Here is a 144,179-nt window from a genome sequence, read left to right as displayed (position 1 = left end):
ATTCCTCTTCCTCTTCCTCTTCTTCCCTACTACAAACAACTCATAGGAGAAGCACAAAGTGCCTCTTGGGCTTGGTGCAGGGCGATTCCCCGGCAGCGGCGCCAAAAATGTGCGCTCCTTGCCGCACTGTCGAAGCAAGGGACTTGCCGATACACCGTGTGCGAGCCACAAATGGCTCCAAGCACACAACAAGACTAATCTAGCAAGCTCAAAAGAGGGCAATGGTGTGTCACTCACCGCTCTATGCTCCTGCCATGGAGGATTCCTCGCCGTGATGAAGAAGAAGCTGCAGTCGTGCCGCGCTCAACCGCTTCGCCGCCATCGTGCCTTCGTAATGCTCGATCGCACACACGCTCTCCCTCTCTCTCTCTCTCACATACACACACACACACGAGGAGGTGAAGAAGAAGAAGATGGAGATGGAGATGGAGATGGAGCAAGAGCACTCTTCTATTGCATAAATGAGAGAATGAGTGAATTTTAGGTTTAGTTGGATTTTATATGAGTTCACCCCATTCACACTTGGGCGCCCATGCTTAGCCAACTAATCCCTTGAATGTCCCAGTTAGAGTGCGCCTCTCATCGGCGATCACTCTTACCCTTTTCCTATTGGTCCAACAAGCCCGGTACCTGACTCTACCAAATACATAATACACGTCTGTCGTAGGTGATGGGGTGTCCGTGAGCCGTGAGGGTTAACAAGCTCCTTTCTATAGAACTATTATAACCTTGACTTATCATAGAACATTTGGACTTAAGTGACCTTACATAACAAGACACTCATAGAGAGATAACAAGACACTCCTTCTCCAACAAAAGAGATTCTAATTATCAGTGTTCTCCCCCTCCATGGTAGTTACCCCAATGGATTATTGGGTATCATTGATTGCTTAAACACAGTGATGTTTAAACAACGAGCTCACGTGACCCACCTCTGGCGGGTCTCACTCGCTCTTAGGCTATTATCATGCGAGGCTTGGTTATCAGTTATTTGAACAAATAACTAAGCCTCATTCTTGGTCACACACACAAGGGAGCATTAAATGAATAACTAAAAAAATCCTTTGTAAACGCTCTATATCTGGTTCTTTAAACGTGCACCCACCTCTTAAGGGAGAAACATCGTAACCATTATACTTGCATGTTTCATTTTCACATTCTAGATGTTTAAACATATCACTGCATGCACAAAAAGCACATAAAAAATGAGGAATGGCCTACTCAACCAATCACACAATGCAAGCGTAGGCCAAGCAGGCTGACATTTATGTAGAGCCCATTTTGTGGCTTGGCTAGAGTCCGCAGTGATGGTAACCATGTTGTACAAATCAAGTAAGCACCAAGACCTCATGTTAATTACAATAGCACAACCTGCTTATGAGGCAATCTATATAATAGTTTCTTTGAAAATAGTACACACATAGCTTGATTTCTTTGCAGACCATACGGGATGGGGTCAAGGCTCCCCTACTCCACAAAATAGATGTTTTTGTCTATGTGTGTGTGTGTGTGTGTGTGTGTGTGTGTGTGTGTGTGTGTGTGTGTGTGAGAGAGAGAGAGAGAGAGAGAGAGAGAGAGAGAGAGGTGGATCATGGTAGTGATAATAGCTGGGTAGAGAGCATGCATGAATAATTAAGAGCGGTTGGAATGTGTAAGGGAGGAGACAGAGAAAATTCCATGGAAGTACCTCCTCCAAAGTTTTGAACCTCCACCTAGGGAATGCAAGCACGCTCTCCATGGCCAACTTGCTTTTGAAGTGCCTTTTTATGCCTATGATCTACTAGCCTCAATGTTGGTTGCCATAGATGATAGCTCTATTATGGAGAACATTGTTTACGTGATTGCACGTGGCCTATGATCTACTAGCCTCAATGTTGGTTGCCATAGATGATAGCTCTATTATGGAGAACATTGTTTAGGTGATTGCACGTGGCAACTAGGCAAGAAATGGTGAGAGTGAAAAGCTTGGAGAGAGATGGCTGAAAGTTAGGAGGGAAAGGTGAACAATTAGAGCGGCTATCAAAGAGGTAGTCCACACACACACACACACACACACACACACACACACACACACACACACACACACACACACATAGACGACATCACTGCACACCAAAGAGAGACTCCCACCATTGCTACAGTAGAGAGAGAGAGAGAGAGTTACCCAAGAAGTTGCAATCGACGATGCTGATATTGTCAAGTAATCCCCCTCCGCACCCCCCCCCCCCCCCCTCTCTCTCTATTGTGGGTAGGTAGTTCACAAGACGGCGTGGTCAAGCCATGATGTCTCCAAGCATTAAGCGGGTTGTAATAGCCCAAGAGGCTCTCCACGTGGCACAAAGTAGCATGTCTCTAGGTGGTGAACGTCAATAGGTAGCAATCGAGACACAAAAGCATGAACAATCAGTTTTAGGTCCATATGGTGATTGCAAGCCACCATGTCTCCAAGCATTGAAGGGGTTGTAATAGCTTAAGAGGCTCTCCACGTTGTACAAAGTAGGAGGTCTCTAGGTGGTGAACGTCAACAGGTAGCGACCGAGACATGAGAGCATGAATAGTCAATTTGGGATCAATGTGGTGATCAGAAGCATGCAACATCCATGTGGTGCCACCAATGTGCAAACCAATAGAGTTGTCCGACTAATGGAGCATGGGAGCTAGAAAGGTGATTGCAAGAGCTAGATAGATAGTGAAGGAGGGAGTTGAATAGCCAGGGATACTAAAGCATCCACTCAGCTAGCCCAAGCATCTATAAGGAGGGGTTGGGGGGGGGGGGGGGGGGGGGGGGGGGGGGGGGAGAGAGAGAGAGAGAGAGAGTTGAAAGGGTGAGCTTGAGGCATTTTAGTAGAATTTTAAGATACCAAACGCATGTTAGTAGCTCATACATTTGCCAACTTCCGATGTGTGTGTGTGTGTGTGTGTGTGTGTGTGTGTGTGTGTGTGTGTGTGTGTGTGTGTGTGTGTGTGTGTGTGTGTGGAGAGAGAGAGAGAGAGAGAGAGAGAGAGAGAGAGAGAGAGAGAGAGAGAGAGAGGTTGTGTACATGCAGGAGACAACCAGTGGAAAAGAGAGAGTGCAACCGGCCATCCATTGCCCTAGAAAATGCACACATGCTTCTCCATGGTTCTGACTAGAGATGGTGGGAAGGCAGTCCCTTTAAATTAGGAGAATTGCGTGGTTGACATACAAGAGCGACCCCAAACGGCACACAACTGTGCTACATTAGATTCTCCAAGCACTTAATGTTCCAATAGAGCCAGTGGAGCAAGCAGTCGATCCCTGTAGGAGGGTTCGTGGGCATGCTGCACTTTTCAATCGATGGCGAGGAGCACAAGGTGCATGTGCACACCGTAGGAGGACGTGGCTAGGGATGACAACAAGAAAGAGATAGAGAGAATGTGATGTGGGGTTGATGTGTATATGCATATGTATGTGTGTGTCTATCTTTATACATCTTCTCATGACACACATCACATATATATATACACATACACAGTTAGATATGTATGCACATACTCACATGAGTGGACTTGATCGGATTGGAATGTTGGTAAGGCTATGTTTACGCGAGGCTTAGTTATTAGTTACAGATAACTAAGCCAACTATGCCCAGATAGAGCATTAAATGTGTCATTAAATACCTAATATCTAACCAACCCAAATAATTTTCTCATATTAAATTGATCATATAATATGGGATAATAAACGGGAACAAGGGTTAGAATATAGACATGTGCTTACGGATTTATCTCAACACGGGGCCAATGTGGTAAAGGGGCCCAAATGAGAGATGGTATGTCAAAGAGCAAGGTTAACTAATGAAGCTTAAAAGACCCTAGGGTTAGCTTCATTAAAGACCTCCAATGGTTAGTGTTAAAAGTCCTTTGACCTTAAGCAAACTATGGCTGAGCTTGAGGTGGGAACCCGACAAGCTAGGGTTGTGCTTGAGGTGGGAACCTTAAGCAAGCTAGGGTTGTGCTTGAGGTGGAAACCGGACCTAAACTTAAGCAAGCTAGGGTTGTGCTTAAGGTGGGAACCCGACCTAAACTTAAGCAAGCTAGGGCTGTGCTTGAGGTGGGAACTCCACCTAAGGTGCTTGTCATGCTGGATGACTAAGGTACTTGAGGTACTTGTCACATTTAATGAGGAAGTTGCTTGAGAAGCTTCCTATGCATGGAGGTAAGATGCTTGAGTTAAAAAGAGAACCTACACACTTAATGAGGAAGTTGCTTGAGAAACTTCCTATGCATAAAAATCTCAAAGTTAGGGGAATTCTAAAAGAGCACATGGGACACATGTCAGACTCTCACTAAGCTTAACCACATGGTGTGCTTGAATGCTATTGGTTGGGCTAAAGAAGGGTCCAATGAGCTTCTAGTTCCATCCAAAAAATATCTAGATATTTTCAAGCTTTCTCTCTCTCTAAGGGGTAAGGAGGACACTTGTCAAAAGACTACCCATGTACTTGACTGCATGCTGCATGTGATTGGCTAGGGGGAGAAGAGTCCAATGAGCTTGCAGCATGTGGAAAGGTTGCAACTCGCCCCAAGCAAGCAAGGGGGGTGCTAGGGGGATATACTCCACACACACACACACTCATTTGGAGAACCATTCTCACTTGGTGAAAGTTGAGGAACACCACCTCCTTCTCCAAGCTTGTGAGAGTGAAAGCCTACACAAACACTCTTGGCTATGGAAAGCAAATCCAACCAAGAGTCATGCTTCAACGCTTAAGCTTGCCATCTTCTCCATCTTCATTATTATGCTATTATGTATGCTAGCAAGAAGAGTAATGATAAGTGGGAAACTGTTTCTTTCTCCTAGGGAATGTTTCTTCTTCCTCTTCCCTATCCTCATTCCCCGCTAGCTCTCTCCACCTTCAAAGGTGTTTGAGGCCTTGGGACTGAGGCTTGGGATAGTTAATGCTTTCTTCAAGTTTATGTTATGATTGTGATACATGAAGCTTTCCATCTTCATTGCATCACCTAGGTTACAAGGAACACAAAGATTGTATTGTACCAAGTCTCTCTTGATGGGAGAAACCGGCTCCATATGCATCCGGTCCTCAACTATTGTCATGTTCTCTAAACTCTCTCTCTTGCAAAAGTATTTTTCATGCCAAGTTAACTAAGTACCATGTTTATGCTGCTACCATCAATTAAGTTCACCCACTATGCTCACAAAGTAATCTTTCAAAAAGTGCTTCACTTAATTTCCTAATTTCGCTACTCTCAAAGTTCATAGGCCATTTCCATTACATTGGTATCAGAGCATTTGGTTTCTCTTTTCTTGCTTAAGAAGAGAGGTCCTTAAGTAGCCTATTAATGGTTGATTTTGTTAATTATATTAGGGTAAGTGGGACTGGGATCTATTATCGATTTTGTTGAGCCCACTATGTGGGAAATGATGCACACCTCGGGAGCTTTGGTCTTAATAATGGAGTCTTTTTAGACTTGCCTACGGCTTTACCATTATTGATCCATAAGAAGTCTGAAAGGAGCTATCCCTCGGCAAATTCGCTATGTTAGACTCACTCCACTACTCTCTATAATTAACCAATTCGAGCCGTGGGTGTAGATACTTAAGTGCCTATTTTCAAAGGCTAAGAGGAGTAGCAACTAAGGTTTTGAATTGCCAAAGCATACACTAAGTAAACACCTAAGTTTAATCAACATGGCTGACAATAACCAAGAGAGTAGAATGAACATTGATAACTTTGATTTTGCACAGGAAGTTGTTAATGATGATGCCCCCATGTTTGTTAATTATCTTGTTACTAGGTTGTTAATGATGATGCCCCCATGTTTGTTAATTATCTTGTTACTAGGTTGCAACAAGCTATGGGCAACCCCTCTTTGCAAGCCAAAGTTACTCAACAACTTCGTGCTTATGGGATTTCCTTTCCTCTCAAAGAGGAGAGAGAGCTTAAGAGGCCTCTTGGTGAGACCCCCAAAAGAAGATTCTCTCCCATACGAGAGGAGGAATCCAAAGAACGAGAAAGTAATGACTCCCTAAGTTCCTCAAAGATGTTGCTCCACGAAGAAGGAGGACTAAACGGTCGCCAACTCCTCCCAAGAGGAAACCGTTAACCCATAGTCCTTCTCCTCGTCACTCCAAAAGGGAGGAGAGGAAACCAAGGAAGAAAAGGGCAAGAAAGAGGTCACCCTCTTCTTCTTCTTCTTCACCTTCCTCCTCTACCGATGAAAGCTATGGCTATTCTCCTAGAGAATATAAGAGGGGAGGACATCGCAAATCTTACCCTACATGGCGAAGGTCACAAAAGCTCAAGAAGTTCAAAGAGGGAGGAAAGAGTATCTCTTTTCTCACCTATGATGGCACCTTTGGTGCTACCGACAAAGTATTGGCCTTCATCCAACAATTTGATGCGGCCTTTGGAGACGAGGGCTTCACGGAGTCCTCCAAGCTACGCCATGTAGCTATGCACTTCCAAAAATCGGCTCGTCAATGGTGGGCTAGCCTTCAAAGCAATGGCGAAGCCCCAACGACATGGAAAACTCTACGAGTTTCCATCATGAAGCAATTCCTTGCAAGTGATGCAAAGGACAAAGTGCTTACGAAATGGTGAAGTTTAAAGATTCTCTCTCATGAGTCTATCCACAAATATGTGGACAAGTTTTAGGATTTACATCTCAAGACTACTATCTTTCAAAAGATAGACTTTGTCGTGCAAAAGAAACAATTCTGTGCGGGATTACCCAAAGAGAGGGCCGAGTATGTCAACTCTCGACGGCCTGTTTCTATCACCAAGGTAATCCACCACACCATGTTTGCTTTGAGCATCAATTTCCAAAAAGGGGTTAGATGGAATGTCAAGCCCATGGAAAATAAAGACAAAAGTGATGCCAAGGGGAAATCCAATGCCCAAATTCTTCCCAAGGCCATTCCAACAACAACAAAAACAATCGGTCCAAGGAGAAGGGAGTTTACAAAGGTAAAGATAAACTGTCTCCTAAAGAGCTAGAAGCTTTTCATAAGGACCATAAATGTTTCAAGTGTGGGGAGCAAGGCCATGGTTATCGTCCTTGCCCCAAGAGAATTGCTCTCAATGAGACTCCTAGAGCCTCTATGTTTGAAGCTCCAAAAGAGGATGCTCCTTGCCAAGGATTTGTCCTTTCCTATGCTTGGGGAAAGATGCAAGAGCATGATGCCTTTATTTTTTTTGACCGTGGTTCAACTCACAACTTCATATCCACGGAATTGACCACCAAGCTAGGCATACAAGCCCACGAGATGGGAGATGCATTGAAAGCCAATGGAGCTATCAAGGGACAAGACGTCTCAATTACTTCCTTAACTAGAAAATTAAGGCTTCATATCCAAATCTATGTGAACAAAAAGGATTTCTTCATCTCCCCTCTCAAACATGAAAATGCTATCGTTTGGGCACCATGGTTTAACCGCATGGCTTCGAACATGACTCTCCTTGAAAGGAGAATCTACTTCACCTACAGGGAAAAGAGCATGTACATACATGTTCATGAGTTGGGGAACACCATATCCTTGCAATAAAGGGAATCAAGATGAATTAGAGTTGTCTATTTCCTAAATGGATTCCAAGATGTTTTCATTGATGACATCCCTAGTAAGCTACCTCTAAAATGAAGGATGATGACCATGAAATTGATCTCCTACCAAGAAGCTCACCGCCTAACAAGCCTCCTTATCAAGTTTCACAAGCTCAACAAGAGGAGATCATGAGGCAAGTGCATGAATTGGTGGAAAAAGAGATGGTGAGGTCTAGCTCTTCTCCATTTTGTTCACCCTTGCTTTTAGTGCAAAAGAAAGATGACACATATCACATGTGTGTCGACTATAGAGCACTAAATAAGATCACTATCAAAGATAGATTTTCCATGCCATGGGTAGAAGATCTATTTGATCATTTACAAGTTTTGGCCTAACAAATGCTCCAGAGGCATTCAAACTCATGATGGACAAAATCTTCACGCCATTCAAATTCTCTTGAGGAGTACAAGCGACACCTCCAGGTAATCTTTCAAGTTGTGACAGAGAATAAGCTTTTCATTAATAAAAATAAAAGTGAATTTTTTCGTCACATTATCTCTAATGATGACACCCATATGGATCCAACAAAGTTAGACATAATAAAAGGATGGCCTAATTTAAGGAATCTACATGAGGTACGAAGCTTCATAGGTATGTGTGCATACTATAGATGCTTCATAGAAAAAATTCTCGCTAATAGCAAGCCCATTACATGAATTAACGAAAAGAAACGTTAAGTATTCATGGACTGCAAAAGTGCAAGAAGCTTTTGAGAAGCTTAAGGAGAATCTTATCTCTCAACATGTGCTCACACTATTAGATCTCTCAAAGCCATTTGAGGTCCAATGTGATGCTTGTGGTAATTGCCTTGGAGCTATTTTGCTGCAAGAAGGGCATGCCATAGCATATGAGAGTCAAAGACTCAACTTCGATAAGTGAGTATTGGGAAAATACAAAAAGAGCTACTAGCTATTTTATATGCCCTAAGCACGTGGAAACACTATCTCTTGGGGACTCCATTCATCCTACAAATGGATCACAAAGCCTCAAGAACTTCATGACACAAACCAAGCTCTTCGACAAACAAATGAGGTGGGAAATTTTCTTTCGCAATTTAAATTTCATATTGCTCACATTGTTGGCAAGCACAATCAAGCTGTCGATGCACTTTCACAACGACCAAGGGTATATGTGGTGTCTATAGCAACTCACAATGATCTATCTTTTATGATAGATGAGTATGCTACTGACCAAGACTTTAAGCATGTAACTACAGCCTTTTCAAGAGGGGGGGGGGGAAAAAGAACCATTCACCTTGAAGGATGGTTATCTTCCAAACGGCAATAGGCTATGTGTTAATCAACCATACAATACGAAAGTCATGTATGAGTCCCATACTTCTCCTTATGCGGGGCAAAGAGGGATTCCATAGTCTACTCTTCGAGGAGTAGAAATGTATTTTTGTTGGTCTACCATGAAAAGTAAACATACAAGAGTATGTTTCAAAATGTGTGGTATACCAAAAGTTGAAGATTGATCGAGGGAGGCAACTTGGATTGTTTTCGTCAATAGGCTTAACAAGAAAACACACTCTATGCCTGTCAAAAAGACTATTAAGGCACATCAAATGGCAACCCTCTTCAGATCTCAAATTTTCAAGCATCATGGATTTCCAACACCCATAGTGTCGGACAAAGATCCTAGAATGACCAGTAATTTCTAGAAGGGTCTCTTTGAGAATCTAGGAAGTAGATTAAATTTCTCTTTCGGCCTATCATCCACAAACGGATGACCAAAGTGAAATAACTAATCTAACAATTCTTGATATACTAAAAGCCTATGTCATGGAAGTAGATCAATGTTCTCAATGATAGAAGTATGTACCTCATATGGAGTATGCTTACAATAACATTGTACATACTTCCACGGGAAAAGCACCTTTTGAGGTAAAAGAAGGAAGATCCAAAAGTCCCTTACTACTTAAAGTACATGGGCAGATCTTTGCTGCTGATGAATATAGCTGAGACTGTGAGTGCGCGAATGCGATGTGCGTGCGCAGAGAGAGAGAGAGAGAGAGAGAGAGAGAGAGAGAGAGAGAGAGAGAGAGAGAGAGAAGGAGAGAGAGTGAGAGAGAGAGAACAACACAGGATGTGGGTGGAGCTCCCAAATCTCACTGTATGAGTACCATGTGAGACTGTGAGTGAAATCTCCTTATTCTTTGTATGTATAAAGAATAAGGAGATAAATGTGGGCAGTCGGACACTGGCCGACAGACACGGGCAAAGCACAGTGATGCACACCACATTTACCTAACATTCTCCCACTAAAGGCTATGTGCCAATAAGTGGTGAGAAGACTAGCCTACAACTAGTATATACAAGAGGTTAGAGAAGACGACTCTCAACCTATGCCCACTGGCTCACTCTGTAACCGCTCTAGTGTAGATGCAACATGCATACCACTACGGCTAGAGCTACGATGATACTCCTGATGCAGGTATCGAGTGACGACCTGCATGGCTCCACAATGCCAGTGTCAGTCATCGCACGACTGACAACTCCCACTGCAAATTCACCAACCGCATAGGAAAGATCAGGTCTCGAGACCAAAAGGTCAGACATGAGAGACCCGAAAGCCGACGAAACATGCACTATGTGTGCCAACCTATCCCTGTCAGCAACCTCAGTGCCATATGCATCCTCATCAGGAACCACCTGACTATGCATCACCATGTCAACATCCTCTGGCAAAGGCATGTCCGCTGAGAATGATTGCAAAACCAAAAAATTAGCACCACTTTAATCACACACAATTGTCTGAAGGACATTGTCGCCCTCAAACATATCAGACGCATCATAGAACAATGCATCGGTCTCTGGCTCAACTGATGTCACCTCAACTGATGACTGACAAAGTTGTGCATTCCCAGAGATACCACTGTCTGTGTGAACGTCACCACAAGACAAATGCACAACCTACTCTCCATGCAACACATCTGCAATAGAGACACACCTCGTCTCTCGCTCCAAACATGGCTGCAAATACACAGAGACTATACCGCCTCGTGTGTCAGAAATATGCAAAGGGTATACCAGACCACTCCTAGCACATTTGGCTATCACCAGTGATCCTCTATGCATCTGAAATGATTGCTATCTAAGCAATACACAATGTCCATGTGCGCTCCTTGCCGCACTGTCGAAGCAAGGGACTTGCCTAACACTGTGTGCGAGCCACAGACGGCTCCAAGCACACAACTAGCTTAACTAGTAAGCTCAAAAGAGGGCAATGGTGTGTCACTCACCGCTCTATGCTCCTGCCATGGAGGATTCCTCGCCGCGAAGAAGAAGGAGACGCCGCTACGTCGCGCTCAACCGCTTCACCGCCGTCGTGCCGTCGCAATGCTCGATCGCACTCTCTCTCTCTCTCTCTCTCTCTCTCTCTCTCTCTCTCTCTCTCTCTCTCTCTCTCTCTCTCTCTCTCTCTCTCTCTTTCACACACACACACACACAAGGAGGTGAAGAAGAAGAAGATGGAGATGGAGATGGAGCAAGAGCACTCTTCTATTGCACAAATGAGAGAATGAGTGAATTTTAGGTTTAGTTGACTTTTATATGAGCTCACCCCATTCACACTTGGGCGCCCATGCTTAGCCAACTAATCCCTTGAATGTTCCAGCTAGAGTGCGTCTCTCATCGGCGATCACTCTTACCCTTTTCCTATTGGACCGACAAGCCCGGTACCTGACTCTACAAGTAAATAATACAACGTCCGCCGTAGGTTACAACGTCCGTCGTAGGTGATAGGGTGTCCGTGAGCCGTGAGGGTTAACATGCCCCCCTTCCTGATGTAGATTTCGTCCTCGGAATCTATTGAGTTGAAGCTCGTTGGTCGAGGTGGAAGAGCATTTGAGATGAATGTCCTTAGCCTTCTTCAGTCACTGCAAAATCAAACAACATTGCACAGTAATTGCATTCTCATAAGCGATTAAAAAGCATACGCAATTTTAGGCAGACAATTGATTGGTAACAGAATTTTAAACAATTTGTCAGCAATAAGCATTAATTGCAATGTAATCAAATGCATAAACAGATGTAAAGGTAAAAAATTAAACAAGTCTGGGGTCGCTAATTTAACGGTCGAAAGGCACTAAAGATCAACTATTAATACCATGGGTAAGCTTCTTAATTTTCTCTGGTTAATTAAGTTGTTTAATCGCGAGAGCCAAGTATTTCATGTTCGAGGCTGACTAGAGGCTATACTTAGAAGACCTTGTAGTTAAGCTACGATAAAAGGAATTTCTCATGAAATCATCGCCTGACTGATTACCTTTTCTTTGACCCCCCAAAGTCTTTTCACAGTGATTCAATTTTGATGTGTGTGCTTATTTTGTATGCCTTGGGTTTTTTGCTTTTCAAGGAAAAGCGCCCACACTGGGAACCTCTAGGGCTCTAGTACCATAGGCAATACATGTGAGTGAAGTACCAAATCAAGCTGAGATTTCTCTTCCAACTTAAAATTTTACATTGTGGCACTTTGATATTTTTTTGTGTTGTTTGTTTTCATCATTTTAATTTTGTAGCTTTGGGGGCTCATATAACTTTGATACACCTCCCCAGGCTCATCACACTAGTAAACTCCCTTTATAATACTTAAGCTAAAGGTCAATAGGGTCAAGCCCACTAGAAAGCCCTAGTACATTTCACACAATGCTGCCTAAATCGGATTAAGAACCTAAGTAACCATTGCTTATTAGGAAGGCATTCCCCATGGTATTAAGAGAAGATTTCTAACACCTAGCTTGGTCAAACTAGCTTAGTCGGACTGCTTGATTTTTAAACCTAGACAAGTGATTACGACAAAAAATTACATTGAATTAAATGTTTGATACTAAGCAAATGCGGTGAATATTAGGCTACCAATCACAATTAAAGCAGACAAACATGGATGCAAAATAGATAGGGGCAATGCTAATGGACAAAAAACACCTGTTTGTGTTGATGGTCACGCTTGATCTGAAGTGTGAACGAGAGAAAGGTTCCATGAAGGTCCAAATCCTATCAATAGCAACACGCTCCTGTACACACTAGGAAACAAAAGGAATACCTCCAGGAGGCACATTAGTGGGAAAAGGTAGCAACACTTATTGAACACAACAAAAAACATAAGGAACCTTAACCTAATGATTTGCACTCCCCTTAGAGAGTCAAGGGAATAGGATATTGTAGAGGTTGGGGGGAAACCCTAAGGCTAAACCCCTATCCTTGTCGTCAAGATAAACAAAGTCATCATCCATGAGACCATATTGGCCATCCGTGTAGTCCTATAAATTTTCTTCTTCATCATAGGTGCCCATGTTTACTAAGAAGGTCACTAGACGCCTATAGTCATCTTGGTCAAAAGGGTAGGCTTGTGCAATGGGAGAAACGCTCTCTACTAAGTATGGATCAGACGTGGTCAAGAGACGTATCAGCCATTCTAACTCCTCAAAATTCCTCTCACATGCTAGCGTACCTATCAAATCCCATTCACATGCAAGCACTGAAAAGACCATGTCAAATATTTGTGAAAAGTAACAAGGGTACCTCTTACCCAAGGCAGGAGTGGATGACTCTAGCATACTAGCCATATCTGTACACGCAAATAGATGATGGTTAGAGTGCAAATATTACAAGGGTCATGTTCTTGTGCATAATTTGCTTTTATAATTTTGTGTTATGGCTTTTGCTCTTTTACTTTTTTATCTTGTTTTGTGAGTATAAGGCTTTATATATACATTCCCTAAGATTGGAGATTAAGAGGTCAGGGAGAAAGGTTGAGAGGGAAGCAAGTGAATAATGGATGTCCACAAACACTCCCCCCTTCCTTGGGTAGATCATACCGTTTGAAATGATGTCGTCACCCTTTGAAACCAGTTGTTCCAAGTTGTTATAGGTGAAGATTTTTGCCAGTAGTTTTCTATTACCTTAGGTGCCTCGTTGAGTTGCAAGGGTGGTAAGGTACTCTCCCAGGATCGAACTTGAAGTGGTTCATCAGGTGATTCTTGAACACTGGAAGGTGTGGATTCCTTTGTAGCTTCATGGAGGTCCACTATTGTAGGTGGAGGCTGTGTAGAAGCTTTTACCTCTATGGATGTATTACATGAGGAGCTAGAAGCTTCATGGAACTCCCCCCTTCCCAAGCTAGGTGGAATAAATTGGTTTTTCCTTGGAGCCCAAACTAGCTCCGGACTAGGTGTATAGCATTCTGTGATCTTTCCCTTCCAACCGTCTGCCATTGGCTTTAGTGTTACACTGTTTGACTCATATGGGTTTGTTGTCGATAGGGAAGGACACATTTTACCTTTAGGTACCAAAATTTACTCATTTCCATCATAGTAGCCTTGGGCTTCTAATAGTTGTTTTGGAATCCATCGTGATTTGGTCTTGACTCTCCTAGGGCGCGCTCTTGGTTTTCCGGGGAAATTTTTTCTTGGAATGGATGGGAGGGTTGAGGTAGTTGGAAGTAAGGCCCTGGGGACCCATTGATATGTACTCTTAGGTCGTGCAGGTTGAGTACTTGCAATATTACTCCTTGCTGCAACTACAAGTGTTGAAGTGCTAGGTTCATGGGTAGACGGCAAAGACGAGTTAACCACCTTGGCTTGTGAATGTTGGCTATCCTTCAACTTTGCTAGAGTTTGCAACATAGGTGACTTTGCTTGAATGATAGGGGTAAGAGTCAGTGGTCGTGTCGTGACACTACCAGTATCCCAATCAATAGTGCATTTGGTTGCCAACATCCACGTGCGTCCCAGGTTTACGTTGCCTTCCATAGCTCCCGCGGGCATGACTAGAAACCTCTGCACTATGCTTCCATTGTCATAGACAACAGGGGTCTGAAGGACTCCAAGAATAGCAGTTTTCTTTTTATTAATGCCCTTGACTTGCATCGTACTTGGGGATTGGGTCGGTTTCCCTAATTGACACCAAACTCCATAGGACAACAATTTGTGTTTAGCTCCCGTATCTAATAAGGCATTGTATAGTACTTTCCCATAGGGGCTATTTAGCTCAATTGGGTATCGTAGGGGTGGCTCAGATTCTAATGAGTCGTCATCTGTGTCCTCGAAAAATGCTTGAGTGATTCCCAGATTAGCCTCTCGTTGGCGTCTAAGACGTTGTTGTCGTTCTCGAGCCTCAACTCTTGCTTGGATTTTTCTAAGCTCTGCTTGTTCCTTGGCAGCCTTCTTTTGATGGATGGCTTGCAACTCTTCCTGGCTTAGAGGATCATAATATCTTTTGAATTTAATCCCATTAAGGAATCCAATGGTTTCAACTCCATCTAGAGTCTCCACACGAATGGTACCTTGCGGGGTAATTTCACACACTCGATATGGTCCCTTACCAGCGTATTTCAATTTCTTCTTTTCATTACGTACCTCGTACATAAGAACTTTATCACCAACCTTGATGTCTTTATCCTTTAAATGGCTATCAAACCACTTCTTTCTCCTATCCTTCTCCACTAGAGCATTTCGTACAGCTAATTGCCTCTCTTCATCTAGCCTTTCCAGGATATATAATCGCTCCACTAAGGGGTTACCATCCCAACCTTCTTGAGAAGCTACTCGAAGACTAGGAATGACAAACTCCCATGGCATAACTGCTTCTTGACCATACACCATCTTAAACGGTGTGCAATTAATAGCAACTTTATACGCAGTACGATAAGCCCATAAAGCTGATGTAAGCTTTAGGTCCCAATCAGTGCGATGAGCCTCAACTGTCTTTGTCAAAATGGAGATGAGAGTTTTGTTGGTACTCTCAGCTTGGCCATTTGCTTGGGGATAATAGGGTGTAGACTTGTGGTGAGATATCATGAAGTTTGATGTGAGTTCTTTTATTACTTCATTTATAAAATGAGTTCCATTGTCACTCACAAGTTCAAAGGGGCATCCAAAACGTGTGATAATGTTCCCAAAGAGGAACTTAGCTGTTGTTTTTGCATCCGCCTTTCGTGTTGCTTTTGCTTCAACCCATTTGGTTACATAGTCGGTAGCCACAATGATATATCGTGATTGCGTGTTACGTGCAGCCGGACTAATCGGTCCTACAAAGTCTAAGGCCCACTTTTCAAATGGTTGGGTTACCTTGATGGGATGTAGAGGCATCCTATCCCTTCTTTGTGGCTTGTTGAAGCGTTGGCATTCATCACATCCCTTTGCAAAAAGTGATGCATCCTTAAACAGAGTGGGCCACCAATAGCCTGACTGTAAGATCTTTCGGGCAGTCAACTTTCCTGAAAAGTGACCACCAGCTACGCCCATGTGTGCCTCTTGTAGAATATATAAATACTCATCCTCGCGGGCACAGCGTCTAAGAACATCGTCTTTTCCTCTCTTATAGAGAGTTCCAGCCAGTAAGCAATAGGGTTCGCATTCCTTGATTAATTTTCGAGCTATATCTTTTCGCAGCTCTTTGGGTGGAAAACCATTAACTAAGAAGTTAACAATCTTTTCACTCCATTCAGGCATTGTCTCAACAATGAACAAAGGAGTATCAGGCAATTCATCATCAACCCCCGTAGGAGCTTTGCCATTAGGGATACGAGATAAATGATCCGCCATGACATGTTTCCTCCCAGGCCTCACAACAACGGTGAAGTCAAACTCAAGAAGAATTAACAACCATCGTGTAATTCGACCTGTGGAACACAGCTTGTTTACCAAATATAGCAATGCTTGATGATCAACATAAAACACAAACTTGGTAGCAAGAAGGTAATAGCGAAATTTCCTTACTGCGTAAATCATAGCTAGACCTTCGCGCTCTGTAGTAGTGTAGTTTATCTTGGCATCATTTAATTGGCCACTTGCAAAGCTAATAGGGTAGTCCAATTTATGTTCTCCTGGTTGAGTTAGAACACACCCAATAGCAAAGTTTGATGCATCAATATGCACATGAAAAGGTACATTCCAATCAGGTGTTCGCAGGATTGGAGCACTTGTTAGGGCCTTCTTTAATAACTCATAAGATTGATGACATTCTTCCCTCCAGTGAAACTCGATAAGAAGCTTGTACAATGGACGCGCTATCTCGGCAAAGTCTAAAATAAACCTTCGATAATAACCAACATGGCCCATAAATCTTTGAACTCCTTTATAGTTCGTAGGTGGTGGCAAATCGGCAATGGCTTTAATCTTACTCTCATTTGTGGATATCCCGTTCTTGGACACTATATGCCCTAGAATGACTCCATGCTTAACCCAAAATTGGCATTTGAAAGGGTTCAATGAGATGCGATAAAATCTGCACCTTTCAAATATTTTTCGTAGATATAACAAATGCTTCGCCCAAGAAGAATAAACACAAAGCTCGTCTAGGAAAGCTTCCCAAAACTCCCTTAGAAATTCTTTAAACGCAGTGTTTATTAATCGTTGGAATGTAGCAGGGGCATTTGTTAAGCCAAAAGCCATAACACGAAATGCAAACACTCCAAACTCTGTGATAAAAGCAGTTTTAGCTTGGTCCTCTAATGCAATTGTGATTTGATTGTAACCAGAGTACCCATCTAAAAAGCTATAAGCTTCCTTGCCCGCAACTCTTTCAAGCACATGTTCTGAATATGGCAAGGGATAATGATCTCTCCTAGTAGCTGCATTAACTTTCTTGAGGTCCAGGCACACTCTTAGTTTCCCATTCTTTTTTGGCACAATGACTATTGGAGAAACCCATTCTGAGTGCTCAATAGGGTATATGAATCCACATTGGATAAGTTTTTCAATATCCTCTTGTACAATTTTGGCGTACTTAGGATTCATTGGATAGGGTCGTTGTTGGACGGGTTTAGCAATGTTGATCATGGGAATTGTATGTTGCACCACATAAGGTGGAATTCCCTTCATGTCATGATATGTCCAAGCAAAGATATCCTTGTATTCCTTGAGGAGCTCCTTAAGTACAGCCTCTTCAGTTTCGGTAAGGTCTTGAGCAATAAAGACTGGTTTAGACTCCTCACCTGGTTCTACTAATTCTATCTCTTTAACTACCGCTAGACCATCATAGACTCCACTGCTTCCATTGGTAGGTATTCGTTGGGCTTTGGCATACACAACCTTTCACTCCCCCGTGGTATAAGATTTGAAATGTTCAGAGCCGTATGTAAGTCAGCAGGCTCTTGTCCTGACAGAGACTTTTCTTTTAGTTCTGCCTCCTTTTCTTGTTGTGCTAACTCTCGGTTTTAACGTCTTCTTATAGTTCGACTCAATTTCGGCTCTGTAACCTCCAATTGAGTGAGGTCAATGGGTCGCGGGCTGCACCACATGACACTCTGGAGATGTTCACCCCAATTGTCTACTAGCTTTCGATGAGCATCACATGCCCCTAGATAGCTAAGCCATTCTGCAGTAGATCTTTCCTTGTTTATCCTAGCTCTCACATTTGCTCGATATCGTCGTCTCTTATATGACCTTTGTTTCTTGTTAAGGTTTTGATTTTGGTAAATGTTTGAACTCGACTCGCCTGATAGGTCTTCGCTTGTATCTTCTTCACTCTCATATAAATTACCATAGATGGTCGTACTAGGCCTTGAGTGTTTAGTTTCTATACTTGGTTCACTCGATGTTTCCTCAGGTTCTGAATCCATTTCTCCCTGAGACTTCGTTTCTGATGTGTATTGGCCTGAAGCCTTTGAGGAATCATCAGTTTCACTCTCAGGTAGGTGTGCCTCTTTCTTATCATCGGATGTTACATGCGCTACACCTAACATGTTTACTGGTGCAATGTGTGGTATCTCTTCCCCATCTGGTGTTACCCAGGTTGTTCCTCTAGCTCCCCATGTATCTATAGTTGCCGCTAGGTGCACCCAATCGACATTGTCTGACTCAGTCATTCCGGGTAGGATATCCATATAAGGAGAGTTCTCCCCAATATCTGTGTCTTCGTTACACGTGTAACAATACTGTAATGGACCTGAGTGAATTGTTGTGTCTGATCGATTATCAATGATGAATTTATTTCCTAGAGGATGCGTTCGACCACTTAAAAGATCAACTCGAATGACAGAGTCTTGGAACTGTAAGTAGACGTGGTTTTTGGACCAGTCATGCACCATTTTTGCTTCCCTCATGAATGGACGCCCTAAGATCATCTCAAATGACATAGGATGCTTGGAAAAATCCATAACAATGAAAGTCTGCCTTACCTTGTGTCCCAAGACCTTGATCCTGAGATCCTTTAGCATTCCAATAGGCGTAACAATAGATCCATTAGCCATTTTTACCACTACGCTTGTGGCTTCAAGGTGAGGTCTCCCCATAGACTCCCAACAACTCTTTGTCACCATGCTGACTCCCGCACCACCGTCAAGGACCCCCTTTACAGTTAATCCTTTAGTAGTGATTGGTAGAGTAGCATTAGATTCATCACCTTCAAAGTATTGCCCTAACTTGTTAACGTGTATTTCAATTACAGATTCATGTCCCGCTAGGTCAGATGGTGGTGCTAAATGTTCCTCATCATTCATTACCGAGTCAGGTTTGTTCATATGTTCAAACTGTGGTAATCCGGCCTGTAATTCTCCATTGAGGAAGGCTCGAAGAGCTGAGACTAGCTCGGGGTCTTTATATAGTTTGGACATGATGGTGGTTCTAACTTCTGAAGACATGAAATCCATCAATTTGGCAACATTTAATGGCATCTTGTGGGACGTAGGACCCTGACAAGATAATGGTGAAGATGGAATCTCCACTTCCTCAAGGGGGTCGGGCATTCCGTCACCAAACATTCTCTCTAGTAGGAAAGGTGTGTGTCCACTTTCAGATGTCCTACCCTCACTCTCTTCCCGAATGATATTGGGTATAGCTAACGGCCTGTAGTTCTTGTGAGGTTGAACTTGTGTGGGAAACACTGTGTCCGACATCTGGATATGTTTGGGTTCAGGTTCTAATGTTCGTTGAGTTTCTTCCACCAAACCCCTCAGTTGTTGGACTCGTTCAATTTCCACTGTTGGGTTTGGATAGGTTCCAATCTTTCTCTTGCAATCCTCATTTTTTGTCTCTCGTGGCTTATCTTGGGGGTTCGCAACTGGGTGGTTTAACTTTGAATACTCTTTTGGTGTTCGTCGTAATTCCCTCTCGTGATCCTCCTCACTGGCTTTTTCCTTTGTAGTAACAGTTTTGGTCTCCGTGGTCTCTATCGAATCTGAGTCATCCTCAGGGTCATTCATATACACGGGATCCTCTCATGTCCCTATGTTAGTCTTTGAACTAGGTTTTGAGCTAGAAGCATTAAGGGATTTCTTTCTTCGTGTTTTCTTCTTTCTCGCTCGGCCAATGGATGCAGCATCTCTCTCTTCGAGGATGTAATTTTGCTTTTGGAGCATCGACCGTGTGAGTGCATTCACTGGTGCTATGTTTATAGTTGGTGGTGTCCCATCAACAATCTCTATTAAGTTCAATGGTGTGATTTTCGGTGCGTTTGGATTGTTAGGACACTGTGCGATCAAATGATCTATGCCACAACGATTACAAGTGAGTATTGGCATTGCCAATGCACTCCCTTGACTTGTTTGCATTAGTGCAGCATTCTTTTGCATTCTAATGGGGCACTCAGCTACTCGATGTGGTCCACCACATTCGTAGCACTGAAGAGGTGGTCTCCTGGCAAAACTATTAATGTTTTGGCCTCTTGCTGCTAGCGCAGTAGCTTGATGGTCTTCTTCGCAATCTACATAAGTACTAGATGACTCGCAACCTATTTGGTTCATAGGTGTAACTCTTGGATGAGGGGGTTGTGGTCCTAGCACTGGAGGTGGCAACGGTGTGGTTTGGACCACATTTTGGGTTCTAGGGACCATGTGTTGTAATGGCAACTGTTGCTCCATGGGTGGGGTAGGCATCAATGCAGGAACTCGAGGTGAGTCTGCCCAAGCTATTGGCGGTCTATTTTCCATGATGCGTTTAAGCATTAGGCAATCCTTCACTTGATGGCCATACCTACCACACGCATTACAAGTCCCGTTAAACTTTACTCTGAAAGTAGGGCATTCACTCATAGTATGTGGGCCCAAGCAAATTGAGCACCATTGTTGCTCCCTTCTTGGATACATATGAGTGTTTTGTGGAGCACGATTACCCCTAAGGCTTTCTTGGATGGCCTTGGTGAGATCTGCCAGAGTCATCTCAGATATCGTTTGCTCTTTCACGATTGGCTTTATCTTCATTGGCTCATGCCCTGATGCTTGCGAGCTACTAGACTTCGGCTCGGTAGACACTCTTTCTCCTGTTATCATTAAATTATCCTCCAATTGGATTGCATTCATGGTGAATGCTTCCCAAGTAGTGATACCTCTAATGACTAGGCCATTATAGATACTTTCATGTCGTAGTCCCCTAATGAATCTATCGAGTGATTGGTTGTTGTTGAATCGCTCGTTTGGATTGCATCGAGGATTCAAATTCTTTAGGCGACTAATGAAGTCTCTCACGGATTCACCTTCTTCTCGTTCGGCTTTATGGAGCTGAGAGGCTACACCCCAAAGTACTCCCTCTCGTATGTATTCTTTTAAGAACAGTCTCCTAAGAGTAGAGTAGATCGTTTTCTCGTCTACTCTTAAGGTTCTATACCAATCTCCAGCCTTTCCGCTTAGGGTCAAACTCAAAGCCTTACACTTATGTAGCTCATTGTGCTCTTCCAAGGAATCGCACACATGTTCAAAGACTTCCATATGCTTTCTAGCATCTCCATCTCCATCTTCTTCTTCTTCTCCTCCTTGTGTGTGTGTGTGTGTGTGTGTGTGTGTGTGTGTGTGTGTGTGTGTGTGAGAGAGAGAGAGAGAGAGAGAGAGAGAGAGAGAGAGAGAGAGAGTGCGATCGAGCATTGCGGCGGCACGACGGCGGTGAAGCCGTTGAGGACTGAGGCCTGGGCTTGGGCTTGGGCTTGGGCTTGGGGGAATGATCCCGATCCCGATCAAAATTTTAGTGTAGCCCCGCAGTCACTCACGCTTAATTTTTTTTTCTTTTTTTTTTTGAGGCGACGACTGCGTGCGGTTTAGGTGACCCTTTCTTGGCCACACACACTGCCAACACCTACCTAACCTCTCTGTCAGCAGCTCACAGACAGCTCACTACCTTATCTACTTACTAACAGTGCTGCTAACCACTAACTAATCTACTAACTAATCTGTTAACCACTCTGCTAATTCCTTACTGACAGTGGGCTAACTGTCCACCTACTTCCTCTCTCACTACCTTACTGTGCAAAGACTGTGTGCAGGCAAACCTTGACAAAAAACTGTGTACAGACTGTGTGCAAACATAAATTGCTAACTGTCTACCTACTTATTCATTCACTGCGAACAAGCTAACGACTACTAATTGTGCAAAGACTGTGTGCAAACAGAAAACACAACATTATGCAGAAATCACAGAACTTGCAGACAATATAGAAATTAACAACTTGCAGAAAAATAACTCATTCCTCTTCCTCTTCCTCTTCTTTCCTACTACAAACAACTCATAGGAGAAGCACAAAGTGCCTCTTGGGCTTAGTGCAGAGCGATTCCCCGGCAACGGCGCCAAAAATGTGCGCTCCTTGCCGCACTGTTGAAGCAAGGGACTTGCCTAACACTGTGTGTGAGCCACAGACGGCTCCAAGCACACAACTAGCTTAACTAGTAAGCTTAAAAGAGGGCAATGGTGTGTCACTCACCGCTCTATGCTGAGGATTCCTTGCCGCGAAGAAGAAGGAGACATCGCTACGTCGCGCTCAACCGCTTCACCGCCGTCATGCCGCCGTAATGCTCGATCGCACTCTCTCTCTCTCTCTTTCACACACACACACACACACACACACAAGGAGGTGAAGAAGAAGAAGATGGAGATGGAGATGGAGCAAGAGCACTCTTCTATTGCACAAATGAGAGAATGAGTGAATTTTAGGTTTAGTTGACTTTTATATGAGCTCACCCCATTCACACTTGGGCGCCCATGCTTAGCCAACTAATCCCTTGAATGTTCCAGTTAGAGTGCGCCTCTCATCGGCGATCACTCTTACCCTTTTCCTATTGGACCGACAAGCCCGGTACCTGACTCTACAAGTAAATAATACAACGTCCGCCGTAGGTTACAACGTCCGTCGTAGGTGATAGGGTGTCCGTGAGCCGTGAGGGTTAACAGTCCACTACTCTGCAACTGACGCACTGAAATGAGACTCTGACTAAGTCCTGGTACATAACATACATCTCATAGCGTAAGCAATGCACTGCTAGGTAAAGACATGTATACATCTCCAACACCCTCTATGTCATATGCTAAACCATCAACAAATTGCACACAACCAAGTCTCCCACTAGAGAAAGAGCAAAACAAATCACGACGTGGAGTCACGTGAAAAAATGCATGCTCGTCTAGTAGAAAACGCGTAGACAATGTGCTATCCCAAGACACAAAGTAGTCTGAAGGCAAGCTAGACTCAAAAGTGACATGCCCGTCACATGCACACACTCTAGCATGTGTCCTCATAGTAGCACCATGCATCTGCCTCTTCCGTTGTCTCATACGCCTGAAGCAACGACGCCTAATATGCCCATCATGACCGCAGTGCCAACATGTCAGTCGCGATCGTGAACGAGAACCGCCTCTAACCTGAAGCGTCTCCATGCCAAAACTATGGCAAACAATGCTCAAGATCACAAGACTCTCCCACCCGAGAGCAAACCATTGTCTCAAGCAAAGAAGGATACACAACCAATGAGTAGAAATGCCAAAATGGCTCCACATTTTCACATACAATGGCAATCCACACTCAACGTACATCAACGGAGTGACCGCGCATAAGCAAGCGCCAAAAGATTTGCAATCCGAAAACTTGATCAATGCGAAAACAATGTTCTCAAGAGAGCTCACCGGCACTTGAAAGTGCAGGCCGAAATGCATGTATAATGGGCATCAACTATGCACCATAACCATATGCAAACCCATTCATAAATCCAAGCACAAAATCACTGCCAAAGTATCCTGTGAAAACCAATGAAAGAAACTCCACATGTGTGCTCCAAACACCGTGTCTCTCAAGAGACCGCTTCGATGGTGTGTAAACGCCTCCGTACTTCGTTGCCCGAATCTACCAAAAACCCTCAAACCACAAGCTCTGTACAAGCTGGAATTGCATCTTCAGCTCAAAATTTATGCACCTAACTTCGAGCACCTGTCGTGCTTCCAAAAGTGCATCAAACTCGCACACTATGCGAAGACAAAAAACCTGCAATTTCTGTATACAGTCAGTCTGAGCTAAATATCAGTAAAACGGTGAGGAATTTGCAAAACATTTCTTCTGCAAAGTTGTAGACCACGTCGAAACGGATGGGCAAATGAGAAGGAATTCTCAGATCTGCATTCTACAAGGAGAAAAACGAATCTGAAAACAGTGTTGCTGCGCACACAGTTTTTAGGACAGCACCTTCACTTACACACAATCTTCCACACTCCTCTCTGAGCTTCCACAAGAGCATACATCACTCTCAACTGAGCTCACAAGCTCCCATTGCATTCTCACAAAGCTTACACGCTTTCTTAATCTCTCCACCGTCGAGAACGAGCGAGCTATCGCCTCGAAGCTCTCAAAGCCGTCGTGCTCTCCGCGGTCACCATAGCTCTGATACCAATTGTGAGTGCGCGAATGCGGTGTGCGTGCGCAGAGAGTACGAAGGGGAGAGAGGGAGAGAGAGAGAACAACAAAGGATGTGGGTGGAGCTCCCAAATCTCATTGTATGAGTACCATGTGAGAATGTGAGTGAGAGCTCCTTATTCTTTGTATGTATAAAGAATAAGGAGATAAATGTGGGCAGTCGGACACTGGCCGACGGACACGGGCAAAGCACGGTGAGGCACACCGCCTTTACCTAACAGAGACCTACAAGAATCTTTTCCAAATATTAAAGGGGTTATATCCATCTCACAGGAAAGGCAAAAAGGGTTGCTGCTAATAACCACAGAAGAGCCTTAGCCTTTAAGGAAAATGATTGGGTCTTGCTAAAGATTCTCAAGGCTCATCTAAGGCATACTACGGGCAAGAGTCCTATGGACCACCAAGAATATAATGTTAAACTAGCAAAAAGATATTATGGTCCTTTTTAAATTCTTAAGCCAATCAATGAGATGGCTTATTAATTCAAGTTACCCTACCATTGGCTCATGCACCATGTTTTCCATGAAAGCCTACGTAAGCCTTACAAAGGAGCGCCATCAAAAGAAGCAATAGTTGTTGCAGACCCTCCAAAAATCGAAGATCAAGAAGAATTACTTCAACTTGAGTCCATCCTATGACATGAAGACAAGGTATTAAGAAACGGTAAAATTATATGACGATGTCTTATTAAGTTTAAGAATTATTCTTTTAAAGATGCTAGATCGATGCAAAGAACCTAGCTTAAGGATAACATGACCCTTGTCAATGCTTACAATGTTGCACTAGAGTAAGCATATGAAAATGCATTTTAAATGAAAAATGTTTTTGTCTTATAAGACTAGTTCTCTTTTTATTGTGCACAAATTTAAGAAGTATGCATGCTTAAAATCATGTTTGTGGTGACGACGTCTCCCATACACCAAGTAGAACTTGTCACTCTCCTTTGGAAGTATGATATGGACTAAAGAGCAGACATGCTTCCGGCAACCACGTCTCCCAAGCACCAAATGGATTAGTCATCCATCTTGGAATGACGTAGAAGGGTAAAAAAGGGATCCTCTACCCGCTAAGACAAATTGACTAATGACTATGACTTTATCTCTTTTACCTCATAGTCGAAGACGACTATGATTTCAAGAGAGAGGTAATGTCATTAAATATCTAATATCTAACCAACCCAAATGATTTCCTCATATTAAACTGATCATTTAATATGGGATAATAAATAGGAACAAGGGTTAGAATATAGACATGTGCTTACGGATCTATCTCAACACGGGGCCAATGGTAAAGGGGCCCAAATGAGAGATGGTATGTCAAAGAGCAAGGTTAACTAATGAAGCTTATAGGACCTTAGGGTTAGCTTCATTAAAGACCTCCAATGGTTAGTGTTAAAAGTCCTTTGACCTTAAGCAAACTAGGGTTGAGCTTGAGGTGGGAACCCGCCGACCTAAACTTAAGCAAGCTAGGGTTGTGCTTGAGGTGGAAACCCAACCTAAACTTAGGCAAGCTAGGGCTGTGCTTAAGGTGGGAACCTGACCTAAACTTAAGCAAGCTAGGGCTATGCTTGAGGTGGGATTTCCACCTAAGGTGCTTGTCATGCTCGATAGCTAAGGTACTTGAGGTACTTGTCACATTTAGTGAAGAAGTTGCTTGAGAAGCTTCTTATGCATGGGGGGTAAGATGCTCGAGTCAAAAAGAGAACCTACACACTTAATGAGGAAGTTGCTTGAGAAACTTCCTATGCATAAAAATCTCAAAGTTAGGGGAATTCTAAAAGAGCGCATGGGACACATGTCAGACTCTCACTAAGCTTAACCACATGGTGTGCTTGAATGCTATTGGTTGGGCTAAAGAGGGGTCCAATGAGCTTCTAGTTCCATCCAACAAATATCTAGATATTTTCAAGCTTTCTCTCTCTCTAAGGGGTAAGGAGGACACTTGTCAAAAGACTACCCATGTACTTGACTGCATGCTGCATGTGATTGGCTAGGGGGAGAAGAGTCCAATGAGCTTGCAGCATGTGGAAAGGTTGCAACTCGCCCCAAGCAAGCAAGGGGGGTGCTAGGGGGATATACTCCACACACACACACACTCATTTGGAGAACCATTCTCACTTGGTGAAAGTTGAGGAACACCACCTCCTTCTCCAAGCTTGTGAGAGTGAAAGCCTACACAAACACTCTTGGCTATGGAAAGCAAATCCAACCAAGAGTCATGCTTCAACGCTTAAGCTTGCCATCTTCTCCATCTTCATTATTATGCTATTATGTATGCTAGCAAGAAGAGTAATGATAAGTGGGAAACTGTTTCTTTCTCCTAGGGAATGTTTCTTCTTCCTCTTCCCTATCCTCATTCCCCGCTAGCTCTCTCCACCTTCAAAGGTGTTTGAGGCCTTGGGACTGAGGCTTGGGATAGTTAATGCTTTCTTCAAGTTTATGTTATGATTGTGATACATGAAGCTTTCCATCTTCATTGCATCACCTAGGTTACAAGGAACACAAAGATTGTATTGTACCAAGTCTCTCTTGATGGAAGAAACTATAATACAAATGCCTATTGGAGGGGGGACCGGCTCCATATGAATCCAATCCTCAACTATTGTCATGTTCTCTAAACTCTCTCTCTTGCAAAAGTATTGTTCATGCCAAGTTAACTAAGTACCATGTTTATGTTGCTACCATCAATTAAGTTCACCCGCTATGCTCACAAAGTAACCTCTCAAAAGTGCTTCACCTAATTTCCTAATTCCGCTACTCTCAAAGTTCATAGGCCATTTCCATTACAAAATGAATAACTAAGCCTCTTGCATGGTCATGAGAGGCTTAGCTATTCATTCATCCTCCCAACTAAGCCTTGAACTTCACAACTATGCCAAAATCGGCATAGTTACAAAGGGAGGCATAGTTATTCATTTAATGCTCCTTTTTGCGTGTAACCAGGAACGAGACTTGTTTAGTTATTTGTTACTTCGATGCGTAGTGGGCAATTCCAAATATCTGGCATGTCGTTAGCCCACGTGGCTCCTCTTTTTTAAAAAAAACCCTAGCGCTGAAGAGATTTAAAAAAAACTATGCCGTCGAAAGCTACCAAGTGAACGAGTTCGCAGTTCACATTCTTCTCCACAAGCAGTTCGCAGGTTACAGAGCTTGTTGGCCAGTATGTTACAGAGATTGTTCGTAGGTTACAGAGATTGTTAGTGAGAGGTTGTTGGAGAAGAATGTGGTTCTGCCCGGTTTGCTGCTGCAAGGGCGAACTGCACGGAAAAGACTTAATCCCGACCTGCTTATGGCCCTCGGCCCCTGCTGCATCGCGTTTCCCTGCATGTCTAAGGAGATGTCATCTCTTGGACTGCATTAATTGCAGGATATGCCCAACAAGGCCAGGGCCAGGAAGCTTTGAATTGTTTCCATTGTATGCGAAGCGAGGGTTTCTCTCCAAATGCAGTCACCTATGCTTGCATTTTGAAGGCATGTGGCATATGCAAGACATTGATATGGGTAAACAAATTCATGATGAGATCGTCAATCAAGGGCTGTTGTTGAAAAGAACTTTCATGCTTGGCAATGCTTTGGTTGACATGTATGCCAAGTGTGGTGTACTTTTGAAAGCTCAACAAGTTCTTGACGAGCTTCCTGATCGAGATGCGGTCTCTTGGAATGCATTGATTGCAGGTTATGCCCAACAAGGGAAGGGCCAAGAAGCATTGGGATGTTTCTAGCGGATACGAAGCGAGAGCTTCTCTCCAGATGCAGTCACCTATGCTTGCATTTTGAAGGCATGTGGCACTTTGAAAGACGTTGACACAGGAAAACAAATTCATGATGAGCTTGTAATCGGGGGTTGTTGCAAAAAACTGTCGTGCTTGGTAATGCTTTGGTTGACATGTATGCCAAGTGTAGTGTACTTGTACTTTCCAAAGCACAACAATTTCTTGACGAGCTTTATGTCCGGGATGCAGTCTCTTGGAATGCATTGATTGCAAGATATTCCCAACAAGATCAGGGCCAGGAAGTGCTTGGCTTTTTTCATCGGATGCAAAGTGAGGGCTTCTTTCCCGATGCGGTCACCTATGCTTGTGTTTTGAAGGCATGTGGAATTATGCAAAACACTATCATGGGCAAGCAGAGTCATGATGAGATTGTTAGGCAGGGGCTGTTACAATAAGATGTCGTGCTTGGAAATGCTTTGCTTGACATGTATGTCAAGTGTGGTGTACTTTTGAAAGCACAAAAAATTATTGACCAGCTTTCTGTCCAGAATGAAGTCTCTTGGAATGCACTGATTATAGGATATGCCCGACAGGGGCAGGGCCAAGAAGCCAAGGGGTGTTTTCAACGAATGCGGAGGGAGGGTTTCTCCCCAAATGTAGTTTCTTGGACTGCACTTATAGGAGGGTATGCCAAGCAAGGGCGGGCCAACGAAGCTCTCGAATGTTTTCAATGCATGCAGCAAGATGGCATTTCCCCCAATGCAATCACTTATGTGAATATGCTCTATGCATGTATCCACTCAGGTTTAGTCGATGGGGTCAGATGCATTTTGATAACATGAGGGAAAAACATGACATTGCACCAAACAGAGAACACAATACTTGCATGGTTGATCTGTTTGACCCCATTGCTGAAAAGCTCTAAAAAAAACTACGTCGTCAAAAGCTACCAAGTGAATAAAATAACGAAGTAAAAAAAGCATTCCGTGTTGCTCTCGGGAGCAATTCGATCTTCTCCACAAGCAGTTCGCACGTTACAAAGCTTGTTGGCCAGTATGTATGTTAAGTGCGGTGCACTTGTCAAGGCACAACAAGTTGTTGATGAGCTTCCAGTCTAGGATGTCGTCGGTTGGACTACACTTATTGCAGGATATGCCCGACATGGGCAGGGTCACGAAGCTCTGGGCTGTTTTCATCGCTTGCGAAGCAAGGGCCTCTCTCCGGATCTGGTCACTTATGCTTGTGCCTTGAAGGCATGCGGTATTATTCAAGACGTTGATCTGGGCAAACAAATTCATGATGAGATTGTCAATCAGGGGCTATTGAAAAGAACTGTCATGCTTGGCAATGCTTTGGTTGACATGCATGCCAAGTGTGGTGTACTTTTGAAAGCTCAACAAGTTCTTGACGAGCTTCCTGATCGAGATGCGGTCTCTTGGAATGCATTGATTACAGGTTATGCCCAACAGGGGCAGGGCCAAGAAGCATTGGGATGTTTCTAGCGGATGCGAAGCGAGGGCTTCTCTCCATATGCAGTCACCTGCGCTTGCATTTTGAAGGCATGTGGCACTTTGAAAGATGTCGACACGGGAAAATGAATTCATGATGAGCTTGTTAGTCGGGGGCTGTTGCAAAAAACTGTCGTGCTTGGTAATGCTTTGGTTGACATGTATGACAAGTGTAGAGTACTTTCCAAAGCACAACAAGTTCTTGACGAGCTTTATGTCCGGCATGCAGTCTCTTGGAATGCATTGATTGTAGGATATTCCCAACAAGATCAGGGCCAGGAAGTGCTTGGCTGTTTTTATCGGATGCAAAGTGAGGGCTTCTCTCCGGATGAGGTCACCTATGCTTGTGTTTTGAAGGCATGTGGCATTATGCAAAACGCTACCATGGGCAAGCAGAGTCATGATGAGATTGTTAGGCAGGGGCTGTTACAAAAAGATATCGTGCTTGGCAATGCTTTGCTTGCATGTATGCCAAGTGTGGTGTACTTTTGAAAGCACAACAAGTTCTTGACCAGCTTTCTGAAAGGAATGACGTCTCTTGGAATGCACTGATTACAGGATATGCCCGACAGGGGCAGGGCCAGGAAGGTAAGGGGTGTTTTCAAGGAATGCGGAGGGAGGGTTTCTCCCCAAATGTAGTTTCTTGGACTGTACTTATAGGAGGACATGCCCAGCAAGTACGAGCCAACGAAGCTCCAGACTGTTTTCAATGCATGCAGCAAGATGGCATTCCCCCAATGCAATCACTTATGTCAATGTGTTCTATGCATGTAGCCACTCAAGTTTACTCGATGGGGGTCATATGCATTTTGATAACATGAGTGAAAAACATGACATTGCACCAAACAAAGAACACTATACTTGCATGGTTGATTTCTTTGACCCCAGCGTTGAAAAGCTCTAATAAAAACTACGCCATCAAAAGCTACCAAGTGAATAAAATAACGAAGTAAAAAAAGCATTCCGCGTTGCTCTCAAGAGCAATTCGATCTTCTCCACAAGCAGTTTGCAGGTTACATAGCTTGTTGGCCAGTATGTATGTTAAGTGTGGTGCACTTGTCAGGGCACAACAAGTTGTTGATGAGCTTCCAATCCGGGATGTCGTCGGTTGGACTACACTTATTGCAGGATATGCCCGACATGGGCAGGGTCACAAAGCTCTCGGATGATTTCATCGCTTGTGAAGTGAGGCCCTCTCTCCGGATGCGGTCACCTATGCTTGTGCCTTGAAGGCATGCGGTATTATTCAAGACGTTCCGACATGGGCATGGTCACAACGCTCTCGGCTGATTTCATCGCTTGCGAAGTGAGGCCCTCTCTCCGGATGCGGTCACCTATGCTTGTGCCTTGAAGGCATGCGGTATTATTCAAGACGTTGATCTCGGCAAACACATTCATGACGAGATTGTTAGTCAGAGGTTGTTGGAGAAGAAGTCGTGCTTGGCAATGCGTTGGTATACATGTATGCTAATTGTGGTGTACTTTGGAAAGCACAACAAGTTCTGGACGAGCTTCCCAATCGAGAAGTCATCTCTTGGACTACATTAATTGCAGGATATGCCCAACAAGGCTAGGGCCAGGAAGCTTTGAATTATTTCCATTGTATGCGAAGTGAGGGTTTCCCTCCAGATGCAGTCACCTATGCTTGCATTTTGAAGGCATGTGGCATTATGCGAGACATTGTATGGGCAAACAAATTCACGAACGATGAGATTGTCAATCAGGGGTTGTTGAAAAGAAGTGTCATGCTTGGCAACGCTTTGGTTGACATGTATGCCAAGTGTGGTGTACTTTTGAAAGCTCAACAAGTTCTTGATGAGCTTCCTAATCGAGATGTGGTCTCTTGGAATGCATTGATTGCAGGTTATGCCCAACAGGGCCAGGGCCAAGAAGCATTGGGATGTTTCCAGCGGATGCGAAGCGAGGGCTTCTCTCCAGATGCAGTCACCTATGCTTGCATTTTGAAGGCATGTAGCACTTTGAAAGACGTCGACACAGGAAAACAAATTCATGATGAGCTTGTTAGTCGGGGGCTGTTGGAAAAAACTGTCGTGCTTGGTTATGATTTCTTCCAACTGTACCTGCATGCAAAGGTTCAGAGTCCTTTCTTTGCGAAGTATTCACCTGATGTCCGGGCAATTTTAGGAGGGCTCACCAAGTACTTGCTAGGGAGCTTCAACTCACCATCATATTGAAGCATACCCGCGTAGTGAATTTTGGGCACACGCACCCTATCAAAGTTATCAAAGTTTGCATACTCGAGAGCTTTTGCCAACATGATCATTCTGTCTGCTCTAAAGTTGAAGGTTACAACCGCCATCAACAATTGGACCAACAGATTTGCCATTTTTGTCCACAATCACAAATGGAGGACAATCTTGGATTATCTGCCTTCAATTGCATAAGAGCTTCTATACCACTCTTGAACTTGTGAGGAGCCTCTCCCAGAACTTGTGCATCCCAGCCTCTTTTTGCCACATTCCAGTTATTCTATTTCACAATGTCCCAACAAAACTAAATCTTCAAGACTGCATTGCAGACCCAAATCAAAGTGAAATAATCAACAACGACAATTCCTATTGATCCTATCTTGGCTCTTAAGGTGTTTGCATGGATGCATTAAGACCCATATTGAAATCTTAGCAAGCTCTTTCAGACCAAAAGGCAATTGTCGGTATCTGGTAATCACAAGGTACCTCATAGCAATCCATAGTTAAATGCATACGCCCCCCTCCAGATGCCATTGAGGCATCTACTCCTTGTTGCCGTAACTCTTCTAAATCTTTCTCGAGCAAAATATTGGAAACTATATATGCCATTTCAATACTACTCAAGTGAAAAAATTTATTAAAGGATGAGAGAGAGAGAGAGAGACATAGAGAGAGGCCACCGAGTGCTGTGTTTTAGAGGTGGACCTCGAAAGAATGAGATACCGATCGTACTGCTTCAGAGGGTACCTTGCAGAAAACCACGAGGAGGGTTAGAGGTTTGTCAAGCTCAATGTTCGTAATCATACAAGATGTCAATGTTATTAATTGGTTGTTGTTCCATTTTTATGTTTAAAAAAAAAAAAACATGCAAGTTTCCTTGCACGGGGGAGTTTGCACAGTCCTCCCCAATCTTTATCATACGAGGGAACGTGCCTTCCCACGGCAGCGTGCAATTCTCAATGTGTTCATTAGCTATGTTCATAGTGTCAAAAATGTCAAAAATCACAGAATGATAATGCTTACTCACCGCGCGATTGAATGTGTGTCGTCGATGCACCTTGCATCAACAATGCTGGGCATCTCCTGCTCTTAACTCGCTGCAAGAGACGACAATGGAGGATGAAGGACGATAATAAAAAATATACATCTCTCTCTCTCTCTCCCCCCGCCCCCCAAGTTTTTGTCTTCTAGAGGTTCTTGTTTTCTCTTACCGCTGGACTATGCGGCTAACGAAGCACTCTAGTTCAAATAACTGATAACAAAGACTCGCATGACCATAGCCTAAGAGCGCGCTAGACTAAGCCTCGTATGACCATAGCCTAAGAGCGAGACTAAACCTCGTGCTTTCCAAAGTTTATCTTCCTCACCATGTGCAAGCACCAAGGGCACCCTGCAATTTACAAGCCTGATGAAAGGCGCACACCTGGCGGAGTACCCCTGACCGGGCTTGGGTACTGCTTAGCGCTGCAGTAGCCTGATAGCCTGAGCTCGGCACCTCATGACAAAGGTAGCAGTCTTGGATTGAGGGTATGATTGGGCTCGGCAGAGTCGATTTCATGTGGTCACTGGAGTGCCCACCGGCTGTATGTTGCAGCGACAGTGCTAACACACACAACCCATTTCCCCGATTTGCACCTTTCACGCAACAGAAGAGGTTCGCTCGAAGCAATGGTTTTCTAATCAGTTCTAGCAGAGGTGATTCCATGTGGATGTTGGAGTGCCCTTCAGCGCTTGCTGCGCTTCTCTCTAAGGAGAGCTTCACAAGTGCTGGCACTCATAACCCACGTGCTCCACTAGCTTTTTCCTCTTTCCCAAAGAGGATTATACTCAGACATGCTCTCTCACCCTCTCAACCCAAAAGGGGCCTTTGCCCGGCTAGGGCTACTGTGGAGCAACCCTCGTCTCCTGCCCAAGTGGATGCAAAGGCAACTAAGATCAGCTTTTTTCCTACTGTCCTGGGCCTTCCTGCATCCTTGTGGAGGCAGCTTACAAACCCACTCAGCAACTTTGGTTTTGGCAAAAGGAGTGTATGGGAAGGAGGAGTTGGAATTTTTATTATCTCTGGCGCTGTTTTGTTCACGCTCACTGTGGGCTGGCTCAAAGGCTACCAAGTTCGAAGTCGAACACAGAAATATCAGGCTGTTATTCAGTTCTCCAAAGCTAATGGGATCTGTGTAGGGACACCAGTGCGGATACGTGGAGTAGATGTCGGAAATGTGGTCAGTGTAAAATCAAGCCTGGACAGCATTGATGTGGTGATTCAGGTCGGTTGTGAAAGAGACCTTATCTTTTGAATGTCTAAATAAGCTCTGGTCCATCTTTGTGTGCAAAGATAGTTGATAATAGTTAAATGAGAGAAATAATTTTAGAGTTCTAGATCCATTTTTTTGTTTGTTTTTGGTGTCATTCTTTTCGTATTTGGTGTTATTAACATTCTTGAGTAAAGAATTTCATGAGTACGTTTTGTTATTGCCTTGTTTATGGTTAAAATGCTGCATAGTTAGGGTATTTGTTTCCAAATCGTCTCTATTCTATATTTTCAAATGTAAGAAAATTGTTAATGTAGCTTTATCTACACAATGGCAGAAGGTATTTAAGGCTTATTGAAGAAAAGACAAGTGTAAATGCATGCCATGATGACACAGAATACCAAATTTTCTCTTTGCTCTCTTTGCATGACCATAGCCCTAGACTTTTACCTATGATATTGTACGGGCTGTATGACTTCTGATTTGCCATTTGTTTTCTATGCCATTTCACGCAAGAACCCAAATAGGATTATGCTTTCTAGGGGCTTCACATGGTAGCTGAGCCCCTAGATGATCTTTTTCCCTGATTTATGGTTTTGATGATGGGTTTAAACCCGACTTCAAAATCAAGGAAGTTAATGCGCGCACGCCTGTGTGTGTGTGTGTGTGTGGGTGGTGGATATCAATGTATGCATGTGCATATGAGTCTGTGTGTGTGTTTTTTTTTATCTATGTACCTCCTACCTTGAGGACGCTGATCAAGTGCCTCATCAACTTAGCTATCACTGTATGATGAACCCTTTTGTTATGGTTGAGTAGGTGTGAATGAGTTCTTACAATCACATGTCATTTTTGTTTTTATATTAAAAAATTGTATCGTCCTTTAAATACACATAATCACAAATGCCCTATATGTTACCAAGGGTCCGATTAAACAACAAGGTGAAAGGCCCACATTGGCATTCTATGTATGGGGAACTTGTTCTTGATGGTATTCTTATTCAAAGCGTGGTAGTCAATGCACATGCGCCATGAACCATCCTTCTCTTGCACTAGGAGTACACACGAACGAAAAGGGGCTGAATCAGCCTCTTCTCTAAAAGCTCATTGACTTGACTCATAATCTCTTTCTGCTAGGGTGCACTAACCCTGTACGGTGGTCTATTCGGTGGACTAGAACTTGGCACAAGATCTATGCTATGATCCTCAGGTCTCTGAGGAGGTAACTCCCCTGACAAAGTTCGAAAAAACATCATTGAAACCACTCGGAAAAGTTGTCCTATCTTTATCTAAGGTAGAAAAATTAGTTACAACTTCATGTACTTCTTTTGCGAAGATCAAGTACGCAGAAAGATGATTCCTTATTATTGATGAATTAGCAGAAGCAGAAGCATCTGGAGCAGACTCGCCTTTAAGCTTTACATCAAGGACATGAGTCTTTCCTCTATGTACAAGGGTTGTAAGTATCCACCATAGCATGCAACTTGTAACACCATGGGATACGTTGAAAGTTTCAAACTTCATTGCCTTCGCATCTTCCTTGTAACCCTTAGGTTGACACAAAGGAGTCTAATTGTCATAAACAGGTGCCCGTAAAAGTGGTGCTCCAGAATTGACCATTCCAGCACTTACATCACGTGTTTTACTTGTTATATCTGCATTTTGGGCATATGTCTATGAAAAACCAGCCTACCAAACTGTGTTTAAGGCATTTGATGTTGACCATAGGCACCTTGGAAACCTGGTTGGACGCCCGTGTTCCCATACATAGGTTTAATCATGCCTTGTTGCATTGTCGCAAACACATTTCCTAGCGTATAGCCTTGCAAACCTGAGGAGGTCCAACCCTAGCTTGAAACACTGAATTACCCCCAAAATAACCAGGATATGAAGTAGGTAATGGAAGGGTCTGATGCATAGCTTGTTCGTTACTCTCTTGACCATTCACAAACGGTTCCTGTCTAGGTAAAGCAAATTACTATGGATCAATGGACACCGCTGGTTGCTCAATCACATGGGCTTTCCCTTGAGCATCTCGAGACCCCTATGCATGAGAAATCTCCTTTTCTTGTAACGGCTCATACATGCCTTATGTCGGAGCTTGAAAACCCTGTGTAGAAGCCTGTGGAACTTCTATAGGTGTCACAAGACGAGCACCACGTGCCAATAGAAAAGACCAGACTGAACAGACTTTTAGCACTTCAATAACAGCTGAACTGAAAGAGAGACGACATGCGACACGGAGTGGTGGAATTCCACCCCAGAGAGTATTGGCCCCAAACCCTGGCGCCCCTTTCGATGTTTCTTTATAAACCCTGTGTAGAAGCCTGTGGAACTTCTATAGGTGTCACAAGACGAGCACCACGTGCCAATAGAAAAGACCAGACTGAACAGACTTTTAGCACTTCAATAACAGCTGAACTGAAAGAGAGACGACATGCGACACGGAGTGGTGGAATTCCACCCCAGAGAGTATTGGCCCCAAACCCTGGCGCCCCTTTCGATGTTTCTTTATATTGCATCAACACAGCACAAGCCGATACTCCAGACTCTGCACCTTCGCCAGGAAGCATGCCAGAGAATGAGCCTTAACCTCATATTTAAAGGCCCTTGGCTTGAAAAGCAGTTAAAGTGAAAAGCCTTCAAAACTCAAAAGCTTCTGGTCCAAACAAAAGCTGCCAGCGTAAAATCCGGAATTCCGTACAGCTGCCACGTCAGCAGTCAGCGCAAAACGCGGAAATCCGTACAGCATGCCATGTCAACAGCCAGCGTGATTTTCGGAAATCTGCCACGTCATCTTATGTGTGTGTGTGAGTCGTGCTTTATTTTAATTCTTTATGTCACTTGGGGCCCCATCGGAAGGGGTCCCCATAAGTTGGTAGGACTTCTTCTTCTTCTGTTACTTGTTCTTCTTAGGGTTTAGGCCCCTTGGCCGACATCTGTAAGTTGGCTCCATTCTTTAGGCTTTGACACGTCAGCAGTTTGTGACAATAGAAGCCTGTAAGAACTTCTGCATCCTTGTTTTCTTGACCAATTGCCGAAAAATTTCCATGCAGCTAAGGAGTTGAGCTTTAAACAACATGTTCTCTTCTTGAAGAGTTGAAGGAACTTTCTCTGTGCCATGTAAAGAAGATCTCTCTTCAATTATATTGTCTTTATTTTGTGCCATAATGATATGCTCTGTTTTGCTGTCAACCACAACAATCTATGTTGCACTTTTTGAAGGAAAATTGACTATTTCATAGATGGAACCATACAACTGGCCAGTACACCATAGAGGGCGATACTAATTCAGTTACTTGTTAACTTTACACAAAGGATTGAGAAGAAGAGAGAACACATGCGTCCAACAACAAGTGTCAAATGTGCACACGAAGACGGACACCGTGTAGGTTCCAAAGATTGGCGCCCCTTTTGATACTTCTTTATACAACTGAAAGCGAATGATCCGAACACTAAGACCAAACTCTCACCAAGCTCTCCAAACCTGTCATGGGCAGAAATTGCAGGTTTTCGACCCCATTTTGGTAGCATAATGGCGCCAAAATCTTTGTGGGTCAAAAGCACAAGCCTAGGACACATTCCCTTGCATTTTAGAAGCTTTCCGTTGAGCCGTAAATAGATTTAAGCGTGCTGTACCTATAGGGGATTAGCTCGGTTCCTATTTAGAAGGCCTTGCCTAGGCAAAAATGTGCAAAGAACCCACAAGACTGTACATACTCCTTAGAGCAACCCAACTAGTGGGGATTACCATATGTAGGGGTAGAGAGATGTACGAGAGCGGAATCATCGCGCTACATGAGACAAGGGAGAAGACCATTAAACCTAAAAATCCACTTACAAATGATTAAAAACAGACCTCACTCTGTTTTGGGCATCCCCAATCTTGTCACGTGACACATCCAACCCTATGTGTCCATAGACAAGCTACAGCATGACCAGGGTTCAGTTCAGTCAACTTAGTCTAGAATAGGAAGTGATATGGCACTTTTGTGAGTCTGTTCGTAGACCGTGCATGTCCAAACACTTAGATTAGATGAATTTCCTCTGGTTGCACAGAGCATGACCATCAGATTCCAATTAGATCCTATCAGTAGCATTTTTGCAATGCATAGACCTATTTTCCCTGTTTTTGCTCATTTTTCACTTATTATTTTTAAGTGAATTTTGTTGGAAAGTAGGTAGGGCAAATTTACTAAGTTTGTATAAGTAGAGACCTAGCGCTAGCACTTTCTGGCAGAAGAGGCAGCAGGAGCACTTGCTCAACAGGCAACTTTTCAGCAGGACCCCAAGATTCTCTAGCGTTTTTGCATCACTGCAGAGCGTTTTTGGACAAGAACATAGATCAGCCAGCGTTTTTGCATTACAGATTAGCCCCCGACCACAGTATGACAGCAGATCAGCCCTAGCGTTAGCAGATTCCACAGCATGATAGCAGATGAGACCTAGCATTAGCAGTTTTCCTTGCAAGATCAGTTGTCAGCCCTAGCGTTTTTGCATCAGCCTGGCAGTCCAGCGTTTTGCAGATCTATCGCGACGGAACCAACACAAGCACCAGCGTTTTCAGTTTTCAGCACTTAGACATAGTAGAACAAGTCCCGAACCTCGCAGATCTCACCTTCTCGCAGCAGATCCTTGCCGCATGGTCAGATCCCGCGAAGTTTGCAGATTCAGCCCGGAAAACGCAGATTGCAGCATCTACGTTTTCAGCACGTCGTCGTTGCATCGTCGTCATCGCCATCGCCACCGACATACTCAGCAGATAAAGATTTGCAGCTTTCAGCCCTTAGCATTTTCAGATTTCAGCCCGTCTCGTCGTTGTCCTCATCATCATCGACATCGTCGGCAAGTCCAAGCATTGTAGAGATTTGTGCAATCAATAGTAGACCGCTCTCGCCATAGAGAGTGGGGCCTTCGGAGGAGGGTTTTGACAACGTTCTGGTGTCGTATTCTCTTCTCTCTCTATCTCTCTATCTCATGCACTTCCATTCACAGTGTTCATCCACTTTGTTTATGATCACTTGCACTCTCTTACTAAAGGACGGAAGGCTCTCCCTTCCCTAAGTAAAAGGAACCTTGAGCACATTTCGGAGCACTCATCTTGAGCAAAGTTCAACATTCATTCCGCTGCACCTTACATTGGTATCAAAGCTTTGGCAGTGTTCTGTATCACTCAAGGAAAGAACCACAAGAACCACATAATTTTTTTTGCTTGTTGAGGTCGCACGAACCCAAGTTCACTTGGGCGTGTCGATTCCTAATCGTGTTTTTGAAGAGTGACAGGAAACCCAAGAAAGAAGGGCTTTTCCAGCCTCTCCTTGTGCCTCTTTTCACTCATTGAGAGTGAATCGTGCACTTAGCGGCCGGCCAATTGACGTGAGGTGGGAAAAAGCAACCTTGGTGTGAGTGCAAGGCCGCCAAGGGGTGCGCCCGCGGAAAAAAGCAGAACTCGGGTGAAAAGAGAAGATCCTTCTCTAACACAGATTGCAAGCGAAAGAAGAACCTCAAGAACCTCAAGAACTCAAGACCCTCAAGAACCCAAGAACCACAAGAACCCAAGTTCCTCGTGAACTTAAGAACCCAAGACTTTAGTGGATGGTCATCACTCGAAGCGGAATGGATACTTCGCTTGGAAATGATGAGCATGAGAGAGGCGAAGAAGAATTTTCCCCACCAAGAGGTTTTTCCGACCCTCTTTCTTCCCCATCTATGACAAGGATTGCACTAACTCCTATGGAGGCTTTCGACAAGAGGATGATGGACAGGAAGTTAGAACGCGAAGCAAGAAGAGCAGAAAGAATGGTAGAATTTGATCGTGAATGCGCAAAAAGAAAAGCAGAAATGGATCGTGAGAACAAAACAAGAAAAGCCATGAACGACCGACACATGAAAGAGATGTTGCGACTCTTTTCTCAAGTGCAGCACAGATGCAAGAGATTCGGAAAAAGGAGACTCTCAGTCTCTTCGTCTCCAAAGCATGACACACAGGATTTGCATGATGATAAGCATGATGAGTTGAATGACAATGATAAGCATGATGATTTGAATGACAATGACAAGCATGATGATTGCATGATGATAAAGATGTGTTTACTCACAAGCATGATGATTTGTATGATCAAGATGTGATTGTTCACAAGGATAATGGTTTAGCTGATGCTTTTTCTAGCGAAGCTAACCTCATTGCAGATTTGATCAATCATGAAGAACCGATCTTGGCTTTCGAGCTAGGTCCAAAGAACCCCCTCAGGAAGAACCGATCTTGGCTCTCAAGCCTAGGTCCAAAGAACCCCCTTATGAAGAACCGATCTTGGCTCTCGAGCATAGGCACAAAGAACCCTCACAGGAAGTACTATGTGTTCGTATGATTAGTCAGCACGCATTGTACAAGTGTTTCATTCGTGATTGTTTCCTGTATTTTAGTCAGCGTCTTTATGTGATCCCTTTTCCTAGGCATGACATATTGTATGTTGAGCACGTTTAGCTCATGAATGAGCACGGATGTATGCGTATTTCTCATGAACAGCTGAAAAGTATATTTTCAAGGAATTCACATTCCATGTCTCTTCCTTGACACGACACAGTTTCAGAAAGAGCACAAGAAAGATTGAGCATCAAGCATAGGCATTTCCATTGTGTTTTGCCACAGTTGATTGATTTAGATCCGAAAGACAAGATTCGACCTCATTGTTTGCGTGTGTGTTGTGAACGGTTTGGCACTCCGTCTATTTGTTCATCTACATTGCATGCACAGTCTTTGAAAAAGACAAGATTTTTTTCCCATCACTTTACATGGAATGGGTATGTTCATGTTTTTGTGTTGGAAGTGGTTTCAGGAATTTTCAGGCTCGGAGATTCTTGAAGAAGGTAGACGCATGACTCTAGACGAAGTTGAAGCATCGAAGGAGCCACAAAAGACTTTGTCGCTTTGGGCGCGGCCCAAAGAAGCAAGCGTTGCAAACCTTTATGAAGTTCAAGTACCGAACAACCCACACATCAGAGTGGGCCGGCAAAGAGTCCTTTCTAGGATTTCGGATGGTATTGGCGACGATCTCCCTCTACGCCATACGGTTCGGTACCAGTACCTCACTTTGAAAAAGAGGGGATGTCACGTGACACATCCAACCCTATGTGTCCGTGGACAAGCTACAGCATGACCAAGGTTCAGTTTAGTCAAGTCAGTCTAGAATAGAAAGTGATCTGGCACTTTTGTGAGTCTGTTCGCAGACTGTGCATGTCCAAACACTTAGATTAGATGCATATCCTTTGGTTGCACACAACATGACCATCAGATTCCAGTCAGATCCCATCATTAGCATTTTTATAGTGCATAGACCTATTTTCCCTATTTTTGATATTTTTCACTTATTATTTTAAGTGACTTTTGTTGGAAAGTAGGTAGGGCAAATTGACTAAGTTTGTATAAGTAGAAACCTAGTGCTGGCACTTTCTGGCAGAAGAGGCAGCAGGAGCACTTGCTCAACAGGCAACTTCTTAGCAGGACCCCAAGATTCTCTAGCGTTTTTGCATCACTGCAGATGGGCTAGCGTTTTTGGACAAGAACCCAGATTAGCCAGCGTTTTTGCATTGCAGATCAGCCCCAGCCACAGTATGACAGCAGATCAGCCCTAGCGTTAGCAGATTCCACAGCATGACAGCAGATCAGACCTAGTGTTAGCAGTTTTCCCCGCAAGATCAGTCTTCAGCCCTAGCGTTTTTGCATCAGCCTGGCAGTCCGGCGTTTTGCAGATCTATCGCGACGGAACCAACACAAGCACCAACATTTTCAATTTTCAGCACTTAGACACATCAGAACAAGTCCCAAACCTCGCAAATCTCACCTTCCCGCAGCAGATCCTTGCCGCATAGTCAGATCCCGCGAAGTTTGCAGATTCAGCCCGGAAAACGCAGATTTCAGCATCTGCGTTTTCAGCGTGTCGTGGTTGCATCGTCGTCATCGCCATCGTCACCGACATAGAGTTAGAATTCAGCAGATAAAGATTTGCAGATTTCAGCCCTTAGCATTTTCAGATTTCAGCCCGTCTCGTCGTCGTCCTGATCGTCGGCAAGTCCAAGCATTGTAGAGATTTGTGCAATCAATAGTAGACCGCTCTCGCCATAGAGAGTGGGGCCTTCGGAGGAGGGTTTTGACAACGTTCTGGTGTCGTATTCTCTTCTCTCTCTCTATCTCTCAGTCTCATGCACTTCGATTCATAGTGTTCATCCACTTTGTTTGTGATCACTTGCACTCTCTTACCAAAGGACGAAAGGCTCTCCCTTCCCTAAGTAAAAGGAACCTTGAGCACAGTTCGGAGCACTCATCTTGAGCAAAGTTCAACATTCATTCTGCTGCACCTTACAAATCTGGGGGTGTGCTTTTGAAGAGGTGAGTTGTCAAGGCTCTCCTTCAACCATGTGTCCACGGTGCCCCTCGCGGTTCAAATCCCTAACCCCTCCCAACTTATAAAGTTGTCAGTGACTTGCCGAGTGTAACAGACTTGGACACTCCAAGTCGAGAATCTATCGCGACACCACAAATTATCACTTCAAAACAGTTCACAGTTTACAATTGATTCGACAATGGCCCGACAGAGTTTCGTGCGTAGAGATATTGGCCCCAAAGACTGGCGCCCCTTTCGGTATTTCTTTTTGTATTAATCTGCAACTCAAAGCAAGTTGCCGAGACTCACTCTCAGACTCTGTGTCCAGATGCTCTTAGAAGTGGGAGGCCCGCCCACTTATTTAAAAGGTTTACAAGGGATGCCAAAAGCAGAGCCCCAAAAGCTGAAAATTAAAAGCCTTGCCAAATAAAGCAAAAGCAAAAGCTCTCGTCTCTCACAAGCTCTCTCTCTCTCTTTTTAGTAAAAATAAAGTAGAGCTTCTCTCTCTCTCTCTCTCTCTCTCTCTGACACCCTTGTGAGCACCATTGGTGTGAAACAAGGTTGTCCCCTATCACCTACACTCTTTGGTCTATACATTGACGAGATTGTAGACTTCATCTTGCACAGGGGTGGAGAGGGTGTGGATATTGCAGGGACTACTGTACACATACTCTTATATGCAGATGATATTGTCCTGATGTCAGAGACGGCAGAGGGACTACAACTACATTTGCAGTCCCTGGATGATTACTGCTCACAGAGAGGACTCACGGTGAACCTTGGCAAGACCAAGGTTCTCATATTTTATACATCGGCTCAGATTCGTTGACAGAGTAGATTTACAGTAGCTGGAGGGGATATAGAGGTGACAGGCTCATATGTATATCTGGGGGTTACATTCGCTGTAGCATCAGGGACCTTCTCCATGACACAGGCAACCAGAGATTGACTTACCAGAGGATACGTATCACTAGCTTTGATGGAGAGAGAGTGCCACCAGGCCCACTTCCAGGAGCCCCGGACGAAGGGGTGGCTCTTTGACACACTGGTCACACCTGCACTCATGTATGATTCGGCCATTTGGGGACCGGGACTGGCAGACTTAGTATGGACACAGATAGAGAGGCCACAGATTATTATGATCTCCAGGATGATTCGCAGCAAGCCATCAGTTCCACACGACATTATTAGAGCTGAGCTAGCTGCACCACCGATGTTGGTAGAGGCACTCTTTCAGACTGTTTGCCTTCTTCACAGATTCAAAGATATGGATCCAGATAGGATCTCTCATAGAGCCTTCATTGCATCTAGAGAGATGGCACAGGCAGGGGACACTAGCTCATGGTATGCCCAGACAAGAGATTGGCTAGCTCAGCACGGTTTTGATATCGATAGACTACCACCACTCCAGTATGACACCCAGGCCTCGATCTATTCTCTCTCACGCTCTGAGAGGAATAGGGTCATCAGACAGGAGATATGGCATACATATATTCAGAGGACATGGCGCAGGCCCACAGACACCCTACCTCCTAAAATGCTATATTACTATGAGCATTTTCTGAGGTTCTCAGAGCAGGGATTCATTGAGATTCCATTATACATGCAGGAGTACATGCCACACCGACTTCGGGTCAGCATTGGCCAGCTACGAGTGTCATCACATCAGCTAGAGATTGAGAGTGGTAGAGTGAGAGGCATACCACGAGAGGAGCGTACATGCCGGATCTGCCGGACGGAGGTGGACAGTCAGGAGCATTTTGTCATGAGATGCCCAGCATATACAGAGCTGAGAGAGAGATATGGCATTGGAGACTCATTACAGCAGCATATGATAGGCCGAGAGCAGAGGAGGTTTGGCCAGTTCCTGGTTGCGGCTTTAGAGGTTCGAGAGCAGTTGTTACAGCCACGCCAGAGTCAGGATAGCAGGTGAAACCGGCCTGTTCAATCCAAAAAGGGCGGCAGACTTTACTTCAAACCTTGATTTAGCTTTCACCCATTATTAGTCGTCTATTATACCTGCGCTATAGTGACACAAGAGAGGGGAATGGGATACAGATGCTAGAATGCACATGTATGAGAAGACCGACACTAGATTGGCCCCTAACTTAGGCGCCCCTTTCGGTATTTCTTTATTCTTTAAAAGAGGGAATAAATGTTGTGGATCCCTACAAGCTGCCCCACACAAACTCGGCTGAATTTCCACTGTTCCAGCCCGATTTCGGCAGCATAACTGTACTAGAACCCTTCACGGTCATTATTCCCACGCATTAAATGACTTTCCCGACGCATACGGGCACTTTGCAAAACCTGGCGAGAATCTGCAGCACACTGAATTCTCTGTTTTCAGCCCTGAAAATGCGCCAGGTCACCTGTACAGCGGTCGCCTTGCGTCCCCGAACCTCCTGGGGGTATTAGGGTCCGTTTAGGGCCAAAACCCTAAACCTGCAAAAATACACAGCAGGCTGTAATTTACTGTTTCGGGCTCCATTTCGCGTGCCGGTCGCATCCGTAGCAAGTCCTTGAGCTCCTGCACCTGTAGGGCTACTTGCCCTTTGAATCGGACGAGATTTCTGGCGTGAAACCTCTCCGAATTCACCTGTACCTGCGGGGGGATTAGCCGCTAGCTAATCCATTCCCAGTGCAAGAGGCTCTTGCCTCGGCAATCGCGCATGAACCCACACAAGTGTACATTGGTCAAATGAAGAGCCCACTAGTGGGGCATAACATACTGCCAAAGGGAAGAGAGAGGGCAGTGAGTAGCGTGCAGGGCATCACTCCTGGCACCGCACTGTGCATAAGAGGGAAAGCAAGCACTCCATAGCTCTTAACCTGTGACAAATCTGAAAATAAGGCTCTCCCCCTCCTAAATTCAGCGCCACTTCTTGTTGCATGAGGCAAGTGCACCAGAATGTGCCACTTGGTACATTTACAAGCATTTTCCCGTTTCGGGGTTGCCGCCTAAAAATCTCCCAACCGGTTGCCCAGTTGACTTCACGGCAGAGTAAGAAAATGTTCCCCTTGTCATTCCGAAGATAATGACGTCAACACATTTTCAGGTCCCAAAATAGCAGTTCCCTAAATTTTAGGAGATGCTGCCATTGTATCTTTCTAGGTCATCCGACCCTCTTTGTACACTGCGGCCACATCCATAACTGAAATGTAGCCTCTGTAGCAAAGGATTCCACTTTGGCTAGTCAATGACCCCACTTTGGCTAACCATAGTCTTTGTCCAACCTTAGTGCTCTCTTGCCCTCAGGCCTGGACTCCCTCTGGACAGTTCCACACTAGCTATGCAATGCAGGGTAGTTAGATTTCCCGAGGGGTGTTTCCAAAAAGTGAAAGTAAATAGATAATAAGAAAGAAATCAACAAAAAGGATAGATAGCAGTCACACGCTGGTGACATACCCCCCTCTTGAAATCTCAAACGTCCTCGTTTGCATCTATGTCGTACATGCTTACTTCTATAGCACTAACCAAACTTTTGGACATTCCATAAGAGCAATTGCCAAACTGACAATCTGCACAGCTCTAACATTCATGTAACAGGTATTTCATTTGAGCTCACTTTAAATACCTTGTACATCATTTGTTTCAGAAGCCATTGTCACACTGACAATCCATGTAGCTTTGAAACTCAAGGGGTCAAGGTAGGTTGCAAATCGAAGGCTTCAAGGTAAAGTGATAACACAGTTGGTGACTCTGCAAGTTCACCTTCTTCCATCCACTTAGCATCCATTGGTGGATAGTTTCTGAACTTTACCAAGTAACGCCTAGCAACCTTGCCTTTCACTTTCCTTTCTTTGTGTGCCAAAATCTGTTCAGGGACCAAGATCTCGTCAAGTTCCTCGACTTCCGGCTGATCTTCAGCTGGCATATCTTCAGGCACATCACCCACATAGGGTCTGAGAAGACTCACATGAAACGCATTGTGAATCTTCCAACTGTCAGGCAATTTCAGCCTATATGCAACATCACTGATTATGTCGCATACTTGAAAAGGCCCATAGTAACGCATGCTGAGCTTTGGAAACAGTCTTTCCTTGCCCTTCATCTTCTTTAACCTTGCCTTTTCAAAGCGTAAAAGCACCCAATCACCAAGCGAATATACCACTTCACGACGGTGACGATCAGCTGCTTTCTTTTGCTTTGCCTGAGTCCTTTCTAAGGCCACTTTGACCTTCTTGTACATTTCATCCATGTCCTGAACATACTTATCTGCTTCAAATATCTTGTCCTTTGTATGCAGTATGGGAGGAACTTTCTTGCCACCTTCAACTATCTCAAAGGGTGCCTTGCCAGTTGATGAATGCACTGTATTATTGTATTCATACTCTACCAATGGCAAATACTGCTCCCACTTTCCTTTATGCTCTGACACATAGCACTTCAGTAGATCTAGGACAGTAGAATTTGCCTCTTCTGACTGCCCATCTGTTTGAGGATGAAATGACGAAGAGAATTTGAGCGTTGTGCCCATATTCTCAAACAAGCCTCTCCAGAATAAACTTGTCATGCGTGGATCACGGTCACTAACAATCGACTTTGCATGCCATGATACTTGAAAATATTGCTCATAAACAAGCGTGCCATCTGATCTGGTTTAATCTTCTTCCTGACATGAATAAAATGAGCCTGTTTGCTGAATCTGCAAATAATGGTCCAAATACCATCATTTCCTGTCTGCGTTCTCGGAAGATCAAAGATAAAATCCATAGCAATACTTTCCCATGGTTTATCTGGAATAGGTAGTGGTTGCAATAACCCTGGTGCCTTTTGCTTGTCAAACTTGACCTTTTGGCAAATTAGGCATTCTCGCACAAAGGCATCCACATCTCTTCTCAATGTAGGCCAATAGAAGAATGTCTCAACCGCTTTAACTGTAGCATCGATACCACGATGCCCTGCATACGGTGGGACATGACTCTCTTCCATAACTTTGCGTCGCAATGGCTTTGTGACACAATCTGCCATGCATCATCATGAACCCGTCTTTAAGAAGATAGTGTTCATGACGTTGTCCATTCATTAGTTGCTCGAAGACCCTTGCAAAATCTTCATCATTTGCATACTGTTCTCTCATATCATCAAGTTCATGATGATAAGGAATTGACACAGCTGAAATTTGTGGCTTCCTTGACAAGGCATCAGCCACAACGTTCTTCTTGCCTTCCACATGCACAATCCGGAAATGGAACATGGACAAGATATTTGCCCATCGTATATGCTTCTCAGATAACTTTGTTTGTGTCAAGAAGTATCGCAAGGTCTGATGATCCGTTTGGACAACGAAATCTGCACCTAGCAGGTAGTGTTTCCAACTTAAGAGCGCATGAATCACAGCCAGTAACTCTTTCTCATAGACCTGCATGGTCATCTCTGGCCCTTGCAAAATTCTGCTCTCATAGGCTACTACCCTGCCATCTTGCATTAGCACTGCACCAATGCTACTACCACAGGCGTCACACTGGACCACAAATGACTTCCTAAGATCTGGCAACACAATGACTGGATCCGAAGTCATCTTTTCCTTTAAGAGATTAAAAGCTGAAATCTCTTTTTGTGTCCATCTAAAGGTGACTGCCTTCTTTTGAAGAGCATGTAAAGGTGAAGCAATCTCAGTGAAATTTCGGATAAACCTTCTGTAATAGGAGCATATTCCCAAGAAGCTTCGGACATCATGCACCGTCTTCAAATTTGGCCATGACTTGATCGCTTCAACTTTTGCAGGATCCATTCTGACACCATCCTTTGAGACAATGTGTCCCAGAAAGTGAATCTCTTCCAGAAAAAACTCACTTTTCTTTGCATTGATGAGCAACCTATGACTGCGTAGCTCTTTGAACACAATGGCCAAGTGATGCCTATGCTCCTCTTCATTCTTTGAGTAGACTATCATGTCATCAAAGAATGTACCAACAAACTGCTGGTGTGGACGGAAAATTCTGTCCATCATCCTATTGAAAGTAGCAGGAGCATTTGTAAGACCAAAGGGCATCACTAAAAATTCGTAAAGGCCAAACGTTGTTCTAAAAGCAGTCTTGTGCACATCCTCTGATCTAATGCGGATCTGATGGTACCCACTCTTTAGATCTATCCTGCTAAACATAGCTGCTCCTTCTAATTTGTCCATAATATCATCAATTCTAGGTATAGGGAACCTATTCTTGATGGTATTCTTGTTCAGTGCACGGTAGTCGATGCACATACGCCATGAGCCATCCTTTTTCTGCACCAACAACACTGGAGAACAGAATGGAGATGAACTGGGCTGAATCAGCCCCTTTTCTAACAGCTCCTGTACTTGGCCCATTATCTCTTTCTGCTGAGCCGCACTAACCCTGTACGGAGGCTTATTTGGTGGGCTACTGCCTGGCACCAAATCTATCGCATGGTCCTCGGGTCTCTCTGGCGGTAATTGAGATGGTAATGAATCGGAAAAGCAGTCACTATACTGTCGTAAAAACATTGACCTTTCTTTATCTAGCACAGATAAATTTGATTCATCACAATCTGACACTTCACGTGCAAAAACCAAGTACGCAGAAAGATGCTTTTTCATTACAGAAGTAATAGCAGAAGTTGATACAGTAGGAATAGACTCCCCTTTAAGCTTTACATCCAGAATGTGAGTCTTTCCCTTGCTCTGTACAGTGATCTTTTTGTTGTAGGCTTCCATGATTCCCTGTACACGAAATAACCAAGGAATACCTAACAACACATCACATCCGTCCAGTGGCATGATGTAAAATTCTTCAGCATCTACATAGGACTGGATATGTAGACGCAACTTTCCAATGATGGGCGTCACAGCCTCTGTATGGCCAGGACATGCCAAACCTGCCTCTATTGTATACCCCATCTCTTCATGCTTGATTCCCAACTTTGAAGCCAATTCTGGGGAAATGAAGTTGGCTTTGGCACCTGGATCAAAGAAGATAAGCACTGTTTGATCCCTGACCTTTCCCCATGCTCTGCAAAGCTCACTTGCATCTGAATTTGGCTTGTCGCCCACCATATCTGGCACTAGACCAGCCATGGGCTTCTTTCCTTTCTTGTCTTCCTTGTCATCAGAATCAACTGGCCTTTTCTTTGTAGGACAATTGTAAGCAATGTGGCCAGGCTGCTCACATATAAAGCATTTGTTCTCTGTCCTCAGGACCTTCTTTTGCTCTTTTGACTTGCGAGGAAAACGTCTTTTCCATTTCTTCACTGGTCCCTTTTCTGATTCAGCCGTATCTTTGTCTTTCCTTGCGTTGGCTGACTCCTGAGTCCCTTTAGGAGCCTCATTGGGAACGTGCTTCTTGGCTGAATTTTTCTTGCTTGATCCTGCCTTGACGCCAGTGTTAAATTCACAATCGTCTCCCTTGAGCAAACCATTGCGAGTGTTTGCTACCTCGATGAGCTGCGTCAAAGTAGTGACTTTTGTCTTTGTGCAGTATTTTCTCAATCCTTTGGGTAGGCCACAACAGTATTTTTCAATCTGTTTTGTCAATGGCACAAACCTATAGGAAGTTACTGGAAGTAGAGCTTTCCAAAACTTCCGATTGTAATCATCCAGATTTCTGCAAGTGGCAGCATTTAGCTGGTGCCATTCTGTCATGACATCTGCTTCAAAGTCATCAGATAACCATGCTGCTGCAAAAATTTGCTTGAAGTAAATCCATGTGGACGGAGCTTGCCCTTGAAGCAATAAAGTTGTCCACCATTGTCCTGCATTCCCTGTCAAGAAAGTGGCTGCCTTGCGGACCTTTGAAGCCTCTGTAAAGTTTCCCCCTGCATAGGCCTTGTTAAACTGTTGGAGGAATGAGAGAGCCTTCTTCCTGTCATCAAACCCTGTAAAGGTCGTGAATGACACACCTTTGCCACCTTCTTTGTACGGAGTTGGCCTCTCCAGCGGCGTTAAATTGTCATATGGAAGTGACTGAAACATGGGAACACTATTAGGGTTCATCTGTGTTCCTTGGCCGCTATTAACTTGACCTAGAAATGCCATATTTGGCTGCTGATTTATAATTCCAGCCATACCAAAATTTGCCTGTGGCATCCCAAATTGGCTCTGAGTGCTCTGAAACCCTGGTTGCATACCCATGACACTGTACATGGGGTTAGACATCATCGTTTGAGCACCCCCAAACACTGTTCTTGGCGTGTAAAACTGATTTCCAGGTGCATGACCAGCCATGCTCTGGAATACGGATCCACCTCCAAAATAGCCAGGGTGTACTGAAGGTGGTGGGAAGACTTGTTGCATAGCCTGTAAGTTGCTTCCCTGCCCATTAGAACAAGCTATAGGTTGCTGAAAGGTGGCGGGCTGAACTGGTACAGCTTGAAATACTGGCATCTCAGCCACGTGTTCTTGCACCTTAGGCATAGGTTGTGGAGACTGCATGTTCTCCGTCAAGTGTACAGGTATTTCCATTGACTGTGCGGTATGAATCACCTGTGCTCGAGCCTTAACGCGCTTTTGAATATGATCCAATGACCCAACTTGCTGAGATGGAACAGGAGGTTGCAAAAAGGCTAAAAACCTCGGATTCTGCATTACTTGTGTGAACATAGCCACAGCAGTAGCCAACTAGGTCCTGAATATATCGTCATCTGTCTGTGGTGGTCTTGAGGACTCACCCACTTCATGTGTCTGTTGACCCTGTGAAGAGGAGACCTCTTCAGTCACATCATCTGGTCTGTCAGCCATAATTGCTATTCCCTGTGTCTGGTCTATGATCCCCTGTGTCTTCAAGCCTAAACTGACCAAGGCTCACTTCTATGGGAAAAAGTGATTTTATCCCGTCGATGGAACCATGAAACCGGCCTGTTCAGTCCAAAAAGGGCGGTAGACTTTACTTCAAACTTTGATTTAGCTTTCACCCATTATTAGTCGTCTATTATACCTGCGCTATAGTGACACAAGAGAGGGGAATGGGATACAAATGCTAGAATGCACCTGTATGAGAAGACCGACACCAGATTGGCCCCTAACTTAGGCGCCCCTTTCGGTATTTCTTTATTCTTTAAAAGAGGGAATAAATGCTGTGGATCCCTACAAGCTGCCCCGCACAAACTCGGCTGAATTTCCATTGTTCCAGCCCGATTTCGGCAGCATAACTGTACTAGAACCCTTCACGGTCATTATTCCCACGCATTAAATGACTTTCCCGACGCATACGGGCACTTTGCAAAACCTGGCGAGAATCTGCAGCACACTGAATTCTCTGTTTTCAGCCCTGAAAATGCGCCAGGTCACCTGTACAGCGGTCCCCTTGCGTCCCCAAACCTCCTGGGGGTATTAGGGTCCGTTTAGGGCCAAAACCCTAAACCTGCAAAAATACACAGCAGGCTGTAATTTACTGTTTCGGGCTCCATTTCGCGTGCCGGTCGCATCCGTAGCAAGTCCTCGAGCTCCCGCACCTGTAGGGCTACTTGCCCTTTGAATCGGACGAGATTTCTGGCGTGAAACCTCTCCGAATTCACCTGTACCTGCGGGGGGATTAGCCGCTAGCTAATCCAGTACCTGTGCAAGAGGCTTTTGCCTCGGCAATCGCGCATGAACCCACACAAGTGTACATTGGTCAAATGAAGAGCCCACTAGTGGGGCATAACATACTGCCAAAGGGGAGAGAGAGGGCAGTGCGTAGCGTGCAGGGCATCACTCCTGGCACCGCACTGTGCATAAGAGGGAAAGCAAGCACTCCATAGCTCTTAACCTGTGACAAATCTGAAAATGAGGCTCTCCCCCTCCTAAATTCAGCGCCACTTCTTGTTGCATGAGGCAAGTGCACCAGAATGTGCCACTTGACACATTTACAAGCATTTTCCCGTTTCGGGGTTGCCGCCTTAAAATCTCCCAACCGGTTGCCCAGTTGACTTCACGGCAGAGTAAGAAAATGTTCCCCTTGTCATTCCGGAGATAATGAAGTCAACACATTTTCAGGTCCCAAAATAGCAGTTCCCTAAATTTTAGGAGATGCTGCCATTGTATCTTTCTAGGTCATCCGACCCTCTTTGTACACTGCGGCCACATCCATAACTGAAATGTAGCCTTTGTAGCAAAGGATTCCACTTTGGCTAGTCAATGACCCCACTTTGGCTAACCATAGTCTTTGTCCAACCTTAGTGCTCTCTTGCCCTCAGGCCTGGACTCCCTCTGGACAGTTCCACACTAGCTATGCAATGCAGGGCAGTTAGATTTCCCGAGGGGTGTTTCCAAAAAGTGAAAGTAAATAGATAATAAGAAAGAAATCAACAAAAAGGATAGATAGTAGTCACACACTGGTGACAGCAGGACACAGACTTCTATCACACAGTTTTTCCGACGAGCAAGGCCAGACCCCCCCACACTACCTACACAGAGTAGAGGGCTTACCCTTCTGCAGGCAGAGTCTCAGAGGGCACATCGGAGACCGAGGCTCCCAGGATACAGGACACATGGGTGTCACCAGAGGGAGATCTCGAGGATACTAGCTCTACACCATCAGTATCTAGAGTAGAGTCATGTACCAGCACTAGGGGATCCAGCATTCCAGAGATACCTGAGCAGGCCACCACCGATGTACCACATTCTCTACCCTACATATGTTGCTTGTTTTTAGATACCCTCCCTATCATCTCATGGTGGTATCACCTTGCAGCCCCTAGTTGAGCCTGATGATGCGTGAGCACACATCGACACGAGGACCCACACTATACATTGTACACCACATGCACCACCCTACCACACCCTTTTGCATAGTATAGGCTCATTTCAGTTTGTACCTTTTTTTATTTTCCGATGCCTAGAGCATCAACACATGTATATGATATTGTCTCATAGGTCGAGTTCGGCCTTTCGAAGACGTTAATAAAGCTTTCTTTCTTTCTTTCTTTCTCTCTCTCTCTCTCTCCCCTCTTTTGCGTAGCCAAAATAAAGCAAAGCCACCAAAAAGCTGCTAGTTTTTCTGTACGTAAAATCTGCCATGTCAACAGTACGGAATCCCGTGATATGCGCTGCAATTTTCGAGACTGTCCGTACGGGCCTGCCATGTCAGCAAAACATCGCAATTTCCGGTGTTGCATTTTTGAGCGAGGCTTCATTCCATGCCAGGAGAGGATGTGTGTGTTGTGTGTACTGGGCAGCCACGTCACCAGTTTGTGACATACCCCCCTCTTGAAAGCATTGTAATCTCCCTCGATTACGCTTGCAAAACAGATAGAAGCCATAAATTGTCTTAGCAGACACTGACTGTTAGTACATAAATTGTCTTAGCAGACACTGACTGTTAGTACCAATGCTCTAGGAACACATATCTAGCACATGTACCAATCGACTGGCACATCACACGACATCACATGACAAATCACATTCAACATTCATTCGGGTCTTAGACCATGATTTATCGGCAATGCAATTAGCAATTGCATCTAGATCCACTCAGGACCTCAAAGATGCCCGATTGACTAATCCCTAGTGCAACCATGTCTATCGAAATCATTCAGACCCAAATGCTGTAGTCATTTCTTCTATCAGTTCCTGCACTTAAACAAGTCAAGAACAAATTAGTTTCATATTATCGGGAATTTCATTTCATAAAGTCATACAGCAGAATACTGCTAGCTCTCAGTATCCCTGAAGCTCAAAGAGACATCAGTGACTCTAGTTCAAAAATCGAGATCCACTCAGGACCTCAAAGATGCCTGATTGACTAATTGCATCTAGATCCACTCAGGACCTCAAAGATGCCCGATTGACTAATTCCTATTGCAACCATGTCTATCGAGATCATTCAGACCCAAATGCTGCAGTCATTTCTTCTATCCGTTCCTGCACTTAAACAAGTCAAGAACAAATTAGTTTCATATTATCGGGAATTCCATTTCATAAAGTCATACAACAGAATACTGCTAGCTGTCAGTATCCCTGAAGCTCAAAGAGACATCAGTGACTCTAGTATTCAAAAATCGAGGCATCTGTTGACAAAGGAGCGGAGTAACTTCCCTCTTTTGCAACCCACTGCACCAGATCTCCGGCCAAGCTGGATTCGGGGTTCCATTTGGAGTAGACTATGCTAAACCAAAAGCTTCAAGGTAAAGGTTCACAACCTGAGGAGTATTTGCTAGGTCCTCCTCCATTGTTATGTCCCGCTCACAGGAGAGGGGATCTAGCCAAGACGCCGTCCGGATGGGCATCCAGTGTTCGGGCGGACGTAGTGTGAAACCAGTCAGTGTGGCCGGCCATTATTATAAAAGGGAGGCGAAGGCCTCATTTGCAGTTATCGACCTCCACTGGTAGAGTGCCAGTGGTTAGCCCATAGGCTAGGAGTGCGTGAGGTCACCTCGAGGAGGTGAGGTCGGGTGGTATGGAACGCTCGGTCTTACAGGTGCACGCCTACATCCTCGGACTCTGGCCCCAACATGGGGGAGTTGCCGGATGGTGGCTATGGTCGGGTGGTTCGTCCGACGCGTGTCTGTAGGCGGTCCGTGTAGTTGGGAGATCCACTCCCTGTGTTCGTTTCATGGTATCAGAGCCGGCTTGGCTGCACGAAGGACCGTGTGCACACCTATGAATTGGTTCGAGTCGGATAATACTTGTTTCATGCAATTTTTGATGAATTGGTTATTTAATTAATCGTTTTTCTTCTCATAAGCGTGGGTGTAGGTGGAATTTAATGTGTTTCTTGGCTGTTTTTGACAAAAATCAGCAACTTGACTGGTGGGATCACTGATTTTCGCTGAAAAATCAGAAAATTGAACATCTTGCCTGTCAAAATTTTGGAAAATTTATGAAATTCAGCATACTCTGACTCTTTATGTTTCTCTGTATGCAGTTGCAACATGAGAGAGAGAGAGAGAGAGAGAGAGAGAGAGAGAGAGAGAGAGAGAGAGAGAGAGAGAGAGAGAGAGAGAGAGAGAAACTCTCACCAGCGCAAAGAGAGCTCTTTGCAGGTAGCGTGAAGAGAAGGGGCTCATAGTAGCGTGAGGAGGGAGAGGAGGAGGAATCGACTAGCGTGGACTTCAACGTGGAAAAAAAACATAGCACTGGCTTCAATTTGCGCGTGTTGGCCATGGGTGGGCGCAAGGCTTAAGCGTGCCCGATTCCCTTCTCCCGAATCTCCATCCGTCAACTACTTCTCTCGAAAGCCTTAATGTAGCGCTGGCTTCTTTTTTTTCACGCTGCTCTCTTTTATTAAGTTATGAGTTGCCCTCTTATTTTTGATTTGGCGAGGACTTTTTTTAAGGCCAAAGTTTGAAACCTGCAACTCATTTAAATTGCTTACAGAAAGTGATTTTTTCCAAGAGAAACTCATTTTCTGCCCTTTGCTCCTCTCTCTCACTTGCTCACACTTCCGCGCTCCTGCCGTCGTCTGCCTGCCCTCGGACGCTTAGGCCGACGCGTAGTGCTCTTCGGAAATTCAACTTCTCGTGATCGAAAAGTGCAAAAAAGACCGAGTTTCGCGTGAAATTTCAAGTCTTTCCCGGATTTTGCCATGGATTCGTCCAGCTCGGATGTGCAGCGTGACGACACGCCAGGTAATGTTCAATATTCCGTTCACGCATGCTCTATACACATGGATTACAAGTACCTTCGAGAGCTTCGACCAGTGGTGTTATCGCTTTGCAAAACGCGAACGTTCAGACGAACACTCGCTTTGCCTCTCTCGAAGGGATCGTGCAAGGGCTTAGTTCTCGACTTACCGCTCTGGAAAATATAGCTCAGTCGACGACTGTGCGGATTTCCAAGGACGAAACCCATCTCCAGCAATTGCGAACGCAGATTGGTGCTTTTTGGCGTTCACAGGGTGGTCTAACTACCACGATTCCATACAAAACCAGAAATTTCTCAAGGGAGGAGAAGGAATGTACGGAATTGGCCGTAAATAACTGGCTACATCAGTGGACCACGTATTTTGACCTCCATGGGGAGCATGATGAACGGAGGATTCAAACGATTCCTCTCTACTTGCGCTGTAAGACACTTACCTGGTGGTGCGACATGATAGAGAAGCCTACGACGTGGGCTGACTTCTGTGCGAAATTCAAGAGGGATTTCGCTAAAATGGATCCTTTGAAAGCTTACGCCAAACTGCAGAGTCTTTCGATGAAAGCTTTGTCTTTTGATAAGTACACCATGGCTTTCAAAGAAGCGCTCACCTTCTGCAAGGTGGATTCCACGCATGCTGTGCACATGTACTTGCTGGGATTGCATGAAGATTACCGTTGGGCCTTAATTAAGGACAAAGCCCCGATTGACGTCGAGGATGCAGTGGCAAAGGCTAGGACGTTCCATTTGATAAATGGAGCGAACTATGAGAAGAAAAGAACTGTAGACCATTAATCTGGTGAAAGCGCTTCGAGGAAGTGACCCTGATTCCAGCATAAGTCCAAATCATCGCTGAGATCTTCTCGGGAGAAGAAGAAAGCCAAAAATGCTTCAGTTGCTGATGCAGTGAAGAAGGGGGCTTGCTTCGGATGTGGCCAGACAGGTCACCAAATCAAGGATTACCCCAAGAAGAAGAAGACACAGGAACCACAAGGTCGTCCTTCGGTTCAAATTCACGAGATCTCAGGTAACTCTGATGTTATTCAAGTTGAATTCATCATTTAGCGCACATTTCATGCACTAATTGTACTTTTAGCACCAAAGTGTTCGATAAGCACGATCTTTTCCGTTTCCGCGAGAAGATCAATGGTCACGACATGACCGTACTCCTTGATAATGGAAGCTCACACAATTTTGTGGATGCAAAATTGGTGCAGAAACTTAGCCTGTGGACGCGGGACAGTGACCATGAGTATTGCGTGAAGATGGCTCGTGGCGAGGATACGGTTGTATGGAATCGGATGGTTCCAGATTTGTCGCTCGAGTTGGCTGATTACAAAGAGAACCTGGATTTCCACATCATGCGCCTGGACAGAGCAGATGTTATTTTAGGAATTCCATGGTTTTATAATAAACAAGACTCATTGTATATAGACTATGTATATCACTCTCTTGTTTTTGTTAAGCAGGACATGCCTCATGTATCTGTGTCGCTTTCTAATCAGATTTTTGTAAATAATGGTTTTGCAATACCACTTGTTACTGCTTTGGAAATGTATCAAGATACAAAGTCTTATGATGTCGACTTTATCAATGTCTACCATCTGCTTGGTTTGATTCATTAGTGCTTGGTACTTCTGTCACTGAATTTCGTAAAAATGTTTCATGTTCTTCTGTTGAACTTGGGGATTCCAATGAATCAAACCTTATCCGAGAAATCATGATTGATTTCAAGGATGTTTTTCCCCGATGATCTACCTCTTGGCTTGCCGCCTTCGAGAGGAGTAGATCATGGCATTGAGTTGGTGGTTGGTAGTCAGCCCTTCTCAAAGCAACCCTATCGGTTTAGTAAAACCGAGGAGGACGAGATTCAGCGGTAGCTGAAAGATTATCTCGTTAGAGGTTTTGTTCGGCCAAGTAAATCTCCGTGGGGAGCGCCAGTGTTACTTTCTCGAAAGAAGGATAACAATATGCGCTTCTGCGTGGATTACAAAGGGTTAAATAAGCTCATTGTTAAGAACAAGTATCCGCTCCCGCGCATGGACAATTTGATAGATCGGCTCCATGGAGCGTTGTATTTTACGAAGATAGACCTGCGGTCAGGCTATCATCAAATACGGATCAAATTGGAAGATATTCCTAAGACAGGTTTCCATACATGTTATGGTCACTACGAGTTTTTGGTCTTGCCTTTTGGTTTGACCAATGCTCCAGTTACGTTTCAGCAAATGATGAATGATCTGTTGAGACCGTTTCTAGGCAACTTCATTGTTGTATTTCTCGATGACATCTTGATCTATAGCCGAAGTTTGTCTGAGCACTTAGCGCATATACGCGCAGTTCTCGAAGTACTGAGAACTGAGAAGCTTTACGCTAAGGCTTCCAAGTGTGAATTCTTCAAGAAAGAGCTTCTGTATTTGGGTCACATCATTACTCGCGATGGAAAAAATTGGAGATTGTGCGAAATTGGCCCATTCTGAAGAATGTGCGCCAAGTAAAGTCCTTTTTAGGCTTTACAGGATTCTTTCGCAAATTCATCAAGGATTACTCTAAAGTTACTGCCCCGATTACGCAACTTTTAAAAGGAGGGGTGAAAGGGCCGAAGACTTCGGGTCCTCATCGTAAAGGTAACCCCCCTGTTGTCTGGAATGAGCGTCTCGACGAGAGCTTTCGGACACTAAAGCACTTGGTGACTATTGCGCCAATATTGTACATTGTGGATCCTAGCAAACCGTTTGTGGTTGAAACGGATGCTAGTGATTATGCCATTGGTGCGGCATTATACCAGGATGGACGTCCTGTTGCGTTTGAAAGTAAGAAACTTTCCGATGCTGAGATGCGTTACCCAACGTATGAGAAGGAGCTTTACGCCGTAGTCCACGCCTTGAGGAAACGGCGACACTACTTGTATGGCTCTACGTTTGTTGCATGGACGGATCATCACTCCTTGCGCTATGTCTGTGATTAGGGTGATCTCAGAGGCCGGAAGGCTAGATGGGTTGAGCTTATGCAAGAGTTTGACTTTGAGATCCGTTATAGAAAAGGATCTAGCAATTGAGTTGCCGATGCACTCAACAGGATTCTTGAGGTTAATACCTTGTCTATGGCTGAAATCTCGACGGATTTCTATCTCTCTCTCCGCGGGCTATGTTGGTCTGATGGTCATTTTGGCAAGATATGGAACGAGGTCGAAGCGGGGCATGACTCGTGTATAGGCTTGGGTGACCTGGAGACCTAAGTGAGTCGTGCTGGAGAGAGGAGACAACGACAATATTCCATTAGAGGTGGACTATTGTTCAGAAATGAAAAAGTCTGCGTGTCGGAAATCGATGAGATGCGACAAAGGATTTTGTGCGAATGCCACAATGTTCCTAGCGCAGGGCACCCAGGTATCCAAAGAAATTTGGCTTTGGTCAAGCGACATTTCTATTGGCTTAATAACACCTTATGTTGTTGTTTTGATCTTTAGCGCTTCTAGTAATTTTACTATAGCTTGACAAATGCTAGCCTTTATCATGGCTGAGTATGCCCATCACCTCCGGAGGGTGATGGAAACTCAGCTCGTTGGTTTTGTAGAGTACGTTCAAAGCATGAATGACCTCTATATAAACCTGCACCTACTCTTGGGCACTGACGACGTGAGTAGGGATGTCATAGCTGTTGTCCAAGCTATGCATGATAAAGGTGATGATCTTATTTTTCCTGTTTGGACAAGCAACGAAGTTGAGATCACATATTGTCAAGTTTGGTTCTTTGCTCTTCGTAGGTTTGTAGTAGTATTCATTTTTCGATTTCCTATTAGCTTACGTGAGGACTTAAGAATGTGTTCCGTTAGAAGTTGTTGTGTGAAGTTTGATTTCTAGGATTAAGTTTTTAAGATGTCTTATTCTTTTTTGCTTAAAGCTGAGTACTTGTTTTAAGCCAAGTAAGTTGCGTCATCTTATTTTACACATGCCTTTTCTAAAAACATTTTTAAGTTAATAATGTTTTGTTTTATTTAGTTTTGTTTCGTAACAAACAAAGTGATTTAGTTAGTTAGTTTGTTTGTTTTTGTTTTTCTTTTCTTTTCTTGTGTCCCTTGCTTTTATAGTTCTATGAGTGCTTTATTCCCTCTTATAATTCGTAAGTTGAGACTTTTCTGAACTTAGGAAGGTATATATATATATTTCTATTGGCCAAGGATGCGCTCTTACATAGAGAGCTATGTGAAGAGATGCGCTGAGCGTCAAGTCAATAAGGCAGAGCGCCTTAGGAAAGCTGGCCTGCTACATCCATTGGAAATCCCAGATGCCAAGTGGTAAGAGTATTTCCATGGACTTTATTGTTGGTTTGCCAAATACTAGTCGGGGCAATGACGCTATTTGGGTTGTGGTCCATAGACTCACAAAAATGGCGAAGTTTATACCAACGAAGTTGACAGCAAAAAGCCATGAGTTGGCGGTTTTATTTGTCGATCAGCTTTATAAGCTGTATGGTCTGCCAGAAGATATCGTCAATGATCGAGATACTAAGTTCACTGGCTGATTTTGGCGAGATGTGTTTGCTCATCTTCTGACAAAGTTGAGTATGTCGTCTTCTGACCATCCTGAGTTCGACGGAAAAACTGAGAGGATGAATTAGACGTTAGAGGATATGTCCGGCAGTTTGATTGGGAAAGGTATCTTCCACAGTTGAGTTTGTCTATAATAGTAGCAAGCATTTCTACTGGATTTAGCCCGTTCATGTTGATGTATGGATTCGAGCCTAAATCCCCAATTGCTATTGGCTTAGAGAAAGTCAAGGAACGCCAAGCTCGTGATTTCCTGTATGACATGCAAGAAATGCTCGAATTGGCTAAGGATAGTATAAGAACGGCTCATGATCGAGTCACTACTTATACTAATCAAAAGAGACCTCCAAGGACTTTAGATGTGGGACAATGGTCTATCTGAAGATACCCAAGGATTCCAAGCCTATGCGAACGGGAAAGCATTATAAGCTTTCAGCTAGATATTGTGGTCCGTTCTTGATCACAAAGAAAATTGGCCAAGTTGCCTATAAACTGGCTCTTCCTTCGGATGTTAGTGTACATCCAATGTTTCATGTCAGCTGCCTTAAAATAAAAATGGGCGAAGCCGACGTTGTTGTGCCCATTGAGGAAAATGCATGGCAAGATATGAAAACTGAGTATATTCCTCGAGAACCAGAGGCAGTTTTAGATTATCGCACCCGTCATTCGCGCCAAAAGGCTTATGACGAGTACTTAATTAAATGGAAGGGTCAATCTGAAAGGTTTGCTACTTGGGAACTAGTTAGAGCTTTGAAAGCTCAGTGTCCCCACTTTATTGATGAGGACATCAATGGTTCTTAAGGGGGGAAGTATGTTATGTCCCGCCCACAGGAGAGGGGATCTAGCCCAGATGCCGTCGGGATGGGCGTTAGTGTCCGGGCGGTCGTAGTGTGAAACCGATCAGTGTGGCTGGCCATTATTATAAAAGGGAGGCCAAGGCCTCATTTGCAGTTATCGACCCCCACTGGCAGAGTGCTAGTGGTTAGCCTGCGAGGCTAGGAGTGCGCGAGGTCACCTCGAGGAGGTGAGGCCGGGTGGTATGGGACGCTTGGTCTTACAGGTGCATGCCTACATCCTTGGACGTTGGCCCGAGCACGGGGGAGCTGCGGGATGGTGGCTATGGTCGGGTGGTTCGTCCGACGCGTGTCTGTAGGCGGTCCGTGTAGTTGGGATATCCACTTCCTGTGTTTGTTCCATATTCGCTTGCCTGGGAGGAATAGCAATCGGCGGCTCTTGGTATGCTCTCTACTTATGCAAGAGTGGCTACCCTACACACACACACATGTACACACATACACATGCACACACATATACATGTAGGCACACACTTGCATATGATCCCGTGTTGCCACATGCAATCTGCTTGTTCTTGAGCATGATGGGTGCTTGGTTTACTCGCAAGGTATCTCCCTTTGCTTACCCTAGTTACTCAGAACTGGATGGCTCGCCCATGACTACTCACGGAATCCCTCAATACTCGCAAGGAGTCCCCAAGTGCTCATCTTCAACCACACACGTCTCATACAGCATATCAACACATGGCTCAAGCAGGCATTCGATTATAGTACAGGTAGGTGGTCATGCACCTACTTAGAATTTAGTTGTATTAAAGTATGCAAGATAGTCATGATTTTGGAATCTGTTGATAGACATACCCATAATGCTAAGTCGTTTAAAGCTTTTTTATATACTGTGATCATTATGATACACTGTCTGGTAGTTCTGTATGAAGAATGATGAGTTGAAAAGAACATTGAAGTTATAAAGATCTCACATATTACATTGCAGGATAAAAAATAGGTGTTGAACTAACCTTAAAATCTATCTTAGAGTGTCTCGATAAAGATAGCAATCGGGCTTTTTTGTACAATTGTTCATTCTGCAAAATGCATAAACTTATAAACTGCCTTATGATCCTATATATAGGAGGGGGGAGATGCACTCTCCCATTCATCTTGCCATCTTGTCTTGTACACAACAGTTTTGCTGGAGTTATTGGGGCTTGCCATCCTTTTTCCATTTGTCTCTTGTGTGTCCATCGCCATTCTCTCTCTCTCTCTCTCTCTCTCTCTCTCTCTCTCTCTCTCTCTCTCTCTCTCTCTCTCTCTCTCTCTCTCTCTCTCCGCTGCTCACTGTGACATGTTTATAGAGTCAATCAATACGACTTTCTCGAAGATAAGAGCAAGAAGACCAAAGAATTCAAGGAGGGAAGACAAGCGATAAAATTTGCTACCTTTTCAGGATTTCGAGATGCACACAAGGCCCTCGCTTTTATTCAACAGTTTGACATAGCCTTTTTTGGAGGGTGCTATTCAGAGCACTCCAAGATAAGAAGGATCCTACTTGAAAGGAAATGCATGGACATGGTGGTCCACTCTTCTGTTATGAAAAGAAGCACCAAGAAAGTGGCTAAAGCTCCAAAGACTTTTTATTTCTTCGTGGCTCACTCAAGAGTACGAACGTGACGTGATTACCGCTTGGAATCATCTTCGGATGGCCAAGGCATATACTTTGGATACTTATTGCGAGAGATTTTGGGATGTTTTCTTCCTACCTCATCCTTCAAAACAATTAGTTTTAAGCAGCAAATCGAGCGATTTTGTTGTGGACTTCCCAAAGAGATACGAGATTACTGCTTATTACAGAAATCTGAGTCCATACAACAACTGTTGGGACATGCTAAGCAAGGGTTTGCTATGGAAAAAGAGGAAAGAAAGATGCACGTCCCGACTGACAGAGGAACAGAAAGACGAATACCTCAAAACGGGGAAGTGTTTTGACTGTGGGGAACAAGGACGTATATCTGCGTGGTGCCCCAAACTGGCACAAGAATGACGACGACTGACCGACTGAAATAGAATTGGGCGAGGAGATACTTGCTCCAGAATACATACTGGATAGAAAATTGAAAAAGATACTGAAGAGCTGATGTCACAATGTCAATAGAAAAGAACAGATTGAACTTTTAGCACTTCAATAACAACTGAACTGAGAGAGAGAGACGACATGGAGTGGCGGAATTCCACCCCAGAGAGTAGTGGCCCCAAACCTCGGCGCCCCTTTCGGTATTTCTTTATATTGCATCAACACAGTACAAGCCGGTACCCCAGACTTTGCACCTTCTCCAGGAAGCATTCCAGAGAATGAGCCCATGGCCTCATATTTAAAGGCCCTAGGCCCCAAAAGTAGTTTACATGAAAAGCCTTCAAACTCAAAAGCTTCTGGTCCAAAAGCAATGCCAAAAAGCTGCCAGCGTAAATCACCGAATTCCGTACAACTGCCACGTCCACGTCAACAGTCAGCGCAAAACGCAGAAATCCGTACAACTGCCACGTCATCAATTGCTATGCAAGTCTTTAAGTGTGTGTGTGTGGGTCTTGCTCAATTTTAATTCTTTATGTCACTTGGGCCCCATCGAACGGGGTCCCATAAGTTGGTAGGACTTCTTCTTCTGTTGCTTGTTCTTCTTAGGGTTTAGGCCCCTCGGCCGTTATCTGAAGGTTGGCTCTGCTCTTTAGTGACTTGACACGCTAGCAGTTTGTGACAGTTGATAGTATTTTGCTTTATGACTTTTGAAATAGGAATTTCTGAAGATGACTTTGATGTATGTATGAAATTAATCTTTTTTAGAAGATCTTTATTTGTGTACAGATAACAAGTGAAATCGAGAATGAGATCATAATGAATTGGGAGCAATGATAGCTCCAGAATAAACCCGACCACGATTTGAGATAAGAAACATGAATTTTGAATGACGATGATGAATTATTGAATGAAACTGTGGTGAGCGCATCAAGAGTTCCTGAAGGATGAGATGGCTACACAGCAATATGAGGACTAGAACTGAATGATTGAAACACTTTGTTCAGTATGAACTCAATGTCTGATTGATGAATTGGAATTCCCGGAAATGATTACCTACACATGTGATTGTGTTTGGGTGCAGGATTGAAAGACGTATTGATTGAAAGATGGAATGATTGAGGAAATGACAACAGCATTTCGGTCTTGAGAAATCTATGGACAGCAATAAGGATTAGTCAATCAGACATAAGTGAGGTCCGATGTGGATCTAGATGCGATTGCTAAATACGTTGCCAAGAATCATGGTCCTAGATCTGAATGGATTCTATGTGATATCACTTGAATGTGATGTGATGCGACAATCGTCTTTGTACAAGTGTTGGATTTGTGTCATCTAGTGCGTTGGTACTTAGAGTCGGTGTCTACTGAACTGGTTTATGGCTTATGTGTGCTTTTGCAGGCGTGATCGAGGGCGATTACATTTCTTTCAAGAGGGGGGTATGTCACAAATTGATGACGTGGCAGATTGTATGAGATGATGATGTGGCAGAATTGTACGGCAGGTCTGCATTTTGCACTGGCCATGCTAATGTGGTAGCAGTACGGACTTCCGCGATTTGCGCTGTGCCACGTGGCAGGTTGTACGAATTTCCGTGAATCACGGTGGTTGCATTTGGGCCAACAGCTTTTGAGTTAGAAACTTTTTATGTAAAATTGCTTTTGAATTTGATGGCCAAGGGCTTTTCAATAAGAACCCAAGGCCCCTCTTTTTGTGGGTGTATTGACGAGCAACTGAGCAAAGAGGGCCTGTGGGAGTTGTAACTTTACTCAAGCATTGATCTAAAAAATAAATACCGAAAGGGGCACCAAATTTTGGGGCTAATACCTTTGTGCACGAAATTATCCCGGGCCGTGTTGACTTTATTTTAAAAGTGTGATAAAGTTGTGAAGTATTTTTAGTGATTCTCACGTGTGTCGTGCAAGATTTCCGACTTGGGGTATCCAAGTCTATAAGAGGAGGGCTCATGGGAGGATCCATAGGTGGAACGTGCTCGCCTTCGTGATTGGTGGAGGCTCGGTACCGCTATGAGTCTTGACCATGCAAGGATTTCTCCTCTTGGTTCGAGGAAGGTCGCATACTAACCTACGGGAGACTATCTACCCCCTCATCGGCCGCAACACTTGGTATACAATTGGTTGCTATTTTCTGACGCTCAAGGCGCATGGTCCTACATGCAATGGTAGGCTTGCCGTTCCAAGAGAGGGAGGATTATACACCGAAGGGCTGCCAATACAACCAAAAACACGAAGGAAAAAAAACTTTTTGGGGATTAGCGGATCAATGCAAAATCTTCAAAGCTCTTATACCAATGTCAGGTGCAACGTAATTGAAATGGTGAAGATCTAGGTTCTACTCTTCCACAAATCCTTTACTTCTTTTCCTTGCGTTAGTGATTGCTTTTGGCTTGAATGAATGGTTTCTTTTACCTTTCCCTGAATAGAGAGTGCGATAGAGATGTGTAGAGGGAGAGAGAAAGAGAGAGAAGAGGAGAATGACACCCGATGGGGTCCCAATTAACCCTCTCAAGGGCCCCCCACACGGTTTGCTGATGTGGTATTGGCTTTAGATTGCGTAAATGGAATGTACACACAATGCAATACCTGAAGTGCAAACTCTACTGACTTGAATGATGACTGTCGCCGCGGTCTTAGATCCTTCTCGATGTGAGATTGCAGATGGCCACCAGGGGCTGATTTGTACTCTCGATGTGAGAGGAATGAAGGGCTGAAAACGCAGATCTCGATGATGGTGTCACAAACGGGAGCGCATCGCAATATAGAGTATACGCGGATAAATAGAATTTATCACTTAATATTGAAGCCAGAGGATATAGAGAGAAATAGATAGATAGAGAGAAATAGATAGATAGAGAGAGAGAGAGAGAGTGAGAAGATCAACACAGTACTGGGGCCCAGAAGATGGGTTGGTCCCCCCCCTAATAGTATCTTTATTACTGAGGAGAAGTCTATACAAGCACTTGAACCCAACATATTACCACGTTCGTTCTAGAATAAGACTTGATAGTTCCTGGAAGCCTCTTCCTAGGGAAAAACCCTATTCCAAGGAACTTCCGTTCCTTATTCCAATTCCTCGAGAGTCAAAGTTCTCGCCTTTGGTTCTCACCTTCCAGACTCAGGGCATGGCATCCCTGCAACTCTTTTCTAACTCTGTTTCTAGAGTCCTCTTTCTACAAAATAACTCTACTTTCCTGGACACGGAGTCCTTACTTGGGAATCTCAACTTTCGGATCACAACTCGAGAGACTACCTTTCTTCGATCAGTGGATCTACTTCCCAAACTCGGGTACGAAACCCTTGGGCTGATCTGGCTCTAGTTCCTCAGAGCGCTTTCTCTTGCAGAGGCTCATGCCTTTCTCTGCTCCTACTCCCTCACAAAGAGGAAGTACACCTGCAATCAAATACTCAAAGATCATAACATGAAAATCATTACTTTCACAATCTCGACGCTCGGAACGTAGCTCGGTTCTCAGAAAGCAAGAGATCTCTACATAGAAAATCCTCTCTTCCAATCCTACACACAAAAGAGGTGTGTTCTCGGGTTCCTTCTCGTAAATCAGTTCCGTCTGCGACGTTTATGGGCTGAAAACAGAGAAAAACAGCAACTTGTCGCGATGGAAACAAGCTCCGTAGGCACTTCTTCGCGAGGGAACTCGCGCTGTGGGTCTTGGCGACATCTGGTACATTTGGGGCAGCCATCGGCATCACCGGCAACGTCGTCTTTGCGGATGAAATTTGCAGCAGCATCTCCTTCTTGCAAAATCTGATCCCCTCCTCTGAGTGAGGGCATGTGATGCTTTTATAGCTCCTGGCCACAGGCACAAATAGCTAAGCACAGGTTGCTCGCGTAGAGATCGCGGCCCCTTTTTTTTGGGGCGCCGTTCTGCCAGAAAAAGAGAGAGAGAAAACGTTGGCTGTTCTGTTGCCTTATTTATCAGATGGCTGCCCACTTATTAAGTGAGCGGCCTACATATTTTGAAAAAGTCTGAATCTGCCTAAAAACTCAATAAAATCTTATAAGTTAAAAACAATGCTTTCATAGCACTTCCCAGGCGTCCCTGGATGCAATCACATGCATAGTTGCAATGCATACATAGACTTCCTCGCGGGAAAGCGTCTGCTTTCCCAAAAAGCAATTTTGCTTCCTTAGAAAGCATCCGTTTTCCCTCAAAGTTTCCTTTGAACCCGTCTTCATTCAAGTGCTTGCTTTTCCTTGTGCACAATTCTAACACAGTTCGGAATTTCCTATGGACTATGGATATCCCCTTTTCGATGCACCCGTCACCCACCTTGTGACGCATCAGGAATACCCATCACTTAGCCCTTTCCTACCGAACTTACGGTACAATCTGCTTCGCGATGCTCTATGTCACCCATCCTATGACGCATCAGAGATGTCCGTTCCCGGATGGTCGGATACTTCTTCCCGATGCTCCCTGTCACCCATCCGATGTGACACATTAGAAGTATCTGTTCCTAGTGGCCTTACAGATATTTCCGTTCTTAGTGCTCCCATCATTACTTTGAATGACGCACTAAGGATACTCTGTACTCGGATGTCTCCGTGAGAAAAACCCTCTCACTCAAAATTCCAATAATTCATTGAGAATTATTTTTCTTGGTGTTCCAATCGAGAAAACCCTCTCACTTATAAATCCAATAATTCATTTAGAATTATTTTCCTGTCAGATAAAGCCAATTTAGCAACATCCCTCTCACTTTTAAATAGTTGTCCTCAATTGTAGAGATCCAACTGAACTGCCGGGGAGAAAGCGGAAAGATTCCAAATCTTGCTCAATGGTGAGTTGAGCTAGTTCTTTCTCAAAGGAGAATTTCAAAATTAAATTACTTAAAGATTCAATTATTCAATACTTACCTTATCAGTTCATGTCCTTCCTCTAGTACCTCAAGGATGTCCTTCACCAATTATCAAACTTATGAGCCATGTAAGAACTTGTCATTCACGTCTTTCCAACAGATCGGAAATTTCCTCATCCGAGATTTTATTAACTCGATACCGTCTTCAAGAAGAATAATCTTCCGAGAAATCAATCTAGGTATCTGTCCTTGCGCATAATCGTGTGTTGTTAGTCCAGAGGGTATTAAACCTCTTGTGTCCTCCCACATAGGGAATGTCCAAGTCAGAGCATTAATCATATAATGCAATTTGCCTATTCAATTTGAGAGTAGCGGAATTTAATGAGAGTACTTTCAAGAAATGATTTTGTGAGCATAGCAGGTAGACATAATTGAAGATAGCAACATAATTATAGCAATTAGTTAACTTGGCATGGACAATACTTTTGCAAGAGAGAGAATTTAGAGAACATGACAACAGTTGAGGACCGGATTTATGTGGAGCCGGTCCCCCCTCCAATAGGCATTTGTATTATGATTTCTCCCATAAAGAGAGACTTGTTACAATACATTCTTTGTGTTCCTTGTGACCTAGGTGAAGCAATGAAGATGGAAAGCTTCATGCATCACCATCATAGCATAACCTAAACTTGAAGAAAGCTTTAACTATACCAAGCCTCAGTCCCAAGACCTCAAACACCTTCGAAGGTGGAGAGAGCTAGCAGGGAATGAGGGTAGGGAAGAGGAAGAAGAAACATTTCATACGAGAAAGAGCTAGTTCCTCACTTATCACAACTCTTGTGCTAGCATACATAATAGCATAGTAATGAAGAAGAAATAGAAGGCAAGCTCAAGCATTGAAGCATGGCATCTTGGATGGATTTGCACTCCATCGCCAAGAGTGTTGGTGTAGGCTCTCAACCTCTACTTGCTTGGAGAAGGAGAGGCAGCTCTTGCACATTGCATAGTACACAATGAGAGTGTTTGTGAGTGTGTGTGGGTGAGTATACCCCCTAAGCACCCCCCTAGCTTGCTTGGGTCGACCCCCCCTTGTAGCTCATGCTTGAAGCTCATTGGACCCCTCCAGGCCTAGCCAATCACAAGCAGGGGCCATTACAAGCAACATGGGTAGCCTTGGGACAAGTGTCCCCCTTTCCCCTTTGAGAGAGAGGACTTGATAAATGCAAAATCAATTAATTAAATATCCTAAATTATCATTGGACCCCTTGGGTGGCCAACCAATAGGCTTCAGGCACACCATAAGGGCAACATGGGAAGGAACTTGACAAGTGTCCTTGCTGCCTCTTCAAGCTGGGGCTTCCCTTGTGTGTGTGTGTGTGTGTGCTCTCTCTCATCCCCCCCCCCCTTGTAGGCTCGCCCCCCTCCTTGTAGGGATATTTTTGACTTTGGATGAGCAAGCCCCTTAGTCATCAAGCATGACTAAGCACTTGAAGTAGGGGGTGTTCCCACAAGCATCTCAGGCAAGCTTCTCAAGGCACCTCAAGCACCTTAATCATGCACCAAGTCAAGCACCTCAAGCATGGAGCCAATCAAGCACCTCAAGCATCTTAATCAAGCACCTCAAGCATGACAAGCACCTCAAGCAGGACAAGCACCTCGAGCTTGGGTCGGGTTCCCACCTCAAGCTCAACCCTAGCTTACCTAAGGTCAAAGGACTTTTACACACATTATTGGAGGTCTTCAATGAAGCTAACCCTAAGGTCTTATGCTCCATTGGTTAGCCTTGCTCTTGATAGACCATCTCCCATTTGGGCCCCTTTACTATTGGCCCCGTGTTGAGATAGATGTATAAGCACATATCTATATCTTAACACTTGTTCCCATTTATTCTCCCACATTAAGTGATCAATTTAATATGAGAAAATCATTTGGGTTGGTTAGATATTAGATTTTATGACATTACCTCTCTCTTGAAATCATAGTCGTCCTCGACTATGAGGTAGAAGAGATAAAGCCTTAGTCATTAGTCAATCGTACTTAGCGGGTAGAGGATCCCTTTTTTACCCTACGACATCTTTCGAAGATGGATGACTAATCCATTTGGTTCTTGGGAGACATAGCTGCCGCAAGCATGTCTGCTCTTTAGTCCATTTCATTCTCCCAAAGTAGAGTGACAAATTCTGCTTGGTGTTTGAGAGACGTCGTCATCACAAACATGATTCTAAGCATGCATACTAGTTAAATTTGTGCACAATTAAAAAGAGGATTAGTCTTATAAGACAAAAACATGAGTCATTTAAAAGAGAGTTGTACATTTGCTTACTCTAATGTAGCATTGTAAGCATTGACAAGGTTCATACTATCCTTAAGTTGTACTCCTTGCATCCATTTAGCATCTTCAAAAGGATAATTTTTGAACTTAATAAGATACCGTCGGATTATCTTACCATGTCGTAGTACCTTGTCTTCATGCCAAAGGACAGCTTCGGGTTGTAGCACCTCTTCTTGGTCTTCAACTTCGGGAGGGTCTTCAATAATTGGTTCAGTTGGTGGCTCTCCTTTATAGGGCTTAAGTAGGCTTACATGAAAGGCATTGTGTATAAGCCAATGGTTGGGCAACTTGAGTTGATAAGCCGTCTCATTGATGGGCTTCAAGATTTGGAAAGGACAATAGTATCTTTTTGCTAGTTTAGCATAATACTTTTGATGGCCCGTAGGATTTTTGCCCATCGTTTGCCTTAATCGAGCCTTAGGAAACTTGAGTAAGACCCAGTCATTTTCTTTGAACATTAAGGCTCTTCTGTGCTTATCAGCAGCAGCTTTTTGCCTTTGTTGAGAGATGGCTATAGCCTCTCTAATCTTTTGAAAAGATTCTTGTAGGTCACGGCTATACTCATCGGCGGCGAAGATCTTCCCATGTACTTTGAGTAGCAAGGGACTTTTAGGTCTTCCCTCTATGATCTCGAAAGGTGCTTTCCCCGTAGAAGTATGTACAGTATTATTGTAGGCATACTCTACTAGAGGTAAATACTTTTCCCATTGTGAGCGTTGATCTACTTCGGTAACATAAGTCTTGAGTAGATCGAGTATCGTAAGATTGGCTATCTCACTTTGGCCATCCGTTTGTGGGTGATAGGCCGAAGAGAAATTCAATCTTGTTCTTAGATTTTCAAAGAGACCTTTCCAGAAATTACTGGTCATTCTAGAATCTCTATCTGACACGATGGATGTGGGTAATCCATGGTGCTTGAAAATCTGAGATATGAAGAGAGTTGCCATTTGATGTGCCTTAATAGTCTTTTTGACAGGAATAAAATGTGCTTGCTTGCTAAACCTGTCGACTATTGTCCATATTCCTGTATTCCCATGGATAGACTTGGATAATCCAAAGATGAAATCCATGGATATACTCTCCCATGGTGAATTTGGAATAGGCAATGGCTGGAGTAATCCAGGTTGCTTTCCTCTATCATACTTGGTCTTTTGGCATTCTACACATTTTGAAACATACTCTTGTATGTCCACTTTCATGGTAGGCCAATAGAAATACGTCTCTACTCCTCGGAGAGTAGGTTGAATACCTCTATGCCCTGCATATGGAGGAGCATGGGATTCATACATAACCTTCTCACGAAGGGAATGGGTAACACATAGCCTATTGCCGTGGAGAAGATAACCATCCTGCAAGGTGAATGGTTTCTCTTTCTTCCCCAAAGCAAGGGCTGACATTATGTCTCTAGAGTGAGGGTCAGTAGCATACTCATCTATCATAGAGGATAGATCATTGTGAGTAGCTATAGACACCGCATTAACTTTTGGTCGTCGTGAAAGTGCATCGGCAACTTGATTGTGCTTACCAGCTATGTGAGCAATATGGAAATTAAATTGCGAAAGAAAATTTGCCCACCTCATTTGTTTGTCGGAAAGTTTGGTTTGCGTCATGAAATACTTGAGACTTTGGTGGTCGGTTCTTAGGATAAATGGAGTCCCCAATAGGTAGTGCTTCCATGTATCTAGGGCATGTAGAACAGCTAAAAGCTCTTTCTCATAAATGCCCAAGACTCGTTCATCACTATTGAGCCTTCGGCTCTCATATGCTATGGCATGCCCTTCTTGAAGCAAAACCGCTCCAAGGCAATCACCACAAGCATCACATTGGACCTCAAATGGTTTTGAGAGATCCAAAAGCACGAGGACTGGTTGGGAAGTAAGCTTCTCTTTGAGTTTTTCAAAAGCATTTTGCTCCTTAGGAGTCCATACAAACTTAACGTTCTTCTTTGTTAAGTCGTGTAGTGGTCCTGCTACTTGAGAGAATTTTGCTATGAAGCGTCTATAGTATGCACACATACCAATAAAGCTTCTTAGCTCATGTAGATTCCTTGGGTTAGGCCATGATTTTATTACCTCTAACTTTGATGGATCCATACGAATACCATCGTGAGAGATAATATGACCTAGATATTGAATCTCTTGAAGGAAGAATTCACTTTTCTTTTGGTTGAGAAAAAGTTTGTTTTCCCTCAAGGCTTGAAAAATCACTTGGAGATGTTGCTTATGTTCCTCCAAAGATTTGGAGTAGATGATGATATCATCAAAGACCACTCCAGTGAATTTACGATATGGTCTAAAAATTTTCTCCGTGAGACGATTGAAAGTAGCTGGTGCATTAGTCAAGCCAAAATGCATGACTAGATATTCATAAAGACCAAATGTTGTGCGAAACGCGGTCTTTAGGATATCTTCATCCACTATCCTTATTTGATGATAACCACTCTTAAGGTCAATCCTATTGAAGTAGGTAGAGCCTTGTAGCTTATCAAACAGATCTTCTACCCGAGGCACGGGAAATCTGTTTTTGATAGTGATATGGTTTAGTGCTCGATAGTCCACACACATACGGTATGTACCATCTTTCTTTTGCACTAAAAGGACTGGAGAACAAAAGGGAGAGGAACTAGGCCTCACCATCCCTTTGTCTACCAATTCCTGTACTTGCCTCATAATCTCCTCTTGTTGAGCTTGTGAGACTCGATAAGGAGGTTTGTTAGGCGGTGAGCTTTCTGGAAGGAGCTCAATACGATGGTCATCATCCCCTCGTTTTGGAGGTAGGTCCATAGGGATATCATCGATGAACACATCTTGGAATCCTTTTAGAAAAGTAGACAAGTCTAACTCTTCTTGATTCCTATCATTTTCATTTGATGAAACATTATTAGCTTTTAGAGACTCTTTGACATAAATCATGTACGCAGAAACTGAGCTCTTCATTGATTTATCAAAAGAAAGAGGATTTACAAGTGGAATAGTGCGACCACGCTCACTAGCATCTATATACATGTTCTTTCCCCTGTAGGTGAAGTAAATTCTCCTTTCAGGGAACTTCATGTTGGCAGCCATGCGATCAAACCATGGTGCCCCTAGGATAACATTCTGATGTTGTAGAGGAGAGATGAAGAAGTCTTCTTTGTCGACATAGCTTTGGACATGAAGCCTCAACTTCCCAATCAAGGGAGTAACGGAGGCTTGTTGTCCCTTGAAAGCTGCATCAGCTGTTACTATATCTCCCATCTCAAAAGCTTGAATGCCCAACTTGGTGGCCAACTCTATTGATATGAAGTTGAGAGTAGAGCCAGGGTCAAACAAGATGAAGGCATCATGCTCTCTTACCTTTCCCCAAGCATAGGAGAGTGATGATCCTTTGCAATGAGCATCCTCTTTTGGAGCTTCGATGGTGGAAGCCCTAGGAGTCTCATTGCGAGTATTCTTCTTGGGGCAAGAACGATAGCCATGTCCTTGCTCCCCACACTTGAAACATTTATGGTCCTTGCGAAAAGCTTCAAGCTCTTCAGGAGAGAGTTTGTTTTTACCTTTGTAAACTCCCTTCTCCTTGGACCGATTGTTGTTGTTGTTGGAAGTGCCTTGGGAATTATTTTGTGCATTGGATTTCCCCTTTGCATCATTTTTATCTTTGTTTTCCATGGGCTTGACATTACGTCTAGCCCCTTGATGGAAATTGTTGCGTGAAGCAACCATGGTGTGATGGATTACTTCGGTAATAGTACCGGGCCGTTGAGAGTTGATGTATTCAGCCATCTCTTCAGGTAATCCTGCACAGAATTGCTGTCTTTGCTCGGCAAAGTCTATCTTTTGAAAGACAGTAGCTTTGAGATGTAAATCCCAAAACTTGTCTACATACTTGTTGATAGACTCATGAGAGAGAAGCTTCAAGCCGCACCATTCGGTAAGAACTTTATCTTTAGTATCGCTTGGAAGAAATTGCTTCATGATGGAAACTCGTAGAGTTTTCCATGTCTTTGGGGCTTCTCCATTGCCACGAAGGCTAGCCCACCATTGACGAGCTGATTTTTGGAAGTGCATAGCTACATGGCGCAGCTTGGAGGACTCTGTGAAGCCCTTGTCCCCAAAGGCGGCATCAAATTGCTGGATGAAGGCCAACACTTTGTCGGTAGCACCAAAGGTGCCATCGTAGGTGAGAAAAGAGATACTCTTTTCTCCCTCCTTGAACTTCTTTAGCTTTTGTGACCTTCGCCATGCAGAAAATGATTTGCGATGTCCTCCCCTCTTGTATTCTCTAGGAGAATAGCCATAACTTTCATCGGAAGAGGAGGAAGGTGAATAAGAAGGAGAAGAGGGTGACCTCTTCCTACCCCTTTTCTTCCTTTGTTTTCTCTCGTGCCTTTCAGAGTGATGAGGAGAAGGACTATAGGTTGCTCTTTTCCTCTTGGGAGGAGTAGGCGATCGTCTAGACCGCCGTCTTCGTGGAGCCACCTCTTCAGAAGAACTTAGACTTTCATTGCTTTCTTTCTCTTTGGATTCCTCCTCTCGAATGGGAGAGAGTCTTCTTTTGGGGGTCTCTTCAAGAGGCCTCCTAAGCTCTCTCTCCTCTGGGAGAGGAAGGGAAATTCCATAAGCACGAAGTTGTTGAGTAACTTCGGCTTGCAAAGCAGGGTTGCCCATAGCTTGCTGCAAGCTAGCGACGAGATAATTCACAAACATGGGAGCATCATCATTAGCACCTTCATGTGCAAAATCAAAGCTATCAATGTTCATTCTACTCTCTTGATTATTGTCAGCCATGTTAACAAAATTTATGTTTATACTTAGTGTATGCTTTGGCATTTCAAAACCTTAGTTGCCACTCCTCTTAGCCTTTGAAAATCGGCTCTTAAGTATCTACACCCACGGCTCAAAGTGGTTAATTATAGAGAGTAGAGGAGTAGGTCTAACATAGCAGAGTTGCCAAGGGCTAGCTCCTTTCGGACTTCTTATGGCTCAATAATTGTAAAGCCGTAGGCAAGTCTAAAAAGACTCCATTATTAAGTCTAAAGCTCCCGAGGTGTGCACCATCCCCCACATAGTGGGCTTAACAAAACCGATATTAGATCCCAGTTCCACTTACTCTATTATAATTAACAACATCAACCATTTATAGGCTACTTAAGGACCTCTCTTCTTAAGCAAGAAAAGAGAAACCAAATGCTCTGATACCAATGTAATGGAATTTGCCTAATCAATTTGAGAGTAGCGGAATTTAATGAGAGTACTTTCAAGAAATGATTTTGTGACCATAGCGGGTAGACAAAATTGAAGATAGCACCATAATTATAGCAATTAGTTAACTTGGCATGGACAATACTTTTGCAAGAGAGAGAATTTAGAGAACATGACAACAGTTGAGGACCGGATTTATGTGGAGCCGGTCCCCCCTCCAATAGGCATTTGTATTATGATTTCTCCCATAAAGAGAGACTTGTTACAATACATTCTTTGTGTTCCTTGTGACCTAGGTGAAGCAATGAAGATGGAAAGCTTCATGCATCACCATCATAGCATAACCTAAACTTGAAGAAAGCTTTAACTATACCAAGCCTCAGTCCCAAGACCTCAAACACCTTCGAAGGTGGAGAGAGCTAGCAGGGAATGAGGGTAGGGAAGAGGAAGAAGAAACATTTTATACGAGAAAGAGCTAGTTCCTCACTTATCACAACTCTTGTGCTAGCATACATAATAGCATAGTAATGAAGAAGAAATAGAAGGCAAGCTCAAGCATTGAAGCATGGCTCTTGGATGGATTTGCACTCCATCGCCAAGAGTGTTGGTGTAGGCTCTCAACCTCTACTTGCTTGGAGAAGGAGAGGCAGCTCTTGCACATTGCATAGTACACAATGAGAGTGTTTGTGAGTGTGTGTGGGTGAGTATACCCCCTAAGCACCCCCCTAGCTTGCTTGGGTCGACGTCCCCTTGTAGCTCATTGGACCCCTTGGGTGGCCAACCAATAGGCTTCAGGCACACCATGAGGGCAACATGGGAAGGAACTTGACAAGTGTCCTTGCTGCCTCTTCAAGCTGGGGCTTCCCTTGTGTGTGTGTGTGTGTGTGCTCTCTCTCATCCCCCCCCTTGAAGGCTCGCCCCCCTCCTTGTAGGGATATTTTTGACTTTGGATGAGCAAGCCCCTTAGTCATCAAGCATGACTAAGCACTTGAAGTAGGGGGTGTTCCCACAAGCATCTCAGGCAAGCTTCTCAAGGCACCTCAAGCACCTTAATCATGCACCAAGTCAAGCACCTCAAGCATGGAGCCAGTCAAGCACCTCAAGCATCTTAATCAAGCACCTCAAGCATGACAAGCACCTCAAGCAGGACAAGCACCTCAAGCATGACAAGCACCTCGAGCTTGGGCCGGGTTCCCACCTCAACCTCAGCCCTAGCTTACCTAAGGTCAAAGGACTTTTACACATTATTGGAGGTCTTCAATGAAGCTAACCCTAAGGTCTTATGCTCCATTGGTTAGCCTTGCTCTTGATAGACCATCTCCCATTTGGGCCCCTTTACTATTGGCCCCGTGTTGAGATAGATCTATAAGCACATATCTATATCTTAACACTTGTTCCCATTTATTCTCCCACATTAAGTGATCAATTTAATATGAGAAAATCATTTGGGTTGTTTAGATATTAGATTTTATGACAAATCACGATGTCTTTCTTTCACTAACAAAGTCTGCAATCACCTTCAAGAAGGTTCTTGTTCCGAGCCGTCGCTCAACGTCGGCGACGGTTCTAATTCGAAGATTCCTTGTGCACGGCGGCACTTCCTTCCAATTTTTTCCTCCTGCGAGTTATTACCACCAACAGTGTTTTCCTGACGCCCATTGGCGTCTCTTCCTTACGGAGGCCATCCTTGCAAGCATCTAGGACTCTCGCAAACTCTTAGGCAGATAAAATTCTAGCCATACCATTCTGTGAACATAAGTTCAAACTCGGCCAACCCGCTCTAGATCTCAATGATGTTCTCCCATATGTGGTTAAGGTAATTCTTACAATTTTAAAACGGTTGGCGAGTTATATTCTTACGAACATAATAGTTCTAATTTTTTCTAGCAGCGTATAAATGCTACTTGACTTGCTCATGGAGAAACATATACGGAAACCAAAAGTTGTTGCTTTAATGGTAAAAGCACATAGCGTACTTGTCACTTGATACATCCAACCCTATGTGTCTGTGGACAAGCAACAACACGACAAGGGTTCAGTCAGTCCAATCAGTCTAGATTTAGAAGTGATCCGGCACTTTTATGAGTCTGTTCGCAGACCGTGCATGCCCAGTCACTTAGTGTATGCATATCCTCTAGTTGCACACAACATGATCATAAGCATTCCCATCAGAATCCATCAGAATCCTTCAGGGGAATTTTCGAGTGCATTTAGCCTATTTTCCCTATTTTTGACATTTTTCACTTATTATTTTTAAGTGACTTTTGTTGGAAAGTAGGTAGGGCAAATTGAGTAAGTTTGTATATAAGCAAACCTAGGCTAAGCACTAATTGGCAGAAGAGGCTGCAAGAGCTCCACCGCTCAACAAGCAACTTCTCAAGCAAGAACCCCTTGGTGGCGATTTTCCCTCCAAGCAAGGACCACCTTTCCTAGCGTTTTTCATCAACCTCAGCATATGCGATTTCTTCAGCAAGTAGCCATCGCCCAGCAGATCCAAGGCCTAGCGTTTTCATCCTAGCCTCATCGCCAGAAGTCCTGAAGTATATAGCGTTTTCCAGAATTGTAGCCTAGCGTTTTTGGAGCCAGATTGCCCTCCCTTGTGCATGGCGATTTTCAGCCCTAAGACCTGCAATTTTCAGCGGCTGAAGACCATCAGTTTTCAGCCCTAAAGACCTACAGTTTCAGCCCCCAATCCAGCGTTTTTCAGCAGCAGAAATCAGCCCCAATTCAGCGTTTTTGATTTGCAGCAGATTTCAGCCTTGAGCGTTTTTGGACAGCAGATAAAGAGTAGCAGATTTCAGCCATAGCGTCGGTCTCGCCATTCCCGTCGTCGACACCGACATAGCCTAGACTTGCATCAATCACATGCATTCAGTTTGTACCCGTTTGTGCTATCAATAGTAGACCACTCTCGTCGACGAGAGTGAGGCCTTTGGAGGAGGGTTTTACAACGTCTCTGGTGTTGTATTTCTCTTCTCTCTCTATCTCTCAGTCTCATACACTTTCACGCACAGTGTCCATTCACTTGTTTGTGATCATTGCACTCTCTCATTAAGAACGGAAGGCTCTACCTTCCATAAGAACGAAAAGGAACCTTGAGCATAGTTCGGAGTACTCATCTTGAGCCAAGTTCAAACATTCATTCTGCTACACCTAACATTGGTACTCAGAGCTTTGGCAGTGTTCTGTATCACTGAAGGAAAGAACCACAAGAATGACAAGCTTTTTTTTTTTTTTTTTTTTTTTTGGGCTTGTTTCAGTTGCACGAACTCAAGTTTGCTTGGGCGTGTCGATTCCTAATCGTGTTTTTGAAGAGTGACAGGAATCCCAGGAAAGAAGGGCTTGTCCAGCCTCCCCTTGTGCCTCTTTTCACTCATTGAGAGCGGACCGTGTACTTAGCGGCCGGCCAATCGATGTGAGGTGGGAAAAAGCAACCTTGGTGGGAGCGCAAGGTCGCCAATGGGTGCACCCGCGGAAAAGAGCAGAACTCGGGTGAAGAGAAGATCCTTCTCTAACACAGATTGCAAGCGAAAGAAAACCCTCAAGAACCTCAAGACCCTCAAGAACCCAAGAACCCAAGACCCTCAAGAACCCATGTTCCTCGTGAACTTAAGAACCAAAGATCATAGTGCATGGTCATCACCCGAAGCGGAATGGATACTTCGCATACAGGTGATGAGCATGAGAGAGGCGAAGAAGAATTTTCCCCACCAGGAGGTTTTTTGGACTCTCCCCCTTCTCCATCTACGTCAAGGATTGCACTAACTCCTATGGAGGAGATGGAGCAATTGTTTATGGAAAGGAAGTTAGAACGCGAAGCAAGGAAGTTAGAACGAGAAGAAAGAATGACATCCATAGCGTGTGAGCGCGAGCAAGCGCGCTTGGAAGCCAAAGAAAGGCCAGCAGAAATGGATTGCAGACACGCAGAAAGAATAGCAGAAACGGATTGCAGACACGCAGAAAGAAAAGCAGAAAAAGAACCAGAAAGAAAGGCAGTCAAAGCAAGACAAGAACAGAGCGACCAACACATGAAAGAGTTCTTGCGACTCTTTTCTGAAGTGCAGGCACAGATGCAAGAGATTCGAGAAAAGGACTCTCTCAGTCTCTTCTTCTCCAAAGCATGACACACAGGATTTGCATGATTATGAGAAGCATGATGAGTTGATTGAAAATGATGAGCATGATGATTTGGATGCCAATGATTTGCATGATGATTTGGATGACAATGACAAGCATGATGATTTGCATGATCAAGATGTGATTTCTCACAAGCATGATGATTTGCATGAAGATGATGTCATTGTTCACAAGAATGATGTGTTAGTGGATGCTTTTTCTAGCGCAGCTAACCTCGTTCCAAATTCAATCAATCTCGAAGGATCGATCTTGGCTCTCGAGTCGAGGTCCAAAGAACCCCCTCAAGAAGAAGCGATCTTGGCTATCAAGCCTAGGTCCAAAGAACCCTTACAGGAAGTACTATGTGTTCGCATGATTAGTACGCACGCATTGTACGAGTGTTTCATTCGTGATCGTTTCGTGCATTTTAGTCAGCGTCTTTATGTGATCCCTTTTCCTAGGCATGACATATTGTACGTTGAGCACGTTTCACCCATGAATGAGCACGGATGTATGCGGATTGTTCATGAAAAGCTGAAAAGTATGCATTCAAGGAATTCACATTCCATGTCTCTTCCTTGGCATGACACATTCGTAGAACGAGCACATGAAAGTATGTGCACCAAGCATGGGCATTTCCGTTGTGAATTGCCAGAGTTGATTGATTTAGATCGGCACGACAAGATTCGATCTCATTGTTTGTGTGTGTGTTGTGAACGGTTTGACACTCCGTCTATTTGTTCATCTACATTGCATGCAGAGTCGTTGAGAAAGACAAGATTTTTTCCAGTCACTTTACATGGAATAGGTATGTTCATGTTTTTGTGTTGGAAGCGGTTTCAAGAATTTTCAGCCATGGAGATTCTTGAAGAAGAAAGAAGCATGACTCTAGACGAAGTTGAAGCATTGAAGAAGCCATAGAAGACTTTGTGTCGCTTTCAGCGCGGCCCAAAGAAGCAAGCATTGCAGACCTTTATGAAGTTCAAGTATTGCACGACCCACACATCAGAGTGGGCCGACGAAGAGTCCCTTCCAAGATTTCGGATGCTATGGGCGATCTTCCTCAACGCCATACGGTTCGGTACTAGTACCTCACTTTGAAAAGGAGGGGATGTCACGTGACACATCCAACCCTATGTGTCCGTGGACAAGCTACAACACGACAAGGGTTCAGTCAGTCCAGTCAGTCTAGATTTAGAAGTGATTTGGCACTTTTGTGAGTCTGTTCGCAGACCGTGCATGCCCAGTCACTTAGTGTAGATGCATATCCTCTGGTTGCTCACACACAGCATGTTCATAAGCATTCCCATCAGAATCCATCAGAATCCTTAAGGGGAATTTTCGAGTGCATTTAGCCTATTTTCCCTATTTTTGACATTTTTCACTTATTATTTTTAAGTGACTTTTGTTGGAAAGCAGGTAGGGCAAATTGAGTAAGTTTGTATATAAGCAAACCTAGACTAGCACTAATTGGTAGAAGAGGCAGAAGGAGCTCCACCGCTTAACATGCAACTTCTCAAGCAAGAACCCCTTGGTGGCGATTTTCCCTCCAAGCAAGGACCACTTTTCCTAGCGTTTGTCATCAACCTCAGCAAAAGGCGATTTCTTCAGTAGGTAGCCATCGCCCAACAGATCCCAGGCCTAGCGTTTTCATCCTAGCCTCATCGCCAGACGTCCTCAAGCATATAGCGTTTTCCAGAATTGCAGCCTAGCGTTTTTGGAGCCAGATCGCCCTCCCTTGTGCATGGCGATTTTCAGCCCCAAGACCTGCAATTTTCAGCGGATGAAGACCATCAGTTTTCAGCCCTAACGACCTGCAGTTTCAGCCCCCAATCCAGCGTTTTTCAGCAGCAGAAATCAGCCCCAATTCAGCGTTTTTGATTTGCAGCAGATTTCAGCCTTGAACGTTTTTGGACAGCAGATACAGATTTCAGCCATAGCGTCGGTCTTGCCATTCCCGTCGTCGACACCGACATAGCGTAGACTTGCATCAATCACATGCATTCGGTTTGTACCCGTTTGTGCAATCAATAGTAGACCACTCTCGCCGACGAGAGTGGGGCCTTTGGAGGAGGGTTTTACAACGTATCTGGTGTCGTATTTCTCTTCTCTCTCTATCTCTCAGTCTCATACACTTTCACGCACAATGTCCATTCACTTGTTTGTGATCATTGCACTCTCTCATTAAGAACAAAAGGCTCTACCTTCCATAAGAACGAAAAGGAACCTTGAGCACAGTACGGAGCACTCATCTTGAGCCAAGTTCAAACATTCATTCCGCTGCACCTTACAGTACTCAATTATCAACCACCATCAGAAAACCTCTTCTCCGTAGAGAGACTCAAATTCCTTCTACCAAACACATCTCAAAATAGAGATTCTCTTGTTGGAATATCCTTGCGCGCAAAAATACGCTCAAGAGAGTATAACAAACTGCCGCCCAGTTCCTGAAAAGGAAGTTTGTTCTTCTGATTCCGTTTAGCAAGAAAAAAATTCGCCTGATAGATGACCCACCTTGGCATGGGTCTGCATCTTCGTGTGTTATCCATGTACCCAAAGGTGTACATAATTCTTAAGTTGTGTTAGAGTTTTGGTGAACCTGGGAAATTACCTTCCCTTCATAAGATCCTTAGAGCGAAGACGCTCACCTGACGATCCCTTGGCTCGATCTTAGAGCAAAACCCGATCATCAAAGAAAATAGGACTTGGAGTCCTCGAGCATAGGCCGTAGTTGTCATTTGTTCTTTCCCTTGTAAAGAGAGTGTTCATTCACTTGTGCGAAAAGCACTACCATAGCTTCCATTAATTGGTTTAGGCCTCAAGCTTAGCGAAAACTTTTACTCTGCTTGAAATGTCAGAATGGTTCCTTCCTTTCTGCCGTCCTACCCGTAATAGCATGTAATTTGTTGGAGAATTACCGGATACCAGATCAATAGTTGACCTTCTGGCTAGTTGAGCGAACCAATTCATCTGAGAAATCAATGTTTCAATTTGATCCTGCTCTCATAAACACTCGAGAGTGAGTAGTCCCGGTTAGACATAACCATACCTCGTGCAAAAGAGCAAACAACAATGCACTTTATGATTTCCTCAAAGATGTAACTTTGATAAAAAAACGTGCCCTCTTACTTAAAGTTCAAGGGTCTTCTGTTCCTATTCCTAGGGCAAAACCCTATTCCAAGGAACTTCCGTTCCTTATTCCAAATCCTCGAGAATCAAAGTTCTCGCCTCTGGATCTCACCTTCCAAACTCAGGGCATGGCATCCCTGCAACTCTTTTCTAACTCTGTTTCCGTCCTCTTCCTTAAGAATAACTTTGCTTTCCTGGACACAGAGTCCTTACTTGGGAATCTCAAATGTCGGATCACAACTCGAGAGACTACCTTTCTCCGATCCGTGGATCTACTTCCCAAACTCGGGTACGAAACCCTTGGGCTGATCTGGCTCTAGTTCCTTATAGTGCTTTCTCTTGCAGAGGCTCATGCCTTCCTCTGCTCCTACTCCCTCACGAAGATGAAGTACACCTGCAATCAAATACTCAGAGATCATAACATGAAAATCATTACCTTCACAATCTCAACGCTCGGTTCTCAGAAAGCAATTCCCCGGAAGAGATCTCTACATAGAAAATCCTCTCTTCCAATCCTACACACGAAAGAGGTGTGTTCTCGGGTTCCTTCTGGTAAATCAGTTCCGTCTGCGATGTTTATGGGCTGAAAACAGAGAAAAACAGCAACTTGTCGCGATGGAAACAAGCTCCGTAGGCACTTCTTCGCGAGGGAACTCGCGCTGTGGGTCTTGGCGACATCTGGTACACTTGGGGCAGCCATGGGCATCACCGGCAACGTCTTCTTTGTGGATGAAATTTGTAGCAGCATCTCCTTCTTGCAAAATCTGATCATGTGATGCTTTTATAGCTCCTGGTCACGGGCACAAATAGCTGAACCCAGGCTGCTCGCGTAGAGATCGCGGCCTTTTTTATAAATATTTTTTTATTTTTATTTATTAGGCGTTGTTCTGCCAAAAACAGAGAGAGAGAAAACGTTGGCTGATCTATTGCCTTATTTATCAGATGGCTGCCCACTTATTAAGTTGGCGGCCGACGAATCTATAATAGTCTGAATCTACCCAAAAACTCAACAAAACCTTGTCAATTAAAAACAATGCTTTCATAGCACTTCCCAAGTGTCCCTGGATGCAATCACATGCACAGTTGCAATGCAGACATAGACTTTCTCGCGGTAAAGCATCTGCTTTTCCAAAAAGCAATTTCACTTCCTTAGAAAGCATATGTTTTTCCTAAAAGTTTTCTTTGAACCCATCTTCATTCAAGTGCTTTCTTTTCCTGGTGCACAATTCTAACATAGTTTGGAATTTCCTCTCGACTATGGATAGCTCCTTTTCGATGCACCCATCACCCACCTTGTGACGCATCAGGAATACCCATCACTTAGTCCTTTCCTACCGAACTTACGGTACAATCTCCTTCACGATGCTCTATGTCACCCATCCTATGACGCATCAGAGATGTCCGCTCCCGGATGGTGGGATACTTCTTCCCGATGCTCCTTGTCACCCATCTGATGTGACGCATCAGAAGTGCTGGTTCTTGGTGGCCTTACAGATATTCCCGTTGTTAGTGCTCCCGTCATTACTTTGAATGACGCACTAGGAATACTCTGTACTAAGATGTCTCCAGTGAGAAAAACCCTCTCATTTAAAATTCCAATAATTCATTTAGAATTATTTTTCTTGGTGTTCGAAGGGAGAAAACCCTTTCACTTATAAATCCAATAATCCATTAAGAATTATTTTCCTGTCAGATAAAGCCAATTTAGCAACAATGGACAGGAGTGGAGCCCTCGATGCCGGCGAGGGAATAGCTGAGGGGAAGCTCAATGGGCTGCCAAAGTACGGAACCGCATCTGGAATGGGCTAGTGCTAGCAGATCTCACACCTTCCGCGAGGGAATGGGCTGAAAGCTGAAAACACTAGCTGATCTGCTGGATTCTGGTAGCGCTAGGGCTGGTTAGCTCTATCTGCTAGCGCTTCCTCAATCTGCCATAAACGCTAGCTCTCTACCTCCCTTTATAGGTAAGAATAGGCCATAAATTTATTATGGCTTGGGTAGGGCAAAGTGTTCACCAGATCCAACAAATAAATGAATAAATCGATTTATTAATAAGTTAGGTTAGGGGGTGTAAGTTTGGGTGAAACTGTCTCACATTTGCCCACCTAGGAATCCGATCGACGCGAGGAATGGCTCGTTGGATTCCTCTAACCTAGAACTGTCACATGCTTGGGCACTCCAAGCTTGAAATCAATAGCAACACATGAACAAAAACTTCAAAATCACTGAAGTTTTATATATATATATAAAACTTCAGTGATTTTGAAGTTTTTGTTCATGTGTTGCTATTGATTTCTCGCTTGGAGTGCCCAAGCCTGTGACAGTTCTAGAACTGTCACATGCTTGGGCACTCCAAGCTTGAAATCAATAGCAACACATGAACAAAAACTTCAAAATCACTGAAGTTTTATATATATATATATATATATATATATATATATATATATATATATATATATATATATATATATATATATATATATATAGAGAGAGAGAGAGAGAGAGAGAGAGAGAGAGAGAGAGAGAGAGAGAGAGAGAGAGAGAGAGAGAGAGAACACGGCACGGCAGAGTTCCGCTTCCAGAAACACTGGCCCCAAAGATAAGCGCCCCTTTTGGTATTTCTCTATTATTGATCACTGTAGAGTACAACTCCCAAGGGTCTCTGCTCTTAGACTCTGCATCGAGATGCTCTGCAGAGTGAGGTCCAATGGCTCTTATAAACAATACAAGGGATGCCCAAAAGCAGAGCCCCAAAAGTATGAGGTTGAAAAGCACTGAACCCTAAAAGCCTTTGCTCCCAAATTCTAGCGCTGAAATCAGCTAGCGTGATTTGCGAAAATCGGTACAGCTTGCCATTTCATTAGCGCGAAACGTGCGAAACGCGGGTGTTTGTACAACTGCCACGTCGTCAGCGCAATTTACAAGAAATCCCTCTAGAGTTCAAGCTTTGGGTTTTTAGGGTTTTTGGCCCCACGACGAATGCTCGTAAGTTCTTCAAGTTGATCGGTTCAGTTTCTGTCCACTAGGCCATTTCTCTTCCAGTTGGTCATGCCACATCATCACTTTGTGACAAGAACTACATGCTCGTCATGCTAGATGCCCACCGTAGTGTAATAACATATGTCAATTCGCATATACAAACCATTTATGCAATAGGGTTCCAAGCTTGGAAAAGCTAATCTAAACTTTGAAAAAACTAATCTAATGGACTCGTCCGGACATGTAGGTTCTGCGAACAGGTTCACAAAATTGTCGGTACTAATCCTCCTAGGATTCTAGACACTCCTATGTAGGAAGAAGTGGAAAACTGGCTCTGGAAGTCGATGAAGCATGCCCATGTGGCACATAGAGCCATGTGCACGTGAGAATTATGCTTCATAAAGTGCAATGTTTGGGGGTCCTCTTCTCCCAACAGTGCTCCCAAGCTAATCTGCGAGAAGGAGGCCCTGGCAATTCTTATAAAGGACCTTGGCCCAAAAGCAGTACATGAAAAGTGACAAGTCCAAAAGCATCTAGCTCCAAAAGCTAGCGCAGCCAGCAGCCAGCGCGTTTTGCGGAAATCCGTACGGCTTGCCACGTCATCAACGCAAAACGTGGGTGCCTGTTCGTGTGTGTGTGGCCCGACTGTGTTTTTATGTCTAGTGTCCCTACGCCCCATTGGACAGGGTCCCCATAAGTTGGTGGAAACTGACTTAAAAAATAGGCCACTCGGCAAGCCTTGTAAGTTTGATAAAACTTTATCTGCCTAGGTCATGCCACGTCATCACTTTGTGACAATTCGACTCAAACCAATCCATAGATGTGCACATGGTCCTTATTGCAACCAAGCCGGCTTTGATATCATGAAGCAAAATGGCGGGAGGACCTCCCGGCCACACGGACCGCGTAAGATCTTGCTGAAGATGGGATTGGGTGGGCTTTTGCATAAATGAATTGAGAAGTCCCATTGGCAAACTAATGTCAAAACAGATGTCCAAGAATCAACAACCAAATGAGAGACCTGACCAGTTCCTGATACTTCCTAGCATTAGCTACATCTGAGGTGTCATACAGGGACTACTTCTGGTTGGGATGCATGGGTGTAGAGATAGGCTTGTAGTCGGTCATACCAGAAGCCTCCCAACAATTCCTGGTTATAGCGCTGCTGAGAGAGAGAGACCCCCGTTCAGTCTGGCAGGTCTCTAGTCTTAGAAAATAATGAAGCCAAGATTTGCCATCTCAAACTGCTTGGTTAGGGTCTCCATTGTCCAGTGGATATGCTTGACATGGCTACATCTGATAACAAGATTATCCACATAGATGATAACAAGTGTCGCCAATTCCCCTCTCTAAAAAGATATAATTCAGGGTCTGCAAAAGAACGATGAAGGAATGTTGCAGGAAGAAGGCATCTATCTCGTGTAGTGTTTGGTGATCATGCCTCATTTCTGTTTAGTCACAAAATGGCATCTCTCTAAAATTACTGATGGCAAAAATAATGTAGAGCCTTTGCTGAAAATTTTTCATCTTTTTTGCTTCTTTGCCTCTAGATCAGTAGGATGTACATGCTGTAAGTAATAAAATAATTTGAGAAGTTGTCCTTTTGTGTGTGTTACAGATATTGGATGCCAAAATAGTAATTCCTAGAGGCTCTTTGGTGGAAGTGAATCAGTCTGGACTTCTCATGGACACACTCATAGATGTAACACCACCAAATCAGCTTCCACAGCCCACGGTTGGCCCACTTGATCCACGTTGCTCAGAAGAGGGTATGATTGTGTGCGACAGGCAAAGACTTAAGGGGGAGCAAGGGGTGAATCTAGATGAGCTGGTGGGCCTATTCACAAGGCTTGCAAAAGAAGTTGATCAAATTGGTATCAGTCAGATATACAGCTTGGCAGATCGTGTTGGCAAAACTGTCGAGGACGCCAAACCTCTTCTTAGCAAGGTACATGTAATTTCTTGTGAAGCTCTTTTTAATTCCTCTTTGTTGCCTTTTTCATGAGCAAAAGGAGAGATTTTGGTGTTTAGACTTGTTTGAGCTAATCAGAGGTCCTCTTTTTCTTATTTTTTAGGTCACCACATTGGTTGGAGAACTTGAGCCTCTACTAAAAGACGTACAAAACGGTGGTCTATTGAAAGAGCTTGAGGTTCTCTTGAAGGTTTTGAATGACGCAAGTGGGGACCTCAGGATGTTGAATGATTCTGTCTTGACTCCAGAGAATAGAGAGCTACTCCGGCAGTCTGTTATGACTCTAACAAAGACATTGAAGAATGTTGAGGTTGGTTTGATATTGAAAGTTCTCTCTGTTAGAGTCTTTTACACTTGTGCGTCGTACTCGAGTAGCAGACAGCCTTTCTAGTGAGTGGAGATGTTTGGCATGCCATATCTATCTTTCAATGTATATTTCTCATACACACATGCATTTATATGTCTACATTTAATAAATACTATATTTGGACTCATAGACCAACAAACACGCATTTGTACCGATTCTGGGTGTTCTGGAGCTTATTGTCGCTGTTGTTTTTGCAGAGTATCAGTGGAGATGTTAGTGGCATTACTGGAGATGCAGCAACTAGACACAATTTGAAGCATTTAGTTGAGTCCTTAAGTCGGTTACTTGCAAATTGAAGTGCCAATTTGTGGGCATACACCCCGGCACAGGAAATATTTCACCAACCCGAGAGTCAACAATATTCTTTCCATCAAATAAGCAGGCTAGCCTCCCAGCGATATCTTTGCTTAGCTCTTGCCATTTTACTGTGTGTGTATAGCTAATTGGATAATTAGTGCTGCTTTCATTTTTCAGTTTCTACTTCAGCATTGCAGAGTTGCTTATCTTTCTTTATGTATCGTTTTATGCTTCTAACAACTAGGAAATCATGAGGACTAAAATTTCTCAGGACTTGCTTTCAGTTATGTTTCTAATTAGCTAAGTGCTCTCATGAATTGGCCCTATCGAGCACGCTTTGTACTGCACTTAGGTTATACACTTAAAACTTTAAACTGGTCAATTTCCCTAGTAATTTCCTTGAGAACTAAGGTCATTTTTACATATAAGTAACCTTGTTTTTCTTGAATATTACTTTACTAAAATTTTCCAAAGAGAGACTGTAATTTGAACCCTCCCCAATTCGGGTTTGCACTATGTGTTGCTACGCTACACCTAACTTCCTATATATCAAAATTTTCATAATCTTAAAATTATTAAAAAATTAAGTGTATAAACTATAAAATTGAACGTTTAGAAATGCATCAGTCTTATGCATTATCTTTCAATTAACTATGCATAAGTTAATAGTTAGGCTATAACTTCATGGACATTCTTCAAATCAGGCGAATCACGGATAGTCTCTATCTTGGCCGGGTCCATCTCCACTCCTGCTTGCATGAGACGATGTGTCCCAAAAAGTGTATCTCTGGTAGGAAAAATTCACTCTTCTTTGCATTACCAACTTGTGATCTCGTAATGCGTGAAAGACCTATAGCAAATGTTCTCTATGTTCTGCCTCATCCTTGGAGAAGACAATAATGTCATCAAAGAAAGTGCCAACAAAAGATCTGGACTCTGTGAAATCTTGTCCATCATTCGGTTAAAGGTCGCTGGAGCATTGGTAAGCCCAAAAGGCATCACCAAAAACTCGAATAAACCGAAGTTTGTTCGAAAAGCTGTCTTGTAGACATCTCTCGCGCGATTCGGATATAAGATGATATCCACTCTTCAAATCGATCGTGCTGGAACAAGAGGATCCCTATAGTCAGTTTAGAATATCATCGATCGTGGGAACTGAAAATCTGTTCTTGGTGGTGATTTTGTTGAGAGCTCTATAGTCAATGCACATTCTCTAAGATCCGTCTTTCTTCAAAACCAACAATACCGGAGAGCAGCAAGGTTAAGTACTCGGCTGGATAAGACCCTTTTCCAAGAGGTCTTTCACTTGGTTCATAATCTCTTCATTCTCGGCTCGCCTCACACGGTAAGGTGGTCGGTTTGGTGCTGTGGTTCTAGATATCAGATCAATGGTATGATCCTTAAGATGAGCTGGTGGCAACTCGCCTAGCAGGCTCTCAGAAAAGCAATCGGCATGAGTGTGGAGAAAATTTTGGCGTTCTTTTTTTAGGTCAGACATATTTTTCCTATGACCATCATTCAACTCTTTCAAAAAGATCGAGTAAACAAACAGATAGGATTTCATTAATTTCAAAACGGTCGAAGCCGATACAATAGGGACAGACTCGCCCTTAAGTTTCACATCAAGTACAATGGTTCGGCCCTTTTCAGTAGTCAATGTCGCTTTCTTCGCTTGATAATCGACCACGGCGTTGTTCTTATGGTACCAGGGGACTACGCGGAGAACATCACAACCTTCCAAGGGCATTATGTAGAAGTCTTCGTGCCCCAAATACCCCTGACAATGCAACCGAAGTTTACCAATGACAGGTGTAATGGCCACGTCCCTGCCGGGTGCCGCTAGAACTGCCTCTGCTTGTGGTCCCATCCGATCGGGTGTAATCTTGAGCCATGCCACCAATTCAGGTGAAATGAAGTTGGCCTTGGCTCCTCCATCAAAGAAAATCAGGGCTTCTTGGTCTTTCACTTTGCCCCAAGCTCGGCAAAGTTCTGTACTCTTATCAATCGTGCTTGGGTCAGTACCCATGCAATCTGGAACCAGTCTTGCTTTCATCTTGCCTTTTCGTCCACGTTCCTCAGTTGCTTTGAAACTCTCTGGCCTTTCTTCATCTTGTTCTTTCTGTGCCTTTTTAGGGCACTTCGCGGAGATGTGCCCAGGTTCCCCGTATCCAAAACACTTCCCCTCTTTGATGTAGTTGGATCTCTCTCGAAAAGTGATCTTTCTGATCTTGGGGGCTCTTCTTCTTTCTACTTTCATTTTTAGAAGTCTGTTCGGTTTTCTGCGTCATGATCTCATCTGTGGGGTAAGTCAAACTGCATGAATGTATGGCAAAACCCAGTTCGCATGACTCATGAGTTCTTGAATAGAATTTGACTTTTGTCCTAAGCAGTGATCTTGGATCTCCGTAGGAAGTCCGTAGCTAATCGCTCAAACTGTTCTTTAAACGAGATCTTCTTAAATGAAGAAGCGGGTAGAAAAGAGCTTTAAAATCTCTCGCAATATGCGTCCAAAGTATCTTTCTTGGTCATCCGGAGATTATTCCAAGCAGTTCGTATGTCGCGTTCGTACTCCCCAGTCAACCAAGAAGAAATAAAAAGCCTTTTAAATTTCAGCCATTTAACTGGCGCTTTCTTGTTCAATAGAAGAGTGGACCACCATGTTCGAGCATTTTCCTTGAAGTAAGAGGTAGCCCTCCGAATCTTGGAGTGCTCTGAGTAATGCCCTTTAGAGAAAGCTATATCAAAGTGTTGTATGAAGGCCAAAGCCCTCGAAGCATCTCGGAATCCAGCAAAAGTGTCAAATTTAATTGACTGTCCACCTTCTTTAAATTCTCGAACTTTCTTGCTTTTATTCTCCAGAAAGTCATACTGGTTGGCTTTATAGAAATTCTTCTTCTTTGCATAAAATCTGAAGTCATCTGAGTCCGAACTATCTGGAGACGAGTCCTCTGTAGAACTGTCAAAAAGTGGACGAAACTTAGGCTTCTTTGCCTTTTTCTTGCCCTTTCCGAAGCTTTGCTTTTTGCTTGCCTTTTTCCCTTTCCCGTCTTCTTCGCTCGAGTCAAAAGAGCTAGAAGAACTATCAAAAGAAGATGAAGAAGAAGAACTGGATACTCCTTCAAATCGCACATGCTTCTTCTGCTTTCATGCCGAGGCAAAAGTAGATTGACGACCCAAATAACCCGGGAAGTCAATTACTTTCTTTTGCTTGTCGTGCTTTTTGGCTTTGTTGTTGGCGTCAAAAAGTTGGGTGATCCGTGTATCAACCACCAATTCCAATTCTTGCTCTGTAAACATCCTCGGAGTAGGAGGTTTTTTGAGTGCCGGTTTGAGGGATGGTTTTGTGGCCTTACGCCATTGGGAGTGCATTTCGTCGAAGGATGTCTGAGTCACAAATTTTTCAAATTTTGGATCCTTTGCAAGGTTGAACATTCATCTTTGTCGCATCGTCAAATAATTGTCGACGATCCATCTGTTCAATCTCAGCCTGGGTAGGCCGAGGCGGGCCGTACTCCTCGTGAGAATCTTCTTCGTGTTCTCTTCCCGCATCCCCAGATGCAGAGGAAGTTGACTGATCTTTGTTTGAATCCATAAGTGTCGCGAGAAAAGGATCGGATTTCCTGGTAGAAGAGAAATCGGCCGCGCTTTGATATCACTTTAATAGACTTCGACACTTCAGTCAAGCCGCGACACAACAGAGATTCACTTCAAAACAGTTTACAATTCACAACTGATTCGACACGGCCCGACGGAGTTCCGTGCCTAGAGATATTGGCCTCAAAGACTGGCGCCCCCTTTTGGTATTTCTTTTTGTATTAATTTGAGTGCACAAAGTACAAGAGAGTAGGTAGGCGCTCACTCTCAGACTCTGCGTCCAGATGCTCCGAGTTGTGAGAGCCCAACCCACTAATTTATAAGTTTACAACAAGGGATGCCCAAAAGCAGAGCCCCAAAAGCTGCCAACTTTTAAAGCAACTTAAAAATAAAGCAATTTATCAAAAAGCTTCTCCTAGACTCGCGTAGAATTTGCGTAGATCAAAAGTTGGAATTCCTTACAGCCTTTCCGTACGCACTGCCACGTCAGTTGCTGTCAGCGGGATTTCCGCCTCAAATCACGGAAAGGCGTACATTGCGACGTCAGCGTGTCTGCGGATTTTCCGGGACTGCAAGCTAACCGGAGAGGGTGTGTGTATCTGTTGCCACGTCACCCATTTGTGACAACAACATTGAAGAAGATGAAGGTGCTCTTGGATTAAAGCAAAGCAGACATTTATCAAAGATTTTGCTCTTGGATTAGAGCATTGTTTTTTGCTCCTGGATTGGAGTGTGTGGCTCCTGGGTTGGAGTGTTATGCTATTGGTCTCCTGGATTGAGGATGTACGTCGTCTGTGCTCCTGGAATGGAGTGTTGTGTTTCTTCATCAAGTTGTAGCCCAAAGTTCAAGGGGAAGATTCCTCTTGTATTGACATCCTTAGTGGATACCATGTGTTGTGCTGAGTGGATAAAGAACCGTCTTGTAGCCCAAAGTTCAAGGGGAGGATGCCTCTTGTATTGACATCCTTAGTGGATACCATGTGGAGTTCTTAGTGGATAAAGAACCTTCATTGTATCTTCCTAGTCCAAACCTCAAGGGGAGGATTGTAAGGTGAGAGATTTGTCCTAGAATCCTAGAGTAAAAGTCAAGGAGAGGAAAGGTGGAATTATCCCACATGCAGTGGTTCAAGGCTGTAGAGGTACTTAAAGCTCATTCTATGAATGAATAAAAACAACTCTATTTTGTATTACATCTCCCTTGTTTATGGTGAGCTTGTGATGGCTTAGCAAATACTCAAGATCGTGTTTATGAGTCCAAGTTAATTGATTTTGGAACCTAATTCTCTTGAGTGATAATCTAGCCAACACACACTCATGTATGTGCACGATGTTTATCTTTAATCCACCCTAGCTAGCACGATCCCATTCCCATCATCATGAGCATACTGCTTCACACCCATTTGAGCTAGAGCTTCATCTCCTCCGCCTATATCATGTATACAATGTACATAACTTCTCACACTCTATGCCCATATGTCTAACTTCAGTACTTTTTGTCCTTTTTTTGGGATACCCAAAGGACACATACATGTACACCATTGTGTCTTGTAAGGAGAATTCGGCCTCTAGAAGATGTTAATAACTCCCTCTCTCTCTCTCTCTCTCTCTCTCTCTCTGTGTGTGTGTGTGTGGAGCTCATAAGATCAATTTTGGGGGAGAGAGAGAGAGAGAGAGAGAGAGAGAGAGAGAGAGAGAGAGAGAGAGAGAGAGAGAGAGAGAGAGAGAGAGATTATGAAATGAAATGTTATATTAACCATAGTTACCCGGAACGGGAATCAGGAAAGCGGAACGGGGAACGGCAACGGGTGTGAAATGCCATTCTTTGTTACGAATACTTACGTCTAAAACACGGAACGGGGATTCGGAACAGGAAGTTGGAATGGGAATGGGGAACGGAGACCTGAAAATGGCCATTCCCTGTAACTATGATATTAACGTCCTCAAAGGCCAAAATGACCTATGAGATTAAAAGGTTACATCGATGTGTGATTGTAGTACAATGTGTGGGGAACATAAAAGTAAAAATAAATGAGGGTACCTAGAGTGGGTAGAAATGTAAGCTGATCCTACATCCTCGTCATCATCATCATCGACATCGTCTGCATCACATAATACATCATCTCAAAACGTATGGGGAGGGGTGCAATCACATGAGGGTTAATGAGGTGTACAACAGAGAAAGTATACAATGGTGATCATCCCATGAACTCTCTCGTGGGTCTTTGTAGTATGGCCTCAATGTCCATAGTCAGCTTTGGTTTTTTTTTTTTGGGGGGGGGGGGGTTGCTCGATGTTGCTCAACAATGCTGTGTAGCCTCCGATGCAGACCTCATCTATGATGTGAAGATCCTCCCATCCTCGGATGTAGTGAGTGGCCAAGCTAGATGACTCGATCAAGAAGGATGCCGGGATGAGGGTACTGGGTAACATGTGGTGGACCATCCTGAGTAGTCCCTCTGTAAAAAGTAACGAGGTGCCTCTGTATGCATCCTCTATGTGTAGGTCTCCTACTCCTAAGGGTAGTCTCCGTGAATCTACATATAAGGGCCTAGGGTGGGTAGTTATTCATCATGGGCTTCAGTTGCAGAGATTTGTTCATACCCTCTCTCTCTCTGTGCGTGTGTGTGTGTGTGTGTGTGTGTTCCCTCTTGAGTAACAACTCTTAAATATATCGAGTTTAAGGCGTGCGTATATTGAGTGATTGTAATGGTGCGCAGATTATGGGGCCCCATGATAAGTGTGTTCTCCATTCTTTGTAGCGTCTCGTCTCGCCACCGGAATGCGGATGTTAGTCGGGAAGGGAGCAAGGTCGACCTACGTGGGGACGTTGTCTCTCCATCACGAGTTTAACATCACCCGTAGCTACATTCTGTGGGCGACGACGAGCTAGGGATTTTAACAAGTACCGCTCTGTTTCATCCACTTGGATAGGCTCCTTGGTAAACAAGAAGCCTAAGAACCAACCGTTCAAGAAGTCCATTACCTAAACCTGGAATTGGATTAAGTATATCCCTGCGGCTAACTTCAGCTCAATCCACTACCATGCATGGGACAAGTGGGACGAGAGCCACGCGTGCCTCGTGTTGGAACCCTATAAGATGGCTGGCTATGAACAAACGCGTGGATACCTACTGCAGCTCAATAGGAGCATTGTTGTGGAAAGAAAGGAATCCGACGAGATTTCTCACGTGAAACCTCTCCGAATTCACTTGTACCTGCGGGGGATTAGCAACTAGCTAATCCAGTAATTGTGCAAGAGGCTCTTGCCTCGACAATCGTGCATGAACTCACACAACTGTACATAGGTCAAATGAAAAGCTTTCTTGTGGGGCATCACATAATTGCACGGAGGGGAGAGAGAGAGAGAGAGCAGTGAATGTTGAGCAAGGCTTCAATTCTTGCACTTCACTGTACATAGAGGGTAGGCAAGCACACAATAGCTTTGGTACCTGCAACAATCCACCGTACGGTTGAAAAATGCAGCCCACGTTTTGTTTTAATGCTTCTCCCTAATATACCCAAAAATGTGTCAAGTGGCACTCATGCATTAATCCCCGCTTTGGACCTTCTGGTCTAAAAATATCTCAACCGGTTGCTCAGTTGACTTAGCGGCAAAGTAATGAAATGTTTCTCTTGTCATTCCGGAGCTAATGACCCGAACATATTTCATGGCCCAAAATAGCAGTTTCCTAAATTTTAGGAGATGCTTCCATTGAACTCTCACTGTCATCTGACCATCTTTCACCACTGGGACCACATCCAAAAATGCAATGTAGCCCAGTTCTCGGGTGATTTTCTTTGGGCGACCCCACCTTGTTAGTGTGCCTCTATGGAGTTAATTTCCTAGTATCCACAACTTATTAAGTGCGGCAAGGAGACCTAGATGACTTTGAACTGAGCTTAGACATCCTTTTACTATACGAGTTTCAGTGCTGACCAACTTCCCGTCTACGGGTGAAACTACCGTTCACATTGGCCATACATTGTCCGACCATTTGCAACTTCAAAAAGAGGGTCTCAAAAATTAAACAAAAAGCATTGGAAAGACCAACAACTAAGGTTAGCAGTCGCCACGTCCTCGTGACATAGTTAACAGCTGCCACGTCTTCGTGACAGCAGGTTAGCATGAAATACGGAATTCCGTATAGGCTGCAGGTCAGTGCAAAGTGCAGGCGTTCGTACAACTGCCATGTCATTAGGTCTCCACGTGTGTGTGTGTGTGTGGGCTTGGTTTATTTTAATGCAATTATGTCACTTGGGCCCCATCGGACGGGGCCCCATAAGTTGGTGAGAACTCTTCTTTAAAAATAGGCCACTCGGCAAGACTTTGTAAGTCGGTAAAACTTCTTCTTTTGCTTCAGCTTCTTCACTTAGGGTTTAGGCCTTCGAGCCGGGATCTGCAGGTTGGCTCCATTCTTTAGTGGATTGACACGTTAGCAGTTTGTGACACCACCTCTTCCCTGGATATCAGCCCTAGCGTTTTCAGTTTTCAGCCCTTCCCTCACCGAATCGGCTCGTCGCTAGCCATACTTGTTGCGGTCCGGTGCTTCGGCAGCCCGTCAAGCCTCTCCTTGGCCATTCCCTTATCGGCGTCAGTGTTCGCATTGTTGTCCATCATCGGCATGGTTGAGATTTGCATTTTCAGCCCTTCATTCCTCATCGGAAGCGCAATTCAGCCCCAGATCCACCCCTTGGTGGCCATCAGCAATCCCACATTGAGAAGTTTCCAAAGGTGAATCAAATCAGCCCTGAAGGTGCTTTGTTTCAGTCTCTCTTCTCCATCATACTCTCCTGATTATATCACTACTTCTACTTCTCATACAATATCTAAGTCTTCTTCTAAGAAGGGAACGCCTACAACTTCCCCACATAACACTAAGGAGAAGCCCAAGTTTAAGGACAGCCACAAGCGTCACCACAAGATGCGGGTTTTCAAATCTGGTGACAAGGACGTCAAGTTTGACAGGTACAAAGGACAAAGAGATATCTCCAAGGCGTTGTCTTTTATCAGATAATTTGAAGTTACTTTTGCCAACGGAAACTTTATTGCCAAATTGCGTCATGTTGGGATGTAGCTCAAGGAGATGGCAAGCAACTGGTGGCCAAGATTGTGGAAGGTACACAAGCCAGAACATGGACTTGTCAAAGCTGAATTCTATGAACAATTCCTTCCGCCCAACTTTGAGGACATCCGGAAGGAATGAGATTGGCTCGCCTAGAAGGAACGTGAGAAAGTCATGGCATATGTTGACAAGTATTGGTCAGTTCTTGTGAAAGTTACTCTTTTCATGAAGATTTTCGACGAGAAAAAGATGCGGATCGAGGATTTGCATTCTAGTGGTACCCCCAAAAGGATGGAACAAAGCACGTATTATACGAGACAAAGAGCAGTCTATGATGACCATGGAGACCAAGGCAAAAGGCGTTCCCCTGAGGACCCGAAGTAGCCTAAGAAGCCAGAGGGTACTAAAAAACGGCTTAAGTATCTCACATCCAACCGAGTACAAATCTTCAAAAAGCAAGAAAAATGTTTTTACTATGGTGAGAAAGGACACATAAAGCCCGACTGCCCTACTCGACAACAATGGCAAGAACAAGCATCTTAGAAGAAAGAACAAGCGAAGAAAGAACCGAGCTCGAATTTCATTCATGATTTTCAAGGGAACACGGAAACGGAAAAAGGGAAGCGTCATCTTCTAAAGGGCTAGGGGTCTATGAATAACCAACATTTATTGATCCTTGATGATCGAGGGTCAACTGACAATTTCATATCACTGGAGGTTGTTGTGTTTGGCTTGCCTTGGGAGGCTAAGTGTGTGGCACGGGTCGAGTTCTCCTACGAGGAAAAGCCTTTGCAAGATGGCCTATATGTCTGCATATGAAGCAGTGGTTTGGGAGTCCCGAATACTCCACGCTTTAGCGGAGCCAATGACCACTCACCCTAGGCAGGACTATCTTTGGGAGAGAGTGGGTGTCCCAAACCCAAACCCAAAGCGCGTACTGTAGGTATACCTGCTGCCATCGTACACAGGGTCTCCAAGACTGCCCCGACCTCGGAACCAATCTTGGATAGAAGCGAAAGGAACTCTTCTCTTATTACAAAGGTTCAACTAAAGACAAATGCAAGTGACATTGATGTGCTCCAACAATGGTTCCATGAACTTAAGTTCAATGAGCTTTCCTCTACCTAGGGTGCATAGGCTGGCATCTCTGCATAGATGGGTGGCCAATCTGATGATGGTTGGCAGGATGTAAGTGAGGAGTTCCCCCCCCCCCCCTCCCCCCTCCTTCCCCTTTTCCGTCCCTCCCATCGCCCCCACTGGCCCCTCAGCCTCATCCTCTAGCCCTTCTCACACTGCACCGCCGGCTCAGAGAACAAGACACTCCTTCGTAGCTCGGAGATCTCTGGGCAGTGCTTTCGCTACGAGCGGACTGGTTGGGGAGGGACAGCTCTACCTGACATCACCATGTTTGGTGCAAGCTTCCCCTTTTTGCATCAATCCCTTGTGGGCTGACCAGTTTTGACATTCACCAACGATGGGACTTTTTCGATTACGATTTTAGGTGCTTTCTTGGCGACCCATCTGCTGACCTCGAAGCAGTCTGTTTCACAGTATATGCTCTCTTTTTGGCAGCCAGAGGTGCGGAGGCCTTTTATACAACGGTTGGCTTGAAGCTTCTCCTTTGTGCTGTGTGGCGGGGTTCACACAGAGTGGACTCTGCATACAATACTAGATTGGCTCCAGGTCCAGGCTCTTTAGTTCTTGAACCGCATAATGGGACTTGTGAGTGACAAGACTTGATTTAGACATTTTGGCCGCTAGCCAAGTTCACCATGACACGGCCTTATGCAGCTGATGGTAGACACATTGTGATATACTTTTTTGCAGATACCTAGACTGCTCCTTGTCATGTATTTGCACACGAGGATTCCTGGACATAGGATGAAGCCCTATGGTCTGCACGCTCATCTTGGGCATGGGTTGGATAGTCACTGCAGGCACGACTCGCTCCGGGTCGCTCGGATGCAGATTACTTCCCATCCAAGCCGGCTTCGAAGATTGTGAGGTTGGCTATTGCGGCAACATTGGTTTTAACTTTTTTCCCATTGATCCATGAGGATTGTCTCATGGAATGTGCAGGGTCTAGGTGGACCCCAATTTTTACGGGAGGGGTCGTTTGCGACAATATCTTGAGAGATGCCTTGTGGGTGGTACGATAGATATTTTTATGCTTCAGGAGCATCACCTTTGTGAGAGCCGCATTCGTCGTTGTGGATAGATCTTGCGTGGCCATTATGATACTTTTTGGTCAGATGCTTTTGGGCCTGGAGGCATTCAGGGAGGTGTATGAATGACTATTGTGGACTCATGGCAGCATGCCATTGTGGGCAGAGATATTATTGTGCCAGGGAGGGTTCTGTGAGTCACCATGCAAGTTTAAGGTAGCCTTGTCGGCTTCTTGAACATTTATGCTCCCAACCTTGTGAGGGTACAGGTTGAGTTTTGGTCACATATTGTGAAGTCCTTGCCTCACGCAGAGTAGCGGTGCATTGGCGAGGACTTCAACATGCTGGAGGACCCCTCGGATAGGATTGGGGCAGCCATGTTACTGTTCACGGGGCTGAGTTGGTTGCTTGGGAGGGCCTATGTATGACTGAGGATTTCGGATGTATGGCCACATGTAGGCTTTATACACCCCTCAGATAGTCTCTCTTTCTCTCGGTCTGACCGCGGAATAGGGGGCGTAAGTTTATTCTTGATTTAATCGCTTTTACGCTAGTGACTACATCGGTGACTTGGGCGGTTCATAATGCATTTTGGTAGGGACTACTTTTTTTGATCATCCGCCAATGATTCTTACTTTGTTAGATCGACATAGGAGTGGCAGATTGTATTGTCATGCTATGTATTCGACAGAGGATTTTGTTGGATACAGAGCTCAGAGAGCAGGTTGTGGCGCTTTGGACAGCGAGCATGGACACACACGGGGCCATTGTTGCTAGAGCAGCCATTGACCTTGCGGAGCTTAGTTGTTTCTTTCTTTAGGAGTCTACAACTCGCTTGGCTGCGGCTAGGGAGGAGGAGAAGCACCTCCGACGGGGCATTGCTTTTTTACAACGGATGCAAGAGCGTCACCTAGGTAGTCCTTGTATGGAGGAGCAGATGCAACAGGCTCGACAGGAGCTGATCACCATTGAGTTGCGGCACCTCAAGTTTGCTTTCCATTGTAACAGACTTGGACACCCCAAGTCGAGAATTGGCACGACACACGAGAGAATCACTTAAAAACACTTCACAAATTTAATCACAATTCACTTGAGTCGACACGGCCAGACGTAGTTGCGTGCCCCAGAGGTATTGGCCCCAAAATCTGGTGCCCCTTTCAGTATTTATTTTAGAAAAAGCTATGTCAAAGTGTTGAATAAAAGCGAGAGCCTTGTGAGCATCTCGAAAGCCTGAAAAGGTATCAAATTTCAGTGCTTGTCCACCCTCCTTAAATTCTTTGGTATGCTTGCTCTTATCCTCGAGAAAGTTGTATCGATTGGCTGCTTCCTCTTAGAATAAAACATCTGGTCATCAGAGTCCAAATTCTTAGAAGAGGATGAATCCTCCTCATCACTGTCTAAAAAAATTCAAGATCTTTGGTGGGATCTACTTTTCTTAGCCTTCTTGTCCTTTCCATGTCTTTGGTTCTTCCGTCGTTTCTTGCCGTTTCTATCCTCATCATTGGAATCAAAACGCGAAGAGTTGTCGGAACTATCGGAAGAGGATGAGGACGAACTGGACACACCCTCGAAGTGTATACGCTTCTTGGCTTTTCGTGCATTTGCAAAAGAAGACTGTCGACCCAAATAACCATGGTAATATGTTCCCTTGCTGCGTCTCTTTGAATGCTTCGTGGTCTTCAATATTTGGTTGACTTCTCGTTCGATCACATCATCAAGTTCATCTTCAGTGTACATCTACGAGGCAGGTGGTTTCTCCAATGCTGACTTTAGAGTTGAGTTGATGGTTGTACGCCACCGAGTATGCACTTCGTTGATCGGATGCTTGGCCAAAATTTTGCATAATGGGGATCCTTCGAATACTGAAGCATCTGCTTAGCACAAACATCAACGTGTTGTTAGCGCTCATTTCCATTCGTTCATACTCCATAGGCCGTGGTGGCCCGTACTCTCCTTCCGAATCGTCACGAGCCGGTTATCGTTTATTTGAATTTTCCGTACTTCACCCGATCCGGAGCTGTCGGGTAGGTTCGTCTGATTCTTGCGGGATTTGTCGCCTGAATCCATGTGTATCGCGCGGTAAAAAGGATCCGGTTTCCCGGTGGAAGGAAAATTGGCTGAGCTTTGATACCACTGTAACAGACTTGGACACCCCAAGTCGGGAATCTGACACGACACGTGAGAGAAGCACTTAAAAACACTTCACAAAGTTAATCACAATTCACTTGAGTCGACAAAGTTCCGTGCCCAAAGGTATTGGCCTTAAAATCAGGCGCCCCTTTTGGTATTTATTTTTATATTAATGCTTGAGCAAAGTTACAAATCCGAGGGTCCTCTCTGCTCATTGCTCTATGGCAAAACTTGAGAGAGAGAGAGAGTACCCGTGAGTACATAATTGTAGGTCCATGGCCTTCAAACTCAAAAGCAAGTACTCAAAAAGCTTCAAACTCAAAAGCAAGTACTCAAAAAGCTTCAAACTCAAAAGCTTCTGGCCCAAAAGCTGCCAGCGAAAAGCGCGGAAATCCGTACACTACCACGTCAGCAAATGTCAGCGCGTTTCGCAGAGCTGTCCGTACGGCCTGCCATGTCGGCCAGTCAACGTGAGATGTGGGGTTCCGTATTGTGTCTGCCACGTCAGCATTTCGGCGTCAATTCGGGACTGCCATGTCATCAATTTGTGACATCCATCGTCAGGTATCTCAGTGGACTCAAATGGACGAGAGAGTTACTGGTGAGTTCTTTATGTATGCAGTTGCTACTGACTTTTACTGTGAGTTGCTTTCAGCCGAGCCATAGTCAGAGCGTCGAGATGCATGCACAGAGTACGTGTGGGCAGTTATGCCTTGTTTAGTCACGAAGGAGATGCACCAGAGGCTTGAGAGCCCTCTCCAGCTAGAGGAGCTGCAAGAGGCCCTCATGGCACTTTCCTGGGGTATGTGCCAAGGGGAGGATGGCTTGACACCCAGCTTCTTCTTGGAGTATTGGGAGGTTCTTGGTTGAGACCTTTATAGTGCTTACGAGCACAATTTTCACACTGGGGAGTTTCCAGATAGCATGAGTGAGGGTTTGATTTATCTTATCCCCAAGGAGGGAGGCTCCTTGGATGAGATTCGACTGTGGCAACCCATCACCATGCTCAACTCAGCCTAGAAAATTTTACGAAGGCTTTAAGTTTTAGAATTCAACCGCGACTTAAGAGCATCATACATGAGACATAGACGGGCTTTGTCAAGGAGCATAGCATCCTTGACTTCATTTTCACCTTTTGAAAGGCGATTTCCCTCGCTCGTCTTTGAGGAGAGGATCTTGTGGTACACCTCCTCGATTTTGAGAAGGCATATGATAAGAGTTGAATAGGGCTTTCTTGATGGCACTAAGTGCCGGATTTTTGAATGGCGATTGCTCTCGCTCGTCTTCGAGGAGAGGATCTTGTGGTACTCCTCGATTATGAGAAGGCGTATGATAGAGTTGACTAGGGATTTCTTGACGGCACTAAGCACGGATTTTTGAAAGGCGATTGCTCTCGCTTGTCTTCGAGGAGAGGAACTAGTGGTACGCCTTGATTTTGAGAAGGCGTATGATAGAGTTGACCGGGGCTTTCTTGACGGCACTATGCGCCGGATGGGCTTTTTAGATGCATGGATTAGGGAAGTGTCAGCTCTCTATAGGTGTGTGCACAGTTAGGTGCTGTTGGCAGGGGGAACAGTGAAACCCTTTATGCTCACATGGCTTGTATAACAGGGCTGCCCTCCTGTCCCCTTCTTATTTCTTTTCTATGCTGAGGTGATGAGCAGATTTTTGACATCACAAGAGGTTGGTTTGCATGGACTGCAGCCTACCTATTTGGGGAGATGAGCTTTTGGACGCTAAGTTTGCTGATGACTCACACTTGTTTTTGGAGGGCCAGGAGGCCAACTTGCATAGATGTGAGCAATCTCTTGAGGTGTTCTGTTGTGCGTAAGGAGCATTGACTAATTGGCTGAAGACAATGGCTTTGGGTTGGCAGTGCTCCCATGCCCAATTGGTCGCCTTAAGAGGGCTTCAGGTGGATCACCCCAGGGACACCAGTACGGTACTTGGGTTGTCAGGTTGATTTGGATGTATCATTAGAGCAGCAAATTGCTCTTCTCCTTTCCGTCAAGAGTTGTAGTGGCCAACCCGGTGCTTTTGTCTACGTTGTGGTATATCACGTCTTGCTGGATTTTCTCGAGTTCTTGCATCAGCCAGCTGGAGAGGTTGATTAGGAACTTTTTGTGGTCAGGACAAGAGACAGAGCTGGCTCGGGCCAAAGTCTCCTGGCAGGTCATCACTTTACCTTGCTCTCAAGGAGGGTCGGGGATCATTGATGCAACATGGCAGAGTAGAGCTCTCCTTAGGAAGCTTGTTGTTAGAGGTCTCCTTCCAGGGGGAGAGCCCTGGAAGGAGCTATTGCTTCATCAAATTCATGCCCGGGCCCCACAGATGGGCGGCCCATGGAGCCCTTCCACTCGCCAGATTTTCACAAAGATACACAGAGTAGGCATAAGCAAGAGATGGGAGACTGCTTTGCTGTGAGCCTGCTTCGGTCTTGGCACCAACCCACATGCATTGAGGAGCGCTTGAGGCAGCCACTTGTATGGAACCCTATGGTCAGCACACAACAAGGTCACGTGGTTGGTAGCAGACCTCATGTCTCTTGTCCCATGGCAAAGGGTCGAACCGGCACTTTTATGGAGCCCTACGGTCAGCACACAACAAGGCCACATGGTTGGTAGCAGACCTCATGTCTCTTGGGATCCCATGGCAGAGGGTCGAGCCCTCACTTGGGAGTGGCCACATTTTACAGTACTTCTTGAGGAGGTTCAGAGCATTCAACTGTGAGACATGAGGAGGGTGCAGAGCACGTGTTCGGATATTGTAGAGGCTATACCTGCAGAATGGCACACCTCTTTAGCCGGCAGCTCCGTGCTAGATGGGGGCTTTCAGGCGATTGGAGCTCCTCGTTTCAGTTAGGGCTTGCTCAGACATGTGTTCTTGCATGTTCTTTGAGGTTCAAGAAGAGGGTCGCCTCCACAGAGTTACCGTCGAGGCACCAGAGGTAGCTGAGTGTTTCTTTTAGCGGATCCGAGTCGTGGTCATAGGTGGGAGGACTTGTGACCTGTCAGATCTTGAGTCAGGACATTGGCGGCTATAGGCTTGGGAAAGCCACCCCTTGGCGCGAGTGCAGTGGGACCGGGGGGAGTGGTTCTGGCGGGATTCTTTTACTCTAGCCGATCACTGGGGGGCTCCCTTCTGCCAGTACACAGCTCGGCTGGGTCGCCACATACCGACAGCGCGGAGAGAGGCTCGTCCTGCTGCAGCGGATCACTCTCATGTCGTAGTTCTTGGCCAGATTTTGGGAGCGCTTGTGGGACAACAGACAGCCGAGGAGAGTCACCATGTTCCACTGGCTAGTTGCCCATCGAGCTATTGCAGTCGGGAATTGGTTGTTGCATAGTGGCCGCTCGGTGGTATGTACTGCCTGTGATGATCCATTTGAGACCCAGCATCATTGTCTGTGGCCTCTTGGCGATATGTACTGCCTGTGACCATCCACTTGAGACCCAGCGTCACTGTTTGTGGGATTGCCCCATGGCACAACAGGTTTGGCTTCGGATTCTTCAGGTGATGCGTGCACTTTCTACAGCTAACCAGTTCACTTGGGGTGCTGTAGCTTGGTCCACACTGACGGGACCAGCACTTCGCTCCGAGATGGCTTTAATCAGCAGGATGATTGTGATATAGGGGTGCAAGGGCCTACACTCCAGCCGGCCACAGAGCTTGCCCCTTAGGAGTTGAGTAGAGATAGAGAGTGTTGTTTGGAGCTCATTCGCGGCCTGACAATGTGGTCCATCTGGAGAGCCCACTGCTTCTGCATCTTCGAGGCTCGACCCTTTCCATCGGTAGAAACTTTACGTGACATTTTGCTGGAGCTGATCTATATGCTAAGGGGCCAGTTTGAGAGACTTCAGGGCAGCTCCGACTGCATGCGGAGCGCCGTGAGGCCTTCTTGCGACTTTGGCGACCAGTGCCCTTTTTCACTGTGGTTCATAGTGTGCCTAGATAGCAGTGTCGTCCACCAGTGTGGTTTCCTCCTTGCGACTTTGGCGACCAGTGCCCTTTTTCACTGTGGTTCATGGTGTGCGTAGATAGCAGTATCGTCCACCAGTGTGGTTTCCTCCTCCCATATCCTGATTTAGTCTATCATTGTACACATCTTACCTTTTCATTGGGAGAGTCTCCCCACATTTTGATGTAACCCTCTCTAGCAGGGGCAGGTTGTAGCCCATTGGGCAGTTTTTTTAACTACTGGAAGGATCTTTTTCTTGGGGGAAAAAAAAGTCACTGGCTAAAGGGCCTAAAACTTAAAATAAAGCCAGAGCTGAACCCGGAAATTGCAGAAGTCTACTGATGTGGCATCGTTTGGAATCGTCCGCAAACGTGGAAGCGCGCTGAATGGCACTTGTACGGACATGCCGGATTTTGCGGTGCCTGAAATTTGCGCCAGCTTTGGGGAATTACAGCCTTTGGGGGGTGGCTTTTCATAGCAGATGCTTTTAGGCCAAGGGCCTTCAAATATGTATAAGGGGCTCTCTCTCTTGGATTCCAGTTGCAGTGGAAGCAGAGCAGAGGCCCCTACGTTGTACCTTTGCGAAGTAATAAAGAAAGTACTGAAAGGAATGGAACTCTGCCGCTCCATGTCGACTCTCCTCTTCTTTCTCTCTATTTCAAGTTTATTATTGTGGTTTCTCGCGTGTGTTGTTTTAGATTTCTCGCTTGCACTGTCCAAGCTTGTTACATCTGGCACCTTTTTATGATATTCATGTACAGATTTTGTGTGGATATTATTACGTCTACAATCTTTGGCACTTGTACGATCTCAGGTTTATATGCAACATCAATTTTGCACTCAAATTAAATTAATGGATTAGGTTATGTCTTTTGTTGTTTATACTTTTATTATTTGACATATATTGTCAAATACTGTCTAAAATTTGTGTGATTTTACTTTGTTTGCTATGAAGTAGCAATTACAGCTCCTCCTATGTCAGAGGAACACTTTAATTCTATATAGAAAAGTTTGATATAACTCTTCATACTACAAGCAAATTTGGGACGTACTTATGCAAATAAGCAGAAGTCTGGCAAAGTCCAAAGCGGGACGATATCTTGCAAGACGATTGGGATATGGTAAATTCTACTATTAGCCTTTCTTTGGAGAAATTGATATCTCAATTTCAAAGACATATTGATGGGAAAGTAGAGTCCTTCGGCTCAAGTTTATTTCCTAAAAAGGCATGAACAACGGAACAGATAGCAATGTAAGATTAGTTGAATAAAGTTTTGCGTGATCATTTGTAGATTACGATCACAAAATTGTGCAAGGGTTAGCAACCAAAAAGTGCCTAATGAAAGTCTTGAATGTGGCAAGATACTTTACGCACAATATATCTTGAATGAGGAGTGGGAGAATTTTGAAAATGGTTTGGGGAACATTGACATAGAGTTTGTATCCTTTAGTCTGTGTTTCGAATGTATTCTTGGACACTCTTACCCGTCCAAGATAAGATACATAAATAAGCTTGTTCTAGCTCAAGCACACCCTCTCAATAAGAGGACAATGAAAAGGAAATGTTTTTGCACACACGCATACAATACCACTCAAAAGCAATAAATTTTGAAATTAAAAATTTGACATCTTTTTGGCCCACTCCCACCGAGCCTGATTCCTATGTGGTTCATTTTTAGGAATGACACTCACCTTGTGGACTTAGGCTTTTCAACCCATGTTCTGGATCCAAAAAGCTTTTGGCCCTTTGCTTCATTCTAATGATGGTGCTGTCCAATTTGCTTGTGGGGGGAGTTCCAAGTGCAACCAAGTTAGTTGATAGAATTGGTTATAGTTTCCACCTTGGCATTCTCCCCTAAAGATGTTCTTGCGATGGCACTTTAGTTTTACCCTTTTCTTCGTAGTTAGGTTACGCAAAGATGTACGCATAGTCACCTTGAGTTTAAGCTTGGGTTTGCTCTTTAGAATTGGGTTGTCGAGTTGAAGTTAGATTTGGAGCATTTCTTTTGTGGGCATTGGTGATGCATAGTTTGTTGGCTTCATTCTAGTAGCCTTGACGCTGTACGGTTGCCATGGCCACCCACACTTGTCATATCCTTGGATGATTTGGCTTTGGCTTTCGTTTGTTGCTCTTTAAAATGCTCTTCTGACTTGGACTTCTTTGCTACCTCTTTGGAGTTGCAAACTTCGTAGGGTATTAAATTTGCATCACACTGAAGTGAAGGCGAAGTATGTATGTTTAAAATTTTTACTTAAAATCCACCATTAAGGGTGGCCATGCTCCTCTCCCTCTGGTTTGTTGGAGCTGATTTTCATTTGGTTTTGCTTTAACTTGCATGCTTATGCTTCAGCTTTCACTTGAGCTGCTTCATTAAGCAAGTTAGGTTTCTCTTTCTTGCTTTTTACTACACAAGATCTATTCAACATGTTTTTGTGTTAAGTTCATGTATCGCCTAGTAGGTGGTACGCATTTTCAAAAGGAAAACATAGGGCGAATCTTGGGAGATCCTTTGAGGATTAAGCAAGGAAAGAAAAAATAAGGAGGCCACGGGGCATGCGAGCCAGGTAGGGGATGTGGACTCAGAGAGTGAGAGAAGGGGGGTGGACAACGACGGAGCACGGCAGCAGGTCACCGGAGCTGACAGCTGGCGTTGCAGGTGGCAGGGGACAACATCCAGCAGTGGCTGGATGGCGGCACAACAAGGAGATGGGCGAATGGCAGGTAGGCGAGAGGAGAGGCGTGGGACTGTTTTTTTTAAAAATAATTCTGAGGTATTGTGTCAGACAGCGTGGGCCTACGGCTTGTTGGTTTAGCTCATCGTCGTAAGGTCTGACACCACACGCACTGCGTTCAAAACCTCATCAAGGCATTTAGAAGGTGAAGAGGCCTTCGACTAAAGCTGGAATCGGAAGCATCTCGTTAATGAATGAATAAAATAAACGTACAGCGAGTAGAGTAATATTGCTACGAATTATAATTTTCCACAATTTCTACATCTAAGGGCTCTAATCTAATTGCACCATTGCTAGTGATGCCATTGTTTATAAAGGGTCCTACGCCTTATGAAGTGGGCCTTATGCAATGCATACAAGGCATAATCTCTTTTCTTAAATTTCTCTATTCAAAGGTTCTTGTCCTGCTAAGGCTTGCAATGTTGCGCTTCGACATATATCCATGCATGGTTTGGAGTCTTGTTTCTTCAAATTTTTCAAGTTTATCTAGTTTATTATCTCGTGCATGCCCATCCAAGTCATACTCCACTACAACTCTTAAGGTGTAAGTAATAACTTTTTATGGAAGAATTATATCAAGGCTATATGATAGTCAATGGTGTCATCCTAACACTCGTCTTGTAGAAAATCCTATTAGTCTGCATAAAACCCAAAAATATTTTATTTTATGTGCTTTCATTACCCTCGATTGTCCTCAAAAGCATTAAGCATATGTCTTGTTGGAGCTTTTTGATTTCCCATTAGATGTATAATAACACAATGCAAAATTTTGATGAGGGACCAAAATCAGAAGCATTAAGCATATGTCTTGTTGGACCTTTTTTTATTTCCCATTAGATTTCTGATAACACAATGCAAAATTTTGATGAGGGACCAAAATCAAAAGCATTAAGCTAATGTCTTCTTGGACCTTTTTGATTTCCGATTAGATGTATAATAACAGAGTGCAAATTTTTTATGAGGATAAAAAATGCATTAAGCAAGGTTGCAATCACTTTATTGCCAAATTGTGTTGCTTGTTAACTCACAATCTTTATTGGTGGGCCAAATCTCACAAACATACGCTCGTATAGAAACTTGGTCATAACTTAGCGATAATCTTGTTGTGTGCAAATTGGTAAAGTTACTTGTGGTCACAATAATGTATTAACAATGAGTTCCTTTATGGAGGTTTAGGTCGTTCAAAGTCTAAACCTCATTTGGAAAATTGTCACATGCTAATGATTGGTCTCGGTAGGTTGTTGGTCCTCATATAATTTGTCATGCATTGTCATACTTATAAACTCAATAGCATCCATGAGCAAAGATCGCCACCAAAGTCCTATGTATGTGATTACTGTTGCACTGACAAATCTTAAGAAATGTCTTGCTCCTAAGTATGTGGTTACTCTTGCATTGACAAAACTCGAGAAATGTGCTCGGGTGAGCATCAAAGAGTGTATCCATGTATTTTGACTCTAGCACACACAAGTTTAGGGTTAAGTTGGCACCCACTTGGTAGAGTTGACTACTAATGACCTTATACCTTGGGCCTTTGCTGCTATCATTTTCTTCAAGTTTTAGTGTGCCTTGGGTAAGCCTTAGTGTTAGATAATCACATGAGAGTTTTTGTATTTTTGCCACTTTTGTTGTGTGGTGAAGAATTGAAAATAGAGTTTGAGTTTGTGAACCCAATATTGCAAACATTGTAAATGTAGACTATTGCATCTTCTTGCAATGTTGGCCACCAATGCTTGTTTAACATCATTCCCCCCTTAAAGAAGAGTTTTTGTCGTAAAAAACAAAAGCGAAAAGTCTCATCTAGAGAACACTTATGTTTCCTCCCTTTTCAAGTTCGTGTTCATTTTGAAACACTGGTGCAATGTTTGAAATGAAGGCATCCTATCCTACATTTAGGCAAAGCTTCATATTGTGAAGAATCACTATATACGTCTGTGAATGGGTCATAGACTAATACCACTTGTAGCTTGTACATTGGTGTAAAGAAGAATTGTGTTATTAAAACATCCCTGAAAGCAACCAAACATGTAGGCTGTTGAGACCATAGATGGACTAAAGCATATGTAGCTCAACAGAGGAATCAACTCCATGAGTATGCATACTCAAGTTTACACTCACTTGAGTGATATATAACCGTGATCGATCCTAGTTTTCCTTTGAAGGATACTACTAGAAAAATTACTATTAGAAGTTAGTGATCATGAAATATCTTAATCCACCTCATGGGGGTTATAGAACTAAGTGTGCAAAGCGACACCATTGTCACTAGAAGCATGCAATAGAGTGGAGAGTGAATGTTTCTCTCCCCTTGAGCACATCTCATATGGACTCAAGCCTACCTTCTAAAGGTGCTCTTGCTTCTTGTTGGTCTTTGCCATCTTATATTTGAGATGAGATTGTAAAGATATCTCAAAGAAAAGGCCAAGCACTTTGTACCATCTCACACAAAAAAATCATGGTGCCATGTGTTTAGTCCCAAGAAACTCTTATACTCTCAACATATCCCGATATTAGTTGAAGTGATTGGATCATGTAAATTCATTACTCAAAGGTCTAAGAGAACGTGTATGGTTTCTTAAAATGCTCGCTCTACTCTTAAGCATCCATGAGTGCTCGTAAGTGGTCCTCCTAATATCACCTCATAATGTGTGTCTTGCCATAATCCACAGCGGTGCAGGCTTGCTTATGATATGTACCAAAATTAGTTGTTGCTATGCAATCTATGAGTTTGGATGTTCTCTAGGTTGCCATTTGTTACTTGCAATATCACCACAAAATTTCCTTTAAGCACACATCCCCACTTCTTTGATATCAAAAATTTTAAAACTTTCATTCTTGCACCAAATATCTTGGATAGAAATTGCAACCTCTCCTGTGTATTGTACAAGGAGATTACTATTGCTTTGTGCTTGCTTACTTTGGCTTGGGAGCTTTGAGTGATTTGAGAATGGTTATTGGCAAAACTATCGAACCTTAGCTAGCATAGAAGACACCTTTGGACCTCCAACCATAAACACACTAAAAATCATAAAAAATTTAAAAAACAAAAAGTTAATGCTATAAGGATTTCATTTCATGCTTGCAACATTGATCACGCTTGTTCACTAGGATAGAACAATCGAGCTACCAAGAGGCATAAGAGAGTACATGCATTAACGATATGGTGTGACCGTTGCGTCAAGATTCATTGCTCCCTCTAAAGCTTCAACGTAAAGCTGTGAGGGTGCAATCCCTTGTCTTCACTAAGTGGGTGGTAGGAAGGGAAGGTGGTACAAGATGTAGTGTATTTGACGTCATGTGTGGGGCACCTTGGGAAAGGTCTTTGCATAGAGTCAACGTTTCCTTTTTCAATAATCCTTTTTGATAAATGTCTACTATCTTGCTACAACCCTGCCACATGCTATTTTGGCATCACACTAGTTACGGCCATCAAGGTTCAATTCATGCAAGTGCACGAAGAGAGTAACCAATTTAGGTTGCTTTCAAAGGTTTATGATAATATTTTCAATTGCATGCCAACATAAGTCTAACACTGAACTCTATTGAAAATCTTCCACGTGATTTTACTTGTTATCATATGGATTGAGCCTTCACCATAATTATTGAGCCTCATGTGGATTTACTTGTTATCATGTCATGTGTTCCACCCCCCCCCCCCCCCCCCCCCCCCCCCCCCCCCCTTTTTTTGCAACCTTCATGGGAGATTGAGTACTCCTTGTACACCTCTAAAAGGTGCTAATGAAAAAATCAAGATAGAAACAACCACATATCAAACCACATCCCACCATACTAAACCACCAACCACACAAAGGTACCCACATATCAACAAAACATTGCAACTAGCCATATTAGTGCTTACATCATCAAAACATTGCAATACTCAAATTTTGAAAACTTGTACAATTTTACAGAATTGTATCTCAAAACTGGATAATTTGGCAATCCAAAAACATATTAAATTGCTATATTTCCTCTATCATACCTTTGTTTCCATAGATAATCACTACCAATGGAAAATATTTCACATCAAAATTACATGGGTATACAAAAAAGGTGGCCATGGGTAAAGTGATGCACATATGTGATTCTCAATGTTGTGGAGTAAAAAGAAATATTTGCTGGTGCCTACACATGATTGAGGCCATGTTAGGAATCCTAGATCCTACCATTTTAGCATGTTGGATGACAATATTTTCCTCCCTCCCATTCTTTGGTCCCTTCAAACTACACACAAATGCAAGTTGGTCTTTAGCTTTATACTAGTCCACCAACCATTTACCCAACAATTTTCACCAGGTATTTTGTGGGTCGCTTTGTGTTTTTAGGCAAGATGATGTATGTGCCTTCGTATTGAACATACACATACCTATGAGTATGGCATCACTTTGCTATACTGTTGGTGTAGCTTGAAGAAGGAATGTATTGTTTTGAAGAACACTAGCTTGCCACCTAAGAAGATATACTCTGCCACTTCACATAGCTTCTAAATAGCTATTTTCAAATTTCAATTGTTTAGGTACTTCAAGAAGCACCTATGGAGTTGCAGAAGTACCTATACATGTATATATAAATAACCTACAAAACAACAATGACCCTAAAAGATAGTTTAGAACTTGGTGAGGTACATTGCAAAGGTCCTATGGAGTAGACACATTACATATGCAAACACTTGTGGTACCTAGAAGATAGCTATGGTTCTATAGGCAGTTTTGATAGCTTCCTAAGATACCTTTTAAAGACTTCAAGAACTACAATAATAAAGGACCTGTAGAACCTCAAAAATACCTATGGCCCTACAAAGGCAATTTAAAACGCAATTTGCATATACTTTACCTCCACTCTTTATAATAGGAAAACTACCTTTGTAGGTACCTACAAAACGTGGAAATGGCCTTTTGCCAATTACAAAGGGAGTTTTGATAAAGATCTTTCAAGTTATCTATAGTGCAAAAAAGGTCCTTGTGGCACCACAAAGGTACTTTAGACATCTCCATAGGATACTTTACAAAGTAGAAGACTGAGGAGATCAAATAGTGGAATGTTGTCATACCTGCACAAGGGCTATAGAGGCCTTCATATGGTGATATTGCAATCAAACCCAAGACTCTCCACTCCATGTGAAAGGGAAAAAATTATGCATCAAGTGCTACAAACAATGCATTGTCTTCATCATTTGATCTCCCCTTGACTTTATCGCACTTGGTTTGAACCTGCTCCATGTGCCTTATAGGTAGTTAATATTGCCCCTTGCTCTTCCACATGGATTGTTTCATGCTCTAAAGATCTCCCTGCTTTTTGCAAATTGTTGACTTTATGCCTTGTACTCTAGTTAAAGATTGCACCACCACCAATTTTCCCATGATCTCCAAATGAAGCTCTACACATGATATATTGCCTTGTAGCACTAAGTTATGCCCCCCCACAAGCTACCTCTTCTGGTGTAGATTCTTACTGACCACATTTATAGATTTCTACATTGTTGCATGTTGGCATGTTAAAAGTTGTCTCACTAACCATGCTAGAACCGCCCTCATTGTGTGCTAGCCAATTGTTAATCTTCTGTTGTATTCCACCAAGAAATTTTCTCAATGGTTCACCGCTTGCTCCCCAAAAATGGCCCATGCAGCTTTGTGGTTATTGGGGTCTCATATGACAACTCTATAATTCTCAAAAACATACATCATTGCAAACTTGTATGTGATCTCCTTGTTGACTCGGGTGGAATGAAAAAAAAGATGGTAAAGTTTCCTCCACAATTTGACAAACTAAGGACATAACTGGTGCAAAAAAATCTATGCCTTCTTCTCTTGCTTAATGTTGAACACACTAAGCGAATCCTCATTTGACTAAGGCCTCATTGATATAATTGCATAATGCATAAGGTAGGAGGCTAGGAATCATACTCCTTATAGAGGTCCAAATAGATAGTCCGAAGTAGCTTATCGTTGTGGAATGTGGAGAAAACCATCTATAGGATGCATCCAAGCCACTACTATCTTTGGTCTTGGTGCAAAATGTTGGGTAAAATGTTTCCAGCATGTTAGAGGACTCACATTAGATAGATTGGAGGTCCCTAGAGCCTTAAGGTTTTGGGATATAGATGGCTAGCTCAAGATGGCAAATTTTTCCATTAAGTGCACATGTGCGGCAATATTTTTGGGATGGGTTACCTTCCCAAAAGTTTGTCCCCCTAGATTTCAAGCATGGTGGTCTACAAGGTATCATAGCTAGGTGTTGTGCTTGCACTTTAAGGGAAAAGTAAGACTTGTTGGCTAAAAGTTGGCCTCATGCATTTTGTCTTTTCTAATAATCCGGGACAAGATGGCACCAAGAGGGGATATTTGATAAATGTTGCCAACATGTAAGAGGAATCAAATTGGATAGACCAAAGGTCCCTATAAACTTACGGTTTTGCAATCTAGATGGCTAGCCCAATTTGGGAAACATTCTAGTTAAGCATGCTTTTTGCATTCATAGTACTGGGATGGTGGCCTCCTGGGGAGTTTGCGGATGCTTAGACGTTGTTGTTGTTGGAATTAGGGTTGGAGGAAAACACACACAGCTTGGAGAAGACGAAGGAAGATCAAGGCACACATCAGAGAGTGCATTACTTAGTGTGCAATGGAAAGATAAGTTAGCCCTAGAGTGATGGGCGTATGTACAATGCACGGAGGGAAAAACCTCCTAGTGAGGGAAAAAATACCCTGATTGTCCTAAGTGTGTTCACACACATCACTACTACATGTATCTGGTAACAAATCCCCCTTGGGAGTGATGCGGTGAATGAGAGCTGGCACTTAGAGTAGAGGGAAGTGCCATGCATTGTGAGGACATGATCAATTCACAAAGGGGAGTCAGCCCAAATCTTTGCAGAAAGCCTCAAACTTCTCATGAGACAATGCCTTTGTGAAAAGGTCAGCAAGGTTATCCTGTGTTGGCACATAAGCCAAGCTGATGTCTCCTGCTGAGAACCTCTCCCTGACATAGTGGTAATGCACCTCAATGTGCTTTGTGCGAGCAAGAAAAACTGAGTTCCTCGCAACTGCCAATGCGCTCTGACTGTCAATGTAGATAGTGTTGGCAGTGTCTTGTCCAACACCCAAATCAACCATAAGGCATGTGAGCCATACACACTCAACCGTAGCTGTGAAGACTGCCTTGTACTGAGCCTCACAACTGGAAGTGGACACAATAGGTTGCTTCTTTCTCAACCATGATATGCATGATCTACCAAGCATGAAACAATAACCACTTGTGGACACTCGTGTGTCAAAACAACCAGCCCAATCTTTCCAAAAAAGCATGTAAATATGGTGGCAATGATCCCCCCTTGGGATAAAACAAGCCAAGATGGAAGTGCCACTCAAGTAGCGGAAAATCCTCTTGACAACCTGCCAATGCTTAGACCCTGGACTATGCATAAATCTGCTAACCTGTGAGACTGTAAACTGAATATGCGGCCTCGTGTTGCATACATAAATGAGACATCCAACCAGTAGTTTGGTAAACAGTGACATTTGCAGGATCACCAGCATCATGAAGACTCAATTTCAAACCTGTTTCCATGGGAGTGGCAATAGGTTTGCAATCCTCAAGTCCAAACTTACATAGCAATGTCTCTTTGTAACTTTTTTGACACAAGGCAATACCACCACAACACTGCTTAAACTGTATACCCAAGTAATGATGCAACAGCCCCAAATCTTTCATCTTAAAAGTAGCATTCAAATCAGCCTTAAATTCAGCACTATGTCTCTCATTTGGTCTAGTGATCAGCAAATCATCCACATAAAGAACCACAATGTTAAATACATCACCCTCACGCTTTACATACAATGTGCTTTCTATTGGATTGTTACAAAAGCCTCGTTTGACCAAATGAGTGTCTTCTTTCTCATACCAAGCACGAGGAGATTGCTTCAACCGATACAAAGGTTTTATACATCTGCACACTTTATCCTCTTGTCCTTTCTTGACAAAACTGCGAGGCTGCGTTCCATAAACTTCGTGAAATATGTCACCATTCAAGAAAGCTGTAACAATGTCTGATTGATATATACCCCAACCAAAATGAGCTGTCAATGCACACAGAAAACACACAGTAGTCATACGACAAGTGGGAGCAAAAGTCTCTTCATAATCTATGCCTTTTTTTTATGCATAACCCTTTGCAACAAGTCGAGCCTTATAGCGATCAATCTCACCATCCGGCTTGCGTTTCAGCTTGTTAACCCACTTTGTACCAATGGCCTTTTGCTAGGAGGCAAATCACATAAAGTCCATGTGTGATTTCTAGAAGTGGATCATATTCTGATTGCATGGCAGCCATCCAATTTTTTGAATTTTGTGCTTCATCAAAAGATAGAGGTTCCTCAACATCATGTAAGCTAGAAATAGCCAAAGCATAACAATTTGATGCATAAGATGAATGGCAAGAACCTAAACAAGTACGACTAGACAAAGGTGCATCCAATTTACTGTCACGCAAAGTATGCACTAGCCATTCAGACATACCTCTAACCTGCTCATTCTCAGTCCTTTCCTCATCAAGTCATCATTTACATTTGCATCAATAATAGGCTGATCAGTAACATTTTCAAAAACCCCCATAGGGTGTACATTTGCCTAATTGGAATTTACATTCAAACTTCCACCACTAAAAAGAGGCAACAAAGTGTCATAAATGTATTGTGAGCTTACATTACTGTCTCTAGTACATGACAACAAGGGCTAAACACAATTTTCCACAAACACAATGTCTTGTGAGCTTACATTAATGTCTCTAGTACATGACAACAAGGGCTGAACAAAATCTTCCACAAACACAATACCCCATGAGACCAATATACACTTTGTTTGCAAATGATACAACGTTTGCTTTCAGCACTATAACCAACAAAAATACATTTCACAGCCTTATCATCCAATTTCTTGCGCTGTGTTTCTGGCACCAAAGCATATGACAAACAACCAAAAACACGCATGTGCTCAATAGAAGGCTTTCTATCATGCCATGCGTTTTATGGAGTCATAGAGTGCAAAGCTTTCATAGGACACTTGTTTAGTACACAAGTGGCACACATGATGGCCTGAAGCCAAAGCGAATGCGACAAATCTTGACTTTTGACCATACATCGTGCCATTTTTGTAAGTGACATGTTTATCCTCTCAGGAACACCATTTTGCTGAGGTGAATAAGGCATTTTACTTTGGTGTTTTATCCCACAACTAGCCAAAAATGCATTAAATTCATGAGATATATAATCCCCCCTCGATCGGAACGGAGGGTTCCCATAGTACATTTCTAGACATTTTCAGCCATAGCCAACAATTGTTTGAAGCACATAAAAACTTTGGACTTCGCTTTAGCATGCCTCGAGTAATCATCAATGAAAGTCACAAAGTAAAGGCAATTGCCCAAGGAAGGAGTTTGCATGGGCCCACAAACATCACTATGCACAAGCTGCAACCTGCACGTGACCCTAACTGAACCATCCTTTGGAAACTTCAAATGCTGCATCTTACCCAAAATACAGCCTTCAAATACATGTTTGAGAGGCGCTTCAAGAGGTGGCAAAGAAGCAACCATATCAGATTTTTGCAAATGCAGCAAACTAGCAAAATTCAGATGTCCAAAACGTGCATGCCAAAGTTTTGCATCTCAAATAGCCTTAGAATCCACAACTGCATTTGCAAAATTTTTCCCACACTTGTCATACAAAGTGAGCTTATACAATCCACGACATAAAATGCCAGATGCAACAATTTCATCACCAAAACTGAGATCATATACTGTACATCTGTCATCCACAAACTTGACTACAAGTCCAAGTCTAGCAAGTGCAGATACAGACAAAATATTCTTCTTGATCCCAGATACATAAAGTGTAATAGAACTACCATTTGCAACAGTAAGCACAATCTTATTAACTCCCTGAACCGTATAAGAGGTATTGTTGGCACAAGTGGACTGAACTCCCATGAGGGACAGACTCAAGAGAGGTAAACAAATCACGATGTGAGGTAATGTGCTTTGTAGCACCACTATCAAAATACCACACATGTGAATTTGCAGCAACTGACATGCATGCATCATGGACATTAGGATTATAGGTACACTCTGCACTAAAAGACCATTCTGCATCAACATCAGCATCACATTCTCCTTTCATAGAAGATTCAACAATAGCTGCATTTGTAGTGGAACCAGCATTAGTAGTGGAACCAACCTCTTTCTTCTTAGTCTCTTTGGCCTTCAACTTAGGACACTACTTGATCAAGTGATCATTAGATTTACAATAATGGCAACGCATCTTCTTTTTTCCCTTATCACCAAAAATTTCCAAACAAATTGCTGCCAGCAAAAGCATTAGAAAACTTGCGATTTTCCAATCGTATAAGAACCATAAGAAGTGGATACATTGATGTTACCACCTTTTCTTTGAGCATCAATAAAGGCATGTTCAATTGCATGCTGTCTAGTCCCGTTTTTTTGGAAAGTGCCTCTTGCAAGAGCAATGTGCATAATGCATCAAACTTGAAAACTTCAGGATTTCCTTGGGTCATAAGTCTCCAAGTACTAGCAAAAGTCTGGTAAGAATCTGGCAAGGCATCAAGAACAATCTGCACAAGGAAACTGTGTGAAATGACTTCACATGTAGAAATAAGTTGCTCATTGATATCCTTGACACCAGCAAGGAAAGTGTCCACGTCATCTTCCTTATGCATAATCCTCGACTCGAGCTCTTTATGCAGCAATGTAATTTTTACCTCATTGCGACTTGCATAAAGACCAACCAAAAGATCCCAAGCGTGTTTTGTAGATTTTGTTGAATGAATGTGAGGAGTAATAGTGCGCTTCACAGACAACACAATCAATGCACGAGCCTATGTATCTTTTACATCCCAACGAGCTTGTTCTGTCGTAGGCAAAACAACTCTAACAATAGGACTCCTTGCAACTATACCTGCAACTTCCTGAATATTGTATGTATCCTCAGAACCAAGACGTACATCAATGCCCTGCACAATGTTCCAAACGCCCTTCGACACAAGAACATGTTGCATTATATAAGCCCACATAGGGTAATTGTCCCCATCCAATCTGTCCTCAACAGCAAACATCTTGAACACATCTGTGTTGTTGCTAGCCATGGTAAATGTTGCACCTGATGTGAAACTACTTGAAAAGAGAAAAATAGCACGAACAACACGTGCTATATAGGACAAATTGTAGAAGACTATAAGGGACCTGTTATGCATAAAACGTCACTAACAGAATTTTTGCACAAAATGACAAAATAGCCTGTGCAATACTACCTTGTTGGAATTAGGGTTGCAGAGAAACACACACAGCTTGGAGAAGACGAAGGAAGCTCAAGGCACACAATAGAGAGTGTGTTACTTAGTGTGTGCAATGGAAAGATAGATAGCCCTAGAGTGATGGGCGTATATACAATGCACGGGGGAAAAAACCTCCTAAAGAGGGAAAAAATGCCCCGGCGGTCCTAGTGTGTTCACACACATCACTACCACATGTATATGGTAACAAATCCCCCCTGGAGTCATGTGGTGAACGAGAGCTGGCACATGAGTAAAGGGAAGTGCCATGCCCTGAGGACAGGATCAGTCCACAAAGGGGAGTAAGCCCAAAGCTTTGCGGAAAGCTTCAAGCTTCTCACGAGACAATGCCTTTGTGAAAAGATCTGCAAGGTTGTCCTGTGTTGGCACATAAGCCAAGCTGATCTCTCCTGCTGAGAGCCTCTCCCTGACATAGTGGTAATGCACCTCAATGTGCTTTGTGCGAGCATGAAAAACTGGGTTCCTCGCAACTGCCAATGCGCTCTGACTGTCAGTGTAGATAGTGTTGGCAGTGTCCTGTCCAACACCCAAGTCAGCCATAAGGCGTCTGAGCCATACACACTCAACCGTAGCTGTGAAGACTGCCCTGTACTCAGCCTCACAACTCGAAGTGGCCACAGTAGGTTGCTTCTTGCTTAACCATGATATACATGAACTGCCAAGCATGAAACAAAAACCACTTGTGGACACTCGCGTGTCAAAACAACCAGCCCAATCTGAGTCCGAAAAAGCATGTAAGTCTGGCGGCAATGATCCCCCCTTGGGATAAAACAAGCCAAGATGTAAAGTGCCACTAAGGTAGCGGAAAATCCTCTTGACAGCCTGCCAATGCTTAGACCCTGGGCTATGCATAAATCTGCTGACCTGCGAGACTGCAAACTGAATATCTGGCCTCGTGTTGCATACATAAATGAGGCAGCCAACAACAGTTTGGTAAAGAGTGACATCAGCAGGATCGCCAGCATCATGTAGACTCAACTTCAAACCTGTTTCCATGGGAGTGGCAATAGGTTTGCAATCCTCAAGTCCAAACTTACATAGCAATGTCTCTATGTAACTTTTCTGACACAAGGCAATACCACCATCACACTGCTTAAACTGTATACCCAAGTAATGATGCAACAGCCCCAAATCTTTCATCTTGAAAGTAGCATTCAAATCAGCCTTAAATTCAGCAATATGTCTCTCATTTGGTCCAGTGATCAGCAAATCATCAACATAAAGAACCACAATGAGAAGTACATCATCCTCACACTTTACATACAATGTGCTTTCTGTTGGACTGTTACAAAAGCCTCGTTTCACCAAATAAGTGTCAGCTTTCTCATACCAAGCACGAGGAGATTGCTTCAACCCATACAAAGCCTTCTTACATCTGCACACTTTGTCCTCTTTTCCTTTTATGACAAAACTGCGAGGTTGCGTTACATAAACTTCCTCAAATATGTCAGCATTCAAGAAAGCAGTAACAATGTCTGATTGATGTACATCCCAACCAAAATGAGCTGCCAATGCACATAGAAAACGTGCAGTAGTCATACGACAAGTGGGAGCAAAAGTCTCTTCATAATCTATGCCTTTTTGCTGTGCATAACCTTTTGCAACAAGTCGAGCCTTATGGCGATCGATCTCACCATCCGGTTTGCGTTTCAACTTGTAAACCGACTTCGTACCAATGGCCTTTTTTCCAGGAGGCAAATCACATAAAGTCCATGTGTCATTTTCTATAAGTGCATCATATTCTGATTGCATGGCAGCCATCCAATTTTCTGAATTCTGTGCTTCATCAAAAGACAGAGGCTCCTTAACATCATGTAAGCTAGACACAGCCAAAGCATAACAATCTGATGCATAAGATGCATGGCGAGAGCCTGAACGAGTATGACTAGACAAAGGTGCATCCAATTTACTGTCACGCAAAGTGTGCACCAGCCATTTTGGCATACCTCTAGCCTGCTCATTTTCAGCCCTTTCCTCATCAAGTACATCATGTACATCTGCATCAGTAATAGGCTGTTCTAAAACATTTTCAGAAACCCCCATAGGCTGTACATTTGCCTCATTGGAACTTACATTCGTATTTCCACCACTGAAAAGAGGCAACAAAGTGTCATAAATGTCCTGTGAGCTTACATTACTGTCTCTAGTACATGACAGCAAGGGCTGAACAGAATCTTCCACAAACACTACATCCCGTGAAACCAGAATACGTTTTGTTTGCGGATGATACAACCTGTAACCTTTGCTTTCAGCACTATAACCAACAAAAATACATTTGACAGCCTTATCATCCAATTTTCTGCGCTGCACTTGTGGCACCAAAGCATATGCCAAACAGCCAAAAACACGCATGTGCTCAATAGAAGTCTTTCTATCATGCCATGCTTCATATGGAGTAATAGACTGCAAAGCTTTCGTAGGACACCTGTTAAGTACATAAGTGGCACACATGATGGCCTCAAGCCAAAAAGAATGCGGCAAAGCTTGACTTTTGACCATACATCGTGCCATTTCCGTTAGTGACCTGTTTTTCCTCTCAGCAACACCATTTTGCTGAGGTGTATAAGGCACTGTACATTGGTGTTTTATCCCACGACTAGCCAGAAATGCATTAAATTCATGAGACATATACTCCCCCCCTCGATCGGAACGGAGGGTGCCCATAGTACATTTTGAGACATTTTCAGCCATAGCCAAAAATTGTTTGAAGCACATAAAAACTTCGGACTTTGCTTTAAGCGGAAATACCCATGCATGCCTGGAGTAATCATCAATGAAAGTCACGAAGTACAGGTAATTTCCCAAGGACGGAGTTTGCATGGGCCCACAAACATCACTATGCACAAGCTGCAACCTGCATGTGGCCCTAACTGAACCATCCTTTGGAAACTTAGAACGCTGCATTTTACCCAGAATACAGCCTTCACAAACATGTTTGACAGGTGCTTCAAGAGGCGGCAAAGAAGCAACCATATCAGATTTCTGCAAACGCAGCAAACTGGCAAAATTCAGATGACCAAAACGTGCATGCCAAAGTTTTGCATCTGAAATAGCCCTTGAATCTGCAACAGCATTTGCAAAATTTTGTCCACACTTGTCATACAAAGTGAGCTTATACAGCCCACGGCACAAAAGCCCAGATGCAACAATTTCATCACCAAAACTGAGATCATGAACTGTACATCTGTCATCCACAAATTTGACTACAAGTCCAAGTCTAGCAAGTGCGGATACAGACAAGAGATTTTTCTTGATCCCAGGTACATAAAGTGCATCAACAAGTGTGAAGGAACTGCCATTAGCAGCAGTGAGCACAATCTTTCCAACTCCCTGAACTGGATAAGAGGCGTTGTTGGCACAAGTGACTGAATTCCCATGAGGGACAGACTCGAGAGAGGTAAACAATTCACGATGTGAGGTAATGTGCTTTGTAGCAGCACTGTCGAAATACCACACATGTGAATCTGCAGCAACTGACAAGCATGCATCATGGACAGCAGGATTGTAAGTGCACTCTGAGCTAAAAGCCCATTCTGCATCAACATCAGCAGGATCACTTGCATCATGTAGACTCAAATTCAAACCTGTTTCCATGGGAGTGGCAATAGGTTTGCAATCCTCAAGTCCAAACTTACATAGCAATGTCTCTATGTAACTTTTTTGACACAAGGCAATACCACCATCACACTGCTTAAACTGTATACCCAAGTAATGATGCAACAGCCCCAAATCTTTCATCTTGAAAGTAGCATTCAAATCAGCCTTAAATTCAGCAATATGTCTCTCATTTGGTCCAGTGATCAGCAAATCATCAGCATAAAGAACCACAATGAGAAATACATCATCCTCACGCTTTACATACAATGTGCTTTCTGTTGGACTGTTACGAAAGCCTCGTTTAACCAAATGAGTGTCAGCTTTCTCATACCAAGCACGAGGAGATTGCTTCAACCCATACAAAGCCTTCTTACATTTGCACACTTTGTCCTCTTGTCCTTTTATGACAAAACCGCGAGGCTGCGTTACATAAACTTCCTCAAATATGTCATCATTCAAGAAAGCAGTAACAATGTCTGATTGATGTACATCCCAACCAAAATGAGCTGCCAATGCACATAGAAAACGCACAGTAGTCATACGACAAGTGGGAGCAAAAGTCTCTTCATAATCTATGCCTTTTTGTTGTGCATAACCCTTTGCAACAAGTCGAGCCTTATGGCGATCGATCTCACCATCCGGCTTGCGTTTCAACTTGTAAACCCACTTCGTACCAATGGCCTTTTTGCCAGGAGGCAAATCACATAAAGTCCATGTGTCATTCTCTATAAGTGCATCATATTCTGATTTCATGGCAGCAATCCAATTTTCTGAATTCTGTGCTTTATCAAAAGACAGAGGCTCCTCAACATCATGTAAACTAGACACAGCCAAAGCATAACAATCTGATGCATAAGATGCATGGAGAGAGCCTGAACGAGTACGACTAGATAAAGGTGCATCCAATTTACTGTCACGCAAAGTGTGCACCAGCCATTTTGGCATACCTCTAGCCTGCTCATTTTCAGCCCTTTCCTCATCAAGTACATCATGTACATCTGCATCAGTAATAGGCTGTTCTAAAACATTTTCAGAAACCCCCATAGGCTGTACATTTGCCTCATTGGAACTTACATTCGTATTTCCACCACTGAAAAGAGGCAACAAAGTGTCATAAATGTCCTGTGAGCTTACATTACTGTCTCTAGTACATGACAGCAAGGGCTGAACAGAATCTTCCACAAACACTACATCCCGTGAAACCAGAATACGTTTTGTTTGCGGATGATACAACCTGTAACCTTTGCTTTCAGCACTATAACCAACAAAAATACATTTGACAGCCTTATCATCCAATTTTCTGCGCTGCACTTGTGGCACCAAAGCATATGCCAAACAGCCAAAAACACGCATGTGCTCAATAGAAGGCTTTCTATCATGCCATGCTTCATATGGAGTAATAGACTGCAAAGCTTTCGTAGGACACCTGTTAAGTACATAAGTGGCACACATGATGGCCTCAAGCCAAAAAGAATGCGGCAAAGCTTGACTTTTGACCATACATCGTGCCATTTCCGTTAGTGACCTGTTTTTCCTCTCAGCAACACCATTTTGCTGAGGTGTATAAGGCACTGTACATTGGTGTTTTATCCCACGACTAGCCAGAAATGCATTAAATTCATGAGACATATACTCCCCCCCTCGATCGGAACGGAGGGTGCCCATAGTACATTTTGAGACATTTTCAGCCATAGCCAAAAATTGTTTGAAGCACATAAAAACTTCGGACTTTGCTTTAAGCGGAAATACCCATGCATGCCTGGAGTAATCATCAATGAAAGTCACGAAGTACAGGTAATTTCCCAAGGACGGAGTTTGCATGGGCCCACAAACATCACTATGCACAAGCTGCAACCTGCATGTGGCCCTAACTGAACCATCCTTTGGAAACTTAGAACGCTGCATTTTACCCAGAATACAGCCTTCACAAACATGTTTGACAGGTGCTTCAAGAGGCGGCAAAGAAGCAACCATATCAGATTTCTGCAAACGCAGCAAACTGGCAAAATTCAGATGACCAAAACGTGCATGCCAAAGTTTTGCATCTGAAATAGCCCTTGAATCTGCAACAGCATTTGCAAAATTTTGTCCACACTTGTCATACAAAGTGAGCTTATACAGCCCACGGCACAAAAGCCCAGATGCAACAATTTCATCACCAAAACTGAGATCATGAACTGTACATCTGTCATCCACAAATTTGACTACAAGTCCAAGTCTAGCAAGTGCGGATACAGACAAGAGATTTTTCTTGATCCCAGGTACATAAAGTGCATCAACAAGTGTGAAGGAACTGCCATTAGCAGCAGTGAGCACAATCTTTCCAACTCCCTGAACTGGATAAGAGGCGTTGTTGGCACAAGTGACTGAATTCCCATGAGGGACAGACTCGAGAGAGGTAAACAATTCACGATGTGAGGTAATGTGCTTTGTAGCAGCACTGTCGAAATACCACACATGTGAATCTGCAGCAACTGACAAGCATGCATCATGGACAGCAGGATTGTAAGTGCACTCTGAGCTAAAAGCCCATTCTGCATCAACATCAGCATCACAATCTCCTTTCACAGAAGACTCAACAATGGCTGCATTTGTAGTGGAACCAACATTTGCAGTGGAACCACCCTCTTTCTTCTTAGCCTCTTTGGCCTTCAACTTAGGACACGACTTGATCAAGTGATCATTGGCTTTACAATAATGGCAACGTATCTTCTTTTTTCCCTTATCACCAGAATTGCCAGACGAAGTGCTGCCAGCAGAAGCATTAGGAACAGAATTTTTGCCACTCGCAGCAGAACCATAAGAAGGAGCTGCATTACTGTTACCACCCTTTCTTTGAGAAGCAATAAAAGCCTGTTCAACTGCACGCTGCCTAGTCCTGTTTTTTCTAGAAAGTGACTCTTGCAACAGCAATGTGCATAATGCATCAAACTTGACAACTTCAGGATTTCCTTGGGTCATGAGTCTCCAAGTACTAGCAAAAGTCTGGTAGGAATCTGGTAAGGCATCAAGAACAGTCTGCACAAGGGAACTGTCCGAAATGACTTCACCTGCAGAAATGAGTTGCTCATTGATATCCTTGACACTAGCAAGGAAAGTGTCCATATCATCTTCCTCATGCATAATCTTCGACTCTAGCTCTTTACGCAGCAAAGCAATTTTAGCCTCATTGCGGCTTGCATAAAGACCTGCTAGAATATCCCAAGCCTGTTTTGCAGATTTTGTTGAACGGATGTGAGGAATAATGGTGCGCTTCACAGACAACGCAATCAATGCATGAGCCTGCGCATCCTTAACATCCCAACAAGCTTGTTCTGCCGTAGGCAAAACAACTCTAACAGCTGCAATCCTTGCAGCAAGACCTGCAACATCCTCAACATCGCCTACAGCTTCAGAACCAGGACGTACATCAATGCCCTGCACAATGTTCCAGACACCTTTTGACACAAGAACATGTTGCATCATATAAGCCCACATAGGGTAGTTGTCCCCATCCAACCTGTCCTCAGCAGCAAACATCTTGAACACATCTGTGTTGTTGTTGTCAGCCATGGTAAATGCTGCACCTGATGTGAAAACTGCCCGAAAATAGGAGAAATGGAGCGAGAACAACTTGTGCTATATAGCACAAACCGTAGAAGACTATAAGGCACCTGTTATGCAGAAAACGGCACTGACAGAAAATCTGCACAAAATGACGAAATAGCCTGTGCAGTATTGCCCGTAGTGGAAACGGAGGCCGAAATGAGCCCAAATCAAAATTCTGAGCAGACCGAGCTCTTCGAGTTATCCCAAAATATTTGTCGACCTACGAATTCTTGCCAAAGCTCACTGAAATTGGAGAAAGTGAGCAGGCGTGTGCTGGAGCAGCTGGCGACTAAGCCCGGGAGGACGTGACCTGCTCTGATACCAATTGTTGGAATTAGGGTTGCAGAGAAACACACACAGGTTGGAGAAGACGAAGGAAGCTCAAGGCACACAATAGAGAGCGTGTTACTTAGTGTGCAATGGAAAGATAGATAGCCCTAGAGTGATGGGCGTATATACAATGCACGGGGGAAAAAACCTCTTAAAGAGGGAAAAAATGCCCCGGCGGTCCTAGTGTGTTCACACACATCACTACCACATGTATATGGTAACATACCTGTAGTGGAAACGAAGTTCGAAATTAGCCCAAATTTTAGCTCTCTCTAAAAATTTGTCGACCTGTGAATGCTCGCCAAAGCTCAGAGAAATCAAAGAAAGTGAGCAGGCGCGTGCTGTAGCTGCTGGCGACTAAGCCCGAGAGGATGCAACTTGCTTTGATTCCAATTGTTGGAATTCTGGTTGTAGGAAAACACACACAGCTTGGAGAAGACGAAGGAAGATCAAGGCACACAACAGAGAGTGTATTACTTAGTGTGCAGTGGAAAGATAAGTTAGTCCTAAAAGATGGGAGTATATATAATGCACGGGAGAAAAAACTGTTGGGGTGTAGGCCAGGTGGCCGTGGGAAACTGCCCCTGTTTATACTTTCACCTAAATGAATATAGGGAGAGAAAGGGAGAGGGTTGACCACTCTCTTACTTTCCTCTCCACTAACCCAAACTCCCTGTTGTGCACTGTGCTTCATCCCCTTCCCCTTCTCCTTCCCTCTCTTGCACACTCTCCGCCCACACTCCTACAATTGGTATCAGAGCTCAGGGAGCTCGTTGGCATCCCCGGCTACGTTTCACGTGTGCAACAAACCCAAGTCGAGGAGGAAATCAAGAGATCTTGGAAGCTCAGTAAGCAAAAAATCAGGCAGAGAGCTTTACACAGATTGAGAGCTTGAAAAATCTTGGAACTTGGGAACTTGAGCAGGTACTGAGTCGAGAAAGGGGTGGGAGCAAGCTTTTGGTAAAGCTTGATGCAAGCAAATCAAGAAAAGGAAAAACAGGAGGTCGGTACAAAGGGAACATTTAAGCAGCTCAACTAGGCAACAGGGCCAAGTAAGGTAGAGCTCAAAGGCATTCCATTGCAGGATAATGGAGCCAATGAAACCTTGGCTGCAATCAACCTTGGTACAGAGGGAACATTTAAGCAGCTCAACTAGGCAACAGGGCCAAGTAAGGTAGAGCTCAAAGGCATTCCATTGCAAGATAATGGAGCCAATGAAACCTTGGCTGCAATCAAATTGGGCGGAGAGAGAGTCGTGAGCAAGTCGACATTGAGGCAAGCAATTGAAGCCAGGAGCTCGGCCCGTGAGCAGAGCAGTGAGGGGGGGCAATACACATACGCGTGCTGGAAAATTGTTGCAAGGTGGTAGGAGCAACAGCGGCCCTAGCGATTGGGGGAGATCCCTCGAGAACGGCAGAGCTTGCACACATACACTCAGTGGGGGATCCATTGAGCAGTAGCTGGCTACTGAGCGAGGCCAAGAAAGGCAATGCTGGCAATTGGAGTAGGGCTGCAAGCAATTGGTTGAGCTTGGTTCTGTGGCGGTGTGGACACACACACACACACACACACATCCTCCCCCAGCTCGTTAGAATACCGACACTACAAGCAGGCTCGCTCGTCAGTTTTCTGGATTTTTTGTTTTGGAAGAGTTTGGGTGCAAGGGCTCACTCCCACAGAGCCATCAACAAAACCCCCTTTAATCCTCCGACCCGCGACTCCTTGACCGGCTCACACACATGCCCCAAAAACAAGAGTGAGAGAGAGAGCTTAAGCGAGACAGACACATTGTGCTCCGCTACAGGTGCGGGCGAGTAAGCCTTGCATTATTTGACATCAGTCCGATCTCGGCGTCCTTCTCCGCTTCGAGCGTAGGCGTTCACGGCTACTCGGCTAGCCACTTCCGCCCAGCGGCGGAAGGCGACATCGACATCGACACCGCTCATGCGCACCTGCTCGACACTGCTCATTATGGCGGATCTCCGACATCCGACACAGACACTGGGCGTTTCCCTAGACGAGCGCGTTCCCGCGCGATCGACGATCGTGCTTGCGACATGCGTGGGTGAGGTACCTCTGTCATAGAGGAGTGACATCCGGCATCGGCACCGAGCGCACCGATCGCCCTGTACAACACAGTTTACGGATATGACACCTTTGGCGGCTATTCGACTAGCATATTTTTGCCCGGAGGCAGAAATCGGCACATAGCAACACCGATATGCAGGTTACAGTTTACAGGGGTATTTTTTCAGCCCATTCACTCACAGATTCTCGACGTTACCAGACACAGCGCTTTCACAGGCGATTTGGCAGTCATTTTGACAACAGATTCTCTGCGGACACATGCGTTGACAGATGCATTTTGTTGTGAGAACACATAGTGCTACTGAGCTCTTTTGAGAGCAGATATCCCCGTAGGGATCACTTTCACTGCATGCAGCAGTTCTTGGCGCCTGTTTGAGTGCGGTTTTACTCATGTACGTTGAGTTGCGGACACTACCCACTGTACTACGTGTGGAGCCATTTTTGGCTATTTTGGCAGTTTTTCCCGGCCGTTTCTGAGACTCGGACCGGAAGAGCCCTTTCTGAGACTGTGGCTAGTCCATTTGTGTCTGCATTAGCCTTTGGAGGGTCGATAGCGTGAGGTTTTCTTTGAGCTGAGGTGTGCTCGAATGTTGAAACACCTTTGGTGATAGAGGTAGCTGGAGTTCCCCTTTACGGTACCCTCGCCATAGGATATGTATCTGGACGGTTATTTATGCTTTTGACACCAAGTTGGCACTCACATAGCAGTGGTTTTGTGCAACAGATACCCAGTTAGTGCAGTTGGCACATTTATATGCATTTTGAGCTGAGTTTTGACTCCTCATACAAAGGAGACTCTGCCGGATTTCCTTCCCGCGAGTCGTGACTTTCATTGTTGGCACTTTTGAGTCTATTTCGGTTGAGATTTTACTCCCGATACAAAGGTTACTCTGCCCCAATTTCTACAGCTTCTCGCCATAGTTTGGCACCTCTCAAACCCTCTTATCAGCGATGGCTTCTTCTTCAAAAAAGGAGGAGTATTTCATTCGGAAGTTCGATGGCAACAACTTCACCATGTGGAAAGAGCGCATGAAAGATGTTTTGATAAACAAAGGCCTTTCAGAACCATTGAAAGAGCGCGCAGAGGATGATGATTATACACAAGCTCAATGCGAGCTTTTGGATGCAAAAGCCATGGCTACAATACGTCTACATCTAGCAGAGTCAGTCTTCTTCACTATCATAGGGAAGAAAACAACCAAAGAACTTTGGGATACCTTATGTTCAACATGGGAAAGCAAAAGTGCATCCAACAAAGTTTTTCTCATGAAAAAGCTTATGAAGCTCAACATGAAAGAGGTAGCACAGTTTCCGGTCACTTAAATGAGTTCAACTCCTTGTTTAGTCAGCTGACATCTCAGGGCTTTAAGGATTTTGACGATGAACTCAAGTCTATATTCTTGTTATGCTCTGTACCCAGTTCATGGGATATCTTTTGCACAGCCATTAGCAATTCGGCTCCGAATGGCAAGTTAGAGTTCAATGCTATCTCACAGATGCGTTGCTTAGTGAAGAGATTCGTCGTAAATCTCTCGATGGCGCTAGTCATGGAGATGCATATATGGCTGGCAGTTCAACAAAGGCAAGAGGCCGTGACAAGAACAAATACAAAAGCAAAAGTAGAGAGTGAAATCCTCGTAGTCCTAGCAGACACAGGAACCAAAGTAGAGACCGCAATGCCAGAAATGTCGAGTGTTACTATTGCCACAAGAAGGGTCATTACAAAAAGGATTGTCGCAGTTTTCTAAGAGATCAGAAAAACATGCAAAAGGATAATTCTGGCAAAGGCAAAAGTACAGTAAAGATTGAGGAGCTCAATATTGTTGAGTCTCCTATACCTACCACTGCAGTAGAGGATGCTCCTCCTCCAGTGATGCTCATTATGCCCACAGAGATTCATGCCGAGGTGACATCAGCAGATGCCTCAGATGTTCTCATTTTCACTTCAGATCTCACTCCCGATGTTTTGGTTGCACAGGATGAGGGTTATGCATAGAATTGGATCCTTGATTCTGGTGCAAGTTTTCATGTCACACCGCATAGAGAGTGGTTTTCCTCTTATGCATCCATGCATGGAATAGTCAAGCTTGGTGATTCCTATGAGCTTGACATTATTGTCATTGGTGATGTAAAACTTTAGATGCATAATGGCACTACTTTTGTGCTGCAGAATGTCAGACATGTGCCCAAGCTTACGAAAATCTTGCTTTCTATAGGGCAATTGGATGATCTTGGCTACACTACAGTTTTTGGTACTCGTTCTTGGATGATCTGCAAGAACAACCTTATCATGATGAAAGGTAATAAAAACGGATCCTTGTACTCTTTGTTTGTTTCGAGTGTCGACGAATACTCTATCTATGTTGCCGAGCTGCCATCTCCTGAGTTGTGGCATAGCCGGCTAGGGCATATTAGCCAAAAGGGAATGAAAACACTTCAGCGTTTTGGCTACTTACCTGTGTTAGATTACACGGACTTTCCATTGTGTGAGCATTGTCTATATGGCAAACAGACTAGATTGACATCTTCGCCATTGAATAAGAAACTAGGCGAATCTCTAGACTTGGTGCACAGTGATTTGTGTGGTCCAATGCCACATAAAACTCTAGGGGGGGCGAACTACTTTCTCACGTTCATAGATGATTCTACCAGAAAGGTGTGGATGTATCTCCTTAAGCGTAAGGAAGAAGTCTTTTCGACATTCCAAAAATTCCTCGCCATGGTTGAGAACCAATCAGGAAAAAAGCTCAAAGCTTTTCGCACGGACAATGGTGGAGAATACGTCTCCACAGAGTTCAAGGATTTTTGCAATAGAAGAGGCATCCGGCGGCAGTTTACTGCTCCATACACACCTGCACAAAATGGGATAGCTGAAAGAATGAATCGTACGATTCAAGAGCGAGTTGTCTCTATGATGTCTATGGCGAAGCTTACTCACAGTTTTGGGGGGAAGCTGTTCTAACAGCAATGCACATCATCAACAGGTCACCTAGTTCTCCTTTGCATTTCAAAATTCCAGAGGAATTATGGACTGGCAAAAGGCCAAGCTATGAGCATTTACGTGTATTTGGATGTGAGGCATATGCACATGCGCCCAAAGAACTTCGTCGAAAGTTAGATCCCAGATCACACAAAAATGCATTTTTATTGGCTATGGTGCAAAGGGAGAGATGGGATATCGTCTCTGGCACCCAGAATCAAACATTCGTAGCTCACATGTGATTTTCAATGAATCAAAAATGCACAAGAAGCCCATCAAAGATGTTGAGTACAAACGTGTTCGTTTTGAGGATGTAGCCTCGTAACCAACTCAGTTCAGTAGTGTTGCACCTACTCCTCAAGTGCAAGATACTACTATTGCTCTGGAGAGAGTAGAGTCCACCAGTCAGGCATTAAGACACACTGAGAGAGTATCACGTGCGCCCGAGCGGTTTGAGCCGGGCATACACCACATTTTGGTCACTGACAGTGGAGAGCCAACCTGCTACAAAGAAGCTATACAAATGGATGATAGCGTTAAGTGGGAGCAGGCTATGCAATCAGAATACAATTCGATTGTGGCTAATGAGACATGGGATTTGGTTGAATTACCAAAAGGCAAAAATGCTTTACCTTGCAAGTGGGTATACAAGAAGAAGTATACAGCGGAAGATCCTGAGCCTAGATACAAGGCTTGTCTAGTTGCCAAGGGTTTCAAGCAGCAAAAAGGTGTGGATTTTGATGAAATTTTCTCTTCAGTAGTCAAGATGACTACACTTCGCACCGTGCTTGGCTTGGTTGCTATCCAGGACATGGAACTTGTCCAAATGGATGTGAACACATCATTTCTTCACGGGGATCTAGATGAAGATGTCTACATGAAACAACCACAGGTATTCGTATGTGAAACCCAAAAACCAACGAGGACAGAATTGGTTTGTAGACTTAAAAAGGCACTCTATGGCCTCAAGCAAGGTTCAAGGCAATGGTATCAAAAATTCGACAAATTCATGCAGTCTCAGGGTTACATAAGAAGTCAAGAGGATCACTGCTTATACACAAAAAGATTAAATGATGGTTCTTTAATCATCTTGATCTTGTATGTAGATGATATGCTTATCGCAGGCAAATCAATTGATGAGATCAATCAGTTGAAAAAGATGCTAAACACTCAGTTTTCCATGAAGGATTTGGGAGATGCCAATCACTTTCTTGGTATGCACATCAAGAGAGACAGGCAATGTGGAATTCTTGAATTATCTCAAGAAAAAGTACATTCACAAAGTCTTGCAACGTTTTAGTATGCAGGGGGGGAATTCAATGAGTACCCCAATGCAAGCATACTCCAAACTTAGCGAGGAAGACTCTCCCAAGACAGTGGCTGAGAAAGAGGAAGTGGCGAAAGTACCATATTCTTCAGCAATTGGTATTTTGATGTACGCTATGGTAGCCACAAGACCAGACATTGCACATGCAGTGGGAGTGGTTAGTAGGTACATGGCAAACCCTGGCAAGAAGCATTGGGAAGCAGTGAAGAAAATACTCAGATATTTGAAAGGTACAGCTAGCAAGTGTTTACGCTTCAAAAACAGTGATGCATCTATTGTAGGTTACACGGATGCGGATTATGCGGGTTGCGTGGATCATAGAAGATCCACATCTGGCCATGTGTTCATGTTTGCTGGAGCAGCTATCTCTTGGAGATCGTGTCTCCAACATTGCACGTCTTCATCTACCACTGAGGCAGAATATGTTGCTGCGTCTGACGCCAGCAAGGAAGCCATATGGTTGGCTCGTCTAGTGGGAGATTTGGGCATTCACGAGGTTCCAGTACTACATTGTGATAGTCAGAGTGCCATTGCTTTGGCAAAGAATCCGGTGTTTCACTCAAAGTCGAAACACATAGAGGTCAGATACCATGTCATACGAGATGCATTGGCTGGCAAGCGTATCGAGCTTGTCAAGGTTCACACTGACGACAACCCCGCAGATCCTCTCACAAAGAGCCTAGCCTCGGAGCGATTTACACATTGTATAGAACTTATGGGTGTAGGATGAAGCCTCGGCAATGCTTCATCAACTTTGTATAGACTTACTATACTAATGCTGTTAGGAAATAAGACGTAGCTAAATAGATTATTGAGTAGGTTACTTAATGGAGAGAGACAAATTACATACACGAGATTATAGAGTAGAGAGAGAGAGAGAGAGAGAGAGAGAGAGAGAGAGAGAGAGAGAGAGAGAGAGAGAGTACACACGATATATGTGGTTCACCCAATGTGGGCTACGTCCACGGGAAAGCAGTCACTCAATGGCTTTAGTACTTCAAAACAAGAAGTAGTTTACAAAGAGATTATACCCTTAATGGAGCTCCCGCCTTGCTTCACTCTCACCACCTCACACTCACCTTGTTGCATCAACTTTACACTATGAAATGTGTGTAGAAATGGCCTCCTTTTATAGGCCAAAAAGGCTGCCCTCTCTTATGAGAGGCAGCCATGTGTAGCCGCCCTTGTGTGAATAAGTCCAAATCAAACCCTCCAATCCGCCCTTGTGTAGACAAATCCGCTTTTGAATTCGGCCACCGGCCACCGACCATTGACTACCGGCCAACCGACCGCTTTCCGGCCGTCCTGCCATAATATTCCGGCGAAGCAAAAAAAAAAGTCTCAGGGGGCTTCCACCCCCGAGGCCCCTAAAGTTGCCCCTGATTCTTGGCTGTGAAAATTTTGGTTTCCGGTGAGTGATTTTCCTTCACGCACGATGGCTTCTCCTCATAATGGGGGCCTTACAAATGTGCGCTTTTACCATAGAAAATTACAAGGGTAAATCAGGCTCCATACTTAACAATCTCCACTATTGACCACTGATCTCCAAACCAAACCTGTGACTGCTTTCCATTCTGGCTTCTTATCCTTGAATGCCAATTGAAGATGAGCAAAAGCTCAAATTCTCCTTGTTGACCACCTTTGTAAACATGTCTGCAGGATTTTCACTTGTATGCACCTTTCCTAGCTTTAGTTGTCCCTCTTCCAAAAGAGTGCGTATGAAGTGATATCTCACCTCAATGTGCTTTGTCCTTGAATGAAAGGCTGAGTTCTTCACAAGATGGATAGCGCTTTGGCTATCACTGTACAAGACACAATTGTCTTGTTTGAATCCAAGCTCTTCTAAGAATCTGTGAAGCCACATAATTTCTTTGCTTGCCTCCGTCATTGCTACATACTTTGCTTCCGTGGTAGAAAGTGAGACCACTTTCTACAGCTTTGAAGCCCAGCTTACTGCTGTGCCTCCAACCGTGAACACATAGCCAGTAGTGCTCCTTCGAGTATCTTTGTCACCTGCCATATCTGCATCAACATACCCTTCTAGAAAAATATCAGTTCCTCCAAAATACAAAGCATTTGTTGTTGTCCCTTTTAGATACCTAAGTATCCACTTCACACCTTGCCAATGTTCTTTACCTGGGTTGTCCATGAACCTACTTACAACTCCCACTGCATGTGCAATGTTTGGCCTTGTTCAGACCATAACATACATAAGAGAACCTACCGCTACAGCATATGGAACTTTAGACATATAGGCTATTTCCTCTTGTGTCTTTGGACACATATCCTTCATTAATTTAAAGTGACCAGTCAAAGGTGTAGAAACTGGTTTTGCATTTTGCATTGCAAACCTTTCTAGTACCTTCTTGATGTAATCCTCTTGAGATAGCTTTATTGTCTACTTCATCCTGTCCCTTGATATTTTCATACCAAGTATCCTCTTTGCAGCACCTAAATCTTTCATTGAAAAAGATTTAGACAGCTCCTCTTTTAGGTCTTTGATGTCCTGCATGTTAGCACTTGCAATCAACATGTCATCAACATACAACATTAGGATGATGAATTTCCCATCTCCCAAATTCTTCGTGTAGACGCAATGATCCGAGTTGCATCTTGTGAATCCATGATCCAACATCCATTGATCAAACTTCAAGTACCATTGTCTTGATGCTTGCTTTAAACCATACAAGCTCTTCTTTAATCTGCAAACCATTTTCTCCTTACCTTTTACTTCATATCCCTTTGGTTGAAGCATGTAGATTTCCTCCTCTAAGTCACCGTGAGGGAATGTCGTATTTACATCCATTTTCTCGAGATTTAGATCATGAGTAGCCACAAGGCTTAAGACAAGCCTAATTGAGTTCATTTTTACAACAGGAGAAAATATTTCATTGAAGTCAATACCTTTCTTTTGAGAAAAACCTTTTACCACAAGCTTAGACTTGTACCTTTTCTTCCCACCTTCTTCTTCCTTCACCTTGTACACCCATTTGTTTTGAAGTGCCCGTTTACCTTTAGGCAACTCAACCAACTCCCATGTTTGGTTGCCATGTAGTGAGTCCATCTCCACTTGCATGCTCTTCGTCCATTCTTCTTTGGATTCATGTTGCATAGCTTCTTCGTATGATTCCGGCTCTCCAGAATCTGAGATCAAAAGATGGTTCAAGGAAGGAACAAACCTTTCTGGAGGTCTACTTGCTCTTGTAGATCTTCGGGGAATAGGTTGAGAATCCTCATTTGGTTGATGTTGTTGCACATTGTCACCGTTTGCAGTCCTTGAGTCTTGACCGTCCTCAAGCTCCATGTACTTATCACCTGTTTCTTTTGTTTGTTTTCTTTCCAAGTAATCTTTGTACATATTTTGTTCGTTAAAAATTACATCCCTACTCCTTAAGATTTTACCATCTTCAAGATTCCATAGGCGATACCCAAGTCACCTTCTCCATAGCCAATGAAGAAACACTTTTTGGACTTTTCATTTAGCTTTAATCTTAGGCTTCTATCTATGTGCATGAAAGCCTCACACCCAAACACTTTGAGAAATGCATAATTCACCGGTTTACCTATCTATGGCTCTTCTAGAACTCCCCCATCCAATGCCGTTGAGGGTGACCGATTGATTAAGTACACAAACGTACTTACAGCTTCCGCCAAAAGCTCAAGCGGTAGGCCTGCATGTAGCCGCATGCTTCGTGCTCGCTCCATGATTGTCCTATTCATCCTTTCCAATATCCCATTTTGTTGAGGTGTCCTTGGGGTTGTCCTTTGCCTCCGAATGCCATTGCTATCACAAAAGCTTTCAAAAGCTTGGCTGCAATATTCGACTCCATTGTCGGATCTGAGGCATTTAACCTTAGTACCTGTTTCATTCTCCACAAAGGCTTTCCACCTTTGAAATATGGAAAATACATCTGATTTATTCTTCCTGACACAAACCCATGTTTTTCTAGTCGCATCGTCTATGAATGTTACATAGTACAATGAGCCACCAAGTGATGGTGTACTTGCAGGACCCCAAACATCAGAATGAACCAACTCAAGATTTTTATTTTTTCTTTCATTTCCTGATTTTTGAAATTTTACCCTCTTTTGTTTACCATAAACACAATCTTCACAGAACTCTAAGTCCACTTCTTTCAAACCTAGTAGAAGCTTCTTTGTTTGAAGTATTTGCATTCCTTTGGCACTCATATGTCCAAGTCGGTAGTGCCACACCGCACTGTCAAGCTGAAGGTTGCGTGCTAACAGTACACAAGTAAAGTGTACCGACTTTTTCTCCCTTGGCAACCACCAAAGATCCCTTTGAGATCTTCCACCGTTTGTTTCCGAATGCAATGTTGTGACCTTCATCGTCCAATTGTCCTGTAGAGATCAAATTTTTGCGAAGAGAAGGAACATGCCTAACATCTTTAAGCTTCCATTCATTTCCGTTAGCAGTTTTGACAGAAACTATACCTTTGCCGACAATCTCACAAGCTTCATCATCTCCCAAGTATACAAACCCAAAATTACCTTTGGTGTAGTCTTGGAAATGTTGCTTGTGTGGTGTCGCATGGAATGAAGCCCCGAAATCTACTATCAAGGAATTAGATACATTGTCTAATGAGAGAATTAGAGCATCTTGCTCTACTTTACCTGCCACATTGGCCTCCGATGTTGGCTTGTTGTCTTGAGACTCTGTCTCCTTCTTCTTCTTGGACCAGCAATCCTTCTTGACGTGGCCCTTCTTGCCGCAGTTCCAACATTCAAGAACTGACTTTGTGCGTGACTTGCTTCGTCTTGAGCGATCACGACCCTTTTGGCTTTTGAACCTCTCCTTAGGCCTTCCTCTTGTTTCCACTGACAATGCAGCTCTTGATGATTCTCCTGTGCTTCTCCTTCGTATTTCCTCGCTTAGGAGAACACCCACAACATCATCAAACTTAAGAGTATTTGTGCCAGAAATAGAATTACTTACAGCCATCACAAGGCTATCCCAACTATCCGGTAGAGATGATAGTATAAGGAGAGCTCGCACTTCGTTATTCAAATTGATTTTCACCGATCAAAGTTGACTTATGTTTGTGTTAAAGTCATTTAGGTGTTCTGCAACTGAACCATTCTCTTCCATCTTTAGATTGAACAAGCGCTTCATAAGAAATACCTTATTGGATGCCGATGGTTTCTCGTAGAAGTCGTCAAGTGACTTCATCAAGTCCTCCGTGGTCTTTATCTCCGAAACATTGAAGGCCACCGTTGACGCCAAGCTTAACCGGATTGTTCCCAGTGCCTTTCGATCAAGGACAATCCATGCTTCATCTGCCATTGTTGCGGGCTTCTTCGCAAGACCGCCTAGTGGCAAATAGAGGTCCTTGTGGCAGACATAGTTTTCAATCTGCATCTTCCAATGTTGGTAGTTTTTGCCGTTGAACTTCTCAATCTTGAGCTTCCCTTCCTCCGCCATAACTCTCACTCAATTCAAGGAATCCTTTCCTTGAGATAATCTAGCTACGAGCAAACCTTGCTCTGATACCAGTTGTTAGGAAATAAGACGTAGCTAAATAGATAATTGAGTAGATTACTTAATAGAGAGAGACAAATTACATACACGAGATTATAGAGTAGAGAGAGAGAGTACACACGATATACGTGGTTCACCCAATGTGGGCTACGTCCACGGGAAAGCAGCCACTCAATGGCTTTAGTACTTCAAAACAAGAAGTAGTTTACAAAGGGATTATACCCTTAATGGAGCTCCCGCCTTGCTTCACTCTCACCACCTCACACTCACCTTGTTGCATCAACTTTACACTATGAAATGTGTGTAGAAATGGCCTCCTTTTATAGACCAAAAGGGATGCCCTCTCTTATGAGAGGCAGCCATGTGTAGCCGCCCTTGTGTGAATAAGTCCAAATCGAACCGTCCAATCCGCCCATGTGTGACCGCCCTTGTGTAGACAAATCCGCTTTTGAATTCGGCCACCGGCCACCGGCCATTGACTTGTTCCGACCACCGGTGACCGGCCATTGACTACCGGCCAACTGACCGCTTTCCGGCCATCCGGCCATAATATTCCGGCAAAGCAAAAAAAAAAAGTCTTGGGGGCTTCCGTCCCCAAGGCCCCTAAAGTTGCCCCTGATTCTTGGCCGTGAAAATTTTCGTTTCCGGTGAGTGATTTTCCTTCACGCACGATGACTTTTCCTTATAATGGGGGCCTTACAAATGTGCGCTTTTACCACAGAAAATTACAAGGGTAAATCAGGTTCCATACTTAACAATCTCCACTATTGGCTACTGGGACCTTCAAGTGGGAGGTTGTTGGGGTGTAGGCCAGGTGGCCGTGGGAAACTGCCCGTGTTTATACTTTCACCTAAATGAATATAGGGAGAGAAAGGGAGAGGGTTGACCACTCTCTTACTTTCCTCTCCACTAACCCAAACTCCCTGCTGTGCACTGTGCTTCATCCCCTTCCCCTTCTCCTTCCCTCTCTTGCACACTCTCCACCCACACTCCCACAAAAACCTCCTAGTAAGGAACAAAATGCACCGACCGTTGTAAGTGTGTTCACACACACATCACTACCACCTGTATATGGTAATAGTTGTTGATAACCCAAGAGAAATTTAGAGCTAGGCCCCAAGGTAAAACCCCGAGCCCAACCATTGTGCGAAACATTCCAGGTCCTTATTACCATTGTATTGGTGACTATTGGCTAGTTATTGCCATCTCCCTACCTTTGTCTCGCTTCCCCCCATGCTATGCTCTTCTTTATACTTCTTGTCCTCCCCCCTCTCTCTTTTTTTCTCTCTTAACAAATTCTGCCTTGTATTAGCTTGCTAGTTTGCTTCTTTCATCGGCTAGGCTTGTTGGGTAATTCTTGCAACCGATAACAAGGGGAAGGGGTCGTCGACACCTTTCTTCCCACATGAAGCATGCTAAGTACTAACTTAATGTTTTTGTGTGTATGGTGGCAAGTAACATGTCTCTTCCTTGGGATTACTACAGAGAGTGCAGATGTAACAACAGATCCATATGGATGATGACATATTTATGCACATATATTTGAAGATTCACAATTAACCATACTCAATGACTAATTTTAAATCTAGTTTGCAACCATAGAGCTGAAATATGAATTTATGATGTAGTATAATGTATCATTTATAGTGTAGTTGTATTCTCTCTAGTCTTATCCATTGTATAGTTCAAAAGATTGGACATTTTAATGTATTGTTGGGTTTTCAAACATAAACACACACACCCTTGTCCCCAGCTAGCCTTTGGTCGGCGGGCTAGTACTATACAATGGATTTAGACCTAGACCCTTCTTCTCCTTTTTGCCTGACCCACCTATTCCAAGCGAAAGGGTTGGTGCCTTGGGGTGCCTAACTTGGTCAAGTAATCATTTCTTCTTGTAGGTGTTTACTAATTAGGATAATGTCTATTAGACAGGATAGTGGTACTACAATCCTCTTAGAATTCTAGTTGATAGCCAATAGTAGTGTACATTTAAAGTTCTATTTCCATTTATATATTTATTTTTCTTTGTCTATGGGATTTTGTTATGTCATCAAGTAACTGTCACTCCTTTGTAGGATGGACAACGGTATTGATTACCACTTTGCAAACAGTCGTATATACTGGAAGACTAAAACACATGATTAAAGGTGAGAGCATATCTCTTACTCATTATTCTTGTTTGTATCATTTATTTGGAAAGACATAGACTTGCTCTACATACATCTAGATTGTCATTATGGGTCGCTCAAATTTTAACACTCTAATTGAGACATAACTCCTAATGTATAGTGGATTTTAACTTTGCTATAAGTTGGTGGTTAGTTGGATGTTGGATTACTTTCCATTGACTTTAAGGATATTCACCTTTCAGGTTTCGTATCTAGATCTTTATCCCTGTCCAATGAGTAAGATCATACTACTCAACCCTTTACCCCAGACAAACTTGCTCAAAACACACTTATGAATTCACACTTATAATTTTTTTATTTTTTGTTTTTAATTTTTTAATTTTAATAAGGAAATCACGCTTGATGTTTTTATGACATGACAATGCCGGATTTGTGACTGTGTGAGAATTACTCATCTAGGGTGAACACTACAGACATGACAAGTCAACATTATATTTCTTGACAAGTAGTAATACGATGGTTCATTTTTATAGGGAATATATTTGTGGTAGCATCGGATGATTTGCATAACTATTACTGTAGAGAGATATTCTAAATTGTCAATATCCATTAGCCGTTATTCTTAAACCCCTCAAGGGACCCTTGCTGAACAGTTGAATCCCTTTAGGGACCTCTTTCTAACACTTGATAATACATGTTTTAACTTTAGTTTTCATTTTGGTGGGGAGTAGGGTTCCACATAGTGGGCCCTGCTCCCAACCATGTAGATCCTACCCCTGGGATGGGGGAGGGCCACACACACACACACACACACAAGTACATTATCGATATGATCTTGGTCTCTCTCTCGAGGACAATCTCTCAGACCGTCACAAATACGCATAAACACGCGTATACACACACACTTACACATTTTTATTGGCATAAATATTTTTGCTCATCCTCTAACATGTGGAACTCTCCTCAAAAATGGGGGAGGGCCACACACACACACACACACACACACAATCTTGTAATAACCACTCAATTCTTGCAACATGAAGGTCATTGTTGTTAGATACACCTCTCTCTCTCTCTCTCTCTCTAGATTAAATCCTTGAAGTGCTTGCTTTACCAAGCCTTTTGTGCAACCATCTATTAACATTTCTTTCATTAATTATGGAATGTTCTTTGGGGATGCTAATGGGGATTGGTGTGTTTGGGGGGGGGGGGGGGGGGGGGGGGGGGGGGGGGGTTCTCAAACAAAGCAAGTGTGGAAAGCCTATACACGGTTAAGAAACTGGAAACTTCCATTTTGAAAGTAAAGGTACTAATTTCCAAATTGAAGGAAAAGTCCTTTTTGTCTACCTCCCCATCCTCACGCCATCTTAGCTATATACTCGACTCATGGAGGTTAAGCATGTGACTACGAGATAAGGATTATCCATTAGGGCCCATTTAAAATCATAATTCCCACACCTGCTCCACACATTCCAAGGTGCGAAGCTGTTGTTGGCATCTTATCCTCTCATATATGCTATTTGTACATGTGCTCTTCATAAGGTTTTGCATGCTACATGCATGGATTCCACCTAAATTGCCTTTCTTCCTTCCTCTCTCTCTCTCTCTCTCTCTCTCTCTCACTCACACACACACACACCTCTCTCTCTCACTCACACACACACACACACACACACACACACACACAAATGCGGTAAGATCTCACAATGTGTAGATGGCTATTGAAACGTCCATTTGATGGTGTTAAAATGATAATTGGCAGAAGGAGCTTCATTATTAGGTGTGAAATTTATGGATTTTCTTTTTCCTCTATAAGAAGGTATTCAATTACTTGTGAGAAACTTACGTTGTCATATCAAGCAGTTTTGCAAGAGGTTCTTTTGTTTGAGAAGTATTTCTTAATTTTGGAATGGCATGGCAATCCTTTTTAGATTTAATTAGGCTTTCACAGTCATGTTGAAAACATTTCCTTGCAGCTTTGCACATAGTTCTTATACAATACTTTATGTCCTTGTAAGGATGGCATGCCTAGGATTGAGCATGGTGCAGCTATAGTTTGTTTTTCTTCTCTATGATATATTCTCTCACAATAGAAGAGATCATTTGTGCTAATTATGTTGTCATTGTGAAATTTTTGTGAATATGTATGCGAAACACTGTACATGCAAGGAAATGCTACTCTCTGCTTTTCTTCTCTCTAGTTATTGCCATCTCCCTATCTTTGTCTCTCTTCCCCCCATGCTATGCTCTCCTATATACTTGTTGTCCTCCCCCCTCTCTCTTAACAAATTCTCCCTTGTATTAGCTTGCTAGTCTGCTTCTCTCATTGGTTAGGCTTGTTGGGTAATTCTTGAAACCGATAACAAGGGGAAGGGGTCGTCTTGACACCTGTCTTCCCACATGAAGCATGCTAAGTACTAACTTAATGTTTTTGTGTGGATGGTGGCAAGTAACATGTCTCTTCCTTGGGATTACTACATAGACTGCAGATGTAACAACAGATTCATATGGATGATAACATATTTATGCACATATTTTTGAAGATTCACAATTAGCCATACTCAAAGACTAATTTTAAATCTGTTTTGTAACCATAGAGCTGATGTATGAATTTATGATGTAGTATAGTGTATCATCTATAGGGTAGTTGTATTGTCTCTGGTCTTATCCATTGTATAGTTCAAAAGATTGTACATTTCAATCTATTGTTGGGTTTTCAAACATAAAAACACACACACACACACACACACACATATTGAAGGATACAAATCCCCCCTTGAAAGAATTTATGGCGAGAAAATACATTCAGTTTACAATCTACTGGATAAAATTTTGTACCTGTATGTGATGGTGGTGAAGGTATGGAGACTAGCACTGAAGGATGTGACAGGAAGCGTTGATCCGCATGCCATGCTCATCATTGGAAGAAAAAGCATTCACACACCCATGGTTCCAAAGTGTGTTCTTTTTGTTCATAGACCTCCGATGTGCATTGGTTATTCCATCAAAGGTAGAAACTATCTATAACATTGTGTGTTCGAACCCACTTTAGCCAATACTAGGAAGCACAATAAGCATCACTACCTTCCCTTTCAAATTAGGTTTGATTGGTAGTCAAAATTTTGGTACCTACAACCTAATTTCAAGGGCTCCCAAGGGTTACTTCCAAGGTTATTGGGTGGTAGGCATAAGAGATCATATAGGTTGCCTCATAAAAAACATGATATCAATCCCCATCAAAGCAG

At 43.7% G+C, this 144,179-nt stretch overlaps 1 protein-coding gene across 1 annotated transcript; it reads left to right on the top strand.

Moving 5' to 3' along the window:
• The first annotated feature begins 32,975 nt into the window (after positions 1–32,975).
• On the top strand, positions 32,976–88,574 carry ABCI15 (trigalactosyldiacylglycerol2). Its single transcript, XM_086521958.1, has 4 exons — positions 32,976–33,886; positions 87,374–87,703; positions 87,831–88,037; positions 88,292–88,574. The coding sequence occupies exons 1-4, from the start codon at positions 33,152–33,154 to the stop codon at positions 88,388–88,390; spliced, it is 1,371 nt and encodes a 456-aa protein (XP_086378084.1). The 5' UTR covers positions 32,976–33,151; the 3' UTR covers positions 88,391–88,574.
• Positions 88,575–144,179: the final 55,605 nt, after the last annotated feature.

Source organism: Adiantum capillus-veneris, chromosome 10 (assembly GCF_014529385.1).
Source record: "Adiantum capillus-veneris isolate H3 chromosome 10, ASM1452938v2, whole genome shotgun sequence".
NCBI classification, from domain to species: Eukaryota; Viridiplantae; Streptophyta; class Polypodiopsida; order Polypodiales; family Pteridaceae; genus Adiantum; species Adiantum capillus-veneris.
Note: the sequence above shows the minus strand (reverse complement) of the source record. Positions and strands in the feature narration are given on the sequence as shown.

Coding starts and splice junctions, on each gene's coding strand:
- ABCI15 (XM_086521958.1), top strand. CDS start 33,152: ATGATTGGGCTCGGCAGAGTCGATTTCATGTGGTCACTGGAGTGCCCA. Junction 33,887..87,373: donor GCATTGATGTGGTGATTCAG/GTCGGTTGTGAA, acceptor TGTGTGTTACAG/ATATTGGATGCCAAAATAGT. Junction 87,704..87,830: donor CCAAACCTCTTCTTAGCAAG/GTACATGTAATT, acceptor CTTATTTTTTAG/GTCACCACATTGGTTGGAGA.